The sequence below is a fragment of the Labrus bergylta genome, chromosome 17 (genome assembly GCF_963930695.1).
Source record: "Labrus bergylta chromosome 17, fLabBer1.1, whole genome shotgun sequence".
In the NCBI taxonomy this organism is placed as follows: domain Eukaryota; kingdom Metazoa; phylum Chordata; class Actinopteri; order Labriformes; family Labridae; genus Labrus; species Labrus bergylta.
This window is the reverse complement of record NC_089211.1, coordinates 11106207-11228102: the sequence shown is the minus strand read 5'-3', so window position 1 is coordinate 11228102 and position 121896 is coordinate 11106207. Positions and strand designations below refer to the sequence as shown.

General features: G+C 39.5%; 1 protein-coding gene across 1 annotated transcript; it reads left to right on the top strand.

The window, feature by feature from the left end:
- Nucleotides 1-646: 646 nt before the first annotated feature.
- trabd2a (TraB domain containing 2A) lies at nucleotides 647-64319 on the top strand. The gene is made up of 7 exons (XM_020644322.3): nucleotides 647-1365; nucleotides 2509-3069; nucleotides 29336-29482; nucleotides 29857-30031; nucleotides 54679-54769; nucleotides 57863-58123; nucleotides 62048-64319. Exons 1-7 carry the CDS (start codon nucleotides 1258-1260, stop codon nucleotides 62241-62243), a joined length of 1539 nt encoding a protein of 512 aa, XP_020499978.2. The 5' UTR covers nucleotides 647-1257; the 3' UTR covers nucleotides 62244-64319.
- The last annotated feature ends 57577 nt before the right edge of the window (nucleotides 64320-121896 follow it).

Below are 121896 nucleotides of genomic sequence, written 5' to 3'. Positions count from 1 at the left end.
AAAAGCTTATTTTGTTATAATAAAAGGCCGGTTGGGCCTAAAGGCAAAGAGTGATCTTATACAATGAGATAGTCAACAAGTCTAGGGCGTCCATGTCTGTGCTCGGATATTACGCAGAGCAAATTGGTGTTATTGCGGGTTTTCTTGTGTTAATGCCGCCAGTTTGTGAGCCATTATCTGACCAGGTCGTAATCTACCCACGGGATCTCTGCTGGCTCCTAGATTACCAACAAGGTTCCTGCAGAGTTACATCAAAACAGGCCTACTTCAAAATCAAAATTAGTTCATGATTGCGTGAATTTACACCAGGGCGACAGACCTGAACTAATCGAGCTTTTCGTCCGACGTTTATCCCTAGTTATTGTAAATCTTGTTTGCCTAAGAGGTCTGCAGGCTACACACCTTGTTTATTGACATTGCTGATGGGAATGGAGACATTACATGTCGCGGGCGGGGGGACGTTTAGTCAGATTACTGCTGTGTGCGTGTGTGTGTGTGTGTGTGTAGGTAGGGGGAGAGAGGGGGAGGTGGGGTCGGCCCGGGAGGGAGGGGTATGCAGGCGACCCCAGGGGGTAGGTAGAGTTGCCGGACGGAGATGCTCGCACACACACGCCGGAGAGAGAGAGAGAGAGAGAGAGAGAGAGAAAGAGAGTTGCAGAAACAAACACACTCGGCAGGCAGGCTGAGCGGTGTGTGTGTGTGTGTGTGTGTGCAGAGAGCTCTTCGTTGTAGGACTACAAACAACAAATTGTCGGTGCAATTTACTCATTCACACACATTTATATTTAGCAACCAAACGAGAAGGAAGTTTGGCTTCAGGTTGCGTTTACGCTGCGCGGACCTGTTGATTCTTTTTTTTTTTTTTGGGTTTACAAACCCCTCAAACTTTTGTAGAAACTCGCGCAGAACTTTTTTTTTTTTTTTTAGGGGGGGGGGGGAAGGCAATGCAAGTGGAGGAAATGTGAGGAAAGGCAGGGTGATGTGACCCTGTGTAAACTCTTAATGACCACCTCTCTCTCTTCAGCCAAACACGCGTGAAACAGCGGCGGTGCGTCCACGTCCAGGCTGCAGCCAGCATGACTCTGTCCGGCGCGTCGTCGGATGCTTGTCAGCTCGTTTCACGCGACCGCATGGAGCCGGAGCTGTGGATATAACCGAACTTCACTCATGCTTTCACGGTAATAGTGGCTGCAACACGTTGGGGGAAAAAAAACAAACAAAAGCCAGCACGCACACTTTCGGAGAGAGGGAGCTACGATGCGGGGCACTTTAGGCGCTTTCTTTCACTCCTGCGTGCTCCTCCTGGTCCGAGCAGACCAGTGGAGGTTAAAGGACAGTGGAGCCAACTGCGAGCTGAACATGAAAGTAAGTCAGTAGAAAGTACAAATAAACGACTCATTACACTGCGTTACTTGTATCAAATCCTAGCTCTTAACTTGACTTCTTAAGTCAGTCACTAAGTTTATTTTGTTTCCAATGTCAACATCTTTTTTTTTTCCTCTTTCATGCTTTTTTTTTTTTTTTACAAACGTTTCTCCATCAGACTCGGATTTTTTTTTTGACTCTTCAATCCAATAAATGTGGGAAAAAAGTCACTGAAGAGGACCAAAACCAACAAGAGGTTCAGATAACAATCACGTCATTATGATTGTTTATAATGATATAAAAATGCTGGTAGTTTTGAAGGATATTTCTATGATTTTTTTTTTTGTGTGTAAAATGAACGAATTCACTGCACTTACTGACCTTTTTCTGTGCATTGGATTTGTGTAAAAGCCAGGTCGATATGAACGTCAGGACAGGTGTGTTTTTGCTAAAAAGAAATCCCATAATTTCAATTTATCCTCTGTCTGTTTTATTGCATTTTAAACTACATATAACTTCATTTATAAAGCACCTTTAAAATAAATGGGTTTCAAAAGTGCTTCGACATAATGTACAGTCGAAAGTAACATTAGAACAAAGCAGAGAAACCCTAAAGAATCAAATCAGCATCCCATCTTGGTTGACAACCGTTCAGTGACTCATTCAACTTTTCAGATATGTTCTTTAAACTCTCAAACATTCAGCACGCTGTCTGACAATCACTGACATGTGTATTGTTGGTTTGGCTCTTGGGTTCTAAGTGACCTGTTAATAAGTCATTACCAGTCTGTTAGGAGGTCGGTCTAATAAACAGCCTCTCGTAGACAAGGTGGTGGATTTGCTTCTTGGTGCCAGACAGGCTCAGTGTTGATAATTAAATAATCAAGACAATGGCATTACATTATTTTATATGTAAAAAAGTGTTTATACTGTTTTCTGAAACGTTACGTCAAACTTTTAACAGTGTTATAATCATTAATACTCACTTTACTAATTCTACAACGTGAGGAGTTTTACGTCAATGGAAGTCCACTGAAAAGTTTTCTACTTTAAAAAAACCCTAATCTTACAATCAGAAAACAGAAACAGATCAGTAAATACTTGAACTATTTTGATGTTAATCTTCTTTCATCTTCTCCTCAGCAAACAGACCTGAACTCCTTCCTGTGGACTATCAAACGGGACCCTCCCTCATATTTCTACGGTACAATCCATGTTCCTTACACGCGTGTTTGGGACTTCATCCCTGAAAACTCCAAGCAGGCCTTCCAGGAGAGCAACATCGTCTACTTTGAACTGGACCTGACGGACCCTTACACCATCTCAGCCCTGACCAGCTGCCAGCTGCTTCCTCAGGGCGAGAACCTGCAGGACGTCCTGCCCAGGGATATCTATCGGAGACTAAAGAGACACCTGGAATACGTCAAGCTCATGATGCCCTCGTGGATGACCCCAGATCAGAGAGGGAAAGGACTCTACGCGGACTACCTCTTCAACGCCATCGCTGGAAACTGGGAACGGAAGCGGCCCGTGTGGGTGATGCTGATGGTGAACTCGCTAACGGAGGCTGATATAAAGACGCGAGGGGTGCCGGTGCTGGACTTGTACCTGGCCCAGGAGGCGGAAAGGATGAGGAAGAGGACGGGGGCTGTGGAGAAAGTGGAGGAACAGTGTCATCCGCTCAACGGGCTCAACTTCTCACAAGTAAGTATACTTAGTGAAGGTTAGCAGCCTACTTTTGAATAGTGTGATCAGGAGATTTTGCTGTCTTTGAGTAGCCTTATAAAGATGAACACTATACTGAGTCTCATGGCTGTGCTGGAAAAAAAACAGAACACTCACAGGCCCTGATTTTGACTCACATTTCAGCTGAGTGTGTAAGCGCTATAGGCTGTCCCTCTTCGAATCCTCCGGACCAGTGACGGACTTTGAATGCAAAAATGCCCTCTCCATGAGTGAATTATGTTTTCACACTTTCCTTGTCCATAGTTCACAGAAAAATGTGTGTGGTTAAAAGGCAGTCTGGCCACAGAACGCATAAACAAAGCTAGCATGGACAGTAAAAGGTGGTACATTTCAAACAAGTCGCTCTAAAAGAAGCCATCGCATTGCGCTACTGGCTTTTGCGGTTATTTTTTGACATGTTTGTATTTTTGATAGGATATCATCAGACATTTACATTGATGATTTTCCTGACTGTGCTTTGTTAAACTGTAAAAACATGAACACAAATGCATACTCGCGGTGTAGCTCTAATTCTTTAATGGTGATGTTTGTTTCTAGCTAGCGTGTCACAGCAATGTATCACATTTCTCCTTTATTTTTAAGATTTATTTTTGGGGCTTTATTTGGACAAGGCAGTGGATAGGAAACCAGGATCAAATCAACCATTGGCTTTGCAACATTCTGCTTCCAACACTTATTCTGTCTAAAGCGTGCATCCGTTTTTTTGGCTTATAGTTTTAACTGAGGGATAGTACGTGATGTAGCTGGTGTTGTTATCCCTCAACAGAGGCCTTTAGTTTGATAGTATTTCCTCATTTCCCAGGGCTTTTCCAAGTGGAGGAAGGTGTGCTGTTAATAATCAGCTGTACAAACATTCAGCCGTGCTCCACCGTGCTCTGTGTTATTAAAGAAAAATGGATCCTAATGACTCAAATCTGAAATCACCAGAAAAAAAAAGGGACCTTGTTCCTCAAACCTGCACACTTAAGTCCCCCTGTCTGCCCGCCTGTCTGTCCGTCTGTGGCCCTCAGTGACCTTTTAGTATTACAAACATCTCTCAAAGGCAGCAGTCACTATGAAATCATGTTGCCTATTATTGAGGAATTTTCTGCTAATGCTGGTCAGGAGCTAAGGGGATTACACTTGACCATTTACCTTAACACCCAGAAGCTCAAAGTGTTGTTATTTTAAAGCAGGCCTACCCGGCCCCTCAGACTTCAAGTCTCGGAAGCCACCCAGCAGCACTTTTATGAGCATTCACTCGAGCCAGAAGAACAGGGGGAGTTAAAAAGGAATGACAATATTTGACGTGTTGATATACAAAGAGTATGACTAACAGTTAATAAAATATATCCCTGGCAGAGATGAGGTGATTGACTTCAGCTTTTCAGTTATGAAGTTATTGTTTCTCACATCCTCATTCATCTTGTTTTTGGCAGATCAAACCTGTAATGTGTTACTTTAAATAAGTATTTGTGTTTCTGACGAGGCTGTTGTCACCATGCTACACAAGCGTTTGAATATTCGGAGTTACATCTTCGATTCTGAAATTCTGAAAACCAGATAGACAAACCCACACTGCCTGGTTTCCAGTTTATCCATGTGTGCCCATATTCATATGGATAAACCCTTTTGCTAGTTGAACAGGGCATAAACTGGGCACAACGCCAGTTGCAGGACAGTCTCTTGTGTGCTTTGGGGATAACATGACCATACCAACCCAAGCTGTGTCATCTGTCATTCCATTAAAAGGCAGTCGCGGCTTCATGTGTGTAAGCTCATTGCTAGCTTTAAGTCAAAAGCGTTGTGTGTGGTTTTGCCTCTATCAGACATAGTGGCATCAGAGAGATCTTTTTGTTGGGCCAGGGCCTGGTCAGCCTGGAGCATTTGGTCTTGGCTCGAGCAGGAATTCAGTAAACGATCCCTGAGGTGAAGCAGGGGAGTGTGTGATTGTCGTCTCTCATCACCAGAACGATGGAGTAAGGAGCCCAATGATATCAGGAGATGGGGGAGACAGAAGAGTTCCACTTGTCTCCCAATCCTCCTCTCCCACTAATAGCTAAATTTGACTTCAGTTGAGCAAATACATATTGGTTTATGACTGATGAGTTATTGAGCCGACTGTGTGAAGCATAGGGTTTGTAATGGTGATTATATCTAGGTTTATGTTCCTAAATGTTGCCGTTGTTATCAACTATAACGCATGAGAAACTGAGAGTACAAAACAAGGAGCCAATTGAGGGTTCTTGTGGTCCTCATGTGACGCCTCAGTTGCCCAACAGCCCAACATAGAGCAACAGTTTTTAAAGTATTGTCCATAAGCTACCTCTAATTGAATTCACATAGCCACCAAAGGCATTGCATGGCCACTTATCCGACTGTAGAAGTATAAATCACACCGCTCCATATCAAATTTCGACACATCATACAATTGTTTTTGGCAGTAATTGGTTTATTGAATGACTGTGCTGTTTATATATGGCTACTTCTTGTTTTGAAAGACAGTGGGTGGCTGAAGCTGGATTTGTCAACGGGGCTATAAAGAAAGAAACCTCCCATCATCACAGCTTTCATTGAATTAGGTCCACAAAACCTCCATAAAACTCAACAATGACTTCTAGTGTCCTGGAAACCACCCGTACCCCGACACTGCACACAGATTGGCACTCCGTAATTTCCACACAGTTTCATTCTAATCAACAGCAGCTTGATGGACGCCTTCACCCTGCTGGCTTGTGGCAACCCGTTTGATATTTCTGTAAACATTTCCTTCACAGTTTAGCAGCGTAGTTGAAAAGGGCAATTCCATTTAAAGCCCTTTTAGCTCAGCTCAACTGTAAGATGTGGAGATAGAGTGTGATGAGTGAGATACACTCTTGGTGAAACAATACTCCTGCCTCAGCCTGCCACTGATGACTGAGAGTTCTGTTTAATCAGGCTACAGCTAGACAACCATATTTATTTATACTCCTTAATAGTCTCTGTAATGTTTTCACTAGCTATTTACATCTGGCATGAAACTGAACATATTGGAAAGGGAAAGAAAAATAGACGTTGAAACATTGCTTTTTATTGAAGTTGTAAAAATATCCCAATGCTTTTATTGAAGGAGTGATATCCTACCTGTATAATTTGTTAAAATGTTGATACACATTTTCACCAAATTTCTGGCCAAAGTAGACACAAACACCAATACCGCTAGCTGGATGTTTTGTCGCACAGAAATTAAAAAGCAAAGATGATAAGCATGAAAGGTAAATGAAAGCCACTGAGATGCAAGTCCAACATCTCAATTCAAACTTTGAACTAACTTTGACCTGACTTCTTTTGGAGGCCACGTGCAATATCTGTAGTTATTAAACTATCTTCATCTTTATTTTGTTTTTGTAGAAAACATGTGCAACTCTATATCAAACTAACTGCAGCGCCGACCTTTGCAGCTGTTGTGCTGCTTGAATGTTTTCGCAGAATATGACTGATGATAGGGCTGTTTTCTCTGATACATTTTTTTCCCCCACACTTTGATAATTGCTCCTCTGAATAACATAGCAAAAGAAGAGCACATTAGCCCTAAATACTTCCCACTAATATGAATGTTGCAGAGGCCTAATGGAGAGATAAGGTGCCACCTCTGTGCCATCATCGGAGGTAGTAAGAAAGGCGTTACAGGGACGAGACAGGATCAGCTGAGCCAGATGGGAGAACAGCGCTGTGTGTGTGTGTGTGTGTGTGTGTGTGTGTGTGTTTATGTGGAGCTCCCGCTGTTTGCTTACATGCCTTGCTTTTGCAACGCTATAACGCAAGTTGAAATCGCAGACCGGGAAACAAATATTTCACCAATATTAATATGAAAGAACAAAGACATTATGACAGTTAAGGCTGGGCGATAAATCAATTGAATCGATAAATCGTATTTTTGAAAAGCCAGGATGTTCACAAATGTTAATCAAGATTTTATCTTTTACTTTCTCCGCCCCTCCCCTCGGGCTCCCGTTGTTCACCCCCTTCCCCTCTCATTTACTTCCTACAGAGTGGCTTCAGGTATGTGCCACCCAGCCACAAGTATTCCGCTGAAGTTCTTTTGCAGTAGTCTAAAACTGTATAGTGCACTTTTAAAGACAAGTTTACAGCCTGCACTTTAACCCCTAAAGAGAAAATCAGGGATACGTCATGAATCTCTTTTTAATAAAAAAAAAAGCAAATCTTGTTTTAAGTCAACTTTGTTTCCTTTTATTTATATTTCTTTAGAAGAAAAAAAAAATCTAGTAAAATGGTAAATCGAGTTTGAAAAAAACCTGAGATTTTACTTGTAGGCCATATCGCCCAGGTCTAATGACAGTTTCGTTATGGCGACATGGCAGAATCATCACCTGCTGAGCTGAAACAGACGGTCTTTATGTTTCACATTTTTATTATTTGTTTCTTTACAGTTAAACAAAAAAAGGATCAGTTTCCAACAGATGTTATTAAGTGCTTAACATTTGTTAGATTCATTCATCTAAAAAATAAGATGGCTCTCTTAAATCTCCTCTTGCAAAGTGATGGTTCAATATTTGAGTTTGCCTGCCACTTTAAATGAAGCCCATTGAGCTCATTATTTTCAAAGCACAATGAATAATACTTTCTTTACTCAGATCTCTAATCTGTCTAAGCATGACTGCTCTTATTCTAGCGCAGTGCCCCTCGTCTTTTGAAGAGCGGGCTCAGCCTTGCCCATTACACTAAGTGAGCTTGTTGAGGACAACAATGGCCGCATGAAGGCCGGCTTTCTCTGTCACCGTTGTTGGAAACCCGCGGGACATTCCACACCTCATTGGTGCAGACCTGCTAATGAAAGTGTTGTTTCTTTCCTGCCATCACTGGGAGTAATGGTGCATGGAGAGGTGATGAATGCAGGTCTCAGTGAACGTCTACGAGAACAGGGACAGAATGTTTGAAGCCCATTTTTTTGGTTCATTCATGGCGAGGAGGGAGTGGAGATGCAGACTGAGATCAGTAGAGGAGCCATTAAGGAAGGAAGGCGTGACTCCGACTCCATTAAAGGTATCATGACGCTACCTCTGTTTGACAACCTTGTGCCTTCAGATGTGGTGTTTTGGTTTCACTTGAACTAACGGGGGTTACAGGGCTCAGGATCTGCTGCGTTTCACGAGGCAAGGTCAGATGAAATCCAAACAAAAGACACGTTTATAACCTGAAAGAAATACAGACGCTTTCTGTTTCAACAGAGCAGTTCACTTCTTGTTGCATTTTCAATTCTCATGTCTTCCCGCTCTCCATTTCTATCTTTGCCCGAGGAGAAACACAAGATATGGAAAGGTACATTACTTACCAGAAACACACATAAATGCTCTCCATGGTGAAACAGAGCATGATCCAGGCTCAATTTGAGAAAAAATGCTCCTCTTTTATTTTGGCTGTAACGAGTTTATCAAGCCTGAATGCATCTTTTACACCTCATATTTCCTTCATTTTGTGTAAATGGTAGAGAAAGCTGAAACAGATCATTTTTGTTCCAATCATTTCTCAAAGGAAGAGATGTCTTTTGTCAACACTACCAAAAAAAAAGCAAAGTTCTGGTTTTGTGGTTTTTAACTTTAACATGGAATGCATCAAAGTACAGTTTTGAATCAAAAGAGTTGTGGGAAAATGTCTAGCACTATAAATCAGTTCTGCACCAAATTTGAGTGGCCAGGATAGATGCTGTCACAAAGTGTGAGCATCTCAAAGCTCCCACACCCACAATGTTGTCCCGATGGTAATAACCACTAAGTGTGTTTGATTTGTTGATATTATGAGAAGTGAAGGTCCACATCCTGGACAGTACAATGACCGTCCTTATATTTCCCAGCTCGGCATGGGCAGCGTCTCGGGAAAGCATGCTTCTGAGTTTGCCCACAGAGGAAAATCTGTTTGAGTCCCGGCAGTAATGAGATTAGAAGGCAAAATGAGAATAATGATGATAATAGCCATACAAGAGGGAGGTGGGGAGTCTGGGAAACCTATCTTTTGATGGTGGTTTTGATTCTTGGTGTCTTGATTTGGCTTGGAATTGGATTTTGCTTAATGCCTGATTCTTGAGTGAATAAATAAAAAAGTTGCAAAATGTTCAGACTCTTACTCCCATAATGAAACATGGACTATTCCTTGGCTTGGGCTTCCCATGGTCACTGCGCCCAGCCAAGAAGCACCCCCCCCCCCCCCCCCCCCCACTGCAAGAAAACCAAAAATGTTTAATATTTTTAAACCATTTTACCCCCCCCTAACTGTTTTATAAACAAGAAATAATGTTCAAATTAGCCTGATTGAAATGGATGGTAGTTTTTAACAAAATAGAACCCTTAGTTTAGTCTCCTAACACAATGTCAGATTTATAATATAATATATATAACAAATAAACAGTCTCCTTATCTAATTCAAAGAATGACAGCAAATAACAATCCCTTTTTCCCTTGAATATAACTGTCTGAAGGGTGAAGTAGTTTCAGCTTCTACCCGAGGTATGTGCGTGTTTGTGTGTCTAAGGAAAAAAGAGAGCTCATTCTGGCATGATGACAGTATAACACACTAATACACAGGCAGCACATCTGATTAAATCTCATTTGTCAGAATGAAAAGAACCCCGGAACTCTCCGGTCTTAAATCACTGATCATCCGAGCCGAATGGCCTGAAGTTCTGAAATGTATACAGATGGATCGACACAGCCAAACTAATGACAGCAGTAATGCATCTTAACCGGCTCTTTAATTTATTAAGCTCATTAAGGTATTCCAAGAGGGACTTTCAAACTATGCCAGCTGATGTCTTGGATTTAAGAATTGTTTCATTTTATTTAGAGAAACGATGAAACATGTGAACTGTTTAAATAGCCAATGGTGAAGTTATTCCAAGTAAATGTCCTCATATGAGATATTAACAGGACACAAGTAATTTAATATTTAAAAACAGAACACATGCACACAGAGAGACATGTTGCATATACAGTCTTTTTGTTAGATACATCAATCTGATATGTTTTCCACTTTTGGCAACAAAGCGGAAAATGTATTCTTACTAATCTGGGAGAATTGTTCCGTATTAATTGTACAAAATGATTTATGCTCTAATATATTTTAGGGCGGTTTCACATTCGGGACCAGGGTACGCTTGACCCCAAAGTCCAGTTCATTTGATTAGTGTGAACACAAGCGTGATGTACTCGGGGAACCGTATCACGAGTCCGCTTGAAGAGGTGGTCTCGGGCACGTTTCATGTGTACCCGAGTACAGTCCGCGGGAGATTTGAACGCAACTGTGCTCAAACAGGGAAGTGGACTGCTGTACGACGTAATTCTAAACGGCTCCTGTTGCTTGAAAAACCATAATATCTGTGCAGCACGGGCCTGTTTCATCCTCTGAGCTGCACTCTAGACGTGGAAGTAGGAAGAGAGTTGTTGTTGGCGTCTCAGAAATAACAAAAACATCCACAGCAGTTAGCAGGATGGACTCAGTCTGCGAGTGGTTGCCATGGTTACTTCATCTTCTTTCTGCTTCTTAGCGGTTTTGCATGCCGACTATGTGCATAAAGCTACCTGCTGTATCTTGGACTGTGTACTTGGGCGTGAAAGCACACCTGCGGGGGAAGGGGGGGGGGCAATCGTGCTACGGTACAAAACATTTGAAATCGCCCTTAAAGAGTGTTTGTTTATTACATTTTTGTTCCCCCACATAATTACTTCTTTTTCTGTGCAGTCTTGCCACAAAACATGTTCTTGTATAAATGAGCACTTGTGTTTGTGCGTTTATAAAGCGCTAGACTTGAATTTCCAAAGTGTCCTCACGTCTTCCTTAAAGTCCCTGGGTTCATGTGGCACTGAGGTGCTTGATTTCCTCTCCGCTGTTGACCAAACAGTTCCATATTGGATGTCGGATGTTTCCTCAGACATTATCTGTCCATCTGTCTGGATACGTGACACCAGAGACAAAGACTCTGAGCTTCTCTTGTTTTCAAACCTCAACTTGTTCTGCCTCCAAAACCACCATTTAATGAAATAAAAGTCTTCAAACAATACATGAAGAAAAGAAGCTCCTAAAAAAGAAGCCCCGGCGGTAATCAGTGATCTCGCTTGCTGTGTTGTATATGCTGTGTTGGTAATGGTTATAATTAGGGATTTATCGCCCAATTTTAATAGTTAATCATGATTAATTGCATGTTTTATATTCCATTATTATTCATTTCAAAACAGTTTTTTGAGGTGCTTATTCACAGGAGCTGTAGCGTTGATTTTTTCTATCACTATGACAACAGGGAGAGGCTGCGGGATCTTACCTACAGTGCGTTTAAAGGGACAAAATGGCGTTAGCTCCTGCCCTCCATTATTTTGGATCTTACTTGCTTAATGATAAAGGCTTTAACACTGACGGCCCTAGTTGTAGGAATTTGATCCAGCCTACATTTGTCAAATTTGTGCGCCATGTTTTTGTAAATTATAAATTATTCTTTGTTCCGTAAGATTTTCCAATCTTTTTTTCCTTTTTGAAATTGTTGAACTTTCGTGCTTAAAGCGTTAAAGGATTTTAGCTTGACCTTTGAGCAAATTCCTCTTTGCTGCTGTCATATCGAGGTAGATGGAGTAGATGAATTCGATTTTCCATTCATGTGAAAGTCCATCCATTTTTTCGGCGTTTTGTTTTTCCCAGTGCCTTTGATTGAAAGCGTATCGGATGCAGCTGGATTGTGCCAACTTTGTGCCAAGAGAGCGCTTAGATCCTTGAAAGTATATACAGTAATACACTCCAGAGGAGACCCTGACTTCTGGTGACTGCCGCAGGCTTTTCCTGGTTGTGTAACTCACGGCTTCTGCAGCTCAAAAGGGGATTTAATAGCTTGTCTCTGTGACTTAACACCGGGTCGTGAAAACTCTTGCAGCCTGTGGAGAGACGAGACATGATCACTACTCTGCACCCCTGTGCTTATGTTTGACACCACTAAATAATGTCTAGGCCCTTTAACTTAATACTCATTGCCTTTATTTATCTGCACTTTGGAAATGATTTAAGAAATAGGCAAGAGACCATTAAATCCACAGGACTTATTTATTTATTCTGTTTTCTTTCAATGTTCCTTGTTTTAAAATAGATTATTTCTGATAAGACAACATACTCACAGTCATGCTTCAAGTGGCTCTAAGGTAACACTGAAGTTGAACTTTACAACTAATAATACAGTAACTTGATCCACACCAAAGATTAATGGCTAATAACTTAAATCAAACAAGTAAAAATAACTCTGAATGTAATTATAGTTGAAACAACATACATCTCTGCCACGTTTTTGTTTGAGCGGGCATTTTTCCATTCACTGTTCCAGCTTGTGATTGGGAAAGCCTGCAGAGGGCAAAGAGCCTGTGCAGAGAAACCTGGCAACACCATTTTGTGATTCTGCCATCTCGCTGTGTGCCTCCAACTTCATTTAAGTAAGAAAAGCTCAGCATCTACAAATGTACTTAACACTCACTAACAGCGGCCATCCCATATTTAAAGCTAATGTAAGTTGTGCGTAAGAGCAATTAGAGTCATTGCGATGCTAATTTGAATTTGTTTGGTGCCCATCATTTCCCCTGTTGTTGTGTAAATTTGGATTTTTGCAATGAGGCTCCTGTGTCATTGTCACCATACTATGACTGATCAGATTAGCATGTGACTGATAGAAATTAAGGAATGCTCTGTGCTCTTTTAGTGGGAAAAAGATGACAAAACATGAATCTGTCTTTATTTAAGAACAATATAACACTTTTAAGATTAGGAGTGAAGACTTTAAGGGTGGTTTGGAAAAACAAAAGTTGATCAGTTTGAACCACCTTTTTGTTTGAGGGTTGAAGAAGAAAGAGTCTTGTGACATCTTCTGACTTAAATTTCCGTTTAACTTTCATCCAACACACTCCAAAAATACCTCATATTAGGCTTCCATTGTTTGGACATGTCTCAACTCAAAGGGCTCAGTCTATGAGAGGGTTTTGATGTGAGATTGTGATAGTGTGTGTGTATGAGGGGGGCTCACCATTGCTTGATAAATAAATTGCTCAATATGATACGCTATATGATAAGTATTTTCTTCACTAACAGCTTTCGGTAGTTTGTTTAACAAAAGTCAGTTTGGGCACTTATTGTCGCTCCTTGTTTACTTTAATTACGAAGATAAAATGGTAAATGGACTTAACCTTGTATAGCCCAAGTCACACCTACCCGTTCACACACTGATGGCAGAGGTTGCTATGTGAAGTGACCATCAGGAGTAACTAATCCCATTCATACGCTGCCTTGGGAGCAACCAAAGGAACTTTGGGGATTGAACCCCCGACCTTCTGATAGGAGACCGACTCCACCAACTGAGCCGCCCAAACTAACAGCACCTGGTATTCCCAGACAGTCTCCCATCCAAGTTCTAACCAGGTTGCTATAAGGCTTGTTTAGGATGGTATGGCTGTAAGTATGTATTGTAATGGTTTTGTTGGGAAACTATCATTTTTGCTAATTTGAATGCTAATCATATGATAGCATCATGCCAACATTTCTACACAGTGTTACAGGCAAAAAGGGGACTTTTGGACTTCAGACTTTTATTTAACGGGGGCAAATTAATTGTGTTTGTACGTGAAGCTTGCATTGTTTGTTTTAAGGTTACGCCTTTCATGTTTCTGTAATTCCACAATCCAATTTAAAATCACACACTGCAACACCAATATTACTCAGTTGTAGGATTCGATGTGTAAGTTCAGAGGCAGAGTGATGGTGGAGCCTAGTTACTGTGTTGGGGCTGCAGCTCAGTTTTAAAATGTCTAGAGTCAACATTAATCTGCATCTCCCCTGAAAACAGTCACTTCACAGCTGTTTTAATTTTACTTTCATATTTTTCTGATTCTGATATTCTTAAGGACAATAAGTAAAGTTTTAAAAGGAAACATATGAGCACTGGTTTGAATATGTATTCAAATAACGGTTCTATTTTAAATGAAAGCTTGTGCAATCAGAGTCATTCAGTTTATCAGTAATGAACAGCTGCACTGATAAGGAGTAAAATGCACATTAATGATACTTTAGTATCTTTAGATTAAGTTTTCAGTTGACCTGTCACAGTTTGAGAAGAACTCTTGAAAAATTAGCATACCACTGCTATTCATGTACTTTCTCTGTATTGGCCAGAGCTGTGACTGTTCTGGAATAAATCAAACGTCTCCACCCACTAGTAGAAGTGAGCCAAACTTGGCTGGATTTCAGCCAAGCAATATGAGGCTAAAGCTGTCCACACGCTCCAACACAGAGGATTAATAGTTCCTGAATTCTCAATGAGTGTCAATGGGAAACCTGTGGAAAGATTTTTTTTGCAACTAGACAAACTGTTATTTGGGATTCATGTATATTTTATATTTAACTGCAAACACACTCAAACTTTTTGCCTCAACATTACCTTATGTTGATTTACAGTCTGCATGTACTTCTCTTTATAAACAAACAAACCAGATACTCTTTTATTAATAGAGATATACATTACATTCTGTACAAGAATGCTATTGTCAACTAATCAACAAAGAAGCTAAAACCATTTCATATAAAAAAAAACAAAAACATCATAACGTTGTGTAACCTTAACAAATGCATTGTTAAAAAGAGGGTGTTTGTACTGACGGTGATAAAACATCCACACCTATAAAGAGTTGAATAACAGGACCATAGATTTTAGCGAAAATCCTCGTAAATCCACTTGTGTCTTCCTGGCTCCTTTCCACATTTTTGGTGGCTTCTGTGGAATCTCACAGGTGAATACGACACTTGAGGGTTTTTTGAGACTGAGTTCTCCGCAGGTGTTTGTCCAGACTTGGACTCAGACAGGCAAATATCTTGGCGCTGCTTGATATTTTCACACATACCGGAAGTAAAAAGACTCACTTTAAACATCAACAGGAATGTCTTTTAGGTGGGGGGAATTGTTGAACCAACATAGCAAAGTTGCACACTAGCATTCATGTTATTGCTTGACTGTGTACTACTTTTATGTACTACAAACATGATGATCACTGTTTGAATATCAAAGGTTGACTGAGCCTGGACATATTGTTCACTTGGTAGCGTTTTTTTTTTAAAAAGAAGTGATTTTAACGTTTATATAAAATATAAAAGCTTCAGGAGCTTCTGTAGGTAATTGGCTGGTAGTTGCTCAGTCAGCTAGCAAAATAGGGGTTAGCCTTTCAGCTAGCCTGGTCAGTGTAGTCACTCAATACGTTTGCATGCAGTTGGCAGAGTTATCGTGTATGCCTTACTAAAACTGGACTACTTAAATGCATGTAAACATGTAAGTACAACTGAAATCGGACTAACACCTAAAAATATGCAGTTGGGGACCCATTGACTCTTACTTTGCATACCCCTCCATCAGACACAAATTGGACTCGGCGCTCTGTGATTGCTCCATATTTCCTGTGCCACAGTACATTGACCCTGAAGTTGAACAGCATAAATGCATAATAAAGCAGAAGTCATGTTGACGTCCGCCTTCGGATATTGACATATTGTTATTATATTGACAAGTTGTCCATGTTTATAACGGTTGATGACTTAACTGTGCATTTAAATACTGAATGTGGCCAGCTTCTGATCCTATCCATTGCATCTGGACCAGTTAATGACACCATTTGGAGTAACCAGTGTTTTGGTTTTCTTATCTGTTCAGCTGATAAATATTGCTGGACTTTCGTGACTCAAAACCATTCCCAAGGTTTTTTTTTAGTATTTTTCTTTTTCTTAACGTTGCGACTAAGAACAGAAATGATTCCTTCCAAGAGTTTATCAATTTTGGCTACCCTGCAGATCAGCTGTTGATTGAACTGGGTATTTTGATATGACATGGTCTATTTGCAGCTTTTATCCAGCATGTAAAACACAGCGAAAACACAGTGTGTTGCCAACTCTAACATTGTGTAGTTCTTAGATCAAATCCTTTGAGTGGAACAAATCTTGATTAATAGTTGTTGCTTCTTGGATGACTGACAGATATTGGTATGAACACATCTAGAAATGTGATGGTCTGCTGCTCAGACTTGTTTTGCATCCGTTAAATAAATGGAAAGATGTTTTATAAACAGGCATGTCTGTCCATCTCTCTGGCACAATTTGTGTGTTTGTATCTATGAAGTTTGTATCTATGAAGTTTTTGATGAAGCATGTAGCAAATAAGCAAAACATATCTCCATGTGTAGCACTACAGTAAAGAATAGGTGCTTGAATCAGTATTTGCAATAATTAAAATGATGACCACATCTGTGATGCATTCTTTCATAACTGTCTCTCAAATTTAGTCTAAAATACAAGGGAAAGCAGACACTCAGACAGACAAAAGAGAAAACACAGATTACTTAATCCTGTTCTGCCTCACAAGCTGTGTTTAGAACCATTCTAGCAGTCGGATGTGCATATGGCAAAGTCAGTCGGTCAGATAGTTGGACCATCTCTTCAGTTCAGACTCCACCTTTTAATCGGTAAAATATTTGTTTTCAGTTAAATGTCCACACTGCTGTGGAATGCCTATCGAATTTGGTCGAGATATTCAACATTTCATCCCCGACATTTCCTGTAGTATCACAATTATGTTGATTATTATGTGTTACCATTCAAGAGTGAAATAGAGTGACAACCCTTCACTGTGTTCCTGTTTTGTGAAATTTGGTTGAGGCATTTATACTTCCTTCAGGTAGCATTGTAGTCAAGACCACACTAACCGAGACCAAGACATACCCAGGGTCAGCGTTCTCCTCGCCCAAGACAAGACCAAGTCATTTAGGGGATCCAGACTAAGACCATAAATATCACTAAAAAAATCATCTTCCAGTGTGCAGCGTATCGCTCACTTAGACCGTAACACTGGGAAGGTTGTGGCCATAACCGATGGATAAAAATCAAATTATGAATGAAGTGAAGTTAATTGTTCTTTTTAGAAAGGGGCACTTTATCTTCTAATGACAGTAATGACATGGAAAAATAGCCTTTCAGTGGTGGTCTTTAAAGGTCTTGATTTAATATCCAGAGTCTGCGCAGTCTGATACAAGACAGAGTAAAAACAAATTTAATTCCAAGAAGAGACCAAGACCTTCAAAAAGTAGTCTCGAGACCTAGACTGATTTCGAGTATTACAACACTACTTTCAGGATCAAATATAAGGACCTGAACTGTATGTTCAAGTGCCCTTTAGCAAAAGTTAGCGTGCTAGAACATAAAAATTAGACGGTGAAAATCTCATTTACTGTTTTCACGTTTTGGTCACATTTAAATGATATATCAGATCATTCTTGCAGTCTTACTGTTTTTACTTCAAGTCAAAATATTTTGAATGAATTGTCACTGCTATAGAATTAAAAGAAACCTTGTCTGATCCTTGGAATACTTTGCAACTGAATTCCCAAATTTGTGATCCAATTTCAGATGCAAACCACTCTCTTTCCTGTTTCTCTTCCCACAGAACTTCTTCTGCTGCTCTAAAATTAGTGGGAATCTTTCTTTAGTGTATCTTGAGTTGTTTGTGGAGCTTTGTCAGTTGTTATTTCGGTCATAATCTCTTATGCCAAACGAAAATGTGTGTATGATTCTTAGTGAATGGAAAGAGACACTTTTCTGAAAAAGTAACTCCCAACACATTTGGGATGCTCGACTGTTTGGCATATTTTGTTGGTGTTTATAACGCTGTGGTTGTGAGGTCGTGCTTTTTGGCGGACATCTGCAAAACAAGGAAGGAAACCACCGCTCTCTCTTCCCTCTGTCTCACTCTCCTTCATTCTTTCATCCTTTCACCTATTTCTTTGATCCTTCAGATGTTGTTCTCTCTTCCTCCCATTGTTTATCTCATTCAATCCCTTTGTCTCCTTATTGGTCCGTCTTTCACCACGAGAAAAAAAACAAACATGGTTCGGATGTAAGGCTTGTTTTTTTTCCCCCTTACATAGACTCATTCTGAATGCAAAGTGTTTTTGAGGGCTTGGACTGGTGATGGTGTTCAAGGTTGAGGTTAAGCATAATGTGCTTTGGGTCAGGGATTTGTTTCGAACCAAGGAATTAATGCAAAGTGAACAAAACTATTCACATGCATATTAATATGAACATGCTTGGCTGTGTATGTGCGTGTGTGTAGCCTGTTCAGCCAGCAGTGCTTTTGTTCTGACTCTGAGCCAGTGGTTTAAGGAGAAGGCAGATATGCTCGTAAATAGCGCTGTGTGGTTTTTTTTTGATTCCTACTGTCCCTCTTTATCTGACTGCTGCAGAGTCAAAGTTAGAGATTTATTTCTGGCACTGCTGTCTGCCGTTCTCATTGTCCAGTGTTAAAAACATGTTGTCTCGACAAAATTATACCCATCATCCCATGCAGGAGGACGTCTGCTGTCTTTAACTCAGAAGCGCAGACTTCTGTAAAGTAGGGATCTATGTCAATTCTCATCAGGGCTTTGGGACTTCTTCTTCCTCAACCGCAGCTTGATCTGTGAAAAAATGAATAAACATAAAATACATTCAGTTAAGATTCTCACAATTTAAGACCTTCCAAACGTTCAAATTGTTCATGACTTGGGAAAACAAGCATCCTCTAAACAACAGCTTTACTTTGAGATAAAAAAAAAAAAAAAAAACACCCTTAAGTTCCTGGACATTTAAATGAAATAAAGCCAAGTAAAAAATATGAAATTTGGATTTTTGGACTTCTCCAACAAATGCTGGGGGTCACTGACTGTAAAATAAATGGATTTCTTGAAAAAGAGAAACGACTAGCTAACTGAGGAGAATGAAGCATTATTGCTTTCTCATACGATGTTGTTGAAGAAAGGTGTGAGCAGTCCAGCAGCTTGTAGCTGTCTCAGTGTTACATCCATGAAACTTGTGCTTTGTCCTGAACTCTAAAATGAAATACAACATTAAACTGGATCTCTATTTTGGGTCTGGAAGTGTGCGTGCTCTAAAGTGACGTGTACTGAACATGACTAATGTAATAAAAATGAAGAGCATTCTGCGGATGAAAACGATTCTTAACAGTAGTTGTGAATTTAGTTTTGCACAACTGTTCGACATCTTGATTTTATTTATCCGTGTTTGCAAAACAACCATTGTGAAAGCTGGGACAGTCAGTGTGTATCCATAATAAGTGCTCACATCTGTATTGGTTTGAATATTGACATGAAACAGCTCTGTAGTGTTATTCTTCACTCCCACTGTCCTGAACAGTAACATTGTTCCTTCACTCATCAGACAAGTGGTAGAGATTGATGGCTGTTTTCCTTGTGGCTCGCTGTGTTTTCAAGGCCCTGGTGTTGTTTCTGAGTGGCTGGTCGTATTGCTCTTTTGGGTTACTTATGTGCGTGTGTCTTTGTGTGAGCTTTTAAGAGGAGAAACAGAGAAACAGATTGACAGACAGAAAGACAGAAGTGAAAAAGTCTTTGAACAGTAGATGAATTAACTCTTTACTCCCGTTTGGTCACTGTCAGAATGTGTTAATTAGATTTAGTTGTCAGGCTTTTAGTAGCTAATTGACCTTTTTACATCCTCTTTCCAATTGGAATACTTCTTTTCTTCAATTTTTGATGACCAAAAACGTATTCTTTTCAATCAGTCCTTCCGTCTCTGAAATTCACAAAAACAGTTTGAAGAGCTAAAGGTGACTTTTTACAACTGTTGGTTCTCTGGGGTGTTCAATTACCAAGGATTTCACACAGGAAAAAAAAAACAAGTTGAATACATTTTCACTTTAAAGAAGCTTAAACCAACAGATGCTTGGCATTTTATGTGGTTGATTCATGGATGATCAGAATCATTAGAGGCAGAAGGCCAGTGGTGAGGTCGCGCCATATAAATGGAGGATGTTGTTCTTGTAAGGGAGGGCAACTCGGGTTCTGAGACCCTCTCTCTGTCACCCATTTCCTGCACCATACAATGTCCTATCTGAAAAAAGGCAAAATGCCCCAAAATAAATATAAAATAGAATGTTTGCAGACTGTCTTAGAATAAACAAGCAAACAGTGGATGAGTTGGTTGGTTAACTGTTTTAGAAATATAAAACATGATAGAAAAAAGTTTAATTTATTTCTCTGTAATGAAGCACAGTTAATTGGTTACAAATTGAATGAGGGTAGGTTATACCCACATGTTGGAAGCAATTCTAAAGAATAGTCAGGAGATCGAGTTCATGCTTTTACACATCAAGGTTACATACAAGGCTGTGTTAATCAAAGTTAAATATGTTTTCCATCACCACATCACAAATGGTCATCTGAAAATGATCCAAGTGATGTAAAAAGCATTATAATCTCTAAAATATTTTTGTGGCTTGAAGTAAGCGTCGAGGCTGTCCTTTTTAACACTGTAACCAATAACATTGTTGTCTGATCACCTCAATTTCTGGACTAATGTAACAAACAATGCAAAGGTGACTTATTACAGTCATCTAGGAATATCTTGAGCTGACAGCAGCCGTACTGTCAGCTGATTGGTTGACTTACAAATTACCAACCATGATTATATTATTTCAACCATTTTCTCAAATGTTTAATCATGTCAGTGTGTCCATAGTTGGGATGTTTATGTGTCTAAAGGTGTGATGGACTCATATAAAGCTTGCTAAAGGTTTAGTGAAGAAGTAAACATTTCAATCGCCACAAACTCCAATGGACGCACACGCATGCAGGCACAGTCCTCCAGCCGTTCGGTTTGAGGCTGATTACCTGTGACAGCCTAAATATTTGGCTGCGTCCAGGCACCAAGGTAAATGCACCCCACAAGAATGTTTTCACAGGCAGGAGAGAGAGGGTAAGGGCGAGGGACAAACAGAGAGAGAGAGAAGGAGAAAGAGAGAGATTGAATAAAGACTGAGAGACTGAGAGGACGCAGTGAGAAACTTAAAAATGATGATAACATGGCTTCATACAAATGTGGAATGTTATCAGAGTGATGGATCAAATGTTGAAGGAAAAGTTGCTAAGCACATTTTTGCTTTAATCATGAACTTCTTCAACAACAAGGAATGTAAATAAACATGAGCTATGACATCATACTAACATCTAAATATGATTATATATATATATATAACACATTTCTTTCAAGTATACATCCCCTTACTAGATACAAATAGCCCTGAATGTTAGTGTATAAAAAAAATATTTTTTTTAACCATGTATTTAATCCTCTAAATGCTAAATAATGGGTAAGGCTTTAAACAACCACATGTCTCTTGTTTTCTATATACATCAATCAATCAACTTACTGTAATTGTGCAGACATGGTGAAACTGAATATGCTTAGATTTGAGTCCAACACATGGACACTTTAAACATACTGTGAAGTAAAAAAATAATTATCTGAAACCACAAGAATCAATTGTATTGAACTTGGGCTTAAATTTCCCATTAGATCTATTGTTTTGTTCAGTCTTTTTTCCCTCATGTTACATGAAGTTTAATTGATTGTTTAATTTGACCCTCTTATGTATTATTTTTCAAAAGGACACATTTCTATATTCACTAAGAACAGAACATGTGTAAATATATTACCAGTGACATTTAAGATTTAACCATAATAAAATCCTGTCCAGATTTAAGTCTTTTTTTTTAAATATTCTTTTAAAGAAAAATCATTTTTCTAAATTGACCTCAACTGTCTGGCTCTGTTCAAAAAATGGTCATAATGATAATATCACATTCAATTTGTAATGCACTTTTCATATGAAACAAATCCCAAAGTGCTACAGAATTAAGAAGACGTTTCATTTCAACACTTAGTGATTAAACAGATTGAGAAAAAAAAAAGGAATATGTTCAGTCAATTATGGTTAACGATCATTTTTTTCCTCTAAAAAATAGGGCTGAAACATTATTATACAAAAACATAAACATAGAGGGTTTTTTTTGGTCGCGTGGCTTGGCAGAGAAACTCTCATCTTGTTAACTTACCCCTCTATTTCTCGTCTACATAGGAAATCTACTTTCCCTTTTTCCTTTCATTTGTCTCATATTGGAAAATTAATAAAGCTTCAAAGGTCTGCTGAGAGCCCTGCAGAGGCTGCAGTAATCCATGATGATGAAGCATTTAAACACACACTCACGTGCACACATGCTCATGTATACATGAACATACAAACACACAGAGGAAAGACCTAATCTTGTACAGGTGTATGCACACGCTCATGAATGCACACACACACACTCACACTCACACACACACACACACACACACACACACACACACACACACACACACACACACACATGCATACATACACACAGCGACGCAGGGAGGAGGTCATGAGTGACCTGAGGAATGCTAGGGTCAAATCTTTAAAGACCTGGCTGATAGAGGGGATGTATAGGATCAAAGGAGAAAGGGAGAAAGGGAGAGAGAGAGAGAGAGAGAGAGATGGATGGAAGGATCAGAGGGAGGGAGGGTAATGTACAGGATCAAAGGGGAGAGAAAGGGATGACTGAAATGATGGGGGGGATGAATGGAGGAGTGAGAGTGGAGATTTAAGGGGGAGAAGTGAAAGAAATGGGTCTGTGGGAGTTACAAGAGAATAAAAAAAGGGTAGACAGGAGGAAAGGAGAGAGAGACACACACACTATAAAAACAATATAGATAATTCAAACTGACAGGTGGGTGTGAGCATGCTGCATGTATGTGTGTGTGTGTGTGTGTGTGTGTGTGTCTGAATGGTAAGTTTTCTGACAGAAAGTGAAAGTTCACTTGGGGAGTGATGAAAGATTTATACTGTAAATCTGAAGGTGTGTGTGTGTGTGTGTGTGTGTGTGTGTGTGTGTGTGTGTGTGTGTGTGTGTGTGTGTGTGTGTGTGTGTGAATGGGGAGCCCGAGTGAATACTTGCTGAATGAAGCTGTGTGTCACAAGTTGATGAACGATGAACAAACAAAAACCGGTCTAAATGTATTCAAATTAGAGGTCTCCCCATTGAACAGCATTTTATTAAAGGAACAATATTTGTGTTAATTGATTGTGTGAAAACATTGTGTTTTCAACAACAGTCTTGTTTTAATTACAAATCCTGATGTTACTCTTCTGTCCTGCAGTTATAACTGTGATGCATTAGTATAAACGATAAATACATATCTGCTTTCACGTGCTTCCCCCTTTGCCTCATCACCAGGATCAAATGCAATCTCCCTTACTAAATCAATAGAGGATGTACATTTTCCCACATTTTCAATTACAACTCCCAATAGAGTGTTTTTGGAAAGACGTGAAATGAATAAAACCCAAAGAGATGATGAGACAAAGTTTAGATTTATTAAATCGTCATCAGTGGTCTGTGGCGCAACATAATTGTTGCCCTGGATTCTGGGGGTGCTTTAAAGTAATCACACTGATCTGATCATAATGCGTCTTAGGTACGTTCACGTCTTAAGCTAATAGTAACCATGATATCAAAGTTAATATCAGGTGTAGCAGGGGCATCAGAAACACTGCACAGTCAAACCCGTCTATGCTTCCGGGCTCCTGACAGGTCTTGTTTTAAGGCTGACTGCTCTGACTTACATTTCACTGATAACATCTGTCATAAGTGATGCAGAATCACTTTTCTGTCTGTTTCAGTCGGACTTCATTTCCGTCTGTGCTTTCCTCCTCTGAGTTTTCACTGAAAACACGAGCCATTCCCCCCCCCCCCCCCCCCCCCCCCCCCATTGGCTCAGTGTTTCTTTCACCGCTGATGTTTGGTAGATAATGTAGATTTGTGTGTGTGTGTGTGTGTGTGTGTGTGTGTGTGTGTGTGTGTGTGTGTGTGACAGAGAGAGAGGGAGAAGGATAGCGTTGTGTAACTCTGATAACATCAGGGAGTCAGAAGGAAACAGAAGAGCTGTTGGAAGTCTACATTTGTACTTGGGAGTTGGCCAGAGCTAAGTGAGTTGGCTTCAAGTGCTGTGTGTGTGTGTGTGTGTGTGTGTGTGTGTGTGTGTGTGTGTGTGTGTGTGTGTGTGTGTGTGTGTGTGTGTGTGTGTGTGTGTGTGTGTAGGTGTGTGTGTGTAGGTGTGTGTGAGTGTCTTTTATCGCACACAGTTTGTGTAACTGCGTAATTTTTAAACGCTTGTTTCAAACCAGACGTGAATTGCTTTACTCACACAAAGCAGGGAAACAAGAAAAAAAACGCAGAAAAGGCAGAGACAGCATGCAGGTGCGCGCATGCTCGTCTTTAGTATCTCACTGAAACTGATTTGAAAATGAAGTCACTGAAACACTCTCTGACTCCAGTACCCGCACTCACAGTCAGGATAACATCACTGAGTCAAAGGCTTCACCACACATGTTTGATCTTGGTGTTTCAAAGCTGCTGACATTGCAGCAGATTCATATGGTGACAGGACCTCACACGCAGTTTACGTTCACCATTCATTCATATACAGACAAAGACTTGCTGACATGTTGCTGATGAGATTAAATACCTCTCGTTATCTGAACGTGTTTGTGGTGAATAAGACGCCGTTTTTATGGTTGGAGTTTAACACTGAACTGCCGTGTTCTTGAGCTTTGTTTAACATCTCAGGCTATTGTCATGTGTCCTGCTATTAAAGGCCGTCTCTGTTCAGTAGAGCTGCCAGTGTTAAAATAGTAGTTTAGTAGCGGCTGTGGCTCAGTGGTAGAGTCGGTCGTCCCTCAACCTGAGGGTCGGGGAATCGATCCCCAGCTTCTGTAACCACATATCTGATGTGTCCTTTGGTAAGACCCTTAAACCCAAGTTGCTCCCACTGCTTTGTCAGCTGCGTGTGAATGTGTATGAATGGAGTAGTCAAAACTGATTGCATCATGTAGTTTGGCTTTAAAGGCCATGCAGGCGGCTAAGAACTATAGTGAGAGGAAATAACTCTCCATGCCAGCAGGCGGTGGTAGTCCGTTGTAATGATACAAGAAGACCGCTTTCAAACTGCTGTGGGTCACCACTCGAGACATAGGTACTTTCATTTGAGAATAATGTCTGATAAAATGTTGAAAATGGGACTGGCATTGTCAGCTGGTCTTTGAGTGGAAAAAGAAGAGACTACAAATAAGGAGAAACCGCACTAATGGGTGAAAGCATTGACACTACAGCGGCAGGCTCAAGGGTCTTTCCCGAACCTGTGTCGAGGGATGGAGTTAAATGAAACCTCTGAACAGCCAATCAGAGTGATTCCTCCCACCAACAGCACCGAAGCCTACAGACGCTGATTCAACATGTCCAATCGACTAAAAAAAAAAAAAGGCAGACGGGGGCCGACGGTTTGTGACGGAGCTTGCTGGGCACACCGCAAAAACTAGGACAACGATCGCTCACTGTCAGTCCAACTCGGGGCCGATTGGCCGACGATCTCCTTGGCGTGTCAGGGCCTTAACTGCTCCCTTTTGGCATAATGTTGAAATGCACCATATTCATGCGTCCTTCAGAACTGACATTCCAGCGTTTGCAGCCACACCGATTCTATAACATCTGAATCGATGCTCGTACTATTGATTGGTACATCATTTAATTCCTTGTATTGTTATTGTAATCAACTTCATGAGCTTTTTTCACAGTTATATAAAGGGACAGTGCAATGAGCTATCTCCCTTGTTTATTTTTATGCTGAACAGACTAATGATTTTTCCATATTATAATTGTCTTTATCGTAACCTCTCTTTGAAGCCATTCTGTCCACTTTTCTAGCAAATCCTAATCCAAGCCAACATTTCAGAGCGAGAACAGCGAGAGTTGTTTCATCTGATCTGCTGAACACTTCACATCTCCACATGTGGGAATCTGCCTGTGATGATGTTTGCTCTGGATGCACACACCCACACCCCACTCCATCCCAACAAGAGGGGACATTTCCATGACAAAGGACAATTATTGACTTTCATTGGCTCCGCTTGCTTTGATATCAGCGAGGGGTGTGTCTGTGTGACCGTGTGTTTGTGCTGGAGGGGGCGGGATGGAGGGCAGCCGTGGAGTAGAAGAAGAAGAAACAGGGGGGACCTGATGAAAGGAGCTGAGTGGGAAAATGCACCCACTGACCCAGAGTGCACTAGCAGAAGTGGAGGATCACAGCGGCGAGAAAGAAATCATTCATTAAGATTTTCTTTCTTACACTCCTGTCTGCTCCTGTTTTCTGTATCCTTCCTCACTTTTCTTGCCTGTGTTTCCCTCCTGTCTATTCCTTTCCTTTCTCAAATCTACCACTTCTAACTCTTTTTATCTCGCTATGACTGATCCTCCCCCTCTCTCTTTTCTCCCCTCTCGCCCTCCCTCCCTTCACAGCCATAATTTAAGGGGCTGAAAGGCACGGCGAGCGGAGAAAAGAGGAGAAGAGAGAGCTGAAGAAAAGGGGAGACCCTGCAGATGAGGGCCTTCCTTCACGGACGTGGCACAGATGTGAGGGTGTTTTCTGTGAAATGAGTCAGGGAGGGGCGGCGATAGGCTAATTTGCGCGGCATAAAGACGGGCCTCTTTTCATATGCAGAGCGCCACTTTGATGCGCGGCCGATGAAAGCTGGAGGGAGCGCGGAGGAGAGGAGAAGAGAGAGAGCTGACGGAGAGGTTCTTTGTCCCCTGACAAGAAGGCATCTGCTCCACGCTGCCCTCCTTCTCCTCCTCTCCTCTGCTATCCAGAGGCTCCCACAATGGGCCGACCGGGAGGGAAAAGTGTCATCAGAGCACCTTAGAAAACAGGACATGGAAAAAAAAACAGGGTGTATGCATGTCAACAACCAATTCATTTGACAAAGATCTGGCAATAAACATTTTTCCACAGCTGACAGAACACATCTACACTTTCGCTGATTGTCCTCTTTCAGAAACGAACCATGCAAATTCTCCTCCATTATTCGAATCACCATCAATGGCTGACAGGGTGAAAGGTGTGTTTTTTTGTTTGTTTGTGTGTGTGTGTATGGGGGAGAGATCAGAGAGAGTCCATGTGCTGAGGTGAGTGGCGGTTTCTGTGTGCGCCCTGCTGTGAGTAGACCGTAGGACCTCCAGTGTGTTTATCTGTATTTGTGTGCATGCATGCATATGTGTGTCCCTGCGGCTCTGATCACAGGCGGAAAGCTCACCAGGGCCCTGTCACCGAACACTGGCTGATTTCATGCTTGCACAATAGCTGAAACTCTGCAGCGGAGCAGAGAGAGTTTAGCCAGGAAAAGCTCAACCTGTCTCCTTTGCTTTAATCATTTTGTTAATCTAATTTTAGTTTTCAGTCAGTGGGTTTGAGATCATTGCCTTTTTAAGTTATATCACTCAATAAGTTGTAATAAAAAGGAAGAAAGACCAAAGTACAAGTGATATTATTTTTTTTAGGAAATGCGGACAGTGTGGCTCCTATGAGTTGGCCATATTGTTGGCCCATCCTCATGTCCAGACTGAAACAATTCAGAAACTATCGGATGAATTGGCTTGACACCACCTGCTTGTTGAGCCTGCTTGCCTCACCAGTCTTGATGCCACGCCACAGCAAAGAGGAGTGCGCTGGCCACCACAGACTGGTAGAAGGTCTTCAGGAGTCTGTTGCTGACACTGAACGATCTGAGTCCCCTCAGGAAGAACATCCTGCTCTGTCCTTTCCCGAAGAGGGCGTCAGAGTTGTGAGACCAGTCCAGTTTATTGTTGATGTGGACCCCCAAGGTACTTGTAAGAGGTCCACTCTCTCCACTTCCTCCCCTTGTATGATGACTGGGGCAGGGGGCCTCCTCAAAGCAGGGGACCTCCTCCTGTAGCATACTAGCAGGTTAACCTTTTCAGGGCTTTCCTGTATCCTGTGAAATATTTGTTCTATTGAATGAAATGAATATTGAAAGCGATACATACTCCTCAGAGGTTGAATCACACGCTGACCCTCAAGGTTTTAAATTAAGCACGCCAGTTGGTCAAGGTTTTTACAGCACATGTCACTCTTGTTCTACTCCCTCCACTGGCTCCCAGTTACTGTTGGCATCAAACTTACAACCCTGCTGCTCGCTTACAAACGAGCAAAAAGAACCTGCTCCTTCTTACCTAAACTCTCTCATCCAGGTCTACACTCCCTCCCGCCCTCTACGCTCTGCAAATGAAAGGCGTCTGATCCAACCTTCACAACAGGGTCCTAAGTCTCTAACTAGACTCTTCTCCTCTGTGACCTACCCGGTGGTGGAATGAACACCCAAACTCCATTCAATCTTCAGAGTCCCTTTGCACCTTTTAGAAAAAGCTAAAGACCCAGCTCTTTCATAAACACCTATGCACTTATTGATATTGATAATGATGATGATGGTGATGATGATGATGATGATATTTAGGATGGTTTGTATGCCGATTAGAAGTCTCAATAACAGCATGTCTATGTAGTTGTTGTTGACGATATATGAACTTCCTTTTAAAAAGTGCTTTGCCTCTGTGCACTGCCTGTCAGCACCTGCTTGTTCAATCAGACTTAAAGCTGTTTTTGCACTTACTGACGTTTCCTCGTCTCTTGATCCTTCCTGGTGTTTTCTTACCTCTTAGATGTCCGTCGCTTTGGATAAAAGCGTCTGCTTAATGAATTGTAGAATTTTCCATTAAAATATCTCAACATCTGCTGCTGATTTATTGAAACGAGATCAGTTAGACATTCATGGCCATCTGAGGATGTGTCCTACTGATCTTGGCGCTCCTGATTCGATTTGTGTTCTAGGAAAACCACAATGGGTTCCTAGTGTAAGCAACATGTTTCTCTCAAATCCCAAATAAGGCTTTTTTTCCACCACTAAATTGTTAAACCGAGCATAGCGTGGCTTCATCTGACTGCATCAAAAAAGTGTAGAAGTATATCTATTATACCTAGGTCTCTATCCAAAGTGTAAAATGTATGTATGCTGAGTAAGAAACCATTACTTATGTACATAAAGTAATGTGTGTCTTTTTTGCGAAAATTCACATGAAAATGATGAAATTGTCATCAATTACAAATTTCTAGTGGACATTCATGGTCCTCAGATGATGTTTCCTTATTTTGGTGATCCCCTGACATTTTGCCCAGGGCCCAAGTCCAATACGACCCTTTTGAAATTAATTAAACTTTGAAAGTCAAACGTCTCAATGAAGTTATTAAAGTCTAAAAAAAATCATTAATTTGATTGAAATTTCTCATTAAACCAGTTGTCCTCTGTATTCACTTTTCACTGACTTTTCCCTTGCTCAATAAGTAAAACTATGATGCTGCCAGAAGGTCTCTGGGTCTTTCATCTGGGTAAAAATAACTAGATGTCTTTGTCTTATTCTAGGTGATCTTTGCCCTGAACCAGACGTTACTACAGCAGGAGTCTCTGCGGGCAGGAAGCCTACAAGTTCCATACACCACTGAGGACCTCATCAGGCACTACAACTGCGGAGATCTGAACTCCATCATCTTTAATCATGACACCTCCCAGGTCAGTTTCATCTTATCATATGTTATGTAGCAGTGGTCTTTAACGACATTCACTGTATAGTTAATAAGCTAAGAGTCATTTTGACCCCTTGACCTTTGGGAGTGTCCCAGTGACATGACCCTTTCGACCTATTACCTTCAGCCCTAAACCTCTGACTGACCTTTCACTCCTCCCAATAGAAATGTTTTTCTTATTTTGACACCTTCATTGATCAAAAAAGAGGTGGAAAACTTTTATCAATTCTGTTCTAAAATGTCTTCTCTTTTCTTTAGATCTAAGTGAGATCCCTGGTAAACAAAATAAATATTCTCTCCCTCTTTTCGTTTTTAATTTTTACGGTATGCCTTAACCATCACCGCTCAATCCTCTTACAGGTCCCCAACTTCAACAATGTGACACTGCCGCCCAGTGAGCAGGTGACTGCCCAGGAAATAGACAGCTACTTCCGACAGGAACTCATCTACAAGAGGAATGAGAGGATGGGCAAGAGGGTGAAGGCACTGCTGGAGGATCACCCTGACAAGAGCTTCTTCTTCGCCTTTGGAGCAGGTTGGTGTAAAAAAAAAAAAAAAAAAAGATGTCTTTGATATTTGGAATCTCGTCAAAAGACGCCACTGTTCTGGGGCTAGAAATGCCTCACAAACATGATACAAACTTTGGACTAGTCCACACGTAGGCAGGTATTTTTGAAGAAAAGAGGTTTTTGTGTGCGTTTTGGCCTTTTGTACAAACACAAGCAGCAGAGTGTTTGGTTTGTAATGTCACACTGTGCGCCGGTTTCTCCTCCGTTTGACTGATTGTGATTGTGTGACGCTGTCACTTTTGTTTACATGAGATTAGTGCGATAGCAGACCTCACCAAACTAGTGCTGGTGTTAATGTTGCCGACTGGACTTTTTACATACTTACACATACAGTGCATACACAGTTACTCACCCACTATGTTGAAGAGCAGAGGCTCCTGAATTGACAACTTTTTAAAAGGAAATACTCATTGCAGAGGAATGGCGAGAAAACTTTAGCATGTCAAGGACTTCATTTTTAACTTGGCATGCTCATGACAGCTGTAACAGTGCGTTTTGTGTTTTCATGTGAATGAAGATTTTTCTGAGTGAGGATAGCCAGTGGACGGGGAAAAATATCTGCCTACCTTTGATCTTCTTTATTTGTCTCGGGCCATGCCTTCGCTCAATAAGGTTACTTTTATCCTGGCGACAAAATGACTTTAATTCCTCACTTTGTTCGGACAGCACTCCTGCAGAGTGAAGAGAGAGGAGATAGACAGCATCTTAGTCCAAGCAGCTTAACTAACTCATGTACAAGAGAAGAAAAACAAAGACAAGAAAAACCAAGCTGATCAGGCGAGAGGTGGAGCTTGCCAATTAGCTTCTGCTTCTAATCTGCAAAGCGTTTTTGCTTCAATTCTCAATGGAAAAATAAATACTGTAAGAGAGATCTACATTTAAAAAGTCAATGTAATGACTTATTCAAATGTGTCCATTCCTCCTTTAAATATCTGGTGATTCTATATGTGGGGAACGGGTGTTAATAAGCAACCCTTCAACTTAGAGGCTCGGCTGAGTTAACAAGACCAGACTGGGCCACTGATCTACAGCTTTATCAGCCAAGAGGCCAAATAAAACAGAGTTGTGGTTGGTCTTTCTAAAGCAGAGGCTCAATAAATCCTTTTTTTTTTTTTATCAGCTCAAGCCTAACCAGAAACAGACATTTGGCCTTCTAGATCCTTTCACATAGTTTTAAACATGTCAGTTTAATACTTTGAATTCCTCAATAACTATGCTGCAGCCTCATAAGCAGCATCCACCTGATAAGAGAGCCTTTAAGTGGGGATGATAAAAAGGGCAGATAACAGCAAAGACGTTTTCCCAAAGTTGCCAACTTAACTGAGTGTGTGTGTGTGTGTGTGTGTGTGTGTGTGTGTGTGTGTGTGTGTGTGTGTGTGTGTGTGTGTGAGAAGTCATGTTTCCTAGCTGAATGATGTGTATCTAGGGGAGACAGTCTTTGTTCAGTTGGAGTCATATTGGTTTTTCCATCCTGTGATTGTTTGATCAAAGCGTTGTTCTCCCCTAGGCTAAAAGGTTACTTGTAACCATTCACTCAGGGTATTTATTTAGTTTGGATAAAGGGAATTACTCATAGGACTTTCACACTTGCAGAGAACTTCTGATAAACTCCTGATATTTCCCGGAGGAGATGTATGTGTGAACACAAACAGCCGAATTTCTCCTGCCAGACACCTAGTATTTTTTCAGCAGTTACTTTTGAGTGAGCTGATGTGAGAACACAGCAGGGTATTCTGTGGAGAAGTCACCTCAAGCCAATGGGATGGGGGAGAGATGTTTACATACTGTGTGTGATGCACATAATGGACTTTTAAACCGCTGCATTACACTTTCTGTTTTTCAGGATGTTGTTCTCCACTCTTTTGTTGATATTGTGATTCCGTTAAACTACACTTAGCATTGATATAAAGGTGAACAGCCAGTCCAGGAGAATATCTGGAGCAGCCCTCATGAAATGATCTAGACATTTTAGGAGTATGTAACACTCCGGATACAAAATTAGTTTAAATAAAATGTGTATGTAGAAATAATAAATGATCAAAAAAGGCTAAATGTAACAAATGACTGTGTTCAGGGTTAATGTAAACACACTTGAAGTTAATCAAGGAAAAACCCACAATAAAATAAAATAAAACAGGCCTTCAGTTCACAATTCACTTTCACAATTTCTTTACGGGCACCTTTTACCCTCCATACATCAGACCATAATCAATACACTAAACATCCCCAATTATAGCAATTCTCTTCAGATAAATCCGTGCCCAAAACACATTACACTTACTGCAGTTATAGTTTTGTGTGTGCAGAATGTCTGAGGAATTTAAGGGTTTATTTAGGTAAGGGAAATCCTACCACACCAAACAGCCAGACTTGAGGCCTGCCTTTTGGGGGAATCTCCATGAGTCTTTGAGGTTAATCCTTTAGCTTGCCATCTTCATCCTTACATTGCTCCAGCAATGTTTGCCTGACCTGTGTTCAAAGTTTTGCTCCTCAGCAGCAGCAGCAGCAGCACATCCGTTTGCAAGTCAACTTATTGTTCTGCTCATCAGTTGATTTATTTGCCTGTGTTAAATAATTTCCCATCGTGACAGATACCATACTGTAAATTTAGTGTTCATTGACCAATTAAAATCATCTTAATTTTCACACTTTAAATGCAAAGTTAGCAGGAAGTGTAGCAGCAAAGTTACCAAAAACAAAACACATACCGAGAAAATGCCAACATAAATCCTATCATTACATAAAAACACGTCAATTAAAATCTACTTTAAAGAATATATTTACATTTCAGAACTTTTTTTGTAAGCCTTCAAAATAAAAAAAAAGCACATCATGGACTTTTAAGTTAAGTGAATTTATGACCACGGAAACCATAAAAGCCCCCTTAAAGTTTATGATATTTTTATAGTGAGGGGTTCATACCCTTTGGAAAGAATCTGTGCGCCCAAAATTTGATTTAGTTCATTACAGGATCCGTGTGGAGCGGAGAGGCTCAAATTCTAGTGACAACAAATCACAGTCAGATTTTCCTCGTGATGACATCGTTAGAAATGTCCACATCCAAAGGTTCTCTGGTTATTCAGACGCAGGATGCAGCGAAAAACCGAAGCAGAAAAAGAGAGGCCTTCACAGTCTGTTGGTCTCCTAGCTGGCAGGAAACAGCTGAGGAAAAGCAGAGACACACACGTGCACACACACACACACACACACACACACACACACACACACACACACACACACACACACACACACACACACACACACACACACACACACACACACACACACACACACACACATACACACACACACACTGGAGCTCTAACAAGGAGTACATTTCACGGTGTGTCCCAAAGGAGGTGCCTTTACAAGGGCTCGGTCTTAAAAGGTGTGTGCCTCAATGTGCGTGTGCTCGTGTGTGTGTGTGTGTGTGAGGGAGAGAGAGAGAGAGAGAGAGAGAGAGAGAGAGAGAGAGAGAGAGAGAGTGAGAGAGAGTGAGTGAAAGCTGGTGAGTGAAAGTGATATGGGCAATCAGCCCAGAAGCACTGGTTGTAGACATATAGAGGGCAGGTTGGGTCGTAGAGTACAAGAAACGGGATGGGGCACATTAAGGTGCCTTCACATGTTCCCAGGCCAGAACACACACACACACACACACACACACACACACACACACACACACACACACACACACACACACACACACACACACACACACACACACACACACACACACACACACACACACACACACACATACACACTCACGCACTCACACACACAATATATACGTTCTCACATATACACACATTTATACACATTCTTTCCAGCCCCCAAGCAATAGCTAAGACAGACCTGGGTAAAATGTGTCCTTAATTATCCCTGGAGGGGTCAGGACACACACACATACACACACACACACACACACACACACACACACACACACACACACACACACACACACACACACACACACACTCTCTCTCTCCCTCTCTCTACAATGGAGCCCATTATATCAGGCATACTCAACTTCAGTGTTACAATCAGACATTAGAGCGTTCTTATCCGTGGCCATCTTTTGTCTCTCTGAATCCTCATTAAAAGGCTCTCTCGACAAATTCATCACGTAGATGTTGTCTAACCTGCCGTTGTGTTTTTTTTTTTCTTCCTAAATAAAATAGTTTGCTGAACTATTTGTGTGACGCATGGCATTGACCAGAAACCGTGAAAGCAAACGGACCCCCTTAATTGTGATGGTGTATTTTTCGAAAAATTAGGATGACTCAAAATTCTCCTTTTTCTGTCTCGTTCTTTCGGTTGTGGCAGAAATCTGTCTACTATAAGTCTGGTTCATCTCGAGGTTTCTGCCTGTTGGAAAGAGTGTTTCCTTGCCACTGTTACAACGTGCTGTTGATGGTGGATCAGCGTTGGGTCACTTTGAATATAGAGCAGGTCTAAGCTGTGCTCTATGTTATATTATTTAAAGTATCATGAGATGATTTAGGGATTTATAAACCAAAATGGAATGATTAGTTGGTTGATTCATCCAGATTTGACTCAATATCTGATCCAGAGGAATATCCCTTGTGCTTCTTGATAGAGTAATCACATGTTTAGCATATTTCCCATCCCCATGTAATGATCCTATTACCCTGCAGGGGTTGGCCCACAGATTCCTGACTGACCTATTTTGAAAATTCTTGAGGGTTTTCATTTTTACCTCTAATAAGCCTTATTGCCACAACAAGTTAACAAAACTGTTTATACATGATGATATGTTTCTGCACAAATTGCGCTGTGGGTTGCAGATTGAGCTCGGTCATAGGAAAGTGAAGATATCGGAGGAGTTGAGGATAAAAGTGTTGAGATATCCTGTTCATTTAGCGTTTAAGGGAAGCTTCGTTTATGTGTCTTTGTCAGGGTAGAAATGTGTTTGCATCATAAGGAAAACACTGTTTATGTATACAATTGATTTAGCAGACGCTTTAATCCAAAGCGACGAGCATCAGAGAGTAAGTACAACACCAGCAAGGATCTAGAGAGGTGGAAACAACGTCAGGAAGTGCTAACAAACAGCTTTAAGTCATGTAATGTGTTATATGACAAGAGCCTGTACCAGGACCTGTGTAGCATGTTCTGACAGGTAAGGTCTGATCTTCCTGATGTTGTGCAGGGCAAATTGACATGAAGGGGCGATCGAGACTTGAGCCTAAGTGTTAGCTGGTCATCAATCATGACGTCTGTGGTGGACTTTGTGGGCATGAGTTTGGTTCTACCAAGGTGGATATTGATCTGTGGTTGCCAGATTAAATAAAAACAACAACAACAAACCTGAATCATTTTTTAAGGTGTTTTACTTTGTTACTGATGCAGTAAAACTAAAAGTCGTCCAGAAGAAAACGGTCTCGGCCTTTAGTTGCATAACTTAAAAATAACCCACCAAGCACAGATGATGATGCTGACTCCGCACTTTTTGCTTTTGCAATAACATTGTGTAGTGATAAAAACAAAGTGGAACAGAAGTGCAGGAAAAGTGGATAACTGGCTGCTTTTCTTTGTTATCTGTGTCTTTGGGGAGGAAATATTTAGTGAGTTTTTTGTGGGTTTGGAAATTGTTTATGCAGAAAGCATTAATGGTTTGACAGTCACAGGCTGCCAAACCAGAGCGAAGGTTTTTCTAACCATAAATGATTTCTCATGTGTTTACGGCACGCTCACATGCACACACTAACATTACAAGCACTCATTTTGTCTTTGCTTTCGGTAAGTGTCTGCACTTATCTTGGCCATAATTTGGTTAAGAGATGTATCTAGATTCTTTTTGGGGGTAATATTTTTAATCCGAGAAGTGAAAGACATAAAAACAACAAATCCAGTTTCCTTTAGGTAAGTACATCTAACTTTTCCACGACACGAATATTTGAAAAGATTTACAGACGTCTATCTGGGGTTTCAATAAATATGGTACAGACAGAAATTAGTTCAGCATCTCCTAACACAGAAGGCTTGAACCTTGAAAACACACTTGAACAGGGCCATCCAACACGTTTTCAGTAGCTCCCAAGAGGTTCACAGACTGTCTCCCCCAAAAATCTGACGACAATAAATGCACCTTGCAAGCCTCTTCCCACCTCAATCCAATCAAATACACTGATTACTAAACAGCTGCCATCAAAGAGGTGATGCTCCTGTGAAGTCAGTCGACGTCTTAACCTAACTAATCACAGCGATGTAGCAGCAACCTCCATTGACGCGCTGCAGCGCTGGGACGTTTAAGATGTGCGGTAGCTGTGCTAAAGTGAGGAGATTGCTACTTGCAAGTCTGGTCTGTTTTGCCAGATTTACGATGTAAAACAAAGATGGCCATGCCAAAAAATGAGAAGAAAACGTACTATTTGCACAGGCAGTGGGGAAGAGGTATTTTTATTTTTAGGACAAGTGCGTGTGCCTTAACTGTGGGACAAGTGTTTCTTTCAGTTGTCAAAAAAAAAAAACACTCATGAAACATGACACAGAATGTAGATTTACATTGATGTGATGTTCGTAGCTCTCAACCACTTTCAGTTTCTCACAATAGCTCTCAGATAAAAGAAGGTTGGAGACCTCTGCACTTGATGGTGTTTTTTTTTCTGACTATTTGAGAGATTTTTCAATGGTTGTGCTTTAATTGAGTCCAGACTCACCAGAATGTATTTGATACATAAGTGTTTTTTTTTTTTTTTTAACACCCAAGCTCCTATTTAGGAAACTTGTTTTTTCCTCCCAGAAATCTGGTCATGGTAGTGGTTGAATTGGCGACCGTCAAACAAACACAAGTGGTCACTGGTCAGCCGTTAGGAACACACACGTCTTTTGCTCTCTCTTTTTTGTGTACACTTTCTCTCTTTCTCGAGCGCCCGCCTGCACCATGACCTCAGTTTGATTTTGTGCTGTCTGTCTGATTTCTGGCGTCATTTTTGCTTCTTTACACAGAGCATGCAGAGAGTATCCAGACATGAACTAAGAGCAAGATAAAGACGAGGTGATGATAAGAGCTGCTTATAAAAGTGTCACATCTATGTAGCGCACACCCACGATGACCACCCAGTGGTTTGTTTTGATATTAGAATCAGACGCAGAATCCCAATCAGCTTTAAAGTGTGTGTACACAACAAAGATTTGGACTCCAGTTTACAAGGCTCTCTATGTTCACCATAAAACAACAAGGCAAAGTGCAGCGATGAGGAGTGTAAAGGATGATGGAATAAATACTTAGAATAACTTATTCAAAGTTCTTCATGTAGCGTGTTTTTTTCTTCTTCCTTGCTTTCAGCTTGTCCCCACAAAAGTTCGGAATTTGGGATGCTTTCAGTGAAATGCTTACTTTACTTTGAAAACATTTTTCTGCCTGGATTATTTTTTTTTTGTAGCACATTTAAAATGTCATACGCTACAATGTGCTTGAAACTCGGCAGGCCTGCAGCATTCTGGGGGAGTAGCTAGGATACAACTTGGATATAAAATGCTCAGGTCGGGGCAGGTAGCCGAGTGGTTAGTGTGGAGGCTGTCGTCCACCAAGTGGGTGATCCAGATTCAAATCCAACATGTGGCTCCTCTACTACAAGTCATTCCCCACTCTCTCTTCTCTCTCTCTCTCCTTGATTTATGACTCTATCCATCGTCCTATCTCTAAATAAAGGCACAATAAGCCCAAAAATAAACCATAAAAAATGCTCAAGTTGTGTTCATGAGGGTAAAAAGTATGAACATTTGTTTTCCAGTTTTTCTGATGCATAACTAAACTGCTGCCCTCTCTGACCCCGCTCTGAGTTAAGGCCACTGTCATGCCTCGCTATACTTAACTGTTCTGTAAGTAAATACCTCCTCAAAATTTGTCTTTTCCCCCCCATCTGTTTGTCTGAAATACCACGGCCATCACTCAGCGCAAATGATGATGTATGAAAGCGCCATATGTTCAGACAGGCATATGGAAGCGGTTATTGCTGCGCTCCATAGGTACAGTAACCTAATCCATGTATACAACCTGAGCCCGTGTTCCCCTTTATAATCTCTGCCATACACTGGCACTCTTGACGTTAACGAAATGATGTGTTTACACATCGCTCAAGGCTGAGGGCTCCGTTTCTGCAGGCTCTTACTAAATTTTGTCGCCCCCCCTCCCCCCCGCCCCTCGACTGAACGTGAACGCATTCATGTTTCAGTCTCAGCCCCCTGAGCTGCTCAGCACATCATGACTCCCTTCAGACTGCACTCCAAAACCACAAATTTAAATATTTGCGGTGGTGTAATTGCCAGTGTGGTTGACAGGCTCTAACGGTTACTGTACTTTGAAATGTTTGACTCTTTTCACAGACAATTAAGGTTTGCCTTTTGGATCTCTCGTGCTATTTAGGTTGGTAGCGCCACGTCGGAGTGAATACCCCTGGGTTAGGAAGGCCGTTTTAAATGGATGGTTTGGCCCGTGCACTGCGGCTCATGACAGAGGTTGACATGAACTCATAACTCACGCAGAGCACCTTGACTTGTCAGTATGTGGCCAGCTCTCGGTACTGGAGCGGGGAATTAGTCACTTAATACACTGTACTTATCGAGACCAATGCAGCGCTGAAGCGTCAATGTGTCACTTTGTGCTGACAGAGGCAAATTTTTAATAGTAAAGAAGAAAATGACCTAATGACTGTTACAGGAGGTTTATTTCACCTTTGGCAACTGATCTGTTCTAATAAGAACACGAGACAGAAGTTCAAACTTACACAGTCAACTTGTCTTTTATACTGTTCACCAATAGCCTTATTCAGACTGCCATTTCAAGCTGCAATCTTTACCCTACTGTGATGTTTGGCCTTGAGTCTGAATGAGGCGTATTGGGGAGAAGGAGTGATCTCCCCTCTTTACCGTCTTCTGAGGGAGTGACAGAGAAGTTGCAGCTGCAACACAGTTTCAGCGGAGCCAGCGGGGGAGCTCAGCGCTGTGTGTGTCTGATTGTGTGTGTATGTGAAGCTCTTGTTGTGTTGTGCTTCCGCAATGCCAAATGCCAAATTGCAATCAATATGAATGTATGAAGACATGGTGATAGCTGAGCTTAGTTCTGTTCCTTTTGCAATAAGCAGTCTGAAAAGGACTAATGCAACTTAAGCATTATATATAAAGAATTAAAAACACAACACTGCACCTGATGAAGGAGCAGTAAACAAAAACACTGCCCGTTATAAATGAGTAGTATATAAAAAAAAAATACAATGAACATACTTACATTCATACTTTTTGTGACTGTTAAAACGAGGCTTAGTACGTATAAAAATTGCATATCTTGGTGAGTTCAAAAATGATAAATGTTTATGTCATATTCCAACAGATACCGCAAAGTTTCTAAAGAATCCAAAGCTGCTAGGTTAGATTGTTGAGAAATAAAATGATGCATACTATATCACAAATACTTCAAAGGGATTCAATGGATTCAAAATGAAAACATTTAAAGCTTTCATTAGTGTGGAAATAATAAAGTTTCAATAAACAGTCGCAACAAACTGAGGTAGAAAACACAGTATTAAGATGAGCCGACATGCACAATGTTTTAGAGTAAGACCACTCAGTAGATCTAAATAGAGAATTCAAAGATGCCTTTTTGTGTTAAACCCCTTCTATAACTACCCTTTAGTGAGTCATATTTTCACTTGCAGTTACAGCTTACTGACTGGACATCCATCTGTACATTCTGCTCTAAATCCCCAGACCAATCTTTACACATACCTGACCCAAATCCCTTCACTGATTCGTTTTCTTCTTCTTCACACTGAGCATTCCATCATAACGGCTGCCATGTTTCTTTTGGGACTGTTTTTCTTCCCCAGATGGTGTGAACGTCAAAAACGCGGTGCTTTTTCACAGCACGTCGCGCTCATAAACAGCCAGTTTACAACTGTTTGGGGCAGTCGCTGACATGAGTACACACATGTCATACAGCACCATTAAAAACCCAGACCAGACCTACCACACACTTGGTATAGCGGGCGGCAGGCCGGGGTGAAACGTCTGCCAAACCTGGATTAAGTCCTGGGTTTAGGATTTGAATGACACCTTTATACTGCAACTTTAAAAAAAAAAAAATGTGTACAGTTTGTAAGAAATATCCTTCAGGATGAATATCTACTGGATAGACTGTTACTCGCCTTACACCAAACGTTTTGGATCAAATGACTTTTTTAGATCTTAAAATGTAACTCAATACCAAAGAAGCCAAAGTAAACCAGGACTCAGCATGTTCCGAATGCTGTCACTCTTGCTTTCTGGAGTCTAAACTTAAATTAAACACAGTGTTTTGCAGGTTTATTTAAAAGCTTTTTATACAACAGTTTGGTCCAACCAAGTAAGAGACATTCCATGAGTGATGTTAAACAGCACAAAAACACTCGGGCTTTTACCCGTAAGACTCAATCTGCTTCAAGTGTGAAACCTTTAATAAACACACAGCAGACTCTCTAAAAAACTTTTTTTTTTTACATAATATTGTTTACCAATGTGTGTCACTCACAGGACTGATGATTAAATGCAGAATCACTATAAAGTCATCACCACTGTGCTCAGCATCAATGCAGCAGCACCTCCTCTTGTGTAACATTTCTTTATTATCTCTTAGCATTTTTCTAAAAACAACCTCTAGTGGCCATATGAATGAAAACTCCAGTCTTTTAGAGGCATAGCTTAAAGCAACAAGACATTACTGTAGCGCTGCAAGATCCTAAAGGGAGCTCAGCATGGAAGGATGGTTGAATGAGGAAGTTGATTTGGTTTACAATGAAAACTACAATTCACACCTTCTTCCCCAGAATCGATCAACATTGTTTTAATATTGTACCGGCCCCTTAATCGACCTATATAGCGACCCGCTGATGTCGAAATGAGTCAAGTTTATTATTTTTGTAGTGGTTATTTGTAACAGTTTTTTGGAAGGCGCTGAAAAATAATGTATTGATTAAGAAGTGTTTCAACGCTGATATGAATGACTACTTTTTTTCTATGAAACAACATCACATTCTCGTTTTTCTTTCTCTTTCCCCGACTTGTGTGACTTAGTAATAATCCTTGAAATTGAAATCCAATCCTAGTAAGGTGTGTGAAAGGAAGTAAAGTATAAGATGGTAAATCATGACGACAGTAGCGGTCTCTCCCTCTCTCCTTGGATGTGACACTTTAACACTCCTCTGCCGAACTTTGTCTTTATCTTCTTCCTCCTCAGAAGTTTATTGGGAGCTTGCATATTTATTTCCGAAAAAAACAACCCAGAAGAACATGAAAAACATTTGACACACATTTCAACAGAAGGATTTGAACATGTCAGGATCATCTGCGACGCACCATGTGCTCCATCTCTGTCTCCTCTTAAATGGGAGGATAAAGCTGTCGGCCCCTCTCAATAACTAAACATTTGTTACGCCGCTGAGTGTATAGCACCTAAACATATACATTTTGTTGCACTCATCGGGTCAAAGGCCTCCGTCTCTGTACTTGAAAGACATATTTCATACAGTCCACACTTCTCTCCCAGTCAGAGCGGTGCACGCCTGTCATAACAGCTTGTTGTGATTTATTGGAAGAGTTGAACTCCTCACCCCTGACCCCATTCAAACCCAGCAGTATTTCCTTCTGCACCTGGAACGGGCTCTGAACATGCCTGCCCAGAGGCGAAAACTTTCATTTGGAGCAGAAATACCTCACTGTTCTATGAAAGGGAAAGGGGAAGGAAAATTACACATGTAGCAGTGAAGCTATTGATGATAGTGAGAGGGAATTGTTATGAAGGGGCTGTCCCTTTTCATTTCAGGGTGAAAAAACATAAAGGGGGAGCAACACACTGCCCAGAGGGGGTGAAGATATAAAGAGACAGAAGGGAAGCAGGACTTGTGTGTGATTTGTGGCTTCCACTCTCTCTCTCTCTCTCTCTTTCTCTCTCTCTGTGGAGGTTAATACTTGGGGGGCTTGTTTGGCTGGAGTGGGGCCAGTATGAGCTTGTGTTGCTTGTAAACCATCACACGAGTTATTTGAGTGCATGAAGGATTCTAGAACACAGCAGAGCACCAGCTATAGTTCTTATACTCAGATTTGCTTAATTTGATTAATATATAGATGATTTACATTTTCCATCTCAGGTAACAATCATGTTTGTAATAGTCATTTCTTAAATATTTAATTTCCTGGCTTATTTCTCCTCAGTAATAGTTTTTTTCTCCTCCAGAAATTAGTCAAAAAAAAAAGAAAAAAAACATTTAAACAGTTTTATATCTGTAAGAATCCAGAAATTAATCGTACAGGCACAATTAATATAGTGTTCATTAATGTTCTGTGATTTCTTCGTATCTAAAATCTACTATGCACTATGCAAGTTTTTCCAGTTGATTGAGCAGTTACTACAGTCTTCAGGGCCGAGTTTTTCTGAAAGGTTTTATCGAGAAAATAACTATTCAAACTAGTAAATACACTTTCTTTTTTTTTTTTTTAAATGAAAGTTATCCTGATCCTTCTCCAAAGTTCTAAACAACTTGATTTAAAGATTTGAGCCGATCAGATAACTTTTGCACCACTCGGCCCAGGATTCAACACTCAAAAAGGCTTCTTCTTTTAAATATCTCTGTAATGTTGAAATTGCTGCAGTTAGTTTTCTATCTTCTGTTTTATATCTCTAGAGATCCGAGGCAAATAAGATGTAATCAGGAAAACAGAATTGTCTGTTTTTGTTAATTTTTTTTCCCGATAATTTAAAGTTGGTGCAGATGTCCAACTTGGCCATGTTTTTGCTCTTACGCTGAGATATTACACAGAGAGGCCAAAGTCCAACTTTCTATCACTTATATTCTAGTTAGTGAGGGATACACATACAATTGGGGATGAACATGTGTTTGGTAATTGAAAGAGATAGACAAAGTGGGTAACAAAATCCTCCCTCACATCGAGGAAGGGAGGCATAAGATTAAATAGGACGGACAAAAAAAAAGCAGTGTTTATGTGGATGTGGAGGCTGTTTCCTGGGGATCTGCTCTTAGTTAAACCCTATAGGCCGTAATCACAGATGATACCCAGGCCTCATTTGACATCTACAAGATCTCCTGCAGATTACTCAAACTATATAGTCACAAAATTGCACCCTGAGCCACGTGTTTCAAATAGAAGCTCCGTGAGAGAAAAAAAAAACATCTGAGAAACTACAAAGTGGAATTTCGATTTAAAAAAAAAAAAAAAAACGCAAGCAGGCATCCGATTCCCCTCGGTGTCCTTTTCTGGACAGAGAAAGGCTGGGCCGAGAGTCGCAGCAGGACGCGAGGAGGAGAGTGTTTATAGAGGAAGTCGTATGCAAACTGCAGGAATATATTTGGCAGGTTGGAACAAGCAAAGCACACATTGGTTACAGCCCCCCCCCTCAAAAAAAAAAAAAAAGTTAAACCTTGAGAACTTGTCCAGGTTGACTGAGTCAGATGATTATGATTAAACCACCAGTGCAGGGAATCTGAAATTGAATCTACAGTGTGGTATTTGGAAGAAACCAAACTGGAAGTTGACTTGACATCATTTTTTTTTTCTTTGAACTATTTGAACTTATTGGTTCTTTTTTTTAAGAAAAGTTTTTTATGATGAAAATCAAGTCCATTCTATAAAAATAAAACCCCATCTTTCAACTCTGATATATGGTCACTGAAAGATATATATTTGGCCAAGATGCATAGCCAGCATGCATTGGACATTCAAACTCTAGCGCAGTGTTAGTTGGGGGTGATGTATTGTAAAATTTTCAATGGTGAAAATGTGAGACGGACTGTTGATTTTTTTTATGATTTATTCAGCCGAGGACAAGAGCGACAGAACAAACATAGCTGACAAAGTTTTCATGTTGACAGGCTTGTTTATATTCTGTTAGCAGGCTCCATTTGAATAAACTGTTATTGGGTTGAAAGAAGACATTCCCTTTACCTGAAACTGTTAGGTATACATTTCTTCAGCCTCAGCACATCATTATTCCTTTTCAGCTCCTATCCAAATATAGATCTGCTGATATGAGATGTCTTACACATATGTATTACAGATACACAGACCTAAAGGAAGAATTACACATAGATGGTAGACAGATTTAAAATAATATATCCACTGAATTACAAAGATGAATGAATTGATGAAAATTTGTACTAACACAACTCACAACTCTTTGTACTTACAACTCACTTTTACCAGAGTTTGCATACTTTGATCACTCTTTTGTTTGACTACAGGGAGTAAGCTGGTGTGTGTGTGTGTGTGTGTGTGTGTGATGTGTTCAAGTGCCATCATTTCTTGGCAGACAGTGGACAACTTAGAAGTGCACAGAGAGCGAGTGTAGAGACTATTGCAGCCTGACAGATGTTATCCCAAACACGGCTCCAATGTGCCGTGTGGCACCACAGGGTTTGAGTGAGGGTTTATTTAAAAAACAGCCTCACACCACCACAGGCCTCTTATGTGCTCTGTTTCTCATTTTATGCTCAACAATCTATTCAAACACGCACAGCACGATCTCAAGAAAACTTGTGCGCACAATTTAGCCTTTTTTTGGGGGGGATGATAAACACGATGCAGCATAACTCAAATAAAAGAAAGGGACGAGAGCCAGAGAAAGTAATTAAAGAGCTGTCTTGTTTGATAATCCATCTTTTTAATCCGGTCAAGTGGACATGAAGCTGCTGCAAATTCTAACTTTACGCTTTCTTTGTGAGCTAAACAAACCACCTTTTCCATCATCCCTGTCACTTTCCCACAAATGCTATCTATAATAAATGTTACTTAGCTGCTCGTTAACAGATCATCCATCTTTAACATTTGTCTGGAGCAGTTACTTTAGTCCTAGGAGTCTTCAGATGTGTCTTTTAAGAGAAAATAAATGAGCTTATCTTGATATGTGAAAGTTACAGACTAGGCATTGCATTTCCTGTTGTACAGGGAAAACTACTGTGTGTTTAAAGTTTATGATAGGCCTATACGATAAAGACTTTTTAGCTGACATCTCCTAAGTAATTTCCTGACCTGGTTTTCTTCTTTTAACATTGTCTAAAGAGATTCAAAACTAAAAATGGACGGGAAACCTGCAAGCCAAACTGAGATACCACCTCAAGCGGCCCGACTGTTCTCCATATCTTAAACAGCAGACTTTACATGGGCACCGCGTCAAGATACTTGGTCTCAATGGAGGCGTGATTTAGAACTGAACTGAAGACCCAACAGGATGCTCTTATCATCAGCTATCATAGTCTAGCATCTGACGACTTAACATTCCTGTGTTGTTTTGCATGCCTGTCCTTTTTTTTTCGTCTCGATTCCTGTTTTTGGTTCTCTTGGTTAAATTCAGCAGTAGTCATCTGTGTTCTCTGCGCTTTAGTCTCTGCTTCTGTCTGTGTTGAATCGTCTTATTTATTGACCCTGTCTTTTTTTAACCTTCATCCTTTCCCTCCACCTTTCCTGCATGCAGCGTCCCATGTCTGTTAGAAAAATAGTGATTGGTATCCATTTTACAGTCAAGGAATGAACTATTGAATTCAGCCTGTTTCTGAAACTATATGTCTCACTATGTGCAGAGAGAAACCTAAAATGTTTGAGGTGTCGAGGTGTTCGCATTCTTTGGCCTGCCGTCAGAAAAGGCTCGTTTCATGGATCAGTGGTCTGTTTCGCACCTTCAGCGGCTGTTTTGTGCCTTTCAAATTCACACAGCCATAGTACAGCTGTCTTTTGTCTCAGCTTTCTCACATCACTGGTATCCTACGTGCAAAATATAACCTGGAGAATGTCAGAAGAAAAGCTGTCTGATTGTTAGGATAAGTTGAAAAGAATAGCGTCACGATTGATAGAGCAAGAATGCCAATATCTGCATAAGCATGTCTGAAACCACATCTCGCTGTATTATTAGTCACTACATGGATTTCATGAACAATGGTCAATAGTGATCAAATGGCCGTTTAGTATGAGGCAGGTACATACACATTGTTTGTTCAAGGCTTTAATAGGACATGTAAAATACAAACTGTTCTTACACTGAATCAAAACTTACTGTACAAAGCATCAATTAAACTCTCCGTATGTTAAATAAAGATTCATTCTAAAGTGACCATCAGAAGTAACTAATCCCGTTCATACACAGTTATACGACGCAGACAAAGCTGGGTTTCAGTAAGAGGTGTGGAAAAAAACTCTTTCTTATCTTCTGGGATTTTAAATTCAATTCAATTCAATTCAATTTATTTGTATAGCGTCAACTCATAACAAGTGTTATCTCAAGACACTTTACAAAAAGCAGGTAAAAAGACCTTTCTCATTGTTATGTTACAAAAAGCAGGTAAAAGACCTTACTTATTGCTATGTTACAACGATCCGGCCTATCCATCATGAGCACTTTAGCAAAGCAGCAAAAATTACAGTGGTAAGAAAAAACTGCCTTATTAAAAGGCAGAAATCTTCGGCCGGATCCCCGGCTCATGACAAAACAGCCTGATCCGGCCGAAATCAATTCATAACTTCCAAATAACGATTTCTTTTGGCTAATCAGTCACTCCCTGCTCAGGAGCAGCAAAACATTCGGCCAGACTCACAGATGACTTGAGTAGATCCTGTAGTGTGTACTAATTCAAAAATAGTCTTTAAATCCATGAATCCAGAATCATTTTGAATTGAAAATAGATTCTGAATTGAATTGTGACCCCAAGAATCGGAATCGAATTGTGAGACATCCATAGATTTCCAGCCCTAGTTTTAGTGTATTTCCCAAGGACACATCGGACATGCGGCTGCAGGAGCTGGGGATCGAACCCCCGACCATCCCCTTGACAGATTACTAACTCTACCAACTGAGCCCCTTTACTAACCTGATATGCTTACAAATACAAAGAATTTGACTTTGATAACCTGTTCTCTCTATGTACCAACAACAAATATATTTAAAAAAAAAACTATTAAACAACAAAGACAACTTACCCACCTCCCCATTTTCCTTAAATCACAAGGTAAAAAATGTTATAAATATAGTATGCTCAACTTTGTGTAATGGAAATTATGTCCATCTAACCACAAATGCCTCAAGGAGGATGAAGTCAAGACTGAAAGAAACTTTATTACAGGGCTACTAACTATAATTATTGTCAGCTAGCTTGACAACATTAATCGTATTTTTTGCTGTCTGAAGAGTTTTGCCAACAGTGTCCTGTTCTTTTCAAACAAACTGCCTTTGACTGATGAAAGATGAGATTTTAATTCACTACAGGGAGGATTTCAGAGTCAATCAAAGGCGTAAAACAGGATGATTTAAAGAGGCAGAAGACGAAGAAGAAATGCTATGTTAGCAGAGCCTGTATTTCCAGACACTCGATATGTGAGTTTATATAGAGCTGGCATTGTTTTGCGAAAATAAAACACCAGGATGACTGTGATGTCTATGCCCGTGGATAACCAATAATTTTCCTGTTATTTGCCTTTGACAAGTATGTCACTTTTATTGATGGCTGCTTCTCCTTGACTTCTTGTCTGTTAGCAGCTCTGTAATTTTCAAATACAATCTTTGGCTGGTTAGAACTTCCAATGTCCTAGAAACGTCAAAACCTAAAATCCCGTCTATCGTGTAGTTTTGATATTGAATTGAATTTCTGAACTTTTTCTTTTTTATATCTCCTTTTTCCATTAATTTATACAGATTATTGTCTCGTAAACCATAGTGTCGAATATATACACTAGAGCAGAAAGCCCCATAAAAGTGGCTCATTGCAAAGTATATTCCGGCACCAAACGCTTGGGACTTTGTGTCATTGGCAATAAATGTTTTTTTTCAGGAACTTAAACACTTCATTCTGTCGTCTGAAAAAGCAGCAGACACCTCATTGTCATCCCCTTAAACAAAAGGCTTCATTCAGTTCTTAGCAGCAGTGATTATGGGCTGCAGGGTTCAGCTGACTCACAGGGAACATGTGGACATAAACAGCTAGCTACAAGGCTATATGGGGCGGAATGGCCTGAGTGCTGCCTGTAGCGTTTGTTTATCCAACATGCTGTAATGTTATGAGAACTGCTGCTCGAGCCCTGCTTACAAGTTGTAATGTAAATATTAATGTGTATGGAAAAGGAACGCTATTTAAGGCTTACCATATGTTGTAATAATTTGAGCCACTGATTGTGGAGACTAGATGTCTTTTTAAGGATGAATAATGCCGTGGTATTTATGTGATGTTAGCCTAACAGCCTGCAGGTGTGCAGAAAGGTCTCATATTAGTTAAATACAGGTTTGTTTTCAGAAAGGTTTTTCAGTTGTATTTCTTATTGTTTCAATTTACAACTAATTGAACGGGTCTTTTACCTAAGCTTAACATGTTCCTGTGGAAACAATCATTCAAAAATCAGTGTTCCTCTGGAGGATTTCAGACATTACTGTGACGCTGCAGCCACCTTTAGTGACTAAATTAAAATAATTTATCAATCAATACATTTTTAGTTATTACATTTTCATAAGTTATCTCACAATACTTAACATAAAGAGCAGGTCTTGACCGCATTCTTTGCAATAATATTTCAGAGAGACCCAATTTTATCCACTCAGATCGAACACTTGGTTAATAATAGAAAAAAACAAACAAGGACAGCTTCATTTGATACGGGGTGAGATATTGAGGTTGGCTCTCTCTCCCACAGTCCTAAGATATGACTTTTAGGATAATTGGTGACTCTAAGTTGTCCGCTGTGTGTATGTAAGCGTGACTGGTTGTTCATCTCTTTAGCCCTTTTCACACATGCACTGTAACATTTCAGGACAGTCTGCTCCTGAAATCTTCCTGAGTTGCTCTTTACAACATGAGCCTCACAGCGGGAAGTTTTCCCCTGTTCCACATGAGGAGTGGGGGGGCGGATCTCGAGAGTCAAGACATGACGTAGAAAAGACGCTGTGGAACTCACACTACACAGTATATTTACAACATATTCAGACATAGCAGATGCTGTCAAAAATGAGAGTGTGAGCCTTTATAACAATCTTAACGCGTAATGGATGCATTCACAATATGAACAAAAGAATGGGCATAAAAGAGTATGAAGCAGTTTCGTTACTACACAAAGATTACAAAGACTGAACCTGTCTCACGGCTGTAGCGTGAGAGATATCATCATAATCCTGTCTTTCCCCGCCCAAATCCACTTGTGTCCACTTGAATTTTCCTGAATAATAACTGCTGCATTCTTATATTGGCTCACCACAAATTCTAACAAATATAATAGGGGGCTGGCAGTTAAAAGTCCAGATAAAGCCGGGATGGAAAAATGTGTCCATTTGTGTCCACACATGCCTCTCACCCCCACAATTTGGGGAAGTTTTCAGGAGTTTTGTGCATGTGTGAAAAGACTGTATGTCAGCGATTGAATGGTGATGTGTCGACATTTGCCCAATGAAAGCTTGGATCAGCTCCAGGCCCCTGCAGCCCCCAAACAGGACAAGCGGTTTAGATGATGGATGTATTCATGGAAGATATGGAGGTAGAATCTTTTGTCATCAACCAGAACGATTAAGGAAAGCTTCATTTGAATTTCTCCATCTCCAAATAACTTTTAATTGATAAATACACTGAATATAACATGTTTTGAGCTCTATCAAACTGTTTTATTGAAGACAGGGAGCGACATCAGGGAAGCCTGAAATCATTTTTTTAAATAGTCACTTCTCTGAGTGCAGTACAGTGAAAAATATATTAAAAAAACTCTGTTAGTTTCTTTCACCATGTCATGACTTAATCTGTGACCCTCTCACTCCCATGTTATGAACGTCGCAGCATGAAGTGCGTTAGCTGTGAATGAGAGCTTTCAGGTTTGTCCCTGCTCGTTATCTCTACCATCTCCCCTCTCTCCGAGCTCCTGGAAAGACATACAGTCGACATATTGTTCACTGATGTACGTATGTTTGGCCCATTTCATAGATTTAAAATGTATGAAATTGCCCTACATAAATAATCTGTGGAAATATATGTCAGATGTCACAGATGTCACTCCAGAAGTGTGTGTCTTAAACTATGGGTGGAGCCCTAAGGTGGGCTGCAGGCCTGTTTCTAATAGGAGCCTAAATCAATGTGACCATGACTATTTCTTATGTCGGGTACATCAAGAAAAACTGAGGTGACACATATTGGGCCTTAAAGGGGAGCACTGTGAAAAAAAAAAAAAGAAATCCAGATCTTAGCCATTAGAAAGAGTTTGTTGTTACTCATAGAAGAGTTTAGAAGCAAACATGTTGAGAAGATTGTTGAAAGAAATGTTTTCATTTTGATTTGCCGTGAGACAACCAACAAGCAGAAAAACTGATCCTGATTATGTGAGTCAACATGTTTAACAAAGCCATGCGGTGGAAACATCTGGGGGAGCCAGTGCGGCAGAACCGAGAGTTAATACAGTGCAGAAGAATGCAATAAAAGTCCACTGCATCAGCATTTCTTTTTACAATTATCATGTGTGTTATGTTTTGAAGGAAAATATGGAAGTATGGGAGTTGGGAAGTAAATGTGGAAGTAGTTTTGCTGAATGCAGTGAGTCACTGACGCAGTCTCAAAGTATCAGAAACGTCCTCACTAACCGAGAAGTAAAAACCACAGTGTGGAGCATAAGTCTTCAGGATGCACATTTTCTAACCTTCTGGTTGATAGAAAGAATTTGTCAGGTCGTATAAAACACATTGGAAACCCATCAGTTCGTTTTATTGTCAGGACATAAACGTTTGAAACATGTTTGATGAGCCAACATAAATTCAAATGTCTCATGAAACCCAGACCGCCACTAAGGTTGTTCAAAGTTTTCTGCATAGAAAATAAATCCACCTCTTTCATGATGTTATGAACTCAGGGTCATTCAAGTTCATGTCACATTTGCGATGTGTTGTATTATTTTATCAACCTAGTTAAACTGTTTTTGTTTCTCTCATCAATTTATATTCACATTTTTAGTTTTAATATTTTTTCTGTGAAGCTCTTAAATACAAAAAGTCGTGCAGGCTTATAGACTGCCTGGTCTTAGAGAAACACACAATTAGCCACTATGCTAAGCTAGCAGCTTCAGGCTCACAAAATACACACTCGCAATGTGAATCAAAACAATAAACGTGTACCAAAACAACAATGACATTACTAAGATGGAAGTCATGTTTAAATATAGTTGAACCTTCTTATTGTTTGCCTGTCTATTAAAACTCCAGCTTTGATTTATAAATGATGGGGTAAAATATTCACTCCAAAGGAGACTGGACAATAGAGTTACTGCATATCATATATAATAATAAACTTATTATGTAGCCCTTTTCTTAACAAGGTTACAAAGTGCAGGAGATTGAAGGAGGAGGAGTAGATAAAAGGATGAAATGAAGAGTTCATGACAGTGTTCCAACGAAAGAAAGTTTTCCAAGAGGAATTAAAAGAGGCTGAAGGTTTGGCTTGTCTTATTTGATTGGCAGAGAGTTCAACAGTCGTGGGGGTCTGAGTGAAAAGGCCTGGTCACATTTAGTTACAAGCCTGGATTTAGTCACAACCAGCAGAGCTGCATCCACCCAACATTGCCGGGAATATATTTGTTTGCAAGCCAGAAAGTTTAAGGCTTTAAAAGTGATTAATAATATCTTAAAAAACAATATGATAAAAGGCAAGCAGCTCATGTGTAAGCTGGTGAGAACAGGACTGATGTGCTGTTATTTGTTGGAGCCCATGGTAGAAATTCTTGCAGTGGCGTTCTGAACCATTTGGAGTCTGTGGAGGCAGCTCTGACTGACACCTGTTAAAAGTGCATTACAATAAACTGAGAAAAAAACTGTCTCACAGCTTATATAGCAGCCAAAAAGGTGAGATTTAAAGGAAAATAACTTCTGAATTTTCAGATTAAAACTTTCTTTTTTTTTTTGCCTTTTTCCAACTGCAATAAAAATGATTGGAGAAAACATTTTGAAACACAAATTTAGTTTACTTGCAATAAAACTTTTATTATTATTTTAAAATATTCTCCTCTAGTATTGACATGTTTGAGTGCAGTGTGAACTGTTTCACTGTCAAACGTATTCTGTCTGTTTGATTGCATTGTAAAGAAACAAAAATGGTTTTACTTCAGGATCAGAGACATCCAGCAATGCATGATGAATGGTGTGTGTATATATGTGTGTGTGTGTGTGTGTGTGTGTGTGTGTGTGTGTGTGTGTGTGTGTGTGTGTGTGTGTGTGTGTGTGTGTGTGTGGGGGGGGGGTGTTCTCCCTTTGCTTAACATTGTCTGTCAGACTTTTCGCTCTCTTTTTATGAAAGAAAGCAGAGAATGATTTATTGCTTGATACCAGCCATTAGCAGAATGAGAGAGTAACAAAGAGGGGCAGTTGTCACAAATCACCTGGAATATTTCAGCCTTATACTTCACGTCGGCTGCCAAAGGCTACATCATACATGAGGCCTAACTTCAGGAAAAACGCAGACCTTTTAAAACATCATTTTCTTTTCCTAAGTTCTGCCTCTTTCCGAGCAATCAATCATTTTTAATCAAAGATGTCTGAATTTCATTTCTGTTTGTAATTCCATGACTGCGGTGCACCGGCAGCCTGCAGGATTGGACCCCCACCCCCCCACAAAAAAAAAAAAGAAAAAGAAGTATGAAACATGTTCTTGTTAAGGTGCTGGTGAGAAAAACGGTCTTCATGTGAAACCCTTGAAGCAGGCAATATGCTTTTAATTCAGCCTTCATCCTTTTTTTAAACACAGACTTTCAATAAACATGTCGTAGAATAGACCCTCTCAGAAAAGTGTGCGGAAACGTGCAGTTGTTCCAGACTGGAGCAGAGGGGTTCCATCGATTATTTTTTTTAGAGTCCCGGCTGTAAAATGGAAAGTCGATGTGAAGAATTCATGGTAAAGAAAAATGTTTGTGTTTCTATGAGACTTTGATCCCATAAAAAATGCTCTTCTTTATTTGAATGGAGATGTTATGGAAAATGATCAAACATTGTAGGAGCACAGAAAAAAAAACTTTACCATAGTTACATGTTATTCCACTCTCTTTTTGTTTGTTTATTTTTGCATATATTCTTTTTCTCAAGCACATACTTTTTTTGAAACTCTTTGAACACACACTTGGTCCCCAGAAACACCATGAAGCCTTTGGGGACATGTCAGAATTAATGGTTTACCTCCTATTACAATTTGCATGTGTATGCGTACTTGTGTGTGTGTGTGTGTGTGTGTGTGTGTGTGTGTGTGTGTGTCCCTTTGAAGTTGTCGGAGTCTGCCCACCCTTCTGCAGCTCCTCATTGTGCCGGACAGCTCCATTTGTCCCACCTTAATCCCCCTGACATAAACTCACATAAATCACACTGAGTTGTTTCTAAACGTGGGCAGGCTGGAATACTGGACCTCTGTCTGCCTGTTGCACGCTGATTTCAGCTTGAAGAGCTGCTGGGTGTTCATTGAACTGACCACCTGTATTGATAATGATCTCAGTTAAAAGTGAAGATAAATGCAGGTTTCCTTTTGCACGGAAACAGCTCATTATTTTCACACAGGAGCTCTGGAATCAACGATAGAAATGCATAAATTGAGTAGATGTTTGCTAACAGCAATTTGTTTTTTATTAACCAGAGAACGACAAAGTAAAAGGTAGCATGCATACACAGTTTGTAAGTTTTAAAAAAACTCAATCAATCTAGATTCTTTAGGTGCATTATCCCCTGCGGGGCGGCTAAGCAGACACATACACATTCATTTACCAAGAGAACTAGTTTTAAAAGAGTTCTAATTCCCTGTCACTAGACCAGATCAAATGTTGACATTTCACACTTCAGTAGGAGCCTCTCAGTCTTTTTCCATGACTACATAAGAACCTGGGACAGAGTTTTTAGTTCTAGAGATGGGGCAGCATCACGGCACTCATGGTGCATTTAGGCCGACCCCTCTCTATTGGATGGCTCAGGGCCAGATTAAAGTGCCGGGGCTCATTGTTTACACAGCTCTGTGGTGCCATGGCTGAGCAGGCCCAAACAATGAGCCCCTGCTCCCCCTTGTCAGAGTGAGGGGAAGAATGGAGACCTCTTGACATGGCAACCTGATTCTCAATGCCCCTCACTTTACGTGGTGGAGAGGGTCAGAGAGAGAGAGAAAGAAAAGAGGGGAGAGAAGGGCAGGTTAGAGATAAGGAAGGAGGAGAATGGAGGAATGAAAATGCAAAGAAAAGAGAGGAGAGGAGGCAGATACGAGGGAGGGTGGAGTTCAATCAAGGAAAGACAAAGATCAGTAAAGGACGGCCTACAAAAAGAGGAAAAGGAGAGGAATGATGAATGGAAAAGGCAGCAGGTGAAAAAGAAGACAAATGAGAAAGACGTATGAAAGAGGAGAAGATTATTGAAATAAGGAGAAATGTAGCATACAGCATGTACCCACTCTGATATTTGACATAGATATATTTTTGAATCTTTAGGTTCAACATTTGATTTAATGACAGAACTAACATCATAACCCGTCTCATGCAGCTTTGCATGAACTCTTAAAATGAGGGCATCAGTTTGGGTTTAAGTTCCTGTCCCTTTAAGAATCAATGGGCTTTAATTTTCTTTGCCTTTTTTCTTTTGCAGGTCACTTTCTTGGCAACAATACAGTCATTGATGTGCTCCGCCGCGAGGGATACGAGGTGGAGCACACCCCTGCTGGGGTACCAATAAACAGGTAAGTTTATTGGTCAAATGCCCTTAAACACACACACGCACACACACACGGACAAGCACATTGTTATGTCATCCATTACCTTTTTTCTGTCCATGAGTTTAACTGCAGGTTCCTGTTTGCTAAATTTGTCTCAAAAAAGGAAAAAGCTTTAATTACACAAATGACTGGAAAGGGTTCAAGCATTTATTCCTTCAAGAACCCAACTTTATTCGACCTAACCCTAACCCTTAAAGACTTTTTTTTTATTCAAAGCATATTAGATCAGTTAAAGTAAATAGGGGTAACAATGTCAGAGGCAAGTTTCATGGACTGAAGTTTTCAGTGTGAGAGACTTTTTCATCTTCATGTGATCATATTTTTGTGACACACTGCCGAGAAAAAGACAAGCACAGAGATTGTGGGTAGAGAGCTGTGCAAAAACACATACATTTCCTCGCCCTTTTTCACGACTCTGCCTGAAAACGCGAGTGTATAAAGTCAAAGGCCCATATTTTATCACTTAGATGGAGTGTAAGGTTTCCATCTCGGCCACATTGTGCTGGGCAACAGCCGCCTCATGGCCCTGACAGGAGTATATATTTCTCTCAACCTTTTCGTCGACTGGATTTGAAGTAGGAAATCATTTTCCAAGTAAGCATAACTCCATAGTCGGCCTGTGTTCATTTACAGACCTAAAACAGATGTTCGGGTTCTGCTCGAGCCCAGACGAGCAATGTGTCGTCTGCAAATAATCAAAACCGGACACAGAAGCTGTCCGATGAGTGACGCTCCTCTTTAGAGTCCTTAGTCTGTTCAAGGGTCTATAAACACAAGTGATAGTTTATCGCCCTTTTTTGAAGTACTGTATGTCGCGGTTTTATTTAAGAACCAGAATGATTCACTTCTTTGTTATGAACTGGCATTAGCAGTTAGCACACAGTGTGGAAGTTGGTGATCAAATAAAATGAAATAAACAGATTCAGATCACAGTGATTCTTTTAGGGGACAAAGGGAACTTTGATGACTTTAAACTAAATGATTAACATTATTTCCCTCATATTTGAAACTCTAAATATTTTTTAGAGTCAACTTTGCTTTTATTTCTCTTTTGTTTTAACCATTGGTTGAATGATAGTTAGACTGAGCAGTGAAGTTGAACTTGAGCTTTATGAAGTCAAACCCCATTGTGTTTAGAAAACTTTATGAATCCACAGCGGGGAAACTCATTTGCCACCTGGTCAGTTCATACACACAACAAACAATATGGACAGTACCATCACAAAACACAACAAGTGAATTAATAACAAACACCATTTGAGACTGAAAACAATTATTAAAATATCTGACTCCTGCTGGAACAAAGGACCTTCTAAGTCATTCAGTAGAACACCAAGGCATCACTAGTCGCTCAATGAAAGAGCTTCAGAGTCCTTTAAAAACTCTGTGCAAAGGTTCGCCTTCAAAGATCAGTTCCTTTTTTTCTTAGTTTGGCCCTCGTTCTCTTCTCAAAGGTAACCTCAAATTAGTCTGGGGTAATGCCAATCACAGAGTCAGCCTTTTTAATCAGCTTATTAATCCTATTTCTTATCATCCACAGTATTTATTATTTATTATAGTGACATTTTATTGTATGTACCTCTATATATATTATATATCGGTCAGCAAATTGGCCATTCCCACACTACCTTTAAAATCCTGCAATTGGGATTTATAAGAGAATTATTACAAGATATTCAGATTAATGTTTTTAGTTTGATCAGTTTGATACATGTAACTGTTTACTCGGCACTGACCTAAAGCCAAATGAAAATGAAGCGACCTCTTATGAAGACTTAACCCATTCTGCATCAAGTCAAAGCCTTCTACTTAAAAATCCTGACTTTTATTGACAAACATTACCAGGAAAACAAGAAAGTCTGATTGACTAGCTGCAGTCCTAAGAATGCAAAGTCAGAGTGCAGTGTGCCAGAGGAAGACTGCAGGGATCTCTCATATGTGGATTCATTTTAGTTTAAAGGAGAAAAAAAGTAAATCATAGCCATATATCTCCTAAATCATTTGGGCCTTTTACTTTTTTCCCCCTGCCGTTTCCACCTTGTAGATTGAACAGTGGATAATCCTGACAAACCCCCCTCAGCGACCACCACTGAAGAGATGTTGAAAAGGCCAAGCCAAGCAGAGCTTATACCTCCTGCTGTGAAGCATGTAGTGCAGTCTACCATGGCACAGTGTGCGGGTCACTATCTCACTGCAGATCTGTGTTCTTTCTGTGTGTGCGCGAATCTACTTTCACACACACACTCTGTGTTTGATGCAGGATAATACGCCTCTGATGAACCTGCATTTGACCCAATCACACAAGAATGATGTCCGGGATTTATTTACCATAGACATTAGAACAATTGTTTGTCCATGCATTTCTATGCTAACCTGAGGATACCAGAACATGTGAGGGTTGGTCTTAAATGGAATGAATTTGTGTGTCAGCATGTTAGAGATAGTGGAAAGAAGAGAGCTCCTGATCTCTTAGAAGATGGTCAGCAGCTCATTAGTAGCATCAGTGTTTTAAAAAGATACATTTTGGCTTCATTTGCAGACTAATCATTCCTGTTTTGTGTGTTTGTCCAGAAACTCTTGGAAAGGTTCTTTACCAGCCTGCATAGCAGCATCCTGTTCTAACATAGCAGGAATTCCTCCTCTCTTCTTACATCTTCCCCTCACATTTCCTTTCTATTTGACAAAGCCATAGTTGCTTCTATACTTTCCGTTTTTTGGCACTTAAAAAAAAGAAATTCTGTCATTTGAATATTAAGACTGTCAAAGAAGAGGCTCTGGAAACGTTATAGCTTACCCTTAAGAGAGAATCAGAAATAAGCCTGATTCAAAGCATTTTCAATTATTTTAATAATTTCAAAATAAGAGTAGCAGGGAAATGGGAAAATATGTTTTAAGGCTACAGTGCCACACACTAAAAACTTAAAAGCAAAACCTTAGTCAAAAAAGACCAATCTTCATTTTCAGTCATCTTCATCCAAGTTTTTTTTATTTTTTTTATTAACAAGTTATTAAAATACAGAAAAGTAATCTTTTGTTCATGTCATGTGCACCCTCTAGGCGATCAAGGCCATCAGACTCTGAAGAACACCATGCTGAGTCTCCTCTCCTGGAGCCGTTCCTCCACGAGCTCCCCCACAAAGAGGAAGACGAGGGGCGTCCCCTGGAGGACGATCTGTTACCACACATGCTCCTGCCTGCTGACAGCCTGGAGCTGCTGGAGAAAGCGGAGAGGAAGATGCTGAAGAAAAAGAGGAGGAACAAGCAGAAGAAACAGCGGCACCGGCATTTTAACGACCTCTGGGTTCGAATAGAGGAGAGGTAAGAAAACGGGGCGTGGGGGAGGAACATGGCAGTGGGGTTTTGTTTCATCTGTCATGACTTGTCTGTGAGAACAGGGGGGGGGGAATGTAGAAAAGGTGAGACAAAAAGGTCTAAGAGGAGAACAAAAGAAAATATCCTAATGGTTTGAGCTGAGAGAAGAAAGACGGAGAGGATGTGGAGGGGAATCAGAAAATGTGTAATGCAGCCTATCCACTTGTCTATAGAATAAAACTGACACTTCCTGCTGTGGTGCCGCAGGCTTAAACAACCAACATATCAGATCGCCTCACTTTTCCTGCAGTCTGCACAAACTTTTATGCGCAAGAAACACACACACACACACACACACACACACACACACACACACACACACACACACACACACACACTCATGGCCTGTAGTGTGGTATGAGTCCAGACTAGTTTCTAGCTGGTATGAGTATCTTGGATGTGCAAAAAGCAGCCTGGGAGTTTCTACTAAGTATCCGGTTTTGGTCTCACAGTAGCTCCAGGCAGGGACTAACCAGACAACAAAACAAGCTCAACTTTCAGACTAAAACGAGACCTCAGCACAAGGTGTGGTCTGGTGAAGCTTCTCTTAGATTGTTGTCAAGAGGAATAAGTTTTAATGGATATGATTGTGTGCATGTGTGCAGACACCAAAAAGGTTAATTTGACCCTCCCTCCATCAGTTTTCTACACCTTCTTATCCTGTTAATCTCAGCTAACATTGACAATTCAGAGTTCACCTGACTTACACATCCTCCATTACATCCTTACACATTCCTCCTTTAGGCTGTAGGAGGAAATACGAACACTTGATGGAAAGACACAGTCATAGGGAGAACATGCAACTACTGAAGAACAAACTAGGGAGTCACCATGCCAAATCCTGACTGATTCTATGACTTTGAATTATATTTCACAGGTAATAAATGTCAAACCAAAGGATAAAAAAAAAATGCACTTTACGTGAACTCAAAGTCATGGAAACAATTTTTACTATTAAAGGATAATTTTGGCAAATTCTTAAACTGTAAAGTCTTGTAGAGATGTACACATTTCAGCTGCATGATCATGATTGGTAGTGTAGGCAGCAAAGTATCCCAATGATTATAAAATTAAGATAATGACATGCTTGCAATCTTAAAGGGGACATATTATGAAAAATCCACTTTGACAGTGTTTTTGAACATATATTTGGGTAACCTGAGTGTCTACTGACCCACAAAATGTGATCCAGTCCTTTGTTTGTGGTCTGCATAAGTCCTACAACACAGAGAAAAATGCTCCGTTTTGGATTTGCTCTCATTGTGATGTCACAGTGGGATTCTGGTAAAAAAAATACCCTCCCCTCCCCTCCCCTGGTATCTCCACCCATGGACTCCACCCCCAGCCTAGAGCAAACATTTTGTACAGGTCTGCCATTTTTATACTTGCTAGCGAAGGAGTGATGTCTACCGGGAAAACTCAGGGGGGGCTCATTGCATTTAAAGAGACACACACACCAAAATGGAGCGTTCTGAGAGAGCTGGTTTATACAGGGTCACATACCTCCTCTGGTGCTTGATTCATCAGCTCACTTGGACTTTCTGCTGAAAAAATACTCAGGGGGTTAGCAGGAGAAACTCCGGATAAAGTTTTAAGAAAGCCCCGTTACATTTACGAAATATTTGCTAAAAACAAGAGTTGCAGATAAATGATGCGTAATGGTTTTTAAAACTTGACATCTGCAGGACTCTGTTCTAACGCTTGTGGGGATTTTTTCTCATATGAACATGTTTTTTTCCATGTACAGTATACTGGTAAAAATCACTAGCGGAAAAAAAAATCCCACCTTGTCTCGTCTGTTCTTCACATGAACAGAGGTCGTTTGTGTACATTTGTGTACATTCTGTCTGCAGACATGTTTTCTTTCTTTCTGAGAGACTCTGTCTTTGAATGGAAAGGAAGCTGAGTGTTTGTGTGCACATGTTACAAAGTGTACACCGTGCACGTCTTTGTATATTTTAACTTCTATAAAGGTGGCCGAGTGGGAAAGGTAGACAGAGCAAGGAGCGACTGCAGCGCCACAGTTCTCTGTTGTGTTCCATGCATGACCACAGAGAAACATGTCACACATGGTGTCCTTACAACTCTCCTGCCCCTCGAAACATAAACAAACCTGTTTCATTAATACATAGACATCTGTATGTGGACATCCAAAACTCTGCTTCTACAAGCAATATCACTTTAAGACTAAATAAATCAATGTAAACTGCAAAGGGAAAATATCCCTTACAGCATCTAAGAATTATTATTTTAAAAATGATCTTATTTTGACTGGCAGTTAAAAAAAATTGTTAAATTGTTATTGAAGCTCATTTGTCTACTACTGAATAGATGGTAGACATGTTCAGTGTTTTTAGACCATTTTAAAATATTTCAATATGTTTTGGTAGGTTAATTTAAAGTTCATTAAAAAATAAGAAATGTATGAAACATGTCTTTTTATCTCTCAGTGTTTCATGTTGTTGCGGTGTTTCAAAGTACTATTGCAGCCCTAATTCAGAAGTACAGATTCTAACTTCAGGAACTTGTGTATTTGTTTAGCCTGGTCCTCGCCCGATTGGTCTAAATACACATACCACAAGCACTACAGGCACAGCATCGAACATGAGAGCAGAAATGATTTAATTGCCGGACTTGTTTGAAAACTGGAAAGATAAGGAGAGAAGTAATGCAGACTAAATTCATAGTATTTATGAAACGAAGAGAAGGAACAAAAAGAAGGTTTACATTTCTACTGATGCAGAGGATAACATTGTCCTGAGGTTTTACTTTGTGTATTTTACATCATTAATATTTCTATAGTGTCCTTTATGCACCCTGCTGGACAAAAGTGAACGTTATAGTGATCAAATGTGACAAATGAGAAGCCTGAAGAACTACATGGAACTTTGTAAGGAAATAATAAAGTCTTCTCTGGACTGCTGTACCTCATGTATTCAGGAACATGTTTTATTTGAGCGTGTCGAAGTATTACGCACATCTTATTTTGACTGTCTCAACCTGTTTTTGAAAAATATCAAAGTTTACTGAGTAAAGGTCTGCAAGAAGAAAAACACTATTTTTGAAATACAATTTACAAAGGCATAGCTCTTGATTTATTTTTTCAGATCTTTGTGTTTTTCAATAATATTAAAGCTCTTATGAGAATCTTCTGATTTTCATTGATTTTCTCATCCCCTGTGGACAAAGCTTTACCTTTTATCTCGTTTTATGATCTTTTCCTGTACATGTGTCCGGGATGATTTTGAAGACAATTCTAGTTCTGCTATTTTATAATGGTCAAAATGATCAATCACTGTGAATCTTTTAGTGGAAAATTTCAACAAAAGCCACTTCTGCAGCACTATCCTCTGACACATATCCTGCAGCTGCTTGCAAAGGCATGACAAATCAGTACAGGGAAACTTTCCATCTTGCTGCTGAGGCTAGTGTCTGCTTTTTTTGGGTCATAAAGAGACGTCGTTATCAATTTGTCTTTTTCATAACAAGCTAAAATGTCCTTACATGACATGTGAAGTTGCCATTCGTCAGTTTAAAAAAAAGGTTTAATTAACCATATTTAGAGGATCATGGGTTAAGGTGTCGATTATTGACAGTTGCCTGGCAGGAGGAGGGAACAAACCCACAACTGCTCTATGTTGCTTAATCTAGATTGCTGCAAGTACTTCACAAATAAGTTCCTTTCCAATGAAGACCGGCCTCCTCAGACAAATCAGGGAACAAATTAAAAAATATCTCATGTAAATGAACAAATACTGCTCATACTTTGAGGTAATAATGAGTGTATGGGGCCCTCTTCATTTCGAGTAATCAGCGGATGTACTTGAAAATCATCTCATTATTCCTTTCCTCTCTCTTCTTTCTGCACAGCACATTGGTCCAGTCTCCACCTCCTCCGCTGGTCCGCATCATCAATGGCTACATCACAGTGCGACCCCCTGACAGAATCCAAAACCACAACAACCACCACCACACATCTTCAGCATCCACCACCTCTTCACCCTCACCAACACTCGCCCTCCTCGGCGCCGTGTTCACAATGCAGACGTGGACTGTTTTCCTCTAGTAGAGCATAACGACGGGACACTTCTCGTCCAGTATAAACTGTCATATGCGGTGGCTTCAGCTCATGTTCTCCGAGTCCTGATCCTGCATCACAATACCTAGAAGAGGCCTCAAATAAATGGCCCACTCTGCAGAATGGAAAAGCATGGAGAAATGCTGTGAAACCAGCTCTAGCTGTAACGTAACAGGACACTCAGTCATGTCAATAGAGCACATCTTTTACAAATGGAGGACTTGATGAGCATGTTAAAGCCCTCATATGGTTTCAGTTTTTTTGCGCAAAGAAAAAACTGCAGGCAAGCGTGCACAGATAGCAGGCAGGAGGAGTGACAGCTCACAAACAGCAGTATTAAGAGACATCTCACTTAACATTACTCAGCCTGACAGTTCCCTAATGGACTAGAGTATTACAATAGACTCTCATCGTTCAATGTGAAGTAACCCTGAGAATTAAAGAACTTACATTGTGAAAGCGATTGCTAAATATCAAATACCTTCAATAAGTACAGCTGGAACCATTTGTCTTTTTTATAAGTGTGTGTGTGTGTGTGTGTGTGTGTGTGTGTGTGTGTGTGTGTGTGTGTGTGTGTGTGTGTGTGTGTGTGTGTGTGTGTGTGTGTGTGTGTGACAGATCGTGTGTTTGTGTGTGTGTGTGAGAGAAACAAATTCTATCAGCTCTTAAACGCCCCGGGGCTTTGCAAACAGAGGACTTCAGATGATTCTTCCTTTTGCAGAAGAGTATTGCATAAAGACCTACAGTGGGGTAAATTGTACATAATGTTTCTAAATATTATAGATGTATTTTAGAATTATAAAAAAAAAGGAAATTATCACAAGTGTTGTCGTTGTTTATATAAATATATAAAATAGATATGCAGTATATTTTGAAAAGAAAATCAGGAACTAACCACCATAGCTCATGCGTCATGTCTCTCACTGAAATGAAAGGTGACGTGCTGTTGTATTGAACTTCATGTATCAGTGTTACCACTTTGCTTTGCTGTATGTCACCTGAGAAACCATGTTGTGTTTTTTTTTTTCACCTAGAGATTTTTGTTTTGTTTAATTTATTAAACTACAATAGTTTTGCTGTAGGCCATATCAAACATTCCCCATGTTTTTCTTATTTTTCCTTTCAGTTCACATTATGATGTCCAAATGTGTTTTTGTCAAATGTTTTCAAGTTTGATTTCCGAGCATATGATTGTTAAAAAAATACTACAAAATAATAATACAGTAAGTACAAAAGGCTGTCTTCACAGATAGACAACATACAGCATAGGACGTTAGGTCTTATACATTTCCCCGGTATAAAATGACTGTTATAGTATTTCAATGAAACAATAAAATATTTATCTAGATATGAATCGTATTGTTTGGCTGTAAAGTAAATTCATTTGAATCTTCTCTTCAGACTTAATTTCTGTCCATTGGCATCTGTTGTTGTTCACCATGATACATTCTTAATGATATGGGGCTTGTCAAAGTGTATTAAAATACTAAACACAGAAAAAAAAATGAGCTACTATTATTTAAAAATGAAACGAGACTTGCCACTGTAACTTTGCTAAATGTTGCTTAGTGCTCATGGTGGATTAATGTTGGGTCTTTGTAGATTGTAAATCAATGAGTTAGGTATTTTACCTGCTATTCAGCAAAATGGGGCGATGAGGGTCAGTTGGTAGAGTGGGTCAATACTCAACCGAAAGGTCCGGTCTGATCCTGGGATCCTGGATCCACGTGTCTGACGTTTCCTTAGGCAAGAACTCCAAATTTATCAGCGTCATATGAATGTGTATGAATGGGATTAGTTACTTCTGATGGTCACTTTACATATCAGCCTCTGCTATCAGTGTGTGAATGAGTAGGTGTGACCTGCGGTGTAAAAAGCGCTTTGAGTAGTCAGAAGACTAGAAAAGTGCTATACAAGCTCATGTCCATTTTTATGATATAACAACGAGTAAGGTCTTTTACCTGCCTTTTGTAAAGTGTCTTGAGACATTATTTGTTATGAATTGGTACTATACACATAAAGATGCATTGATTGATTGAATAAACAACAAACAAGTGTACCTGACATTTTAGTGCCTTAATGCTCTGTTCTGTTTTTTTTGTTCCAAAATCTTGATCTATGATTGGCTATTGGCCTCATCAGAGGCAGGTCTTATTCTAAAAAATCCACTATTCGGGCTGTTTCTTGGAGGCTGCTTGTTGATTTCCTTGCATTTTAATGTAACACCTTTCTACATAACTTTTCAAAGTCAATCAATTTTTATGCAGGAATGTAATATATTTTACATACTTCAATGTAATAGGTTAACATAGACATTATTAGTAAAGATAGACAGGGTAAATAATGCTTCTTATCTCCACATAAAAAGAACCCTGTTTAATTCAGTGCCCCAATTTGGCCACCTGTGTTAAGAAAGTCTTTGTGCTGTTAATGCTTGATGATACATAAAGGTAACCAGCAACATCAGCTCATTTAAGTTACATCAGAATCCCTTAGAGTTGCCTATAAGCACCTCAATGAAAAGTTCTGTGGTTTTACATCAAAGTTAAAAAAAAAAACATGATTTCACAATACAAAACTGAGCTGTCAGATAATTTATGCAGCAGAACGACGTATTACTTTAATGCAAATACTAACACAATATAGTCCCTTGTGTGGGGAAAAAATAAATAAAACCTTGATATAAGAAGTATCAGTCGAGGAGCAGGATGATTCATCTCACAAGTGCATCTCACACACACACACACACACACACACACACACACACACACACACACACACACACACACACATTCTGCCCTCCTGTCCTGAACCTGGGTTCATAGCATGTTTATGTTGGGTTAATGTGCTGTGATAAGAATGCTATTAGACGATGTTTGATGTGTGCATGTGGTCCGCCACAAACAAGTTCTGCTGTGCTGCTGTATGTCAACCTGCAGGAAACAAACAGGAAACCAGAACTAACAGACTCTTTAGATGTTCATCAAATGAGAGTTAATTGATTTGTTGTATCCACAGGAGAAGAAAGCTAATAGACTTGTTAGTTCGTGCTTTGATTTAGGAGTTCTACAGAGGTTTGGTAGGTCTAAATATAGCTGATATGCACGAGCTGAGTTGAGACAGGAAACACATGATTTACTGCTTTAAATGAGTCGTGAGGTATGATTCGAGATGTGACTCAGTATTCTCTGTCTGATTTATTTGATTTTATGTAAAATGAACCCTGCTGAACAAAACTGTTGATAAACTGTTGAAGTCAATAGTTGCCTGCAGTGCAGGAAATTAACTTGATAGAAGGAAATCATGGGAATGAAGTGAAATCAATAACACAGTAGATGTTGACTCAAAAAAGCTTTGATTTACTCCGATCAGTAAATTATTACTTTGACTCCAAATAGAGTCCTGTGTGTTTTTTACCTTTTGTTTCCATTACTATGTTCAAGGTTAGTTTTAGGAAACAATGCAATAAATGATTCACCAAACTAACAGGCTAATCTTTTTTGTTTTTGTTTTTAGGTTTAACATACATAACGGTTTCATCACAACATGGAACTTATCTTATGAGCTTTTAGCTTATAATATTTTTTATTCATCTCAATCCGCTCAATCCGCCCAAATATGAAATAATCATGCTCCTGACAGACCTCTGCCTCGTTAAACACAATCAAACATGAAAATAGGTCTTATAAAAACACACCACACAGGGCTGGAGGTTGGGTTGCCAGATTGGACAAAGTAAACCTTTAGGAATTGAAAGCAGATGTCCATGCAGACGTCTGTTTCCTGTGGAGCACAAAACTTGTGAAAAATAAAGACACAACATTGAAAATCTGAAGTAGTTGGAACTCTGGAAAAACTTGGGTCGGTGCTTGCCGAGAGAGCTAAAGTCCTCATTAAATATGTCAGCGTACTTTGGGATCAAATGGGAAAATCCCACCTTATAATACCTAACTGTGGATTTTAGAATGACTGATTTAGTTTTCCTTCATTTCCACTCCAAAAACAGACGCCACAATAAATACATTTTCCCCTTCAAAGCATTTCTATAATGTTTTTTTTTTTACTTCTCTTATTGAAAGCAGATGGGTACTTTTTTAAATTTCTCCAATTTCAACCAATCAAATGACACATTCTTCCCCCCAGTTCAGTGCTCTGATATGTGCAGCCAGTTTCACTTGAAGACACAAGGTCAAAACAGTTTCCCATTGTTCATAAAAGCTCATCATCTGTTTGTTTATCTGACATCGTACTGACCAATGTCTCACAGTCTACAAAAATAAGCTCATGTGTGCAGAGTAAGTCTCACTGACGCTGTTATTACTGCATCAGTCTATTAGTCAGGGTGTTAACTGAAATGCATGGTAATATGTGCTGTGATGACTGAGTATTTACATAGTAAATCACCATGGGGTTACATGTTGGGTTATCTTTTAGAGTTGAGGTTATGTGTAATATGGTGTCAGTGCAGGATAGAGGTTTTACTGATGAGAACAACAGGACTTTGTGATGAAAACACTGTTTTCCTAGATTGACTGGCATTTTAATGGAGGGAGCATCACCAGCAATTCCTCTCTCAATTAAATTTAGGTTTTAATTATAGAATGAAAAAAAGGCCATATTAACATCCTTGAGCAGCCTTTTCCAAATGTAAGACTGATGCGGCCCTGAAACGAAAACAACAAAATTCCATCCCTTTGTAGCCGACGTTAAATATTGGAATTCACAACATGATATCATGGCATGACAGACAAATACGAAAGAAATTACAATGAGATATTAAAATTAAAATTTGTCTATAGTGATAAAATACCTTACCAAATACATTTAGGGTCAAGCCATGTATAAATCATCATTATTGTGATATATACATATATTATTTTTTCCCTGCTTGGTGGTGATCCCTTCAAAGCCCACATCCATACCTGCAGCCCACACTTTGGGGAGCACTGTTCTAGAAATATTTTTGTATTGTACTGTTTTTGTACAGCAAAATAAAATAAAAAAAATCAGAAGGTGAAAATAATTGGGCCAAGCACAAAACCTTGTGGAACTCCTTGACTGACTTTGGCATGCATAGATGACTTTGTCGCTTTGGATAAAAGCGTCTGCTAAGTGAATTGTAGAATTGTAGAACGACTTATCATCAACGTTTGCTTACTGATATTGATCTGATGAATTGGGATTAGAACCAATTTACTGCGGTTCATTCAAGGTCAATTAAGTGTTGTAGTTTCTGTAACAGGGTGGTTAATTAAGTCAAATGCAACACTAAGATCTAACATGACAAACACAGAGAGGAGTCGTCTGTCCAAAGTAATTAGAATAAGTTTTGTTAATTACACCAGTGCTGTCTCACAGTGGACTAAAAATCCTAAATGTATCTGTGATAAGTCACATAACTCTTGTCACAGCAGGAAAAGCACACATGTAATAAATGATGACCAAAATCTAAAAATCTACATAATGGCATAAAGTATGAAACATTATTTCATTAGTATTTTAGTAAAAATGGCAAATTTTGATCCTTGCATATCACTTCCTTTGGATATATATGTGTATGATCTGTATTTGTCAGAAGTCTCTTTTGTATCAAGTTAACAAAAATCTTCAGGCCAAATCAAAACAACCACTCAAGGTTCAATCACATAGAGAGGAGAATGTTTGCGTTGCAGCAAGGTTGCAGTCTGTTGGAATATTCATGTTGCACACGGCCACTTCAGGTTTCAGGGTCTTATTGTGCATGTTGGCTTATTGTCACACTGTCACACTGTCTTACTGGGACACCTGAATGGAACTGAGCCATCACTACTGCTGTCCCCAAACCCCTTTTCCCATTCAAATCTTTTGCTTATAAATGATTGGGTAGGTTTGTTGAAATGTTTGATTCACTACCAACAGTTGCAATGCTTATTGAGCTTTCCCCACTAATAAAGACAGATATATGATTTTTTGATTACAGTGTAAGTTCAAATGTACTTTTTCCCTCAACAAAGTCTAAGGGTAACATGTCTTCCCTCTATGCTCACAGAAATAACAAAATAGTTGTGTAATCCTGTCAAATTTTCATCTCAGTAGAATTTCAAGAGCCAAACATTGTTCATGTCTTCCCAAGCCTCACACGGATTGTCTGCCTGTGATTGTCAGCTTATAAACAAATGAACCATTTGAGTGTTGGCACTACACCACAGGGGTGTCACTCAGTCACAGCCTGGTTCAATGCATCCCATTCACAGGGAGGATTTTTTTGGGGGGGTGTGTTATTGATAGAAGGAAGCCCACACTGGGAGCTAGAAACCCGGAGTCATAACACACATGCACACTACACGTTAATTCACGAGACACAAGCACTCACAATCACGTCATTCCACTAATGCACACGTGTAACAGGATAACATTTACACCCAGAAATACACATAGCGGACATGTTAATGCAGTCCCACTGGACACATGGAAGTTCTAAGTGGATTGGGCTGATATCAGTTTTCACCCTCAATATATTCTCCAACTTAAAGATCCCCCCTCAGAAGATCTCAGATTTATAGTCAGGAATGTGTGCTCAGGTTCAACACTGTCACTGGGAGGGAGACAGCTAGAGTTTAAAGATTAGGATGGCTTAAAGAAATAAAGTTAGCCACTTTCCTCTCCCCACATACCTGTACTTTACTGCCTTTCTAAATCATACCCTTACACCCACTCCCTCCATTTACGCTCACTTGGTGGGTGCACCTCATTGAGTGAACACTTCATCAGTATAATAACAACTAACCATGATGACAAAAACCATGATCAAGAAAAAAAGTTGTATTGATTGTATTGTTTGACCACATCTGTTAACATAGAAGAGGCAGAGCTTATGATCTTAGCCAGTCAGCAGGGGAAGCTCTTATGATGTAAACTGCTTCATATTAGATTAACTTATTTTACCGATGTACAAATCTAAAAGTATAAAAAATATATTCAGGATCTTACAAACCATTTTCCAGCCATTTAAGCGGTACATGTGCTTATCATATATGTATATTGTGCATCACAAGGGACTACCCAAGAATAAGCATCTTTTAAATATCAGACGTTTCCTAAAAAGAGTGAGTGAGGAGTTAGATTTGAGAAATGCCCAAAGACTCGATCAGGGCTCAATCACTAAAATATAGGAGGTAAAAAGCAGATGTTAACGCAGGGTATTGTATAACATCCATGCTTAATTTACCTGTCCCAACATCCCAATGTTTGGCAGTGGCAGCTGTTTTTGTATTTACTAATTTGAACCTTTAAGACTTTTTGAGATTTCATCCCCCCCTACCCCCCAATTATCCTCCAATATTTACTGAGACATGACAAACTACTCAACAGAATCCAATTGTCAGTGATATCAAATTAGGCTGTAAATCCAGTAAAACATTGAAGATAGGCAAATGATTCACTGAGGAATGACTTTGAAATTTGCACATTCAAATTGGGATCACTGAAATAAACTGAGAGAGACAAAACACCCAATTTAATATGATTGCCTTTCTTCTTGGCTGAGTGAAAAAGTTCTAGAATTTATAAAGCCTCAGCACTGATGGGGAAATAGAAGAAACAGTTCCTGCATGAAGGATCTCATTTCATGTGAACCATTGATATTGTTAGACATTCTGCAAAGTCAAAGCAAACCACAAAATCATCCAAATGAAATCATGTTTCAAACAGATCAGAAAGGGACTGCTCTGCACTAAAATGTGTGCAATGCTGCCCTCTGCTTGTGAGTATAAGTACTGCAGTTAAAGGACTGCGCTCACTTAACCCTACATGTTTGGTGGTGTATGTTTGGTGGAGTAAATTACTTCTTCATTCAGCCCATCAGGCAGGTTGAACGTGTCGGCTTGTGTTGTACTGTAGTCTTTTGTTTACATTTTGACAGCAGTGAAGCTGCTGTATACTGATGGGTATCAGTTTTTGTAATTTCTGGGCCACAGCTAGAGCTCATCCAGATTAAATTATAGTAAGTGATGAGAGGGAGAGAGAGACGCTGCATTTTTCTTCTGCGTTTTGTCCAATTGAACACCAACATAAAACATAATGAAATGATTAAACCTTAAGACCAAATGTGCTTACAGAATAACAGGTCAATAGATGTTTAAAAATATCTTACCCACTGAAATGCTATATGCTATATTTTATCAGACAAGTGGAGTACGGGACATACCACTTTTCTTCCTTCCCACAACACAGTAATATTATATAAGGGCAATTATAGCAATCTTATGTCAATTCAAAGTTCCAACAATAAAGTCTAATATAGTTATGATGGAGCTGAAGCAGTAACAAGATATAAATCCATTCACTCACTTTGCTATAAGAGGAATAAATAGAGTTCAAAACTCGAGATATTGTCATTTTTTGTATCTTGGAAAAACAACCAGAGGGTGAATCTAAAAATTTGTGTCGAGAAGAATAACAGAAAGTGCCTGTTTTTATAGCCAGCACTGTGCTGCTGATCTCTGCTACAAGCTTAGTATGTTTGGAGTTAAAAGTCATGTTGGAGGTGCTGGCTGAACAACTTCTTATGAAGAGATCTGAATCGCCTGGCAGTAAATCATTTACATATTGTTTTAATACGGCAGAGGCAGCCCTGACCCTAACCGTGCTAATGTTTCAACTCTACTGAAAACTGCTACAAATAAACCATGCTTATTTACTCATACATATTTATAAATACCTAGTTTCTCACTTTATGCTCCATGTTTGAGCCCCATAGTTTATTAAAAACACAGATAGCATGCATTATACATTTTGTTATTGCATAATGCGTCATGGCCAAACACTGCAGTGAGTATTGGGCATTATATACTTTAATAAAATGATTCCTCTCATTTGTTTCATCAAACCCTGAAAGCCACTTGGGTCATGTTGAACATTTTCTTGAAAAATTCTTTGCAGTCAATAAAACAAACCCTGCAGAGGTACTTCTTCTCAATTATAATTCAATTATGTTTTAAAAGGTTTTGTACTTGTTTTTCAAAATGTCATCATGTCCATTACCAGAGCCCTGAAACCAGAGCTCCAGAGCTGAGTCTAGCTATATGATCTGTGTTATTTCTAACATTTGTGATTTTCATTGCTGGGAAAAGTCTAAATCTGTTGGGAGAAAGGTCACACATGCTTTCAACATACCAACTACAACATAATGGAGATCATTTGGAAAGCATTACTGGTTTCCCTTGGGTATATCCAAATTTGTAAAAAGGTTATAAAAGCTGAATCGACTTTCTATTGAGGATGTCACCCTTAGGGTCCCAGAGACATTAAACGCTGATTAAGATGTATAGTATGACCTTAGAGGGATGCACCTGATACACAAAGGTCAGAAGATACAAGTTAGAAAAGATACATATGATTCTGTATATGATCCAGAAGTGCATAATGCATAATGATCCTTAACACTACAGCACTATAAACATTTTGGATGACATCCACATGTATTGCACATAATATGTTAGGACAGGAAATATAATTCCAGCCTTGAATTTTGCATAATGGTTTATATCTTTATCTTTCATAGAGCACATTAAAATGAGCAACAGTCCTGTTTGTGACCAGTGTCAAGTGAGGAAATATTCAATCATATTATGCCATGTGTTTCTGAGGATTTTTTGGAACGCTGCTGCTGTATTCTTACAAATTTGAAAAGTAATTAAGATGGCACAGTTGATATAAATATGTGTTTTCTGGTTCATCTTAAATACAAGCATTTGTCTCCCTTTTCCATTTTTCTTTTCTTTATTATTAAGATTTCCTTTTCTGCTTCTGTAGTCCTAGAACCAGTCAATTTTTGTCCTTTTTTTAAAGTTACAATCAAAACCATTTTTCCCAAGGAGAGATAAATGCCGCACAGTCCTTCAGAGGATGAAAATTGGGGACAGATTTCAAGGAAATAAAATGTTACCTTGGAGATAGTGAAAACAGAGGCCTTCAGCTCTTCTCAGCTGAATCATTAAAACTCAGAAGACAAAAGGGATGACGGTTTCATCGAGACCAAACCATGCTAAGTCTGTGCCCTTGCTTCCATTCCTTTATGTTCTGAGCAGTGAGTTCTGATGGGCAGAGTGGAGTTGATGAAGAGGAGAACATCAGCCCAAAATGCAGCACAAAGATGTCCCTATTTTCCTTGGAATAATAAGATCGAATCTGATGAACGCACAACTTTTCATTTAGGAAGCGAAAAGTAATTGATCCATTTTTTAATGAACTGGATTCAACTCCAGCCAGGGTGTAACCCTAATCACACAGCCACTCAAATTAAAATTCATCTGCCTGCCCTGATGCAAAACCAGGAGATTAACCATACAGCTATTGATGTAAACATAAACCTTACAATACCTTTCAGAAGTGAACCTTACACACACACAGTACAAAGTTTTACCTTTTCTGTAGCATGCAATATGCTTGCTTGCATGGCACAGGAGTGGGATTTAAGCCAGCGATTGAGGGTTGATTGCTTTTCACTAACCAGCCCAAGGGTTAGGGTTAGGGTTAGACACCACCAACCCAGGACAACGAGGATCACCACAGCTCACTCACCTCACAGCCAGATCAACACAGGCCTCAACGACACAGCCAGAGCCCCCCTCAGGCCAGAGGACTTCTACCTCTACTCATCCCAGCAGTTCAGGCGCCTACTGGACCGAACTACGCTGAGGCAGTGAGAGCACCAACTACATCCCCTAGTGGTGCCCTCAGGTACTTCGACAAACTACACCTGTTCTGCTCGAACTTGTAAGTAAACAATAAAGAGGCAAAGCTGCAGGTTTAGGTATTAAACACAACAGGAACTATCTGTGTTGAACTGATTGTCAGATTTTAAAATGTCAATCCGTCCCCAGTGTGTCACATTTCCCCTTATATAGCCGACCTTTTTCTGCCCTCAGTTGCCCCACAAACATTTGTGTTTCACACACCTGCCTCCCCCGCCACCCACCGCCCCCCCACCCCTCGCTTCGATGCTGCAGAGATGTTTGTAAATGAGTATCTATTAAAATGCCATTATAAGAAATGGGGAGTGATGTTGTCCCTGGCAGGACTTTATTGGAGAGTAAATGTAAGCTCCCACACACAGAACACCTCATTAACCCAGTGGATATTTACAGCCCTGCAGCACGGAGGCATGAAGAAGGGATCGAGGCTGCGCTCATCTTAATAGTTTCTCAGCTGATAAGACCCCGACTCCCATTCATACCTGCACTTTTAATGAGGCTGAGTCTGCACCTAATGACCCTCATTGATCCATGCAGGGTGGCTGCTTTTGAGCCTCCCCAAACAAAAAGCTTCAGAAGAGCTTTGCTGGAGCTGCCTTGCTCAAAGGTACTGGGTTCATCTGGGATAAACTACAGTAAAAGCATGTGGACTTAAAATCACATTTGTATTGTCTGATTTAAAGGAGAAAGCAGAATGATCATAGAATAAACCACAGGTTTTTCATCCATTAGTGTTACTAGTTATTGCTTCAATTAAATGTACCGTAACATGAGTAACTGGGCTTTATATCAACAGTATATTGAAAGGATTGACAAAAAAAAGGATGTACCATCTCTGCTGGTTTTGGTACTGGTATTGTTCAGGTTTGGGGACACAGGATACAATAAATGGCCATGGAAATGACAATTATCTCAAGCCATTTTCTCCTTCATTTCGGGGGTAGGTAGAGTTAAAAATTCATCACTTCTTATTTGTCCTCTCCCCCATGTGTTCAGCTGTAAGATACTACTTTGCTTGAAATATGCATCAAATTAATTTGGAAAACAAGTGCAAATAATACAAAGGCTAGCCAAAATGTAAGAAAAATCAGGGAACATACAGCCTGATTTACCAGTTTGCTCCCACTAAAATCATCAGGACACTTCAGTGAAGATGCAGCACTTCACTGTATGTTCATCAGAAATATATTCAAATCAACTACCCTGAGGCACAAAGGTAATATTGGAGCAGGTGACATGTGTAATCCCAGAGCTAATCTGTTCAGGTGCCCTGATATTGTATGCAATTATTAAGTATATCTGGACATTATTTTCTTATTGTTTTTAAAATAAATGGCCTGGAGTGGGTGATTAGAAATAAAAAGCTGTTTCAGCAAACACTTATTGGATGTATTCCCTCAACCCTTTGTCCCCTCATGTTTAAATGGGGACTTCAAAATGAAGCCCTTCATGTCGACATATTCCTATGACCTATATGTATTTGTCCCTATAGAGACTTAACACACACACACACACACACACACACACACACACACACACACACACACACACACACACACAGTAATCTGAATAAATCACAATGCCTTTATTTTCATCATAACTTCAGCGCTACTCATTTTTTTAGCAAACAACAAAATCAAAACAAAACGATATACAATACAAACAATAAATAATACTTAACTTAAAAAAGTGATAAATCAGTATTGCAAATGAAGGTTGTGTAAGGATAAGGAGTTTCTGTGTTTTTAATGTGAATCTTAGATGTGGCCTGAAAGAACCTGTCACTGAATCTGTAGTTGAGTTTGAGAGTGTTTTTTGACCTGTAGCACCTGCCAGAGAGCAGCAGTTCAAAAAGGTGATGACTGGGGTGTGAAGGGTCTCTGATGATATTGTTGGCTCTGCTGAGGTAGCAAGAGGTGGCGATGTCCTACAGGGAGAGCAGTGGTCAGCCAGTGACTTTTTTCAGCTGTTTTTTTTCCCCCACATCTCTGTGCAGTGCTATCTTGTCCTGCAGCTGAGCAGCCTGCATACCACACTGAGATGCTGTAAGTGAGTATGATCTCAATGGTTGCCTGGTAGAAGGCCACCAGCAGCTTCCTCTCGATGTGGTTCCTCCTTAGCACTCTCAGGTAGTGGAGTCTCTGCTGTGCTCTCTTCACAGTTCACACACAATTGTTATCTAATGGTGATGTCATTGTTGTTGAAATGTATTTGGTTAAATAATCCAAAGATCCAGGATTTCAGAGAGCTGGTCCTCTTTGTATTAAAACATCATAGATCACTTTGTATCCAGAATCTTTCCAACTGAAGTTTAGTCAATAAGCACTTTAATACTGTGACACAGTTCAACTAAAATAATCCCTGTGCAGCAGCTCTGTGTGAATGTCAGAGTTATGAATTGAGTGCACGCTGCCATGATAAATATGGGGGTAAATGTTGCATGACAAGGAAAGTAAAACATGTCTGTGATCCCCAAGCTGCTCAGCAGAAATTATGGAAAATGTTCGACCTCATTCATCATATTTTTGGCCACTAAATGTGAACGATTCGCTTTCTATCCAAAACATGGACATGATAAATATAAGTCCTGGATTAGATAAGACGTACTAATTCTAACAGGAGCACAGCACTTTACATTTGGATAATTCAGTGGTGGAATAATAAAAGCAAGTTATATTAAACAATTCAACCATATTAAACACAACACAAAGGACAGTTCTCGTGGATGTGATTTTGGCGGCTGTGGCTCAGTGGTATAGGTTATCACTCAACTGGGAGGTCGGGGGTTTGATTCCCAGCTCCTGCAGCCACATGTCCGATGTGTCATTTGGCAAGACACTTAACCCCAAGTTGCCCCCGCTGCTTCGTTGGCGGTGTATAAATGTGTGTGAATGGAATTAGTTACTTCTGAGGGTCACTTCACATAGCAGTGTCTGCCATCAGTGTGTGAATGGGTAGTAAGTAAGTAAGTACAGTTTATTTACATAGCACCTTTAAAGAACAGACGTCACAAAGGGCTCCACAATACAGGATTGAGCAGTGACATTACAAACAGACAGCTGCATAAAATCAAATATAGACAGATCAAAGGCAAGTCTGAACAGATGGGTCTTTAACTGCTTTTAAAGGGCACGGTCACACTGGTGCCATGCTGAAGCACAATTGCCCCCCGCCTTCCCCATTCCCCCGCTGGCCTGGATGGCCTGCGGTTACACTGCTCCTGGACAAACCGGGCCTAGGCACGGTTACCTCTTGTAGCGTACATAACGCCGTAATACAGCACATGCATGGCTTTATGTTATCATGAAGCGGTCTCAGTTTACTGTACAAACAGGCAGACTCGAGAGAAAAAAAAAAGGCACGCACGGTCCAGTTCGTGTCTGCACATCGGAGAACAACGCAAATAATATGACAGTCACTTTACTGACTTTGTGTTTTATTTTGAGTAATTTTACTCAGATACAGCCATAAATAAATTAAAAAGAAAAGAGACCCGCGGCCGAGTCCACGTCCACACATCGGAGAACATGACAGCTTCTTTGTGTCTTTACTTTAAGTCCTTTCAGTCAGATATAGACAGAACACTCCAGATTTATCCATAATAAAGGCTGTCAACGTTGGTCAAACAAACTGGAGTTTAGGGTTGAAGCGGGCTTGGGCACGGTACGGATTGCTAATGTGAACGCTCCCTAAAAGTGTCCACAGAGTTCACGGCTCTCAGTTCCTGGGGAAGAGAGATCCAAAATGTCCGTGCCACGACTTCAAAGGCACAGTCTCCTTTTGTTTTCAGTCTTGTGTAGGTGTGACCTGCAGTGTAAAAAGCGCTTTGAGTAGTTAGAAGACTAGAAAAAGCTCTATAAGCTCAAATCCATTTACCATTTACCAAAGACGAAAAAGCAGGAGTCCTCCTACGATTGTCCACTAGTTTATCAATCTTAGATGGTGATCTTATAGAGATTTAAAAGACAGATCCGAAACAGTTTGGCAAATACAGTATACCTGAAGAAAGATGCTTCCTAAAGTATGAGGAGGATCATTTGGACAGGGTGCATTCATTTAAACTCTAGTCACACTTTGGACACATCAAACAAATAATCATCAAGCATGCTACATTTCACAGAGTATTATGATTTGATGGGATATATTAAACAAAGCGCTTTGTCCGAAGTTAATGTTTCGTGAGCTAACCCCATTGCAGTCATTCAGACGAACACAATATTGTTCATTAAACTGTCTGTCAGTCCAGTTAACTGCATGTTTTGTGACTCAGATTACGACATAGGAAGCACAACATGGCAACAGAAAAGTTTCCGTCTCCATAGGATCCCCAACAATATGGACTTTGTCCAGACGTTTTAGCTCTTTCCTCTAGGCTGAATCCATCACCTCTTTAAAAGAGGGATGGCTCCGCTACCAGCCATTCTGAAATCCCAAACCATCCTCTCCGTCTCTCAAATGTAAGTGTGAAGACTCTCAAACTTCCCCGTCTCCTCACCTCAGGTTCTTTCTGAGCAAGTGGGGATAACATTATTGAATATAAAGCACCTGGGACCCACTCCTCAACCTGCCAGGATCAATTTCAAGTCAGAGGCTGTGAAAAGCGGCAAGACTGAAAATGAGACTGTGACATCGCTCCCTGTCCTCAGAAACACCTGGAAATACAGAGCCTCCTCCTGAAAGTGTCATAGTATAAGGGCATAGGATTCTATTACAGCACTATGAGAGCCACCAAATGCATTTGGTCCTGAATAGACAAAAAGTTGTATAAGAAGAAGAAGCTCTTTCACTCCTGGCAACTTTTAAACATGTATCGTTTAATCAAACTTAAGCAGAACAAAAAAAAAACTATACGATGTTAGTATATAGCTGGCAGATTCTTTTCATAATATTTCCAACTCTGGAGGAAAGGCTTGGAGGGTTAAAACTTTTACATACTTTAAGGCCATACAGTACATTTGTGTCAGCAGGAACTGAAATTAATTTGTATTTAAATACTTAACATTAAACTCTGGCACACTGTCTAACTTCCAAACAAACATTTATTGGCAACGTTTCAGTACTAGACCTTCATCAGTTTGTTAAAATGGGCTGTACATCTTACATAGTAAGTGGCTACAAGACTGCAACCAATCATCAATTATGACATCAGCTCTGACTCAACCATCAATCATTAACAAACAAATAAACAGTGTTTGAGAGCACACACATAAAAAAAAACTACAGAAAGCCTAAAAGGCTATTCTAAATAATGTATGATTGTTAGTATAATTTATCATTTTTAGTTCAGGGGTCACTAAAGGTCTCAAAAAGTATATTATGATCCAAACACAATTTTTTTACAAACTTATGAAGGTCTCGTATACCGAAATGTTGCCAATAAATGTTTGTTTGCAGTAAGACAGTGTGTTTAAGCTTGTGTTTACCGTAGACCTTATTTCAGGCCTCTAATGGAGAACTCACTCAAAAATCCCATATACCTTTAAGTGATGGAACCTAAAGTGTTAAAATGCTTATGCGTTTCTGGGTTTTAGGGCTTGTTACTGTATCACTCTTTAGATTGAAGATTCACAGCACTCATTTTTGGCCAATCGGCACCTTTGTTTTGACCATGTGACTGCAGGGATCCATGGGATTAATGCAAATACAACAACCATTACTTTTTCTCCATCATGGACGGGACCAACACGGTAATATCAGTTTACCAAAGATTTAAACATTTTTTAAAGCTCCTGTGATGAAACAAAGTTAGTAACATGCATTAGTGGACCATGAATACAGATAGAGATGGAGATGAGCAGACAGGCTCATGGTGTAGTCATCTGGCAGTCTAAAAGCCATATCGGTGCTAGTTCAAGACAAGCCTGAACCATCCCTTACAATAATCATAAATGATCAAAAAATGAATAAATAAAAGCTTTTCCCAACAGCCTCCTTTCTTTGAATAAGAAATCAAGTTGTGTCAGCTCTACAAGGTTGATTATACACACAGCAAAGTGTTCACAGTAAATAAACACACTTCAGTGACATGTCATTTTAGCGTTAGCCTCCAAAAATGCGCTAAAAGGTGAATTAATAGTCTGGATGTTAAGCTGCCTGTCAGACATCAGCCTGCTGAGACAGCACTCATAATGAATTCGGACTCTTTTAGAGTCCTCCATCTCCCTCCTCGGCTTATTGGTAATATTGACATAGACACAACAAAAATAGAAAACAGAACAGTTCCTGCTTTTGTATTTTTGATATCACCGTTGGGATGTGTGTGTGAGGTGCACTCATGCAGCTTTTTGTCATTCTGGAGTTTATCGGCTCACAGGATACGAAAGAGTGCCCTGTCCTGTTACCTTTTGTGATTTATAAAAGCATTAATTTCAATGACACTCTGTAAATTCACACTTGTCCTCACTAAAAGCCACTCTTCTAAATGAGTGTGCTTGCTTTTCATCGAACCCATCCACCATGGTTTTGTTACCTCGACTAATAATTTGCCTGCACCACTCCCGCTCGGTAAATAGCTCATGATTGCATCTCCCAGGGTTGTGTCGCGCATTCATTCGGGACAAAGGACTTTTCTTTTTTTTTCTTGCTCTGCGATTTTCAACTTTGTTTTCAAAAGGACAGGAAAAGGGACACACTCCAAGAATAGTTTGGTTGTCTGTCTGGGTTTTGCCATGAACAGATCTCATCAGCTTTTTCATGGAAATCCAAATATCACTGTGAGGGGAAATTTTCATCTAAATGCAGCATGGCAATTTAAGAAAAAAAAAAAAAAAATCCCTGCAGACAGAAAGCTGCCAAAAGCAACCCAGAGGAGGATTGCAAATAGTGAAATAGAGAGCTGTGACCTATCCTAGACGGGTTTGTGTGCCAAGGCTGCTGAAAACGACAAAAACTAGTATTTTCTAAGAAGACGGACCAAAAATGTTGAAGTAAATCATCTTAAAGTTTGTTTTTTAGCTACTATAGAGGAGCAATGCTTTTATTGTTGTTGTTTTAAGGAGGAGACAAGGTTAATGTTTGATATGAAGCAATAATGAATGTACTGTATGTGCAAAAAAAAATGGGTGGCTCATTTACACAATGGATGCAGGATTTGAACCCTCTCGCTCACCTTGAAACGCCGGATCGCTTTCTCTAGAACATGCTTCGTGATCATTTCAACACGGCAGTGAATATAACCTCTGAGGTTGTTCCGACCCGAAAATCTCATTAAAAAAAGACACCTCTGTATCAGCCGCTGAATATTCTGCTCATGTTGAACAGCTTATAGCCTCAAAGAAGAGGCGAGGATAATCCAATCAATCAAAAGGAATCGTTTTTAATAGCTTAATCATTTTCTGCATATCCATGAAGGCTTAACCATGTCATTCTTAAGAGCTGAAATTCTTTTTTTTTTTTTTTTTGGGGGGGGGGGTGATTGAGACTTGTGCTAAAATGTGAATAATAAAGAAAATGTGCTGGCATTTAAAAGTGAGGCACAGACTGACACGGCAGAGCTAGCGCAGATGAACCTCATCGAATCCTTGAAGCATCGCTGGAGAGAGAGAGCGGGAGAAGACTTAGACCAGAACAGGTGATGCAGAGGTGCAAGTCAGAGCTGATGCAGTTAGTGACCCTGAAAAGGTATGGCTGCTTCTGTCCAGGATAAATAATAACCTAGAAGGAAATACAGAATCCTGCACAGAGAATCTGTAACAGAGAAGGGAAGGCCTTCTGTCACATATTCAAACACTAGATGGCAGTTTGACACAGACAGGTTTCGTTTTTTTTTCTTCTGGAAGCTCAGTAGAAAAGCTGATATTCATTTAGTAACAATCACTCTAATTGCTGTTGTTAGGTAATGCTGATTGAAACCGTGTTTACCTCCCTCCAGATTCTTATCAAGTTTCCATTGTCCTAAGCCTCATTTGATTTCCAGAATCCTGTCTGGAATATTAAACTGTGTTCAGATATGTGTTTATGTTGAGTGCAGGTGTGTATGTGTGCAGTGTGAGCACGGCAGATGTCTGGTTTCAATATGAAAAGGTTATCACAAAGTTTGAAGATGTCGTATCAAAAGAAGTCAGTCAGAAATGTTATCTCTTTATTGCTTTTCTTAGAAATGAGAAGAAATGTTTGAAGTTGAATTTAGCAGGTTCAAGGCTCTCACAATCACGTCGTGTGTCTTTGTACTGATCCACACACCCTGCATGCAAACACAGCCTGGTCAAATACGATTGGATGATACAACTCCGCTGTTAACAGAATCCAGAGAAAGCATAGAATCAGCAGCACCATCCTGTCATATCATCAGCCCCTATAAGCAAACATTTTGCAGGCACACCTGGTAAATACCTGCAACTATTACGGAGAACCACATTCCCGATGCACTTCGTTGACAACAAATTACGTATCACTGCCTCTCTTTCCTGCTGTGCAAAACGTGAAGTCATATTACGTCTAGACAGTCGCTTACATAAAAGGCTTTGGATGTCATTTTGGAGCAATTGTCTGCACAGTAGGGATCAACAATGTTTAAAGTTACATTATTTTTGGCGCCTTTTTGCATTTATTTGATAAACAGCTGAAGAGAGACGGGAAACGCTGGGAGGAGAAAGTGGGAGATGATGACATGCAGCAAAGGGGCGAGGTCGCCTCTGCACATGTGGTACTCAGCGCTCCACCAAAACACCTATTGCAAAGATACCCATATCTGGCACAGACCACAGCAGAACAGATTCGGTGTTAAGCAGACCCAAATGATTATGTCAAGTTCAATGACTGTCGTGTTAGTGTTTATGTTTCCCCTCAATTGCTAATTGGATACATCCTGCACCATACAAGCTGAATGTGTTAAAAGAGTTGTCAATTATAGCGACATGCCCCCTTTTCTCAGACAGTTAGTTCATCAAACAGAAGTGACTTAAGTCATGCTTTATGCATGCACAATATAAGCAAAGTTATGAAGATCAATCAGCTATATTTGAATCCGAAGAGCAAAGTTGCAAGTTACATGTTTCGAGACAAAATTTAAATTCACCAAATACCCACAAACCAAACGACACGGTGAGCCCAGAGGCCCTGAAGCATTTGCCAACATTGTCTGATTGGTAATCCAGCCTTGGCAGAGCCATCCTCCGGGATTCTTTCACAGGACACAATGTGGTTCACAAACACATTTGGTACAAAGGGGAGCAAGCCTGTGATTTATTCTAACCTGCAGACAAAATGAGAATGTGTCAGAGTAATCACATGCTTTTTGGCTGTAACCAACGCTGAATGCAATATATATCCGATGGTCCCTGGTTTACGTCAGAACCTCTGGCACAATTATCCAACGGGCCCTTCAGAGTAAAGGTAACAAGCTGCGGAAGGAGGTGTTTGGGCTGAGCTGAAAATTAAAACACTTTCCGAGTAGAATAGCTTGGATACACCCTTATTGAAAAGTCTAATGGAAATTGTAATGGCACATCAGGAAGGAAACCCTGTAGGGACAGTGTTGCCGGAACAACAAAGAATTGATTTGCCTTTGTTTATCCGCATTCGCGTGGATGTATTTCATTAAAAGGGAAATTGCTAACAAATTAGAATATTATGAGTTTTTAGGTCTTTCAGAGAAATGGCAGTGCTCTCGGAAAAATGTTCTCTCGTTCCACACACAAGTCCAGATAGTTGTTTTAATGTGTCCCAATTCAAAATCATCACAGATGTTACGCACATTAAATGGATATCTGCTTTACCAGAATATAATTGTCCATGTCTTTTATTGTCCTCAGTGGAAAGTGCTTGTAACAGTTTATCTCCATTTCTTAATTGGCTCACCATATTTTTGCACATGGCTTCAATTCCCCTTTTCTGTTGGTCTAATGCTGTTTTATAACCTGACACTCCTCTTACCTCATCTTGTCCTTGGCATTTATTCTGAGTTATTCTGAAATTAAAATGCAATTTCGTGAAAGAAAAGAGTCTCACAAGGCTTTATTTATTTCCTGTTCGCATTTTTGATCCCGCATTTTTTCAGAAAACTCCAAGACAATAACTTTGTGTGTATTCAAATTCTGATGCCTTGGGCAAAATCTGATACAAAGACTGATATTTGATGCAGTATGGAGCCTGTGTCTGATACCTACCATGCTGTCTTCTCTCTGTCAGGCCTCAGAGTGATTATATCCCACTGATATGTTCATTTTGTTGTGTGAAAATCTAATTTCTGGTGCTATTATCACAAGTCTTTCTCTCTGATTGTCTCTGATTTTCATCTCTGCGTTCTCATCTTGCCTTAATTTTGCTCTCAGCTGTTTCCTGCTGCTGTGCTTAGTGAACACATCAGATTCATTTTCTCCTCATTTTGCCTTTTATTTGCCTTCATAAACCACAAAAAATGCAAGCGGAGGAAAGTCAGAGGAGGAAAGGCTTGTGATATGCGAGCGTTTTCAGGTGAAGAATATTGAGGTATTTAGAATCAAAGAGTAAGAAATTCTTCTGACTTCAGACCTGTGGGTGGCAGTGTTGATGCTTACAAATCTTTGAGATGTACTTCAGTGAACCCTTACCACACACACGCATCACCTCTGATGAATGAAAAGGATAACAGTGCAGCCCAAGGCCGGATGAGGGCCTTAAGCTGAATTAGTTTTGTAGGGTTGGAAGCCTTTTTATTTCATGCTGGTGAATTCACACGACACAAATTGATTTGTCAGTGGAATATACAATGAGATATACAGAAAGAAATGTACTGCTTGGTTTCAGGACTAAAGGAAATATTGAATACAGGTTACGCTGATTAATTCACACTGCAATGATTTCAGTTTTAAGCAATTTGATTGACTGCACATTTCACCTGCGATCAACAATGTTATGTGTGTATATTTTAAACTGTGTCAAACGATTCTAACAGTCTTACAATATCTCCTCTTCCATTTTTCACGCTGTGTCATTGGCTGACCATCTGCACTGACGGAAGTTTCCCCCCATGGGCCAATCACACTGGGGTCTGTAGGGAGTCTAGCAGCGCTGATAAGTACAGATTCAATTTTTGGAGAAAAAAAAAATTCCAGCACTATTCAGTCCTGCAGACTGTCTGATCGGCTCCATCCAAGGAGCTACATAACAAAAACATCTCCCCCTGAGACTGATGTTCTCTCTCTGCCAGCTTCACTGGCTGCTTTTTTTCACACGCTGGACTGATGATGATGAAGTGATTGTGTGTGTAAAGAGTATGACTCAGTCAGACATACAAATGTACTTAATGCATTTGGTAGTATTAGGAAATACCTGAATGACAGGCACAAAATGCATGAGGAAATAACAGTTAGGTTTTTACTTGCGTTTTTTAGTTTTAAGATAGTCCAGTGCAATTACTTACTTCATTTTTTGTCTATTAGATCCAGAGGTCGGAACATTTTATTCTGATAAACACCTAATTGTGCTTTCATATCTGCCATTAATCTTTTAATTTTCCCCATTCTGACTGAGTCATAGGGTTCCACTTGATTTGTCTTTCCTTTTCACCTCCAAAGAGAATTCATCATTAACGGCCACACATAAAAACTTAAAGCATGAACAGCTGCAAGCACCTCATACCGATTCCTAACTAAAAGAGAACGTGTGGGTGAGTGAACATCAGATTGATTCAATTTTTCCATTCAAGATCTCCTGGTGTCATCAAACAGGATAAACAATTTCTTGCTCATTTGAAAAGCCTCATACGGGGTCTATTGCTGAATTGTTTGCAACTTTCCAACTTCCATTTCATTTTTAAAGGGCGATTTCCTTTCTGATTTTATTTGTAGTATATCTTAACAATTTGTCATGCTTCATCCACAATACTGCTCTCTGTGTGTTATGGAGAGGTGTAATTCATCCAGCTGGCAGGAATTCAGTTTTAACCAACATGTGATGAACAAAACTAAGAACTTACATGTACATGTAAGCCACTTTTTGATTCAGCTTTTTGGGAGTTAGCTCAATGTAGAGGATAAATTGACTTCAGCTTTTCTAGCGCTTTTCTATTCTTCTGACCAAGTGCTTAACACTGCAGGTCACACCCATTCGCAGGGGATGCTATGTATAGTGACCATCTGTATTAACTAATCCCATTCATATTCATACACCGTGACACAGGAGCAATTTGGGGTTCAGTGTCTTGCCCAAGGACACATTGGCATGTAACTGCAGGGGATCTAAACCCCGACCCTGAGAGATGGCTGCCTCTGGTCCAAATGGGTCTGTATTTGTTTTGACCAGTTAAAGGTAGGCGGTTTTCAGGCCCCCCCACACAGCCGGTTATCACGGCAAACCAACATGTGTTGCAGCGATGAAAGCGGCAAGTGAACTGGTTCAGATAAATCTGATCCCTAACCTAAAAAGCCTCTGCATTTTTCTAATAAGCTCTAGGACCAGAAATGTGGTAAAACTACAAAAAATGTTGGCGATATTTAAAAAAAAAAAATGGAGAGAGGTTAGATGTGCAGAAAGTTTTCAAGGCTGAGTCTCAGTGTTTGTTTTATAGCGATTCTAGAAAGAGCTATTTCAGTAATGAACAGAAAATAAACAACAACATTGTGTGACCTGGCTAGACGGGTTAAACACTGAAGCTTCTGACTACGACAAGGCAACCTGCATGCACATCACTCATCAACTCAACACAACAACTGAGACAGCTCTCTCCAATGTTTTCCTATTCTAAATGTACGTGTCAGAGTTAAATAGCTTACTCCTTTAACCGTTAATATTTAGACCTCATTAAAAACTACTCGTAATAATGAAGGCTCGAGACATCTCACAGCGTCCTCGACATCCTCTTCACTCTGGTAGGAGATTCAGATTACCAAAAGCAAAGTCACACATAATAAAACAATATTGTATCACTCTGGCTATCATACTACTGTATTCTAATGATTACCCAGTGACTCATTTTCCTCTTCACTACTACTGACTGATGCTATTTTTTTTTTTTCTGCTGTCCCTTGGTATATTTTTGTGTTCAGGTATTTTAAGTCTTTTTCTTTTTAGTCGTTGTTCCTGTTGTTTATGTGTTTAATGAAAAGCCAGGGGATCACCATGGTTACAGTTCTCCAATAAAGTATCTCTGATTCTGATTCTCCCGCAACTATGGAAAGCTGCAATAGATTCAATGGGAGTCCTTTAAATAGTAGTTTAGGTCATAAGCAAAACTGATACCTCATGTAACCCTAAAGGAAATAGATGCTGATATATTTCTGTCTGCACCACAGAGTTAGACAGTCTGACACCTCTGCTGATGGCCTTTATAAAGGTATGTGGTCAATCCCATATTTGGAGGGTATGTCAAAGGTTGTTATAAGTCATCCCAGAAGGGGAAACACTGGGACAAAGGTCACAAAGCAATGTGGAAAAAAAAAAAACGAGTCACACAACCCAAAGTATTAGCAAAGATTTATCGTACTCATCCTGGTTTTACACACTGAACTTGTTTGAACACGAAAGATCTGAAGTAAAATGCAAAGAGATTTATATATAAAAAAACTTGAAACAAAGAGAGATTCACCATGTTTTTATCCTTTTTATGACAGACAGAAATTGCATCAAAAGTTATTTGAAGGAACAAGAGCTAAGGGCAACATGAGAAAAAAGAAGGCCAATGGTTTTAAGGCCCGGAGCTGTTTACCAGCTGAGGAGCAAAATAGATTAATAAAGCATCTTGTACTTCTTCCAAGAATAAACAAGTTAATAAACAAAATTAAGATGCAAATTCTTACTCCGATGACTACTTGCTATTCATTCTATGCCTGACTTTGGCATAGAGATAACAGGACACTTTATTGGTGCTCCTATTTATCATGTCATTTTCTTTCTTTATTTCTTTAGCACTTTTCAAGCTTTGTTCCTGTTTATGTATTGAACAGGTTCCCTAAAGACGACACTTATACATCAGTCTGAAAAGAAATGAGACTTCAAAGCAAGTAGGCTCAGACTCCTGCCTTTCAATTCCATGTCTAGATACAAGTACTCAACTCAGACATTTAAATGATCTGGCATGAAGGCAAGCCCACACACACTTTCACACACACTATTGTGCCTACTGCATAGGGAGCATTTCTCTCTCACACACACACACACACCAAAGAAAGAGCTGATTCACAACAGCAAACGAATGGTAATACAGTAGTCAGGCTAATTAGCTGACTGTCTTGATTACATTCTTCTAATGAACATTCAAAATGATGTTCTTCAGTTCTGTCCAGCAGAGCTGTTTATGTAACCATTATGCTCCCTTTAATGAGCTATGAATAGACACTGTGCTTTGGTGTTTATTTCACGAGAGAGTCTCTTAGGGCTGAATGGCGTGAAATTCAGTTATTATGAAACCAAAGTCTGCAGAGGATTGTCTGGAAGAGAGACTCCACACAATGTGCTACAAACAGCAACCGTATACACTGAAAAACATCAGGACTTGACAATCGCACTGCATTTGAGAATTCGGCAAGAGGATTCATTTTTCTAAGAGTGATTAGAAAACTGTTCTCAATGCAATGCGATGCAACTGTCAGAATTGAACAGGTTTAATTGATCTGCGGAAAGACACAGTTCCACTCGTTGCGCCCGGGGAGTCTTTCAAGCTAAATGACATGAAACATTATTATTACAGAAGCTAAGTGTGTGCAGACAACTGCATCAGAGCGCTAACAAATGAAACACATAACTCAGGGTGAATTGTCTTAATTGTGACTGCTGCAAGATCATTACTAACAAGCAGCTTGAATGATCGGCCTCTCTTGTAAAGTTTTGAATTGTGCTTTATATTTTAAATATGTTTATAATTTATACATTTACTTAAAAAGGGACACATGGCCATGTCCACAAAAGCACATCAGAGAACAACACAGAAAACATGACAACAACTTTACTTATTTTGAGTCATTTTGGTCAGATACAGCCATGGCACTGTAGTTCAAAGTCAAAATCACTGTCCAAAGTGAAAAACCTTATAAACTATTTTTAAGCAGCAACAGAGAGAGAGAGAGAGCTTATTCATGTAATGCATACAGTATTCATTTTTTAAGAAACTTGTCAGCAGCAACACACAGGATAATGAACAGGATTTGTTAATTAAAAAGTAACTTCTTAGTGACTGATACATAAATACCATGCTTTCTTAATTTGAGTTGGAAATACAGAAAGAGGACTAATAATATAAAACAAGAAAATACAATTAACATTCTAAGTGCTCCTTTGTTTGCGTTGACCACTTTAAGAGACCAAAATGATGAAATGTTTCCGTCTTTCAGAGAAATACTTACAATACAATAAAGCTCTATGCTAGTGAGTTATTTAAGAATAATAGTGCAAGGAAGGTGAATTGGCCCCACTTGTCTTTTTAAGAGCTCCACATGTCTTTAAAATTGTTATTATCCAATTGACAGCACAGTTATGCTGCTTCCAGTGGGGTTACCACTTAAGGAGTATAGCAGAGATAATATTCAGAGAAATCTTTGCAGGAAACGATGTGCAGCCTGGAAAAGTGAAAATGGAAAACTTGTTGGAACATTAAAACATGTGTTGAAAATAAATTAAGAGAGCCTTGTGATAAAGATTTAATTTCATGTATATATATATATATATATATATATATATATATATATAATAGCTTACACAAAATTCCTTATCACACAGCACATACAGTTGCATACTGGGTGGTCTCAAATCAATTTACATACCTGACAGTCAGAAAGAAAGCTTAACCGGCCTTTATATTTTCTTTGATATTCTTTGTTGGATCTCAGCTTCGTTGAAACTTCTAACCTTCGTCAGCACTGCAGGAAACAGTAGGCTATAAGCAATGACAACAGTGATCCAATCTACACTGCTGTTATTCCAGGGGAGCATAATCACAGAGTGTGAACACTTTCATAAAAAGTGGCTTTATCGCTGACTTTTTCATTCTCTGTCTGTCTTTCTCTCCCACACACACAGACAATGTTAGTGGCCTGCTTTCCCTGCATCAATATATTTGTTGTTGGCACCATGCAGGTCAGAGGGAAGGTATATAGAACGGCTGTGGAATCCATTAAAATGGAATTTCTGAATCAAAAGGAAGGTTGATGAAGTCTTTGCGAGAGAGATGTGTAAGGGAGCTCTTAAAGATCACCACAGCATGCAGACTTTTATTTTGCCCCATCCCATATTAAGAAAAAACACAATATATCTTTCACTTGTAAATGCCATTAAGCAATTTCTTATGGCAAAATAAATCAAAAGGTGAATTTAAGAGTCATATATTTGATTTATACAGCTTTGTAATGATTCTTAATGTGGACTAAATTATTTGGTTTTTATCCAACACAGTTGATAAAAAGTAAGCGTGGAGTTGAATTCGCAAATTACAGACAAAGGAATAAGAACAGAATGTTGTAGCTATTGGGACAGAATCATAGACTGTAAATATTAATGGACGAAATCTGAGTGACATCAGCCATCTGTTACAGCAGGGGGCTCCGGAGGGTCATCGGCAGCAGCCGCCATGCTGGAAATTCTGTCTCAGCCTAACTTTGAGTCAACCTAATGACAGGCTTAGAGCCGGGTTTTAAGCCTCTTGACGAACCGTTACATCGTGCCCACCTGTCAATGATGTCAGCTACGCGCCTAACATATTGTTTTCAAAATCAAAACAGAGCTGTTTTAAAAAAGATTCACCCCCGTACAGTTGTGTGCCAGTGATGACAAGAACTAATCAGACCTATTTTGTTTTTTGTACCAGGCATGCTTATATATGCTGTAAAAACGGCTTTTGTGTATATGACTCCCGGTGTTCCTGGAGCCAGCCTCAAGTGGACACTCGACGTACTGCAGGATTTTGCACTTCTGCATTGGCTTCATATTTCAAGCCTTGAGGTTGCCTCTTGTACAGAATATATTGGTAAGGTTTGTTACACAGAAGTTTTAGAACTTCAAGCATCGAACACATATCCCTATTGGATGCTGAGACTATTTGGTTGGGATTGGTCGGTACCAAATATTATGTGTTAGTGCAGCTTTTGTATTTTGACTTTTTTGAAACTTGATGTATAAATCCAGTGATACTGGAGTCAAAGCTCATTGTTGTCTGGACTAACCTTTACATATTCTACAGAAAAAGAGTTTTAGGGTTTTATAACCCTAAGATAAAACCTCTGAGAAAATATATACATGATTGAAGTTATTCAAGCTGGCCAGTCACCAGCCTATTTTTAATATTAAACAGGGAGTTTTACACAATTTTTGTTTCTATTCAAGTATTTTACAGAAGCTAAAACCAAAGGTTAGATGGACTCACTCACATTTGACTGTGAATTTGCTCCGTACAATCATGTTCTCCAATTACATTAGAACACTAGATGTACTGTCGGTTATAATCGAGAGGCGCAAGGCTTACAGTTATAAACAAAATCATGAATAAAAGGAAAATTTAGAGGATTCCTAGAGACGACAACATTTTTAAGAATCCATTGAAAAATCAAATTTGACTGCCAGATTAATTGGCATGACATGTAGGGTATAGACCAGTGGTAATCAGCCTTGTCAGACTTCAGAGCCACATTGATCAAAAAATATTTCTGCAAGAGCCACAATCAAAAAACCTCTTTCTTTACTAAAATATATGTGGGAAATACAGTGACATGAATAATTTCTGCTGACAATGATTCCATTTTTTAAATAATTCCTTTGGATTTTTTTTCTCCAAATAGGACCTAAAAGAGCCACAACTAGTCCCAAATGAGCCACAAGTGGCTCGAGAGCCTCGGGTTGAGCATTTCTGGTATAGACATTCATTGGACAGATGGTAAAACATATGACTCTCGTAACCCTTTTCCTTTTTATACATTTGACTAGATTGTCATTGAATCTTTAAACACGGTCATGTTACCCTTAGGATTAATTGAAATGGAATGATTTTGGTTATGTCCTTACTTCTTCAACTCTTAATTACCAAGTCAAACTTTAATTATTTCAGGAATAAGACTCAAAATACTAGAAATATTTCAACAAGCTTATTCCTCCACTGATCTAATTTCCAAGAGAGCAGATATGCACTTTTCAGTTGAAAATAATAGATAACTGAGCAGAGGAGTAGGTAGAACAGAGCAGAGACTAGACAGACTGCATCAGTCCTCACAGATGGCTGTCTGATACAGCTATATTTATGGACGACAGGTTGTCATTTTATTTTTCTTGTTTACCATAGTAAGGTGAACTGACAAACACAAATATTGTTTTGTTTCTCTGCTCTCTCCTGAACAAAGACATCATTTTCTGATTTTGCAGAAATTATCCGTTGCCATTCCCTCAATCTTGTCATAGTAGATTCAGAAGCGATTCATGGCTGTGGCTGAGTGGCTGTTTTAAAATCTCACAAATGTTCTATGGTACACATTCAATAAAGTTCAAATTCAAGATGATTTCGGAGTCATATTTCTAGAATCAGTTTTCCTATTAAGCATTTGGTAGTTACATTCCTGGTCTAAGTCTTGAAGTTTAACATTCACTAGTGTAAAATCCATCCATACAGCCATCCATCCATCCATCTATACATCCATACATCCATCCATCCATCTATACATCCATTAATCAATCCAGGTTGGTGTCATGACTCTTACCAGACTCTGATGATGGATTTAGTCCAACTATATCTAGTACCGATCCACCCCATGCACATGCTCTCATTCCTTCCCTGCCAGAGAGGTGACAATGTTCCTAGGAGAAACATGCTTTGCTCTGAAAGCCAAGGTAGCCACCTTCACCTATATCAACCATGTGGCCATGTCCTGGACTCGCTACAGCCTACCACACAGGGCAGTGACTTTATGTAATTGTCTCCTGAGCCAGGGATTGCCTTTTACAGAGAGGGAAGCACAACTTTCTCTTTGCTGATTCATGGTGGTCCTGTAAATGGCTTTAATCTGGACTTTCACATGGGATGACTTTTCATTGGGAAACTTTACCAGGGGCTAATGCCCGCATGGCCACTGTTGCACACATACAAGTTCAGGTGGATACTCTTAAGGTCCTGACACACCAAGGAGATCGTCGGCCGTTGGTCCTAGTTGGACAGACAATGAGCGATTGTCGCCCTGGTTTTTGCTGGTGCTACACGTCAGCCCTTGTCTGCCTTTTTTCGTCCAATTCATCATGATTAATTGACGCAGTTGGCGTCGGCTCAGTTGGTGAGAGGAATCACTCTGATAGGCTGTTCAGAGGTTTCATTTAACTCCAGCTCTCGACACAGGTTCGGGAAAGCCCATTGAGCCTACCGCTGTAGTATCCATGCAATCACCCATTAGTGCATTTTCTCCTTATTTTTAGTCTCCGCCTCTTCTTTTCTTGTTCCACAAAAGACCAAGGCCAGTGCCATTTTCAACTTTTTTAAGACACTATTATCGATTAGAAGTACCTATATTACGAGTGGGGACTGACAGCTGTGTGAAAATAGTCTTCTTCTGAGATACAACGGACTACCGCTGCCTGCTGGCATGGAGAATTATTTCCTCTTGCGCATGTGCATGGTGGTTGGTTGTCGGCCGTAGTCTTTGTGGTGTGTTCAAGTGCAACTTTTTGGCAAAGACAAAGGCGTTGTAAGGCGATGGGAGACGAAAATCTACAAATCAAGCCAGAAATCTCGGTGTGGTTATGGACTTAGAACTACATTTTAACAGCCATAAATTCAGTTACAAAAACCGCCTATTACCATCTTAAAAATATAGCATTTATATCTAAACATGAGACAGAGAAAAGTGTTTGATGCTTTTAAATTTATCTGGCTAAATTATTGTAACAGTGTTTTCACAGGTCTGACTTAAAATTCCATCAGAAGGCTACTACTCATCTGGAACACTGCTGCTAGAGCCAAACCATCACATTACACCAGCCCTCAAATCTCTACAGTGTCTTCCTGTGAGTCAAAGGTCAGATTTTAAAATCTTACTTCTAGTTTATGAAGTATTAAATGGTTTTCGGCCAAAATACACATCAGACCTGCTCGTCCCCTGTGATGCATCCAGACCCCTCAGGCCTTCTGGTACAAGTTTACTAAACATTCCCAGAATCAGAACCAGGCGGGATGAGGCAGCTTTTAGCTTCTACACTCCTTACCTAGCGCAGTGGAACAAACTCACACAGAACCTGAGGCTTTTTCAAACTATCAGCTCTTTTAACTCAGGTCTGAACACATTTTAATCCACTGCTGCCTCCCCAAACATTTAATTACTTTATATTTACTGTCACTGAATTATTTTAGTCCAGTTAAGTCATCATATTTTATCACTTTTGTCAATACACTCTTTTTTTGACAATCTTATTTTATTTAATCACTACGTTTTCCTAATGTCTTCTTACTTTCTTTTGTAATTTTATCTATTTTGTATTTTATTTTATTTTGTATGTGTCAGGTTGGATTAATGTCATATCTCTTGTAATGCTCCTTAATAATTCTTATGTTCTGTTTTTAACACTGTTCAGCACTTTGAATTATTCTATGTATGAATTGTGCTTCATAAATAAACGTGCCTTGTCTTGCCTTCAACTTCTATGCTGTCTCAATGGAGTGACACATGAATTGAATTGATTAGAGGTATGAATGTGTCTTAAAAGGCATTTGTTGTTCTTAATGGGGGCCAGAAGACCATTTGCATTTCAAAAAAGTCGGAATTGTAAAATCAAGAAAGAAAAGACAAAAGGAGGGAAGTAAATAAAAATGTCTATAAGCCGTCCTTTGAGAGACAGCTGGTTTATGCTTAGTCTGTTTCTTTGCATCATCTTTATCACCCCCACTGTTCTGCTTCCTCTGGTGTAACTTTTTTATTTTTTTATGCCTCTTATGACTTTGTTTTTGAACACTGTTTGCTCAAGGCATTTGGCTTTACTCCCTATCCATTAAAGTCCTGCTTTTTCTAAGATTTGTTCTGACTGCAGTAACACAAGTAGTGTGTTCTTTTCTTCTTGTTTCTCCTCTTCATCTTTTCTTCCCTCCCTGGTCTTCCTCTTACTGACAGATGAGAAAGTGAGAATGTAATTAGTTTGGTCTTTGCACACTTTGTACTCGGACTTTAACAGACGGGGGATTATGTTAATTACAATGCTGCATTTGACACTAATGACTCCAAGAGGCAGAATAGAAAAATATGCACATGCAAAAATAATATTCTACAACAGCACTGACAGGTATAAAGATGTTATATAACGTGAACCATTTAGAACCCCCCTGAACTTTCTAAGAGTTGATGGGTGACCTAGAAGAAGTTTATAGTGTTTGTTTGCTGAAAGTTGTTCTTACTACGCCCGTGTTTGTCTCTCCCAACAGTCACTTTCTCCTGGGGTCACTAATGCTCTGTGGAGCTGCTCAATGTGTTCCCTTTCACAGAAAACAAGTGTTTACCAAGTGTTTACAACCTCCTCTCACCTCTGTTCCTTCACCTTTTTTTTCACTCTCTCCAGTTTTTCTTTACTCCCTTTCTGTCACTCTGTCAGCCGTCTCAGCAGTAATGGAGTGGTTGTCATCCCTGATTCACCGAGCGTGACAGGTGTGTGGTGAGTGTTTAGTATCGCCCATCATTGTCCCTGTCAGCTCTGTCTCCTCCACACTTGCAGTGCATCATATCCAGGCAGGCAAATTCATATCAACACACGTAGATGTGTTTCTGATTGGCTGCCCGCATCCACAACTGCTTGGCAATACACACTGACACACAAGAAGTAAATGATGAAGGATTTAGATAAACATGCCGAACTATCCAATGACTCTCCACTTTGCAAACCTTTCAACTCAGAGATTGAAAAGGACTCTCTCTCCTGGGGACTCATTCCAATCATCATCATCATCCTATCAGACACCCAGAGGGTTTGAGTAAAGTTGACAGTATTAATAAAAGAGTGGTTTATGACAGCCACTGACATGACAACCAGCTTGTTATACAAAGAAGAAGCAAAAACAAGAATCCATTATAAATATAAGTGTGGCTTTTTCCTGCAACTCTGTGTAACAAAGACTTTCACTACTTTATGTCTCTAGTATGCGATTTTTAATTATTTTCATGATTGAAAACATTGGGTTTTTTTTTTATTAGCTTCATTAAGACTGTAAATATGGGATTTCATACTGCCAAATCCAGAGGAATCACTTTTAATCGGCAATGCTCCATCTGTGCAGCCCTTTTCAAGGTGAACACTCCTCATTAATGACACAAACACAATCAGATATTAATGCAACACAAGGATAAGGAGTGCAAAGACACTTTTGGGATTTCTAAGCCTCATAATCTGGAGTCAGTTTTTTCTGCAAATACTGTTATGTTGTATAAGCAGCATTGCATGCAGGATGTAAAACATTTTTCTTTTTCTTATTTATTTAACCTTAATCTTCCCAGGAATATCTACTGAGGAACAAAATCTCAGTTTAAATGGAGTCCTGCAATAAAGCAGCATAAGAAGTTTCATTTAAACAACACACAACAGTCTCCAACAAGAAGAAATGACTATATCAATAGGTTGTGTTAAGCACTAACAATTTTGCATACACTGGTCATAAAAAGTGTTAGTTAAAGTCAACCTTGTATGATGAGGGAGCAAAAAGATTCAAAGCACTTTTACCAGAGATGGATAGAGTTTGTGGAATAACCAACGGTCACAGCTACTTAAAGTTTTTGGAATGAATAAAGAACATAAATAAGCAGTCAGAATTACTGCAAAATAGTGTTGTGCTGTTCAAATATATGCATAAAGCTGCTATTGCTGCAAATGAATCACGTCTTGGTCTAATGAGGAGCCGGATGGAGGAAGTTTTTAACTACTGTTATGGACAGTTTCCAAAACTTTTTCTACATAGCATGAAGTCATCATATACGTTACAAACTTGTTATCGCAACGATGCAATTTCACCAAAAAACATTATCTTCCATTTAAAGCCCATAATAAAAAGAACAAGCAAGACGGTTTGAGACTGTATTGAGACAGTGTTGCATGAAAACATGTATCAAAGTGTAAAAACACAAGGAATGCTGATTAATGACTCAGCAGGGCGCCTCACTGAAAAGTCTAAAGTAAAAAATATGAATTTACCTGTTTTTGTATAATGCAATAAAATGATAGAAGATTTAACACAGCACTCTCCACCACATTCTGTGAAAAGGAGAATGTTAATCTCTCTGCTATAATTCAATTTAAAGAGCATATAGCGACGAACACCTTAATAACAATAATTGTTGTTTTTTCATTCAATCAATGTTCAGTTTTTCTTTCGACTTCTATCAAGCAACAGCAAGACATCACATCACTGATCAGACTTATATCTTCCTTCATGTAAAATCTCTGTAGCATAACATTTTGTGCAGAATGAAGTTACCAAAACCATGACTCAATCCCTGAATGTTAGCTACAGTAGCCTACTTGGATTCCGCCCATGTTTTTAACGTAAATCATTTTATCTGTGGGACCCTTTGCAATGTTAGGCATATTTAGGGATACAGTTAAGCATATAAATGTTCACTGGAAACCCCCATTCTCATGTTTGTTTTTCTTTTTTTCGTCTTCTTCTTAGGTAGTAATGTATAACGTACAAAAGCACCTGTAATGCTTATAGTGTGGTTATCATTTGTAGCTGATGAGCTTGTGTCTCCTGTATTTTCAGGTGAGCAAAAATGATAGAACAGTGTGTGAATGTAGTGATACGGATGTTTAATGAGTGTGTGAGAGAATTAGATAACATGTAATGTAAAGATATCAGTTAGGATAAAGTCTTGCAAGTTAGTTCATCTTTTGCTAGTCAGGAAGTCAGCAGTGAAACAACTCGTAGTCTGCTATAATATCAGCTGTAGTGTCCAGAAAATTGTCGACATGTAGGGGAGAATTAAAGGGTAAGTGGACATGCATTGCATCATGTTTGAGTGAGCAAGATTGTTTAGTACGTGTTATTCGGTAGACCAAGATGTCCGACAATATGTAGCTTTATGCTTTACTGATGTCTTTGTGGTATTACATTTCCGAAGAGAGGAGCAGGGCTTATAATAAAACCTACAGATTTCTAGAGGTCAAAATTAAATCTTATGACTCATAGAATGAGTTTCACAACATATAGCCGTATATGCACACCAGTCAGAAACTTCACATAATAATCCAATCAAGATTCAAATATGACATAGTACATCAGCTTCTCTGTTTCCCTGTGTAATAAAAAAAAGTTTGTACAAGTTTTTTTTTTCTATTGAAGTAGTGTTTTCCTGTTCTACCTGTTCATTTTAAATTCAGAAGGTCACTGCTTCACAAAACTGCAAATCAATTTTGAGTTTTTGCTGTATGGATGCAGAAGCATGGCCTAGATGAAATGTTTTCAATAATGCCTCTTTATCTGGTCGCCTCCTGAAAGATAAATGTTCTGTAATGGCTTCAAATCATTTGGAAAAATGCTTTTCTACATCTTGCCATTCTCATTGTGCTCTATTCTCAGCGTCATTTATTTAATGGTGTTGCTTGGTTCCATTCAGCTTCATTTGTGACTCCCTTGCAAAGCTACTTCAGCCTTGATGCATTTACATCCCAAAGTCGTTTTATTTCTTCGATGGCAAAGAAATCGCTTTCACTGAGAGAATGCTATAGATGTTTCTTCATGTTGATAATTTTTTTTCCCCATGTCATTTGATTAAATTAAGTGTTGACAGTGAAGTCTTTCAATATGTAAGGTTAAAATCCAACAGGACAAGAAATGACTACGCAATCTTGGTGAAACTGACACTTTCGCATGACTCTCTTCAAAAGGATATCTGATGGTGGTAGAAAATGAAAGTTCTGACTGAAGTTGACGAATGAAAAACATTGAGAATAACCCTTTCAGAAACGATTGCAGTCCCAGTGGCAAACTGCATAGTAGTGTGAAGATTTCTTTCGTTTGACCAACGTGTTGGGTCAAACTTATAACTGAAAAAATATCAGAAACCCATATACCTCTCTGGTATAGGGTGTGGAAGGCAGAAGCTCTGAGATATAAAGTTGTCAGAGGTGTGGGAGAGTTTAATCAAAAAGGATCTCCTCTAAGATGAAGCTTTGAGGCTTGCCACTCCACTAAATCTAAAATGACAGCACTGCCTTTCATCAATTCGTCACACTCATCCTCACAGTACACACATCCAAAACAACAACAAAGCCAAAGCATGTGGAGGGTTATTGCAGATAGTATTCAAACTTATGTTTAATTATGAGGACTTTATCTGTCAAGAGCACCTGGAAAGCACCTTGTTGTTTTAACTTACTCGTGTCTTCATTGCAACAGGTAGCTTTTTTTGTATCAGCACCATTTTTGGACTTTGTGCTATTTTCATCTCTCCAGCTCAACCCGGGGATGAACCGTTATTGAGAATTCACCTCAGTCCCACTTAGAATTTACCCAGGGTCCACTGCTTCTCACTCTGAGGGTAAACAACAAATTGCAAGCAGAAAGGCAAAGTTCAGTAGCCTGCTCGACTGTGAAATAGACTTCAAATCACTCGTAATTACTGCATAATGAGCTCAATGTGTTCCATACACGACCTCAACAATCATAATAAATTAATTAAAGTTTTAATGACTAAATCTCCATGGGGTATTTGTATGCTGAAAAGGGATGGAGAAGTTTTGATCCTATACTGCTTAAGTCCCAATATAAAACTTTTTTAGAGTTAGCCAGTACCCTAAGTTATTAGCATTTTTAAATTAATTTAATTACATGGAATTTGTGGCTGCTGCAGAAATTGATTCTTATATAAGCATGTGCAGTACCACTCTGTCCCTCTTGCAAAGGTTATAAACTTTTATAAACTTTTTTTATTTTTGACTTTGGTGTACAAATGGTCCTAAATCTAAATTAAGTTAATACATCAATAACTTTATCCAAAATTCTAAAACCTCAAAGTTTATGATTGTTTAAAATGATCATGGCTAACACATAGGGTTCAACTTACGTGGGAGTTAATGGGAAATCAGCCCCCTTTATCCTTTTCCAATGCACTCAAGCCCTGTTTCCTCCAAGCGGTCTGGTTCAGTTCGATTTGTTACAGTACACATTTTTTGGTGTTTTCACTATAAAGAGTTGGGAATGGATACCAAAATTACCGATCCATAGTGTCCTATTTTTTGGTACCATTCTGATGGGGTGCCAAGCGTACCTATCCAACACTAAAGGGTGGTGCTAGACACACTTCAGGCCCTTGATTGGCTGAAAGAATCCCTTTCCGTGCGACAGGGGCAATGAAGGAAAAACACAAAACGTGCCATGTTTTAAATATCTAGTGGGTTTGGAGGGAGTCATTTTAAGTCTGTTATTGTATTTTTGCGACTATTGTCAAGGCATAGCACCACCCCGTGGACTATACGGGCGGTCTATACTAAATCGCGCTACTGTAGTGATGTGTAAGGGTATGGTTGGCTGTAGGAACGCAAGCAAAATCAGGGTTTACCGTACCAAACTTTCCCAAACTGCACTGAACCAAACTGGACCACTGGTGGAAACGAGGCTATATATGCTACTAGATTTCAATCTTTTTTCTACCTGTTGCTTTAAATAGATGCTTCATCCCTGTCAAAGAGTTACAGGTCTGTTTCACTTTTAGCTTTCTCTGGAGTTCCCAATCAGCCATCCCTGACCACCATCCCTCAGCCCATCACGCCCACCTCATCGCACAAGTCCTCTGAACAAACCAGAAGATCTCAATTTTTCAACATATTCAAACAATATCACATCACCCAATACAGAGCGAATACTACAATCAATTACTTATGATTATCCCATGTTGTTGCTTTGGTTCCATCCATTTCTATTTTTCTCTTCTGATTGTTCAATTGCGCTTTACTTGCAGCCTCTTCTCATAACTTAACCTAACCTTGTATTAGGACACTGAGTCTGCCAAGGTTGTGAAATAGCCTTTTTTTTGTTTCAGGTCGTTCCCCCACCTCCACATCTCTGGTAGACTTTTGATTTAAAGATGCTGTTTCCATGGAGGTGCAATGTGCAGCCTGGAGCACTTGACAATAAAAAGGAAGGAAGTGAAATGAGAGGTTATATTTGTTGTAAAGTGATATGGACCTGTGAATGCTCCTTGTATGTAATTAAATTGTTTCTCCAGATATGGTTTCCTTTGATGGTGAAACAGTACTGTTCAAATAAAATTTGGAAACATAGCAGAAATGTAATTTTTGTTGATAGGATAAAGAACCAAGCATACCCTTTTGCTCATTGGCCTCTATATATATTTACAAAAAGAGTAATTGTACAAGTCCAGGCATGAAACAAGAACAGGGAAGACATTACGGTGCTGAGGGAAAACGGTGATACATGTGTTCCATACATGTGTAAAGTTCCCTCTTGATCGCTAGCTGTCCATGAAATCTTTTTTCCATTTTGTCTGAGGCTTCTAAACCCATGACAGCAGATGAACCCCTTATTATAGTTTAGCACTATGGTATACTACGATGGTCCATGGTTTAGTTAAAAATAGTCTCCTTACGAAAGATGCCTTTAGTTATTTAATGGTTTGTTTTAAGTTCTGACTCCCTGTTAAGTGTCTTCTTTTCAGCACTCACACCAACTATTTCACAACTCAAGATCTCTGCTGGTACACCTTTAAGACTAATCAACCAGAGTGAAAAACATGTTGTCTACCAAGAAGGACAAGACACCTATGTGACATCCAAATAGGCAGTGAGTAGGCTGTGTTATTCTTCTTTTCTCTTGACTAAATCAGCTTTATAAGCAAGGCTGTCCCGTCCATGTAAACATGATGTAAACACAGCCCGACAACAACACAGCCAGCGGGACTTACGCTTCTCACTCAAGATAATCATGACTAAGAGAGACATTTACAGAGGACAGACTTAATTTCTGCTGTATTTATTTGTCAAATGTGACACATTCTGCCTTAAAGAGCTCCCTGAAGGCTAACAACATTTTTACCTAGATACTGACAAAGTGACCTTTACACTTTGAACAGCCAACCTTGTTAGAAGTGGCAGAGTTGCTTTATTTCCTGAGCCACTGTAGCCAAGTCACGTTTTTATTTGTATTCTATAAACTTCTTAATAATACAGCTGTTGTCCCTGAGCCTGTAACTGACCAAAGCTTTTGAGAGATCTAATGTTGATTTTTCAAGGATTGTGCCATACACTGGATGAAATGTGTATACACAATAGACGGTTGAGTCAGACTTGATATTGTGCAGAGCTTTGACCAAAAAAGTTTTTATATTTCTAAAGTAAGTTATCGTTATGTCAAGTCATTAACTAGAAGTTGCTCTGGTTGGCGTTTCATAGAAAACTTTTTCACCCATTGTGCCTCACTATTTGCAGTGACTAATGAGGCCCCTGATGTACAAGACTTAACAGAAGAAGAGAAACAATGGCTTTTATTCTTTGTTATAGGGACATGCATGCAATAATTACTTCAATGTCAGTCAGTCGTTCCATTTCAACTCTGTGTTCTACTCCCTGAGAGAGCAGCCTTCATTAGAGTATAGTGAAGAAGGTACACGGCTCTCTAATGAAATGGTGGATGGTTTTTCCAAAAAGTAGGACCAATGTCAAAATTCTGTTTCCTGTTCATATTTATTCTCTATGGGCTCCTCCTTACATCAGCAGCTTCTCAGGCCCCCTCTCACATAAAGGTCCTATATTCCCAGTTCCTCAGTTTACTAAAGCAAAGAGTTCCACATAATTTTGGACTGTATTAGTTAAATCAGTGTTAATTAAGTAAAAGTGTAATAAAGGGCTTAGAAAGTAGTCCGTAATCCCCCTAAACACTGAGAGAAACAGTATCGTTTTGGTTCTCTACTTTTTCATGGTTACAACAAAATAGTCAACTGAAAAGACAAATAAATTGTGAATGAAACAGAGTTCATTTGTTGAGTTTAACGATTCAACCCAGTAAACTTTGGCAAATGGACAAAAGTAATTTGAAACATAATGGAAAAGATTTTTTGGCAGATAAAACTAAACTGTGATGTTATTAAAAATGGTAATAGAACACAATTTGATGGAAGTCACGGGTTTATAAAATTGTATTCAGTTAGAAATAAACGCCTTACATTCTGTTTCTGAGCTTTGTAGTCAGAAGATAAACAGAACAAATTGAGCCAAATGTGATTTTGTCCTGTCACTGCTGTGCTGAGGTATTAGCAATATGGAAGCTACTACTGTGATGATTTGCTTCTGTTTGAACTTAAAAGGCCCTATGTGTGTGTGTGTTGAAGATGAAGTGAGTTTAAGACAGAGTATCCATAAGAGAAAGTTATGTCTTTACAGTAGGAAATCAATTACTTATTCTGCAGGCACAATTGAATGCTTCACTGGGAGGTGTTGTAAGTCTTTCATTTTATACTGAGGTGATTAATTAAAGCAGCTCAGCTGCTGGGGGCTGATTAGTGAGTTGTTTAACTGTCAACAAAGTGTTTGATATACAGTATGCAAAGATGTTTATGTGTGAAATCATTTTCCAAGGTCCGAATCAAAGCTCAGAATCAGCACTAAATGTTTTTTCTTGTTTGAGAAGAACCTGCTGTTTTCATTTTTTGAGGCACATAGAGGGCGTTCTGTCATTGGCACATTTTTCAGTCTCCATCATATTCCTCTGCAGTGATTTTTAAGAATTTTCTTGAGATTGCCGATTTGAGATTGAAGTGATGTTACCCTTGTGCCAATAAGCCCCATCACATGGCTGGTTGGCACATGTTAAAGTATGACTGTTGAAAAGTCAAAGCACAAAAAAATCTAATTGGACATTCAACTCAAACAAGAACCAGAAAATCATGATCATGATATAACCTCTGGGAGTAATGACTAACTGTTCAAGGCTCTTCTGGCAAGATGGCGTGCTGAGCAGTAACCTAAATTAGGAGCTGCGACCAACCTGGCCCTGAAATATGTAATTGCAATTGCTGAAAAACACTCCAAAAACTTAAATTGGGATACTGGTCAAACAAACTACTAGAAAGGAAAAAAACAAAAGAAATACTTTGACAAAAACAGTGACACAGACGAGCTTTGAGAACTTTAACAGCGAGTTGACGTTAGCATGGCTAAAAAGAGGAAAGACGGTACTCCGACAACGCCAAGCAAAATCCTTATGGGAAAGAAAAGTAAGTCAGCTGAGGAAGAAGAAGTTTGAAATTCGACCATCTTAGAAGCCATTCAGGGTATGGAAAAAAAGTTTGAGCAACAACTGGAACAACTCAGAGAACAGGCTAAACAAAGCAGTAGCATGACAGCTAGCTTGACTGAGGCTGTGCAGTGTAATGCAGAGGACGTTAAAGGCTAAAGGCCCTAAGGCTTCTTGTGGTGCCAGAGGATACCAATAAAGAACATTAGACGAGATCCTGATTACCAACTAGCTGCGCCTGAGAACATTAGCCCCGTCCACAAAACTCACACAGACAGGGGAGAGACACATGAGGATTAAACAGACAGGGAATGACAAACAACACAACAAAAGGGGAAGGAAGGGCTGCCATGATGTGAATCATGACAGTAACTGATTCCAGTGGTTCCCCTTACATATGTTTTCTGAATTAATATGCCATTTTCTTTCAAACTAGAAAACTAAAATGTTACGCTCATCAAACAATTTAGCAAATTTCCTGTGTTTAAATATTGCAGTACAAGTAAACAAAGTTATCATTTTATTGTTCCGTTTTTGTTTCTATGACCTTCAAAAGCTGTGTGCCAAACCACCCCAGTTACCTACCAACCCTAGTTTCCCATAAAGTTGATCATTTTTCCATAACTCTATTCGACTACATTCCTCGAGGTATCGTTCGGGGGTAACATGGGGGCCATTGCTGCTGCTGTGAGCCATATGGGCCCTTTATACTCACCATGAGAACAGCTCACATTCTTGGCAGGGAGTCATATTCAAACTAAACGATGAATTCCAAAAGGGATACCGCTCATTGACATTAGGGTGGCATTCAGTCTTTCTGCAAATGATGATGAAGCACTTCAGGACTGATTATAGTGTGACCTTGGAAGTGGGTTTGAGTTGGACGTGGTCTGGATTACACGAGCACCTTAAAATATACTGAGTGCAGGTTTTACATGCTGAAGAGTGACACTTTACTAATGTTAATCCATACACGAAAAAATACAACATAACATAAGGAAAACTCATATCCTTCTTTCTGCAATCCATTTTATGTGTCAGTTATCGACAGAAGGAGATTTTTAATTTGAGCAGTGAAGAAAGGAAACAAAGCAGATTGAGGTTACTCTGCAGGCCATGTTGCTTGGTGGCTGTGAAAAAAAGGTTATTGTCAAAGGCGATTTTGTTGGAACTAGACTCTCTTTGCTCAGCGTGCCTATGTGTGTCTCTTTGGAGGTCCTCTGTCAGTCAGGGCACAGATGGCATAAAGGAATGGGATTCATCATCACAACACCAGCAGTGTCCACCACAACAACATAGTTCCCCTACACTAACTCCTTGTCAATACTTTGAGTGAAGTTGCATGGAAAGCGTTACCACCATAGAAAGTTCCATCTTTAAAACACTGCTGGGATTAAAGGAGAAATGGGTGCCTTTGGCTATAGGTTCCCCCGAGAACCCAAATACAAATGGTTGGGGCAACTGTGGCTCAATGGTAGAGTCAGTCATCTCTCAACTGGAAGGTGGGGGGTTTGATGTGTCCTTAGGCAAGATACTTAAGCCCAAGTTGCTCCTGATGCTGCATCAGCGGTGTGTGAATGTGAATGAATGGCTTAACTAATACTGATGGACAATATACACAGCATCCTCTGCCATCAGTGTGTGAATGGGTTTAAATGGGTAGGTGTGACTTGGCTGTCAGATCCTTCATCACACTCTCACAAGGACCATGACACCAGAGTACTAAAACCTCTAAGGGTTCTTTCTAAAGAAGAAAAATAAGACCTTTACGATATGTCTACATGTGTTTTGCAATCAAAATATAACATTTTTAACTGACCGTAACTTTTTTCCTCGAGGATTTAAGAACGATGAAAAGACAGTTTCACCAGAAGTAATTCACAGGATCAAATTTTCTGATGTTAATTGACACCCTTTAGCCAATAAGAATTGAGAATTCACCCAGACCATGATATAAACAACTGTTACCTTAAGGGCCCAACGCGTGACCATCTGCAGATTAACGTAACTAACAGTGTTATTCAAGTTTCAGGAAGGCTTATTAAAGCTGACTTTGTGATATCCTGTAGAGTTTAAAGGGAGCTTTGCCCTGCAGAAGTGAAAAGCTAGCCGCTGCTTTCTCTTCAATTAGATTGCACCACAGCCAACTGCCCACTTGTTTGTTTGTGTTTGCAATAGCCTTCGGTGCCATGTGTGATGCCAGCTACAGTAAACAGAGCAGTAATGGAGAAGGATATCTGTTAATGAGCAGGCTACTTATCTGTCTGTCTTTCAGTCATCGGCGTTTTGTCCTTTTCTACTCAACGCAGGGGGATGTTTATGTTCAATGCTCCGATCTCGCAAGGCTTTTAAAAGATTGTGACTTTCTTTCTGCAGGAGTTAAAAAACGTCACACACAGGGACTATGAAGAGGCTAAAACAGGATTGCGTGTGTGTGTGTGTGTGTGTGTGAGAGAGAGAGAGAGAGAGAGAGAGAGAGAGAGAGAGAGAGAGAGAGAGAGAGAGAGAGAGAGAAAGAGAGAGCATGCACATGCACATTTTGCCCATCTGTCATCTTTCCTGGGGCTGGATCTATCATTGTTTACGTCCCAGGACAGATGCAAGCGCTAATGCAATATCTCAACCCCACTCCCAGAAACAACAGAAGGTACCTCAGAAAAAGCTTTTTTATTGTGTTCCTATACCTCTGTGCTGTTGTCAACAAAAAACATCAATAGAGCAGCATATTGCACAGGCAACATAAACACATCTTTTGATGCTTGATGTAATCATGGGTGGGTTAAAAGCAGGGCCAAACTGGATGTATATTTGGTGATGTGTACCCATATATGTAATGGAATAAAGTCTAACTTCAGTCTCTGTTAAGCACTATTGACAAAAAGGTTGTGTGTCTGACAAGATGAACTCTGTCTTCCAAGTGCATTTGACGTTACAACTATTTTGTACCTGTCCCTTGTTGTTATTTTGACTCTGCAGTGTTTTAATCCTTCTATTAAGTGCTCACCGGTTTTAACAGCAGTTTTGTTCATTAACTGCTGCAAACTTGCAGCCTAAGACTCAAAGACTGAGTCCCACAAGTGCATTCTCTATGAGCCAGGGAGAACTGTTGCAGTTTAATGCTTGATTTTGTATTCTTGGTAGAGCCAGGCATCACAACAACGTCCAGAAAAAGAAAAAGGAACAGGGTAGTAGAAGCATCGAGAAGCTCAGTTGAAATGTCATTCTGAGTCATGTGTCGGAAGGGGCTTTTCTACGTTTTGGTTGTGTTGCAACCATAATGACACGTGTGTTGCTCCCATGGGTGTTCCCACACTTTCACTGAAACGTAATTTCATGCCCAACACTTTTTTAAAGAGGGAGGCAATGACGAAAAGTTATTGGTTAAGTCCAATTTATTGAGTGGCATTTCAGTCAAACATAGCTGTACGACCAATTATTGTTATTATTATTATTTTTATTTTTATTTGTAAAGGGACCATTAATAATGTTAAACATAAACGTTGCCATTTGATGCATTGTACCAGAGTTAGCTTAGAGCTAGTTTACAGATACATCTGCAGTCCCTCGGCAGGTCACAATTAAAACATCACATAATAGAAACCTTAACGATAACAAACATGGCAGATTATCCCAGAGCAGAACACACACACAAACACACACACACACACACACACACACACACGCACACACACGCACACACACGCGCACACACACACACACACACACTACTGCCTAGGCTACCACGCCTGCCAGAGAAAGAGTTAGCAGTGGAACCCCCCGGAATGTATAATATACAGTATGTCGTATCATATACTTTATTGTTTTGCAAAATGACAATATCATGTATGTCACTGATTTTGCAAGAGATTTCACAAATGTTCACTGCATGTGATCAAGCCTAATAGAACAGACTACTGCACATGCATGAAAGGAACACATGTAGTGTCCAAGCATCACAACAAGCTAAGATAGCGTAGCTGTGTGAATGGCTGAAGTTAAAAATGAGTAAACAAAAAGCACCAGGAGACAATACACAAACACCACCAGCCAATTGCTAGACGTGGCTCATCCTCACTCACATGGAGGTGGTTTGGCTTTTAAAAGACGGATTTTGCCTAAAGGATGCGACAATGCGAATTTTATGTACTTTATTTATCCCTGAGGGAAATTCTGGTTTACATTTTGTTATTGATTATTATCTCACACACAGGCCCGAAATACACACCTGCACAAACAGGAGCTTTGGACATGCATTAACTGAGGGATGTCAGAGTGGGGCTTATACACACTGGAGCGCTCCAGAGTGCTTGGGGGTTCGGTGCCTTGCTCAAGAGCACCTTGGCAGTACTGGGGAACTGCCTTGGCAACTCTCCAGCTACCAGACCAGCTTCCATGGTTTGGTCCACACTGGAACTTGAACTAGCTACCCTCCGGTTCCCAACCCAAGTCCCTACAGACTGAGCTACTGCCGCCATCATCTGCAAATTAACCACGCACAGAATCTGAAGAATGTGAAACTCTTTGGACGTGAGAAGTGCAGCACAGTCGAGCAGCAAGACAAAAACACCCTTAGCAATCTCTGGCAGAGTTATTCAGTAAGAAGGGCCACAGATGGCAAGACATAACAAACGCTGTCACCAGAGATTGCTAAGGATATGGTGCTAACTCAAGCGGTTGAAAGAGATGGTTTCAACAAACCTTTTACTACTATAGAACTAAGATACATCCTTACAAGCTTAGTTTGTAACGATGGCGTAATAGTTTTCGTTGGTCTTTGTGGAATATTTTACCAAGTAAATCCTTTAGGAGACTTTGAAATGGTTAACTCATGACTGCACTGTTTGATCTAAGTTATTGCCCTGGCTTTTGAGATTTTTCTGAAAAATAGCTTTGATTTCAGCAAATTCCCCCAAAGTATTGAAATATTATGTTTGGTCAATTCGCCCACCTCTAGCAATGTACAATTCTTAGAAACTGAGATGATGATCCGCTTTATGCAGCAATTTACAGAACTGTTTTCCATAGTGCAGGAAATATATCCATACAGTGTTTTTTTTTCTGTAGCTGTGCATAACATTGAAGAGAGAAGGAAATTATCCATGGTAAAAAGTTACACTCTTTTAGTGCTTTCTTAGTTTCTATTTGTAATCTGCAGGAAAAACTGCAATTGTAAATACTCAATCCTGAAATGACTTGCTGTGTTTTTGCTAGTGCTGACTGGTGATATGCTCTGCAGGGGAATGATTTAACTTGTGGTATGGAGGAGTTGACACGCTGACCCCTGCAATAGAACTTAAGGTGGCTGAGTAGTATGGTGAAAGAAGGCTAAAACGAAGGAGAGCGTGGAGAAACCTAAAAAGCAGAGTGAAAACATTCAGGTCAGACTCTTAAACACCGGATAAAAAAGCTGAAATGTGTCTTATGACTTATTTTCAGTATACAAGGGAGTCGTGTACACTTATTTTTAAACTCAGAAGTAAGCAACAAGCAATTCTGAAGTATTAAATCCCTCTGGACATGATCAACCTGAACTTTTACAAGTCCACAAGTTTCCTGGAGCTCTCGTCCTTTAATGCTGAAATGCAGGTCCTTTGAGTCGAATGTACAGCAGTGCAGCAAACCCCATCAGGAGAGCAGTAAAGGTCCAGCTTTTCTTAACAGTGTCAGGATGGTACACACTGTGGTTTCAGGTTGGCTCTGTGGTTAACAGAAGATGTTCTTTCCGCTCAAACTGTTTGACCATCTGGTTCTTTATTAGTTTTGGAATATGCATGTTATCCTTCTAGCTAGTGTTTGGGCCATTTTTTTTTTTTTTTACAAACATACAGGTCAGGCTAAAAAGGGTTAATGACTTTAATAGAATGATGAATAAGCCTGTGTGATAGCTTCAGAGACGAATTATCATAAATATGTTGAATAGTCTTTTTTAAAATCTTCTAAGATGTAAATCAAATGAGATTCCTCTGAGTTTGTCCTGGAGATTATGTGTCAGATTAGCCTCATGTGTGCTCTAGTGAATCTCTCTTTTTAAGTAGCTCATCCTTTTTTAGAGCATTTTAATGCTACCTTTAGTTATATGGATTTCTTGACCTCCATTTATTTCAACCTGTGAGTTCAGTTTAAGTTAAGTTCTCTTTCCATATTGTGATTAAAGTCACCTATAAATAGGATATCCCTTCCATTGCTTACACATGTTAAACCAGGTCATGTGACGACACAGCCTGATATAACAAGAGAGGTACATGCCAGTAAATGCTTGAGTAAATTTATTACGTCAGTGTATAAAACAAGGTAATATACGTTTTTTGATCAATTATTTCAAGGCTAAAAGGCCCTGAAAAGACTGGTCTCTACTGACAGGTCACATCTTTTCACACTCAATCAAACCACTGATTTTTTTTTTTTTTTAAACAAAAAGGGCACTTTAAATATATCCACATATTGCACATGGCCTTAGTCACCATGTGACTTCAATCTCAGTTGAATGAATCCTTAAAACACTGATCAGAGAGGATTCAAATAGATGCTATTCCTGTGGTGTCTAGGGATTGTGATTATTCTATCTTGGTAAAAAAATATGCTTCAATTTAGAATGGGAATCATTTGTACCCTAAAAAGAAACATTTTCTGAAAATAAATCAAGGTGTGAGTTGATCATGTGCTCTTTAGTTGCTTATAGTAAATGTTTTCATGTATCAACATGTTATTACTTAAGGTTAAATTGCTTGATTAATATGTATGTTATTTTTGTCAACATGCTCATATAGCTTTTAAAATATCAACTTTTATTCCTTGTCCTGGCTTACTTTTAATATCCTTAAATACCTATGATGGAAACCTCACACCTGAGACGTGGGACTTGTTTTACAGATTAATCCTCAGAGCCAAAAGTGAAATAAATGGCTTTGAATTAAGCCAGTGCGCTGTCATTTCAGTGTTCTGACTTAAAAAATGAAGTTTCATCTCTTTCTTCTCTCAGTTTCCCACAATTTCATTACATTCAAACATCAAGTTTGAATCTGTTTGAATCCTCACCAGGACAAATTGTTTGAGATATATGGCATGCCAGGATACATCTCAATTTCTTTTGAGATTTTTCTGCTCAATCATTTCAGAGTGCCAAGTTTGTCTGTGGCAACAAGCCTATGACACTGTTTTGGAAAACCCTGTAGGGTAAACTTAATCACATTAGAGCATTAACACAGTGAATTTAGTATTTTGGCAAAATAATATCCAGCATCTCTTCAAAGACCTGCACAGAGGGAAATGTGTGGTTCCTTTTTCTGCAAAAATTGGATGCATGTGGCTCAAACCTCTTTGAGATCAAATATAATCACTCACACATTTTTCCTCACCTGTATTTTATTTATTTATTTGTTTTCAATATCTATTTTGGGGCTTTTTATGCCTTTAATACAGAAACCGAAAGAATAGTCGGAAGAATAGTCGGAAAACAGCGAGAGAGTGGGACATGACATGTTGGCATCGAACCGGCTGCCCGCTTTGAGAAAATTGCAAGCAAGTCTGGTTGCCAAAGTCTTTGAGTGTGTCACAAAAGTTGGTTTGTCAGTAAGCCATACTGCTTTTTTGGACGCCACTCGGTTTTCCAGATTTGAGACCAGTTCTCACACCAGGTGTTGCAGCGGTGGAAGCGAACTTGTTCAGCTAGAACTGATTCTATACTTGATCGAAAAGCCTCTGGATTTTTCTAGTAAGCTCCAAGACCAGAAAATAGGATAAATATTGGATATGCTTTTAAAAAAATGGAAAGAGGTTAGAGCGGTTAGAAAGGTTAAAAGACTGATACAGAGCTGGCCAAACACTGCAGCTTCAGTGCCAACGATGCATCTCCAATTAGAAAAGCTACTTGTTAGAGTTACATATTGCTCCATTAAAACATATTTTGTACAGAGGACCTTTCCTGATTTGAAATTACTTAAATAACATTTTATTGACAAAATCCTTTTTTCAATTTTTACATGTCTTTTAAATATTTGTATCTTTGTAAATTCAATTCTTTCTTATGATATATGACCTGCCTAGGATAAAAATCAATATGTTGGGTTTTACAGCTAGCACAAGAAATTATAAAAATCCAACAATAACCTGTCATTTAAATCTACTTTTAAACAGCTGAATTTGTTCAACACTTCATTTCTTCTCTGTAAAGTTGTAGTGGCACTGTCAGTGCTTGGACATGTGTTGTAAAGCATGAGAGCTTGTTGTTACACTCAGCCATTCTGGCTCGGCTTTAATAGTAAGGTTTGAGGGAATGGAAACCAACATTAAGCACTCGCCAACCTTGGCAGAAAACAGCCTCCATAGACTTGGACCTGGCTGTGTTTTCTCGCCCTTGACAAGCGTTTGGGAATAATTGAAGGCTTAAATTAGCTGATGAGGAAATAAATGCTGAAATATTAACCCTTAAAATAGTCAAATTTGTCAGCTATGAGAATGGATCTGGTGGTGGATTGTGTGATAATCTGATATTAATTGGTATAAAATTGTTACAAACTTTCAGATAGAGCACTAAGGGAGACTGTGTATTTTGCTTTACAGAATCCAATGTGCCGTGGATTGCTAAGAGGTTAATGTACTTAACTTGACTAAAGTTTTCAGGTTAACATCATTTTCCTTGCATCATATTCTCCAAAAATACTGGAAATGTTAAAAAGTAAGATTTTCTTTACAAGCACATCATTATTCTGGGCCACAGAATTATTTAAACTTCTGGTATGTACAGTTTTATTTTTAACCTGAACATGGGGTAACAGGAAAATCTATAGTCATGCAAACAGCTCCGTGAGGCTGTATTGAGGTAGAGCAGTTCTTTGAATTAATATATCATGCTATCATCTCAACAATAACAAATAAAAAGCTCCTCATAGGAACTTTTGTTATTTGTTCACGCACCCCATGTATGGAGGCTGTAGTATTCCAAGCGGGCGGCCCAGGTTCGAATCCAGCCTGTGGCTCCTTTCCTGCATGTCATTCCCCACTCTCTCTCTCCCTGATTTCTGGCTCTATCCACTGTCCTATCTCTCAATTAAAAACCCCAAAAGAAATCTTAAAAAAAAAAATATATATTATTCTTAGTTATATATACAGTTGTTGAGACATTATATTCATAACCACGAATGTCAACAGCTCACTGAAGAAAAGTCAGGAAATCCAGTTTGATCAAGAGTAATTGAGCAGCATCATTTGGAAACCATGTTATGCAAATCCATCAAATAGATTCACAGGGTAAGTGAGATTTGACCTTGTGCTGCTGCTGAAGTGTGTTTAGATGTGAAGTCAGGGGATCTCAAACATCACAATGATTAATTCTTTGGGGAGCACTGTTACCGGAATTTCATGCTAACAATATGAGACACCAGATGAAATGATAAATCCCTGTCATCAATATCATGCTGAACATCTACTTTGACCTTTTACATTTCTAGTTTTGAATCCCATTAAACAATCTACAGTTGCATGCAGTATTGCCTCCTTCGGTTTGGCACATGTAGAAACGGATGATATTTCCATTAAAGCCACACTTATCACCAATATCAATGTTTGATCAATGTGTTACTGATGTAGCCAGGTTCAAGGGCTGCCCAGGATTGAGTACCCATCTGTCAGGCAAAATAACAATTGCACAGTGTCTTTCCACCAGGAGATCACACATAGTCAAATCAAGTTAAATCATACTTTCATTTCTGACTCAAATCAGGTCCCCCCAGCTCAAACCCACCTGGACTACAGAATTGAATGGACACTCAATTACTGAGAAATGAAGAATATAAGAATCTGATGCCGCTGCCCCACTATTGCTAGCTTTGACAAACCGATTCTCTCTTCTGACCTATCCATCTCTGAACACAGTTGCAACTAAGATAGTTCCTGAAATAATGCATTTGTTTCCACCTCTATAAGTGATGATAATAAAGGGATAAGGAATCTTAGCAGATTTACGTACAATGTTTACAATGCACATTGCATGTTAAAAGTAGCAGCATTTTTCAGTGTTTAACCATCCTTTTCTTTTTAATACATCTGCAAAATGTATCCTAGTTTTACCACGTTTCTGGTCATAAAACTTTTAGAAAATGCTGAGGGCTTTTTAGATCAGGTAGGATCAGTTATATCTGAACCAATTAGCTTGACCCCTTCAAATCTCTGCAACACCTGCCGTTTCCCATCCAAAACGGTTGTGTGGGGGGATGGAAAACAAAAAAACAAACCATTCTGCACCAGAATTGAACTTAGGAGGAGGACATACTGGCTGCTGCATTTTTGCCAGAGAAGCCAGTACTTCAACATAACATGTTGCCTCGATGTCTGATGATATAGTAAAGTCATTTCATGATTTCATTCAGTAGATATCTTACATATTGGTCCTAGGATGAGTTAAAATTGTATTCCCAGGATTCCAACAAATGTTCCTTTAAAACCAAAGCCCAACTACTCACATAAAATAATATTGACATTTTTAGTAACTATAAAGTATTTCTTTGTCCAATTTCTGTTTATTTGACCAGTTTTAATTTTGCAATGTTTTCGCTGCCAGCAGGCAGACAGCAGGAGTTGTCTATCTTCTCGGCCAGAGCACCACTGTGAAACCAGACTCCCATTGTCTGCAGGGTTTAACCAAATACACAGGACTCAAACAGATGGACGACAAATTAAAATACTAAACAAATCAAGTATCTCAGTAAGGTGTTTGGCTACCACTAACCGCAAGCAAGAACAACATCAGTGACATATTTTTCCTCATCGTTTGACTCCAATGGTGAGCAGAAGTGTCTACATTTACAAAATATTTCATCACACAAAAATCTGATATCTTCTGTGCAGAAGTTATTTCACATAATTTATATACTAATCAAATTAGTGGACACTGTGCATGGTATGGACTTATATGCAAATCTTATGTTTCTTCAATCATTTATCCAGGCCTTTTCCTCACCACAATTTGGAAAGCATATAAAATAAATTGAAAGACATTTCTTGTCTACAACCTCCTATGGTTTATCATAAATCAATAAAAAAAAATCAGTATGCAGTCAGAACATCAGACCTGGGTGACAACAAAGCAACTACAAATGGGAAGACAGGTCTGCTGAGACTAAAGCTTTGAGTTTTGGTGTAACAAAGCTGGATCTCTTTTAACCTAACTAGATCACCATGGTAACTTACTCTGGTCGTGAGGCGGTTAATTTTTTTAATTCAGCTTAAACTGACCTTAAAGCGTAGTCCTTTCACTAATTCTGGTAATATTCTTTGTGAGCAACATAGATTTTCAGGTAAAATGTACAACCAGAAGCTGAGAAAACTCTGAAACTGGGAAATTACCATCAACCTGCGATATTGTATCCCACACCTTCATGCGTTCACTATGTGATGCAGAGAAGCTATGGATGCTGGATTACATTTCCACACTCAAAGAAGAAAGGGCTTTCTGAAGTAGGGAAAGGTTGTTGGGATTGCATCATCTCTGAAAGGTGCATCTTTTTTCTGTTCCCATGAATGATTGGGATTTGCTTTTAGCACAAAGAACTTTGGGCACGCTACAAGTAAAAATTGAGGAGAAAGCAGTAGGTGTCCTATGTGTCCTTGCTTGGGGGACTAACACAAGTACTGTACACTCACTTGTTTTTACCCAACTCTAAACCCTAACCCATCCACAATAACAATCCTTCCTACAGTTTTCTGTGTGTTTCAACCTGCCATTTGTGAAAGTTTCACTCATTGAATTATTAACAGTGCCCTCAGATGCACAACAAGCCTGCTCTGCTTTTATTGTTTTTACTCTGTTTCCAAAGACAAGAGAGACTGTGGGCAAAATGTAACAGAGAGTTCATCTGTTACCTACCAGATCTCACCTACTCTGAAGTCAGAAAACTCTGTCTCTAGCTGCAACTGCAGCTGCTTCTCCTCCTTGTACCCTGAATATCCCATAGTTGATGTCTAGAATTTGTACCAAAAATGGGGCTTTGTTTGCTTTTTGAACTCAGTCTGATTGCTCCTATGGAGCCAGATGCATGAAGTATTTGAACAATTTGCATGAAGGCATCAAAATGAATCTGCAACTCATTTTCATTTCTCCTCACTTTGCCTCTGAAATAGGGCTCTAACTTTGTTTAGCTTTATTTGGGGATTTCACAGATTGGTTAAGACACCAATATGTTGTGTATTGTTCAGTTAATAACCCCCAAGATAGCTGTACAAAAGGAGAAAAGGAAATTAAGCAAGAGGATCCAAAAAGGTTCAATGAAATGTATGAAAGGGACACAAAGGAAGAGAGTCAGGAGGGGATAGGAGAGGGTTTGAAGAGGCAAATACCCACAGTTTGTGGCAGGAAGTGGGAGGAGAAACAACAAAGACAATCTTTCCTTGGTAGCTACGGGAGAGAGCAAAAGAAAACAAATGTAGAGAGAGAGACAGAGGGCAGGATGTGTGAGTGTTTAAGAAGGAAAGACAAGGGGAAGCAGAGTGAGAATACATATTCTCTGTATCACTCTGTCTTGATGCTCCATCTTTTCTCTGGGAAGAGGCATAAAGAAAGAGAGGTGGTCTGTTGCATGTCATTGGGGGATGGCCAAGGGACGATTGTATCAATGTTGGATTACTTACAGCATCATTTTCACAGATGATGCTGAGTATCATTTGGATCTCTATGTATTCATGTTTAAAACATGGACTGTATAAAACATGGATGTAGTCTCAGTGACCTCAGCCCCTCCACTCTGCTGTCCGGTTGTACCATCATGGCTGATGCCAGATCCTGGAGTCGACTTGTACATCCTGAATAACAAAAATAGAAAGATATCAGGTGAAACTGTGAAAGAACCCGGCTGCACCAACAGTGGAATGGTCATTTACAAATTCATACCGATGGAAAGCAGCCAGAGAGTGGGAGAGTGGGAGAGTGGCATTGGTTACATACCTGAATTAAGAGTTGAAAAGGGTTTTCAAATTCCAGACCACATGTCTGCAGAGATAATGGCAATACTGTGGACACTTTAGTGGGTTGAGAATTCAAAAAAAAAAAGGTCATATGCAGTGCTTCAGTAGCAGTTTTATCAACAATTCAAGAATTGAAGTCAGAGTCCAAACCTGACTTACTTTCACAAATATATCAAACTTTGTACAGACTTCACAGAGCAGGATGTGAGGTGGACTTTATTTGGGTGCCAGCACACATGAATGTAGAAGGTAATGAAGGAGCAGATAACTTGGCAAAGAAAGCAACACAGGAGGAAAGAACAGAAATCACCTCACAGTAAGTACACATAAATCATAAATAAGTCAGTAAAAGAAAGGTGACGAAACACATTTTTACCATTATAACCAGACTGAGACTATGGGCAGTGTTTGTCTGAGGAGTAGACTGGCTCTGATAGGGAGTATGTTTTTTTGAAAGAGGGTATTCTGCTTTTAAAATTGACATTTTGTGTTCTGCTTGTGTCCTTGTCACTTCTGATAGCATGAGGCAGTACCTGCAGGATTGCACATCCACACATGCGGTTGCAAGAAAGATTTCTGCGTCTCCCTGCTCAGAATCAAGAGCATGGAGAAAATACAAGGAGACCTGCAGTCAGAGCTGGACTGGGAAGAAAATCTGGCCCTGAAAATGATTTGGCTCAAACTGGCCCCTTGCACTCAGTCCAGCACGTCACAACTGTAAACATCCATGTGCCATATTATTCCCTAAAATCATTACAAAGCTGAGCAGCAAGTGCCATAGATGCATAAACAGACTGCCTCTCTCGTGGTCAGAGGTGAAGATTGAGTTCAAGTATTTAACATAAATCTGCTAGAATCCATTCTAACTTCAAAATTATGCATTATGTGTTGTTTATGTCTGTGCATTCATGTCATTGTGGGATATATGTGAGCACACCAAGTCAAATTCCTATCAACTGTATTGTTGAAATGGCTATAATGAACTTGAACTTGAACTTGAAATAAATACATTTAATATACATGCATACAATATTACATTAACTCTTCAATAATGTAGGTGATCTAACATTTACATTGAAATGCCTCAGAAATAGTTTGTTTTCTTATAATTACATTTGCTTTGGTATTATATCTCAGATTTGATTACTTTGGGATGACCTTTTTTTTTTAACTCATGAAAACATGCAAAACCAAGCAGCATGTGGTTGTGCAGTTTGACAAATGTCAACTTGCGGCTGGCTGCAGAAACACCTTATGTAACAAACACAACCCATTCAAAAAAGCCAGTTTTTAGAGCAGAAATCAACGTGTTTTGGTCTGGTTCAACAAACAAAATTGATCCGATTATTTTATTTTATTTTAATTATCGGCAAACACTGTAAAAGGTCGAATTTGTCTATAACTCATCTGATTTCATTTTGTGAAGGGTAGGCATCATCTACTATAAGGTGTGTAGCTGACCTGATTGACGGGTGAGTGCGGTATACAGTAGCTGTTTGTCAGGAGGCTTAAAATCCCACTCAGCTCCAGCTCTTAGCTTGTTGTTAAGTTGACGGAAAGTTAGTGACCGCCACCGATGGGCTCCCAAAGCCCCCTGCAGTAAGAGATGGGTGAAGTCATTCAGGCCTCATCCATTTATATTTATAGCCTATATAATAATTTATTCATCCGGTGAGGGGAAATTCAGTTTTACACTCTGTTTAATGAACATGCCACACACACACACACACACACACACACACGCACGCACGCACGCACGCACGCACGCACGCACACACACACACACACACACAGAATCCTTATGGAGAGGTCTCAGAGTGAGGGGGCTGCCCAACCCAAGTCCCTGCAGACTGAGCTACTGCCGCCATATGCATATGTATGCATATGTATGCATATATCCAACACTTTGAACATCTAACGCCATAAAACTATTCTGCAGCTGTGTGATGTTTTAGTACAATAGTAACAGACTCACAGGGAACAATTTACTGTATCAATACTTTAAGTAGTCATTTTCATTGTTGTCTTATGAATTTATGAATTTCTTATGAACATAAACATAATGAGACATAATTAGTCTTGTGAATTTTAAGCACATGTGACAGACATGAAAGAGTCTAGAGTCTAGAGCTGCCTGTGACTTCTTCAAGCATGACTGGTTTGGTGGTGGGTCAGTGCTGGTCTGGGGAGACATATCCTTGGAGGGTCACACAAATCTCCATGACGTAGCCAATGGTACCCAGGATGAAATCCTCAGAGTCATTGTCAGATCTTAAGCTGTTGCAGTGGTCCATGGGTTCCTCCTGGTGCAGGACAATGTCTGGCTTCATGTGGAAAGAGTGTGAAAGCAGTTCCTGGATGGACGAAAGCGTTCATGCAATTGACTAGCCCTCTTATTCCCCTCACCTTAATCCTATAGAGCACCTAGGGGACGTTAAGTATTGTGCATCCAACGCAGCCGAGCACTCCCACAGACAGTCCCTGATACCAGATCAGACTTGGTGAGTTCAGTTTTTTATATTAATTTTTGGCAGGAATTTGAATTCACCCCTCAGTGGGTGGAAGAGTTTGGTTTTTATTGACGTTGTGTCATTTCGTTCACGACTTATTTTCCAGTTACATCATGAATTTCGTCCATCAAGATCTTATGTCCTATATTATTTAAGTGTACCCTTGTTTTTTGAGCCGTATAGGATTGGCTTTATTTATTTACTGTTTATTTTTTCTGGTTCTGTGTGTGATCCAGCATGAGATTCCTTACACCTGCATCAATGGGCCTCTAATGAAACTCGCACTGTTTTCTATTCTTGCGTGGGTCAGCAATCTAAATTTGACAAGTCAAAAAGCTATGCTGTCAATCATAAATGATTTTAAAACTGAAAAAGAACGTTACATTTATTTCTGTCCCAAAGTTTGTAATTAGGGTTTCCAATCAGCCTTTTCTTTACAAACAGCATATTAAATTACATATCTATGTAAGGATGAATGAGCAAATCATTTGGTCCAGTATCGAATCAAACCAATCTGTATGCTTATAACATTCATCAATGAAAATATTATTATCACTTGAGATCTGCGTCTCTCTTTTTTTTTTAAAAGTAACTTCAGCTTGAATCAATGCCAAATGAGACTTTTTTAATTAGTTTAGACCAACTGTAATAAGATGAATGATTTCAGATAAAAGCCCCATGTGCCTTTGAAACTTAGTCGAGTAAGCAGTTTATTTTGATGCAAATTGCAACACAAACTCACTCTTTTTTTTCTTCACAAATATTCTCTTCTTATCAAAAGTACAAACATACACAACATTATTCATGTATTCAGGCTTTTATATCTCTCACCCACATGCACAGACAGCTGCACACACACACCACCACCCTCGCAATTATGTGCTCTATCATGTGTTACAACCCAGCTCTCCAGGGCAGAGGGAAGGAAACATAAAACCAGATGGATTTGGGAAGATGAAGTTATTCAAGTGGGGAACCTCAGATTTACAAATAAGAAAAAAAGGAGGCCAACTACAAGGGGAAAAGGAACCTGAGGGTGCTGCATAACTCAAATAGATAGATACAGAGGAAGGATTCCTAACTCAGAGGTTTAATGAGGTTTAGCTGACTGTAAATAAAAGGAAATTGGTTTATCGAGCCCAGTCACATTAAAACAAAATATAAACTACATGGGGATTTAACAGGTATGAAAAATAATTATCCATAAAAGCCAAACAATCTGAGCCTGACTCAGATTTTGATTGAGAATAACTTGTTTGACAAAATTGCATTATCTTGTCTGGATTTTGGTCCTGGCTAATCAGGCTCTGTCAGACAGCAGCCAAGAAGAGAGATGAGATTTATGTCACCATTTGATAAAAATCCAAAGCATAGGATCCTGTTTTCTACTTTGTGTGAATGCTTAGTACTGGACAGATTTTGCCAAAATAAGCGGGCGCATGCCAAACACACTAACAGTTTACAAAAAATTGAGGATTCACAAAATGTGTTGCTGCATCACTATTGATAAGGCATAGAGATTGTAGATTGCAGTGTGACTGGTGATCATAAGAAGACAGAAGTTTAATGGACTAAAGCAGTGCAATTTTCCAATTAATCAGATTTATTTAAAGAAAAACTGTGCAATTTGGACCTCAGGCTAAGCTTGATAGAACAAACAAACTGAATGAAAGAAACGCGTTTAAAAAAGCACTTCATAGACTATTTGACAGAAATTTTTTGCAGGCACACATTTGCAACCCACTGAGAACAGCTCCCACTTTTGGGTCCCGACCCACCAGTTAAGAACCACAGGACTAAAGAAATAGGCTACATATTCCCTAACCTGAACCCTGAAGCAAGTGAAACAATGTATTTAACCAAAAAATGTAGCGCAGGAAAGTAATGTAAAATTGAAAAGAGAAAGTATTGTATCTTGCATTTTTAGTTTTGAGAAGAGGCAAAATGCATTTTTTCTATGTACAACAAATCCAAAGCACTCTCTTTCATATAATTCAAACGTAAGAGTAATGCCTTATTGATAATATATATATATATATATATATATACATATATATATATGATATTCATCAGACATTTTACCAGTTTAAAGGGGGTGCTTTCAAGTCTTTATTGTTTATATGTAAACAATCCAGAAAGCCTCTCAACCTAACGCTTTTATGGAGTGGAGGAAGCATATAAATATGTGTATTTCTATTGTTTCAACAATAATTATTTGTTAAACATATTAGACAATAAGCTAATCAATCAATCATCGCTAAACAGCCCTCCCTCCCTTTACCCCCCCAGACTCATATTAACAGCATAGCTGTATCTCAAAGTTCCCATATCCCATGCATGACCACTTCACAGTGGTCCAAAATACACAACCCCTCCCCCCTTTTTTCTTCAGATTTTTTTGGTCACAGGAAGATGAACATACTAAAATAAGAAAGAAAAGACCTCCAATTATTAAATAGAAAGAAATTCAAAGATTAAACGCCCCGAGAAGGAGATTTGGAATGCATGCAAATGTGGTTCTTTTTTCTTTTCTTTTTTTGCCGGGGCTGGTAGCTCTCATTACCTCCTATTAGCCCCAGTCTACATTAAACAAACTGCCTCATTATTTCAGGCCACTGCCTTAATTAAGTTGTAGCTTGTAAGATCTATTGCCAAATGCTAATATAGCTCTAGAATTAACTTTAATGCAAACAGTCTCTGTTTGAAGATATTTTAATATTATGAATGGGAGTTTCTAATGAGCTCTACTACAGCAAAGAGGCTTTTTGTTCCTTAAGTTGAGACTGTATAAAGGGCTCTGTCATATACTTGGAGATGGATACAATTCATTGCATGTGATACAAGTACACAAAAAGTCTGAGTAACAGCAGGTCATGATTTTTTAAAGGGGATTTTATGCTATTTTTTACTGTGTGTGGGTGGATTTGTCACCTAAAACAAAAAGTGTTTTGAGGCTGTCCTGCCAGCACGCTTACTGTACCTCATTTGACCCATCTGTCATTCTTACCATCTGTGTGGGTTGGCATAGATATGTTTATTTTTGTATCAGCTGTAAAGGAAAAACGTACAGCCTTGTGAGTGCGTACCTTTGTGGATGCTAACCCATGTGTGCAGCCCTTGCTTTTAAGTGTAACCCGAATGTATGTGACTGAGGATTAATGAGGTGTGTTTATCCGTCTGCACTCTGCATACTACGTCCTCTGGATTCACTAATCACGGTGTGGGTGTGTTCCCTCCTGTTATCCAGCTGTGGAGTGCTGACTGAGGAGGTTTGGTGTGACACATAGCACCTGGACGTGATCACAACTTCCTTGTCTTCAATCAGTATATTGGTTATTTTGCAGGGG

Bases quoted from the DNA above. Each gene is read 5' to 3' on its own strand.
- trabd2a (XM_020644322.3), top strand. From the start codon at position 1,258: ATGCGGGGCACTTTAGGCGCTTTCTTTCACTCCTGCGTGCTCCTCCTG. The intron at 3,070-29,335 runs GTAAGTATACTT...GTCTTATTCTAG, and splicing joins ACGGGCTCAACTTCTCACAA to GTGATCTTTGCCCTGAACCA. The intron at 29,483-29,856 runs GTCAGTTTCATC...ATCCTCTTACAG, and splicing joins TTAATCATGACACCTCCCAG to GTCCCCAACTTCAACAATGT.